Source organism: Somniosus microcephalus, chromosome 4, assembly GCF_052327205.1.
Source record: "Somniosus microcephalus isolate GS21.2 chromosome 4, FLI_Smic_1.0, whole genome shotgun sequence".
NCBI lineage: Eukaryota > Metazoa > Chordata > Chondrichthyes > Squaliformes > Somniosidae > Somniosus > Somniosus microcephalus.
The window spans coordinates 250463177-250607355 of record NC_140990.1 but is presented as its reverse complement, the minus strand read 5'-3'; the positions used below and the strand labels follow the sequence as shown (position 1 = coordinate 250607355).

The 144179-nt window shown below is 45.6% G+C and overlaps 1 protein-coding gene across 3 annotated transcripts; it reads left to right on the top strand.

Moving 5' to 3' along the window:
- The first annotated feature begins 42800 nt into the window (after positions 1-42800).
- Positions 42801-142987, top strand: LOC147120367 (integrin alpha-6-like). Of its 3 annotated transcripts, XM_085986195.1 has the most exons (26): positions 42801-43071; positions 95025-95152; positions 100205-100284; positions 101803-102058; positions 103652-103774; positions 105883-106093; positions 110348-110541; positions 115167-115255; positions 117558-117685; positions 119514-119609; positions 121464-121525; positions 121611-121777; positions 124211-124351; positions 126021-126139; positions 126491-126680; positions 127235-127315; positions 127496-127575; positions 128151-128225; positions 128358-128460; positions 128675-128848; positions 129891-130001; positions 131249-131365; positions 131475-131573; positions 135561-135686; positions 137135-137272; positions 139013-139135. In XM_085986195.1, the coding sequence occupies exons 1-25, from the start codon at positions 42896-42898 to the stop codon at positions 137243-137245; spliced, it is 3237 nt and encodes a 1078-aa protein (XP_085842321.1). In that variant the 5' UTR covers positions 42801-42895; the 3' UTR covers positions 137246-137272; positions 139013-139135. The 3 variants fall into 3 exon arrangements, with proteins under 3 accessions (XP_085842321.1, XP_085842320.1, XP_085842322.1); XM_085986194.1 differs by lacking the exon at positions 137135-137272 and having other exon boundaries at positions 139013-142987; XM_085986196.1 differs by lacking the exons at positions 135561-135686; positions 137135-137272 and having other exon boundaries at positions 139013-142987.
- Positions 142988-144179: the final 1192 nt, after the last annotated feature.

Below are 144179 nucleotides of genomic sequence, written 5' to 3'. Positions count from 1 at the left end.
CCTGGCTTTGTTTAGGGACATTAAGGACAATTGTACACCCCCATCACTAACCACACTGAGTTCAACCATCCAAGCAGAATCCGAAGGTCACATCTGAACACTTCCTGATCTGTATGGCAGAGTACCACATCATGCAGTACAGTTACTCACTGAGTGTTCATATTAATTTTAGAGTTTTACATTTATTCTAAGTTTTATATTTCACTAAGCAATGTAGTAGTGAGCAAGATTACACTTTAAGTGAGTACATTTTCACAGGGGTTTTCCAGCAGACGAGCCGCAGAAACACCGGAAATAAGGTGTAAATATCATTTACGAGAAAGGAGCGGTGCCTTCTGGCTGCAGCAGGTGCTGGAAGTGGCTGGGGAAGAGAGTGTGAGCAAGAAGATGATGTACTGATGGCACAACAGGGCAGAGAGCGGGCTCCAAAATTCTTTGAGGCAGCACTGCAGGCCTTGGTGCAGGAGGTGGACAGGAGGAGAGAGGTCCTGCATCCACAGGAGGCCCGGCAGGCAAACTCTGAGAAGACAATGGGAGCAGATAGCCAACGAAGTCAATGCCAGGAATCAAGCTCCGAGGACCTGGATGCAGTGCCACAAGAAGTTTAATGACCTCACACAAGTGGTCAAGGTCAGTGAATTCATCCTCAAATACCATATCATTACAACTGAACCACTAGGCTCAGACGCTGCTCAATTCACCAAACCCCCTTCACTCACCTACCAACAATCTCTAACAATCACGACTCATACCTCACATTCATAGCTTCACCTCACCCTCACACACTTAGCACTGCTGCACGCCTCACACCCACATCACACAGCTTGCACACAATGCCAGCTATTCAACCATGACAGGCACATCATGATGGCGAGGTTGTGGAGCATGCAGCAGACGACCACTAATCTTGAGACGCGCTCTGGCAAGTACTGCAGGGCTCCTCCAGAACGGTCCAGGCAGCAGAAACATTGTTTAAGCACACCAATGTTCTGCTCTATCGGATTCCGTGTGGTACCATGGCTTTCTTTATATGCATGCAACCCACATATGCTTGGGTTGCGCACCGGAGTTATGAGCCAGGTGGTCAGCGGATAGCCCTTGTCACCCAGTAGCCACACTCTGGTTTGTTTCTGTGGCTGAAATGCGGATGGTACAGTGGACTACCACAGAATGAAGGTATCATGACTGTTGCCCGGATACCAAACATTGAGGGAGTAGAATCCCTTCCGGTTCACATGCAGCGCCCACAAATCGACCTGTGTGCAGCCAATGGCACCCTGCACCATGGGGAAGCCTGCTATCCTGGCAAAGCCGTGTGCTCGTTCCACCTGCTTCTCTCTGGCAAGAGAGAATTAAATGTATTCACCTCTCTTTGCATACAGAGCCTCAGTGACCTCCCTTATGCAACATTACATGGAAAACTGGGAGATGTTGGAAATATCGCCTACTCCAGCCTAGAAGGAGCCCGACACATAAAGCTTCATGGCCATGCTCACCTTCACAGCTATGGGCAATGTCGTCCTCGCCCTGCTCTGAGGCTGCAGGTCTGCCTGCAACAGGTGGCAGATTTCAGTGAGCACCTCCTTAGTGAAGTGGAGACGTCGCATACACTGTTCCTCGCTGAGGTTGAGGTAGGAGAATTGCTCGATGAAGACCCTGAGTGGATACGGCCTCCTGCTGATAGCCCTTCTCCTCCTCCTCTACAAAGGGATATAGAGAGGTTAAGTGAGTGGGCAAAGATCTGGCAAATGGAGTATAATGTGGGAAAATGTGAAGTTGTCCATTTTGGCAGAAAGAATTTTTAAAAAGCATATTATCTAAATGGTGAGAGATTGCAGAGCTCTGAGATGCAGAGGGATCTGGGTGTCCTAGTGCATGAATCGCAAAAGGTTACTATGCAGGTACAGCAAGTAATTAGGAAAGCTAATAGAATGTTATTGTTTATTGCGAGGGGAATTGAATACAAAAGTAGTGAGGTTACGCTTCAGTTATACAGGGCATTGGTGAGACCACATCTGGAGTACTGTGTACAGTATTGGTCTCCTTATTTATGGAAGGATGTAAATGCGTTGGAAGCAGTTCAGAGAAGGTTTACTAGGCTAATACCTGGAATGGGCGGGTTGTCTTATGAGGAAAGGTTGGACAGGCTAGGCTTGTATCCGCTGGAGTTTAGAAGAGTAAGAGGTGACTTGATTGAAACACATAAGATCCTGAGGGGTCTGGACAGGGTGGATGTGGAGAGCATGTTTCCTCTTGTGGGAGAATCTAGAACCAGGGGTCACTGTTTAAAAATAAGGGGTCGCCCATTTAAGACAGAGATGAGGGGAAATTTTTTCTCACAGAGGGTCGTGAGTCTTTGGAACTCTCTTCCCCAGAGGGCGGTGGAAGCAGAGTCTTTGAATATTTTTAAGGCAGAGGTAGATAGATTCTTGGCAAGCAAAGGGGTAGGCGGGAATGTGGAGTAATCGGATCAGCCATGATCTTATTGAATGGCGGAGCAGGCTTGAGGGGCCGAGTGGCCTACTCCTGCTCCTAATTCGTATGTTTGTATGTCCTCCTCCCTCTTCAAACAGCTTGACTTCCTCTGTGTCGTCTCTGCTCATTCTCCCTGTCATGCTGCAGGCCAGGGGGGATATAAATTACTGCACACATGTCTGGGAGAAACTGGCTGAGCAGAAGCCTTGAAGTAATCTGCCACACCACTCCCTGGACACTTCAGCAACTCCAAGTAAGATAACAAACCACCAAACACTTCTACAAACTCACCAAGAGCCAGTAGAAATCAATCAGCAACTAACCTGAAAACAGTTGATGATCCCTTTAAATAGCACTGGTGGGGGGTCCTTCCTACTGCTGAATGCATGTTCAACTGTGCGTGTTTAAGAGAGGGCATTAGCTGGAGTGTTGAGGTTGAAAATGGCAGGGCTGGTGTCAAATCAGCGTTACACGCTGAGTGACATCACGATCTGCCTAATCTGCCTACTTCAGGCACATGCTCCCAGCGCCCGCGCCAACAACCTCCCCAAAATGGCATCCGCCACAGGTTGCACTGGAAGTGTGCGCACGGCGCAGACACCACTTTGGACTCAAAATGGTACCCATAGCTCTGAAAAGCTGGCGCACTATGGAGCCGAAATTAGCGACCCTAGCATTGACTCACAATTCTTAAAGGAAAGGCATAGGATATTGGGTTACCATATTCATCCGTCACAAGTTCCTCTTCCATCTTGATTTTGAACAATAAATTGTCAAGGGCAGTTAGAAACTTAATACAATAATAGAGTACTGAGAGAATGAAGCTGGTAAAGCTAGAGTAACTATAATTTTTGTTAATATCCATTCCGTTCAGTCCCTTCGCTCAAGCCATTAGATTCTCAATGGATTTCGTGAACATGTCTACTCAGTTATGACAGCATAATAAAGGTGAACCGCTTCAACTATACTAAATAAAAACGGTACAATCAATAAGAGTAAAATAAATCTATATTCAACTTTGTGATCCATAAACTGATTTTTAAAAATGTTTTAATATAAAATGTGCAAATTAATGTACACAATAAACAGGCATTTTCCCCCTTGAATATGTCAAATACTGTAATCCCAGGTTTTATTTTCACAGTTTGGCCGTAATTTTCATTACCTGGGCGGGTTGGGTGCGGGCGGTCGGCGTGGCGGCTCGGAACCCCGATCTTCTTTTCATCCCGCTCCTCAGAGCAACTTTCCGTTATTGGTGCCTATTAAGGCAGGCCTGCATGTTTCCCGGCCCTATTGAATGGTGCGGGTCTGATGATGTCATCGATGACTCATGTACAGTGGGTATATTTAAAGCAGCCTTGGCCACATTGCATTTGAAGTTTCATCTCGGAGTGTGTAGGCAGTACATATCACTAAACCTGCGACCTCTTCCATCTAGAAGGACAAGGGCAGCAGGCGCATGGGAACACCACCACCTCCAAGTCACACACCATCCTGACTTAGAAGTATATCGCCAATCCTTCAATGTTGCTGGGTCAAAATCCTGGAACTCCCTACCTATAAGCACTGTGGGAGTACCTTCACCCCACGGACTGCAGCGGTTCAAGAAGGCGGCTCACCACCACCTTCTCAAGGGCAATTAGGAATGGGCAATAAATGCTGGCCTTGTCAGCAGCACCCACATCCCATAAAAAATGAATAAAACAATAAATATATCACCATCTGGTTATTGCTGAGCCTTTCACAGATGGCTTCACAGAGACAGAGGGCTGCACCCAGGTTCTCCCATGATTCCCTACATATTCTTGTGGAGGAAGTCAGAGCACGCAGGGAGGTCCTCTTCTCTGCTGATGGGCAGAAGAGACTTCCCCAGGAAACTAAAAGAGCCTGGCTGCAAATTGCAGAGGAGGTCAACAGCAGGGATGTGGTGAGGAAGACCTGGGTGCAGTGCCGGTAGCACTTTATTGATCTCATGAGATCAGGAAAGGTGAGTGCAAAGCCACACTCACCTTCATCCTGCTGTGCCTTTCATCACATCCCCCACATTCTGCCGTCCCAAGCCTGCTCCTGCACATCATTACTCACAGCATTACTTGCAAGCCCACCCATCCCTCTCTCTGTATGTACATACTCACATCCCCATCTGACTAACCACCCCTCACACTCACCCTAATCCTAATGCAATCATACTAATAACACACAAGGAGGCCACTTTGCATAGGCACTTTGGCATTGGCACCACACTCCCTCATAGTCACTCTCTAAAGATGTAACCCACATGTTCTTTGCACTCATGCCATCACTCTCACTCAAACATCTTTTCTTTCTCTCCTTGCAGGGAGAGGGAGAGAACTAGAGGTGGCCCACCATCCTTCGCCACATTGACAGCAGCAGAGGAGGTCATCCTGGAGGTGTCAGGAGTTGCGGAACGGCTGGTGGTGGGAAATGGAGAGAGGGGGACCTCTCAGCAACATGGTGACAGAATTACATCTAATACAGCCACATGGCATACAGCAGTCACTCATACGGGGACTGATGTCAGCAGCCAGTGAATGTTCATCATGTGCATAATGGTATCTGTACCCATTCTTGATATGATATTTCTAAATCATCTCCTTACTCTCCCACAGCTCCAACAAGAGTACTCCCCTCTGTCCAGGAGAAAGATGAAGATGATTCCTCAGAGGAGCCTCCAACCTCCGACGGTGTACCGTCACCAGACCTAAGTGCACCCAGCACCAGCACAGATACGCACGCCTCAGTGGGTCCTACCCGAGATAGAGTAGTGTTGTCACCTGGTGTTTCACAAATCACAAGTGAGCAAGAGGAGATGGTGGAAACAGGGACAGCAGTGGAGACTCCTCGCTGGAGGGGTCGGGGGCTGTAGATCATCGGAGGGGTCAGGGGCTGCAGATTGTCCGGGGCTGCAGACTGTCGGAGGGGTCAGAGGCTGCAGATTGTCGGGGGCTGCAGATTGTCAGGGGCTGCAGACTGTCGGAGGGGTCGGGGGCTGCAGACTGTCGGAGGGGTCCAGGCTACAGATTGTCGGAGTGGTCGGGGGCTGCAGATTGTCGGAGGGTGCAGACTTTCGGAGTGGTCGGGACTGTAGATTGTTGGGGGCTGCAGACTGTTGGAGGGGTTGGGGGCTGCAGACTGTCAGGGGCTGCAGACTGTCGGAGTGGTCGGGGACTGCAGATTGTCGGAGGGTGCAGACTGTCGGAGGGGTTGGGGCTACAGATTGTTGGAATGGTCGGGGGCTACAGATTGTCGGAGGGGTCGGGGCTGCAGACTGTCGGAGGGTGCAGTCTGTCGGAGGGGTCGGGGGCTGCAGTTTGTTGGAGTGGTCGGGGGCTGCAGATTGTCGGAGTGGTCGGCGGCTGCAGATTGTCGGAGGGTCGGGGGCTGCAGATTGTCGGAGGGTCGGGGGCTGCAGACTGTCGGAGGGGTCGGGGCTACAGATCGTCGGAGGGGTCGGGGGCTGCAGATTGTCGGAGTCTGTAGATCGTCGGAGGATAACATGTAGAATAACATGTTGTTAGCAGTGTTGTTATCAAGCATTACAGATGGAAGGGTTCTGCTAATATGGTAAACTACGACACCGAAATTCAAACAATTTTGCAATTTAGTCTGAACCCGAAGATGTTACAACCTTGAAATACTCATATTTATACTATTCTAAAATTAAGAATTGAATTCCTGTTTTTAGAAAATCTCGAATTAAATTAAGCTGTGTTATTTTACCATATGTGTCTTATTGTAATGAAGTCCATTTATTTCACTGAATCTTACATGGCAATTATATACAATCCAGTTGAATCTATATATTGTAGGAACGGAGGTTCCTAACTAAATAATTCAGCTCAACTCGATGGATTAAAAGACTGGAATTTAATAACAACGAAGTTTGCTGGATGTTACAAGGAGGAAATCAAAACACGTTCGTTCAAGATGCCAGGTAGTCGAAGACTGCTGGAAAGTTCTCTAAGCTGACGTCATGACGTCCCCACGTTCTTCGCACCACTGGCGGTCACGTGATCGGCATCATGACGTCACCACGCAGGATAAAGGCAAACACACACTGTAAAGGTAACAATCAGTTTAAAGGTGCAGTCCCCGGCTGCACTATAATACAATTAAGGGGATTATACTAAAGTACACTGAGTCTCTTGTGGCTCCTCCACAGGCGCCCCCCCAGAATCCCCGTTAATGGCCAGTGTCAAACGAACAGGGGGCTTGATGGTTCTCTCCGAGCGTCGATGACCCTCAGGCGGCAGAAGTGGAACGTCGGGAGAAAGCATGGAGCCTGGCTGTGGTTGTTGCGGCGTGTCAGGTGCGGCGAACGCAGTGTCTGACTGCGAAAACGACGGTGAGGTATCTGTAGGCGGTTCAACAGCTGGCTGTTGTAATGATGAATCGGCGTGCAACGGCGGTCGGCCTCGGCGAGGTGGCTGGGCAGGCACTATTGTTTCAGTGCGATCGAGGTGAGCGGCCTTCAGACGGTCGATGGAGACGGTGTCCGGTCTGCCGCCTACGTCGACGGTGAAATATTTCTCACCGGCAGATATGACACGAAATGGGCCGGCGTATGGTGGTTTAAGTGGGTCTCTGTGCGCGTCGTGCCTGATGAAGACATAATCGGCAGACATGAGGTCCGCAGGAACATGAGGCCTCTGTAAGCCATGATGCGAGGTTGGAATGGACAGGAAGTTCTTGGCCGCCTCGCGATGCTGGATAAGCTGCTGAGTTGCAGACCAAGGTTCTGTATGCGGAGCCAGGAAGTCACCAGGGACCCTCAAGGTTTGCCCGTAAACTAACTCAGCTGATGAAGACTGAAGGTCTTCCTTGGGAGCCGTCCTTAGCCCTAGCATCACCCAAGGCAATCTGTCTACCCAGTTGGATCTGCGCAGGCTGGCACGAAGGGATGCCTTAAGCGACCGATGGAACCTTTCGCACAGGCCATTCGCCTGCGGATGGTAGGCGGTGGTACGGTGTAGCTTGGTACCTAAGCCGTGTGCAACGGCGTTCCATAATTCGGAAGTGAATTGTGGACCTCGGTCCGATGATATGTCGGATGGGACGCCAAAGCGAGCCACCCACGACGACAGGAATGCCCTGGCAATATCAGCTGTAGTGGTAGCGACCAACGGAATCGCCTCTGGCCACCTGGTGGTGCGGTCCACTATTGTGAGGAGATGCGTGAAACCCCGTGAACCGGGGAGATGACCCACTAGATCCACGTGCACGTGGTCAAACCGTCGCTCTGGCACTGGAAACCAGGAGGTAGTGTTGGAGGAGCCGCAGCCTTTGCACTTGTCCAACAGGTTCGAGGCTCTTACTCCCTGTGAGGATGGGAACAGGGACTGTGGGGAGGATGAGCAACCTGACCACAGCACCGTGGAGCAGGGGGCCATTCAAGTGGGGGGAGTTAAAAGAAATCTTGTAGTGGTAGGGGATAGTATTGTTAGGGGGATAGATAGAGTTCTTTGCAGCCGAGAGCGAGAGTCCCGAAGGCTGTGTTGCCTGCCCGGTGCCAGGGTTAAGGACATCTCCTCTGGACTGGAGAGAAACTTGGAGTGGGAGGGGGAGGATCCAGTTGTCGTGGTCCATGTTGGTACCAACGACATAGATAGGACAAGGAAGGAGGTTCTGCTGAGGGAGTTTGAGCAGCTAGGGGCCAAATTAAAAAGCAGAACCACAAGTGTAATAATCTCTGGATTATTACCTGAGCCACGAGTGAATTTGGCTAGGACAAATAAAATTAGAGAGTTAAATGCGTGGCTCAAAGACTGGTGTGGGAGAAATGGGTTTTGCTTCCTGGGACACTGGCACCAGTACTGGGGCAGGAGGGAGCTGTTCCGTTGGGACGGGCTTCACTTGGCCAGTGCTGGGACTAGAGTCCTGGCGGATCATATAACTAGGGCTGTAGAGAGGGCTTTAAACTAACTAGTGGGGGGGAGGTTCCTAGAGAGCAAATAATAAAAATGACAACAGAGAAGGTCATAGACTTAGGTAGCAGTGGGGAAATTAAAAACCAGAGCGTGTCAGGAAGGGGCAGAAGGTATGGAGTAAAAGGTAAAGTAATAAAAAGGGCAAAAGCAGGAACTAAGTGTCACAAAACATATTTGAAAGTTCTCTATCTGAATGCACGTAGCATTCGTAACAAAATAGACGAGTTAATGGCACAAATAACTACATGTGGGTATGATCTTGTGGCCATTACAGAAACATGGCTGCAGGGTGACAATGCCTGGGAATTAAACATACCAGGTTATTTAACGATCAGGAAGGACAGGCAGGAAGGAAGGGGAGGTGGGGTGGCTATGTTAATAAAGGAAGGAATCACTGTAATACAGAGAAATGATATTGGGTCAAAAGATCAGGATAATGAAACAGTTTGGGTGGAGGTAAGGAATAATAAGGGGAAAAAAACACCAGTGGGCGTAGTCTATAGGCCTCCGAACAGTGGCAACTCTGTTGGACGGAGTATCAATCAGGAAATAGTTGAGGCTTGTAATAAGGGAACATCTATAATTATGGGGGATTTTAACTATCATATTAATTGGACAAATCAAATTGGGCAGGGCTGCCTTGAGGATGAGTTCATTGAGTGTATTAGGGATGGGTTTCTTGAGCAGTATGTAACTGAACCGACCAGGGGGCAAGCAACCTTAGATCTGGTCCTGTGTAACGAGACAGGATTAATTAAAAATGTCCTAGTAAAGGATCCCCTTGGAATGAGTGACCATAACATGCTTGAATTCCATATTCAATTAGAGGGTGAGAAGGTTGGATCTCAAACAAGCGTGCTAAGCTTGAGTAAAGGAGACTATGAAGGTATGAGAGCGGAATTGAGTAGAGTGGATTGGGAAAATAGATTAAAGGGTAAGACGATACATGATCAGTGGTGTACATTTAAGGAGTTATTTTACAACTTCCAAAAAATATATATTCTACTGAGAAGAAAAGGGTGTAAAAGAAAAGACAGCCTTCCGTGGCTAAGTAAAGAAATTAAGGATAGTATTCGACTAAAAACAAGGGCATATAAGGTAGCCAAATCTAGTGGGAGGATAGAGGATTGGGAAAACTTTAAAAGACAGCAAAAAATAACAAAAAGATTGATTAAGAAAGGGAAGATAGATTATAAAAGTAAATTAGCAAAAAATATAAAAACAGATAGTAAGAGTTTTTATAGTTATATAAAAAGAAAAAGGGTGGCTAAAGTGAATGTTGGTCCCTTAGAGGATGAGACCGGGAAATTAATGGTGGGAAATATGGAGATGGCAAAAACACTGAATGAATATTTTACATCAGTCTTTACAGTAGAAGACACTAAGAATATCCCAACACTGGACAAACAGGGGGCTAAAGGGGGGGAGGAGCTAAACACGATCAAAATCACTAAGGAAGTGGTACTCGGTAAAATAATGGGACTCAAGGTGGATAAATCACCTGGACCTGATGGCTTACATCCTAGGGTCTTGAGGGAAGTGACGGTAGGGATTGTGGATGCATTGGTAATAATTTTCCAAAACTCCCTGGACTCGGCAAAGGTCCCGGCAGACTGGAAAACTGCTAATGTAACACCCTTATTTAAAAAGGGCAGTAGACAGAAGGCTGGAAACTATAGACCGGTTAGCCTAACATCTGTGGTAGGTAAAATTTTGGAGTCCATTATTAAGGAGACAGTAACAGGACATTTGGATAATCATAATTTAATAGGACAAAGTCAGCATGGTTTTATGAAGGGGAAGTCATGTTTGACAAATTTGCTGGAGTTCTTTGAGGAAGTAACGTATAGGGTGGATAAAGGGCAACCAGTGGACGTAGTGTATTTAGACTTCCAAAAGGCATTTGACAAGGTGCCACACAAAAGATTATTGCTTAAGATAAAAAATCACGGGATTGGCGGTAATATTCTGGCATGAATAGAGGATTGGCTATCTAACAGAAGGCAGAGAGTTGGGATAAATGGTTCATTCTCAGACTGGCAATCAGTAACTAGTGGTGTTCCGCAGGGGTCAGTGCTGGGTCCCCAACTCTTTACAATCTATATTAACGACTTGGAGGAGGGGACCGAGTGTAACATATCAAAGTTTGCAGATGATACTAAGATGGGAGGGAAAGTAGTGAGCGAGGAGGACATAAAAAACCTGCAAGGGGACATCGACAGGCTAAGTAAGTGGGCAGAGATTTGGCAGATGGAATACAATACTGGAAAGTGTGAGGTTATGCACTTTGGCAGGAAAAATCGTAGAACAAGTTATTATCTTAATGGCAAGAAACTGGAAAGTGCTGAAGTACAAAGGGATCTGGGGGTCCTGGTGCACGAAACTCAAAAGGTTAGTATGCAGGTGCAGCAAGTGATTAAGAAGGCCAATGGAATGTTGGCTTTCATTGCTAGGGGGATAGAATATAAAAATAGGGAGGTATTGCTTCAGTTGTACAAGGTATTGGTGAGACCGCACCTGGAATACTGCGTACAGTTTTGGTGTCCATACTTAAGAAAGGGCATACTTGCTCTCGAGTCAGTACAAAGAAGGTTCACTCGGTTAATCCCGGGGATGAGGGGATGGACATATGAGGAGAGGTTGAGTAGATTGGGACTCTACTCATTGGAGTTCAGAAGAATGAGAGGCGATCTTATTGAAACATATAAGATTGTGAAGGGGTTGGATCGGGTGGATGCGGGGAAGATGTTCCCGATGATGGGTGAAACTAGAACTAGGGGGCATAGTCTTAGAATAAGGGGCTGCTCTTTCAAAACTGAGATGAGGAGGAACTACTTCACTCAGAGGGTGGTAGGTCCATGGAATATGCTGCCCCAAAAAGCTGTAGAAGCTACATCATTACATAAATTTAAAACAGAAATAGACAGTTTCCTAGAAGTAAAGGGAATTAAGGGTTACGGGGAGCGGGCAGGAATTTGGACATGAGTCTAGTTTCGGATCGGTCATGGCCCTGTGGGTAGCGGAGCGGGTCCAGGGGCCGTGTAGCCTGATCCTGCTCCTATTTCGTGTGTCTAATTCTGTTAGATTCAGGAGATGGTTCTGTGATAGTGGATTGGCGGTTAGGATCAGATCAGCCATGATCTTATTGAATGGCGGAGCAGGCTCGAGGGGCCGATTGGCCTACTCCTGCTCCTATTTCTTATGTTCTTATGTTCTTAACTCAGCCAAAGGGGCTTTAACATGCCGGTTGACTTTTGCTTTTTGACAATCAATACAATTGTTTGTCCAATCTCGGACATCTAAGTGCATGCCCTTTCACACGAACATGCGGGACATGGGACGTTGTGAAGCTCGCATCCCTGGGTGTGACAACCCGTGTATCGCCCAAAAGACTTTCTTGCGCCACTCGACCGGCACTATGGGACGAGGCACTCCCATGGACGTGTCGCACAAAAGGGTGGTTCCTGCTGAGTGGAACTGAACATCAGCGACTTGCCAACTGGAAGGCGTGGTCCGGTATGCTTGAACTTCGGGGTCAGCCAACTGCTCTTCTGCTAAGCCAGCAAAATCGACGCCCAGGTTAACTGCCAGGACAGGAGCATGGGAGAGGCAATCAGCCACGAGATTGTCCTTGCCCGAGACGTGTCGTAGATCGGTGGTGAATTCCGAAATGAAGGTGAGGTGGCGCTGTTTCCGCGCTGACCAAGGTTCAGACATTTTGGCCATGGCAAACGTGAGTGGTTTGTGGTCCACAAACGCAGTGAACGGGCGTCCTTCTAGCAGAAAGCGAAAATGTCGAATAGCCAAAAACAGGGCGAGCAACTCCCTATCGAACGTGCTGTACTTGCGTTCGTTCTTGTGTAGTTGGCGGCTGAAAAAGGCCAGCGGCTGCCAAGTCCCGTCTACCCACTGCTCCTGCACCGCTCCAATGGCGTAGTCCGAAGCATCCGTCGTGAGAGCAATGGTTGCACCTGGAATAGGGTGTGCCAGCATGGTTGCATCTGCCAGTGCCGTTTTGGTATCTAGGAAGGCCTGGTCCATCTGGGGAGTCCAGTTGATGAGGTCTTTGCCAGATTTCCCTTTCAGTGCTTCATACAGCGGTTGCATCAACTGCGCTGCCCTGGGGACAAAACGATGGTAAAAATTAACCATCCCCAGGAATTCCTGCAAGGACTTAACAGCGAGGGGATGTGGAAAAGCTGTAACAGCCTCGACCTTGGTGGCTAGTGGAACGGCGCCGTCCGATGTTATCCTGTGCCCCAGGAAATCGATGCTGGTGAGACCAAATTGGCATTTGGCCAGGTTGACAATGAGGCCATGCTGGCTTAACCGAGTGAAGAGCTGGCGTAGATGTAGATGTAACAAGTGTTCCTTGGGGTTCTTGCTAGCGACGAGTATATCGTCCAGATATACGAAAAGGAAAGGCAAATCCCGTAAAACAGAGTCCATGAGCCGCTGGAAAGCCTGCGCTGCATTTTTTAACCCGAAAGGCATTCTGAGAAATTCGAAAAGGCCAAAAGGTGTGATGACCGCAGTCTTGGGAACATCTTGGGGGTGCACCGGAACCTGGTGATACCCGCGGACGAGATCCACCTTTGAAAATGTGCTGAGAAATCCTGGATATGAGGTATGGGATACCTGTCAGGAGTCGTGGCATCGTTTAGTCGTCTGTAGTCACCGCAAGGCCGCCACCCTCCACCTGGTTTGGGGACGATATGCAGTGGAGAGGACCAAGGACTGTCGGAGCGTCGGACGATCCCGAGGCGCTCCATTGTTTGGAACTCGGCTTTAGCCGCCGCGAGTTTGCTGGGTTCTAACCTGCGCGCCCGGGCATAAACCGGTGATCCATTCGTGGTGATATGGTGTGCCACACCATGTTTCATGACTGCTGCCGAGAAGGTAGGCCGGGTGAGCTCTGGAAACTCACTGAGTAGGTGTGTAAACCCGTCTTGAACTGGTACCGCACAGGCGACCAACCAGGACACGGCAGTGCTGCGGTGGCAGGGCACCGCGTGGTAAGTGGACGCGTGAATAAGGCGGCAGTTTTTGACATCGACTAGAAAACCATTTGCACAAAAGTCGTCGGCTCCTAGTATGGCCTGTGACACTGTGGCAGTGATAAATTGCCAGTGGAACTGCTGACCGCTGAGAGTAACGGTAACCGTCCGTTTCCCAAAAGTGCGAATCGCCGCGCCATTGGCTGCCTCAAGTGCAGGGCCGCAGCCGCTGGATTGTAGATCCAGCCTGGAAGCTGGCAAAATGCTGCACTGGGACCCAGTGTCACAGAGGAATCGCCCCCCCGTTGTGGAATCCGTAACATAAAGTAATTTCCCCATTGAACCGACCGCCATGGTAAATTGAACACGCTTTTCAGGGCTTGTCGTCCTTTTCGAAGGGCGATGGCTTGCTGAAGGATATTTTTTCGGGGAGAAACTGCAGGGAGGCTTGCAGCATCGAGCTTTGGCGCCAAAACGGGCGTGGTACGTGCACCAGCCTGCTGGAGGAGGGCTGGGCTTCGCACGCGCAGGAGAAGGGCGCCTCGTGGCTGCACAGCACTGCTGTGAGACTGCAAAAATTTTGTCGGCCTCTGCCGCAAGCTTAACACAGTCGGTGATCTCAGAGCTGGCCAAGGCTGTCTGCACTGCGTCAGGTAGCTGGCAGAGGAAAAGTTCTCGGAATAAAAAACATTGGTCTTCCGAACTGAGTAGGGTGAGCATTTGGCTCATTAATTCCGAAGGCTTTGAGTCCCCGATGCCTGGCATGGCAATGAGCCTGCGTGCGTGCTCTGATTTGTTAAGGCCAAATATTTGCAGTAAACGAGCTTTGAGAGCCTCATACTTGCCCTCGTCTGGTGGACTGCTCAGTAGGCTGACGACCCTTGAGGCCGTGGCGCTGTCGAGAGCGGAGACCACGTAAAAATAACGGGTCGAATCCGCTACGATCTCCCGCAGGTGAAACTGTGCTTCCGTTTGTAGGAACCAAGCTTCTGGTTGCTGCTCCCAGAACTGAGGCAATTTGAGGGCGACGGCATTTGTGCTCATGTTGAATTCTCTTCGAAGTTTGTTCGACGAGATCGGGGTCACCAATGTAGGAACGGAGGTTCCTAACTAAATAATTCAGCTCAACTCGATGGATTAAAAGACTGGAATTTAATAACAACGAAGTTTGCTGGATGTTACAAGGAGGAAATCAAAACACGTTCGTTCAAGATGCCAGGTAGTCGAAGACTGCTGGAAAGTTCTCTAAGCTGACGTCATGACGTCCCCACGTTCTTCGCGCCACTGGCGGTCACGTGATCGGCATCATGACGTCACCACGCAGGATAAAGGCAAACACACACTGTAAAGGTAACAATCAGTTTAAAGGTGCAGTCCCCGGCTGCACTATAATACAATTAAGGGGATTATACTAAAGTATACTGAGTCTCTTGTGGCTCCTCCACAATATATATTGCATATAATACGGAGTGGAGGATACATTTTGAGCCCCTACTCTACTCAGTTCTTGACTTTCACTGCACTATATGGGAAAGACTGGATTGAGGCTGGGTATTCTCCTGTAGTGGAAGGAAAAATCAGCTGTAGTATTTCTGCCTAATGGCCTAGACTTTCCAGCCACTTTGATTCTGGCACATCATCGGTGAGGCGGGACTTCCACTTACCACAAAGATGCAGCCGTGACTACAGTTGAACTTGCGGCCTCAGCGTCATTTACATACAGTAGGCCAGCTTCCCAGCCTCCACTGGGGGTGAAGTTTTGCTGTGGAAGGACTTGGAAGCAGGCAACACTGTATTTAAAAAATATATATTCCTCCTCTTTGGCCTGTGCCAATCTACACTCAGTGAACACTTGCACAGGCCTTTTCACCCAGAGCAATGTTGGGGCCCCTGTACACTGACCTTTGAATGCTGGATGCTTGTGCCTAACAGATGCCCCTTGCATCCACTGTTCAATTGACACAAATGCCAGGAAATATGCTTGCCTAATATAGGCAGATGCACTGGCTGCCTTCTGTGCAACTCGCCCCAGGCACTAGGAAAGAGGGGGTGGGTGGGTTGGGGGGTGGGTGTGGTGGCAGCACATTTCTGCCCCACCCTGTCAGAAAATCTAGGTCAATCTGTCTAATAGTAAGAAGCTAAATGATTCATTAGAGCAGGCTGCCCAACCCCTTCCCCAATCTGGCAATCCTGGAACGGGAGAAAATGGGGGAAAGAAGTATGTGCCTTTCACTGGAGGCTAACATAGCTTAAATCATTTAGTAACTTACTTATTTATTTAAGTAATTCTGTTGCTTAGCTGTAACAGCTAAGTAAAGTAGATTTTTAAGGGGTGTTGAATGGGATGGGGTCAAGTGAAGAAGTAATGTTTGCATATTCTGGCGGTGTTTCACTATGCTCTTCCTATATACCATTAATTTCCTGATTTGTTGTAATTTTGTTGTGTTTTACTCTTTTACGTAGCCTCTTTAGTAAAGTGTAAATAGGACATCTTTAAAATTAATCTGTTTGAAACCTGATGGAATTTCAACTGGATCAATTACAATTTATCACTTTCAGTACAAATAGAGTCATGTAACCAAGTGTGACGAATCCAAATGTGTATTTTGCTAGTGTGCAAAAGTGAACAGCTACATAACCTTGCAGTGGACATTTCGGGCAGGACTTTCATTGGGCCGTGGAGGCAGGATTGGAGGCGTGTGGGGGGTTAAAATCCCGAAATCGGGGGGCACAAACCCATCCCGCCCCCAACCTGCCTCCATGCCAGTTTCAAAGGAGGCGGGTACCCGACCCGCACTGGGACCCGCCTCCCCAAGGCAGGAAGGGGATTAGTGCCAATTAACTGCCTGATAACAGGTGGTTAACAGGCAGTTTTTAGCCTAATCCTTATTTTCATTCTTGAAGTGTAGGATTCCCGACGGCTCCAAACCACACCAAGTTAGCGAGGCGGGCCGTCGGGCTGAAGGGCTTGGAGGGGTCGAGATGTCCGGTGTTCAGGTGAGTGATGGGTGCATGAGTGCAGAGGTAAGTGTGTTTGGTGTGTGTAAAGTGTTTAAAGAAGTTTTACTTACCTTTACAGCCTTCCTTCCTTCAGGTCTCGGGAGTCCCTCATCTCATCAGCACAGAAAGCAGAATGGCCGCGATCTGTCAAAAATTGCAGCATTCAGCTTTCTGTTCCGGAGAGATCTCTAAATCATCCTGAGAGGAAGGAATTAACTTAGAATACAGATTGTCAGTGTTTGACAGCTTCAAACAGCTGTCAAACGCTGATATTTCATCTGTCAAAAGGTCTTGACAGATGAAATGTCAACCTGTGGTATCACCTGTTGCCGGGTGGCCCTTAATGGGCCTGCTGAACCCGCTGGGCAGGCTCAACAAGGTCAATCAAGTCAAAATCGCGTGGGTTGGCTACAACTCGATGGAGGCGGGACTACAACCCCGAAAGTTGTAGTCCCGCCTCCTACCCGCCTCCTCAATGAAAATCCAGCCCTTCATCTCTCAAAGTACTTGCTGTAAGATGCACTGTTCTAACAGTATTTATACTTTGTTTTCTTTTCTGATCATCAATTTTTGTCCTTCTCTTCTGAAAGTATGGACTCCTTGCTGGGGCACAGTTCCATGGTCACCAGTCATTCTCTGCTCCCTCACTTAAGTGGCTATCTGTGAGCTTCAAAATGATTCGCAGGAAGGTGGGAGATAACAGAGCAGTCCAATGCACGCACATGCCACACATGTGTCCAGCTGGGGTTGTGGATAGCAATCAGGAGCAGATTCCCGAACCAACTTCCCCATTCCTAACATAGGAGGTGGGATGCTAATTGTAGCACCAGTACCAACACCCAGCTGAGATTAGTTAACTCAGTACCAAGTAGGGATTGAGCCTAGGACCTTCTTGATTGGTGTAGTTCAGCTATGCATTGGATAAACTCATTAAACCATCAGCAGTGGGTGGCAACTGAACCGTAAACATGTTTGTCACAATTATGTCAAGCATAAATGATAATGGGCTAAAAATTACAGTTCGCTGGAAACCTGCCGGTAACAGTGCTGGCCAAGGCTAATGGTTGCCTGCCGAGAGAGCGCAGGCAGCACCAGTATTTTTCAACTCTTTCCAGCAATAAGCTCAGCAGGAGGCCGAAGGTCGCATCTGTCTCCCGCTCGCAGTGAAGGAGAACAGGGAAGAAAGGAACAAACCTGTAGGCCATGTACAGAACAGTTGCCGTACCTGCTACAAAAATATTACCTGCCAGCTGACCTTCGTTGACTTTTTAATAGTTCATGAAATGAATGCATCTGCATTCTCTGTAACACTAATCTTTCCCCAATGGTTACTCTTGAAAGTGTTTAAATGTGTGGTAATTGTGCCAGCTTTTAGTAGGTCTTGCATACGCGACACAAAATCATTATTTGATAAATAATTGGTTATAGAATGTTGAATAAATTAATTATAATTCCTTAAAATCTTAAACGGTTGAGTCCAGATTTGTATGGGGGCGGTGTTCTGGTGAAGCTATCATAAAGATAAAAGAGATCTTATCAGAGATGATCTTCAAACATTGCTCTTTAGGAATTTGTTTATTTTATTTGCTGTGAATCTGCCAAGGAATTTTAAGTTTTGTGCAGGTGTTCAGTTCTGAACTAAAAGCTTGTTCCACAAGATTTTGCCCATTGATTTACTGATCCACAAACACTGTAGGCCTCCCGGAAACCCGCCAGAAAATGCAACCCCCCCCCCCACACCCAGCCCCACTGATGGGCAAAAAATGAAAGTAAAAAAGAAGAAACTTGGCAAAGGAGGCATTTGAAATTCCGACATCCATCTGAGGTGTTTTCCACTTGTCAGCCTCCAGCCTTGTATACAATCTGCCAAGTCCTGCCAGACTCCTCATGGCCATTAACGCTGCTGCAGCACTTTTACCAGCTACACACACGGGCTGCTTTAGAGGGGGTGGCAATAGGTGCGGCGATATCCAAAATGGATGAGCGGGCGTCAACTTGGCGTTGCACGTCGATTGACGTCACGTTCCGACTCATTACAATACTTTCAGCAAGCGCAGGCAATGGCAGTGCTGCCAACCTGTCAAAAATGGCGGCCGCCGCTGACCCACTGGCAGCAAGCGAAAGTACAGCGGCCGCCATTTTCTTCCCCGAATCAGGCGATAACGGCCGGCGCTAAACCCCCGAATTTTTAGCCCTATGTGTTTTGACACAATTTATTCATTTTGTCACGTTTATCCAAGCAAATCAAAAGTGTATCATTGAACATTGTTTCATAAAGACCTATCAATTTTAGCAAAGAAAAAAATGATTTTCAGAGAAATATATCCTAACTGTAATGTTTCACTGAGACAGCTAAACAAAACTGACCTTAAGCAGAAAGCTTATCATGAAATATCTGAAATAACTTGCATTTATATAGCACCTTTAACATAGGAAAAAATCCCAAGATGCTTCACAGAAGGCAGAGTTCTTGGAGGCTTGCAGAGCTGGAGAAGGTAACAGAGAAAGGATGAGATGGACTTTATGGAGGATGTGAGGCTGGCCAGGAGAGCATTGGAATAGTTTAGTCTGGAGGTAACAAAGGCATGGATGAAGGTTTCACCAGTAGATGGGCTGAGGCAGGGGCAGAGGCAGGTGATAAGAACATAAGAACATAAGAAATAGGAGCAGGACTAGGCCAATCGGCCCCTCGAGCCTGCTCCGCCATTCAATAAGATCATGGCTGATCTGATCCTAACCGCCAATCTACTATCACAGAACCATCTCCTGAATCTAACAAAATTAGACACACGAAATAGGAGCAGGATCAGGCTACACGGCCCCTGGGCCCGCTCCGCTACCCACAGGGCCATGACCGATCCAAACCTAGACTCATGTCCAAATTCCTGCCCGCTCCCCGTAACCCTTAATTTCCTTTACTTCTAGGAAACTGTCTATTTCTGTTTTAAATTTATGTAATGATGTAGCTTCTACAGCTTTTTGGGGCAGCATATTCCATGGACCTACCACCCTCTGAGTGAAGTAGTTCCTCCTCATCTCAGTTTTGAAAGAGCAGCCCCTTATTCTAAGACTATGCCCCCTAGTTCTAGTTTCACCCATCATCAGGATGTCATAGAGCTGGAAGTAGATATTCTTTGTGGTGGAGAGGATATGGGGTTGGAAGCTCAGCTCAGGGTCAAATAGAACACGAAGGTTGTGAACAGTCTGGTTCAACCTGAGACAGGGAGGGTAATGGAATTGGTGACGAGTGAATGGAAATTCTGGCAGGGGACAAAGATGATATTTAACTGGTGGAAATTGCAATTCATCCAGGACTGGATGTTGAACAAGCAATCTGAAAACACAGAGGCAGTGAAGGGGTCGAAAGAGGTGGTATATTGTTTGTGCCCCTTTAAAGAGGGGATACTTTTGTTAGACTAATTTGATTTTGATTGATGACACCTGGGGCAACCCAATGTCATCCTGACTGGCCAATAAGAGGAGTTGAAAGAGGTGGTGGAGAGGCAGAGCTGGGTGTCGTCAGCATATATATGAATCCTGATGCCATGGGCTGGATTTTGCCATTGGGGCGGACTGGGAGGGCGTGTCAGGTGGTTTTCGTGTCAGGAACCCGACTCTGATGTGAAGTGGGAAAAAGGTACGATTTTCCCCTAATTGGGCACTTGATTTCCAGCGTGTGGAAACCTCTGGCCCAATTAGTATTTCCATCCTGAAAGTCGCCTCCGATGATGTCGTCAGTGCTGCTGGATTTAAGGCCTGCAAGCAGCCTTGCTTCTTTTGGAGACTGGAAACACTTTGGAAATTGTATGAAGGACTTCATTTACTGACCATGTCCACCAGCAAGCAAAAGTGTGCACCTCGCTTTGATGAGCCCTCCCTCCAAGCTCTGGTGCAGGGAGCAAGATCTAATAAGGAGGTGCTCTTCCCTTCCTCAGGAAGAAAAAAGCCACCCCAGCAGACTAAAGCTGTGTGGCTGCAAGTGGCCGAGGACGTCAACTCCATATCAATGAGCCACAGAACCTGGCTGCAATGCAGGAAGAGGTTTCATGACCTTCTCCGCACAGGAAAAGTGAGTATGACTTTCCCATCACCCTCAATCTGATCCTCATCGCCTCTCCTCACCAGCACTCTGCTTTGCCAACCTCTTCCTCCACGTCCCACTTGACACTTACATCCCTGCACCCTTACCCATTCCCTCTCTCTCTATGGTCACATTCACTTAACTATTCCACCATGCAGCCCTCACACTCTCTATCACTGTGATGCAATGACAACTTACAACACACAGAGAGGGCCCTTTGTCTCCTTCTAAGCATCTATGCTATGGAATCTCTACACTTAGTCCTTCATTCTCACTCAAACTCCACTTGTGTCCCTCATTGCAGGAAAAGAGAGCCCACAATAAGAGGGAAAGAGCGAGGGCAGGAGGAGGGCCACCCTCAGTAGCCCAGCTCACCACCTCGGAGGAGGCGGCCCTGGAAATTGCTGGGATCGAGGAGGATTCCCAAGTGGGGGACGGACAGGCAGGCGCATCACAGCAAGCTGGTGACAGAATAGTTTGGCATCTCTCTCATTGACATTGCATGAGTCACTGATAATGAATCTGATGCTCCAACAGATTGACTTATGATCATCTGCACTATTCAATGTGCATGTAACCTTGATCTCTAACTCTTTCCTTTACTCCCCCACAGGACCATCGGCAGCCCCCGTCCCCACTGTCCAGGAGGAAGAGCCTGAGCTTCCAGACTCCTCAGAGGAAGCTGCAACCTCTGAGGGTGCTGCGTCAGCAGAATTAAGCGCACACATCACCAGCGCAGACACTCACACCTCAGTGGGACCTTCGGGACATAGAGTAGAGTTGTCACCTGGTGTATCACAGCTCACAAGTGAGCATCAGCAGATGGTGGAGACAGAGGCAGCAGTGGAGAGTCCTTGTCAGAGGGCACAGGATGCTCCCAGCTCGGCTCCACTGCATGTCGACCCTGTGCCTCCAGGTCCATCCAGAAGGAGAACGGTGCTGGAACTCCAGGAGCAGGTGCAGGAGTCTCTGGCAGGTTTTGTCTCCAGGGTCGCTGCGAGTGTGGAGCGAATGGAGGAGTCCATCGCTAACATGAGCAGAGCCTTTGTGGAGGCGTTAGCGCATGAATACATCACCACGGAAATGATGGCAACCTCCGTGGAAAGGATGGCTACCTCCATGGTAAGGCTGGTTACCGTAGAGGAGAGGATGGCTACAGTAGAGGAGAGGATGGCTATGTCCATGGAGGAGCTTAGATGCCAGGGTATTGAAAACATGGTAATTGTTCAGAATAGACTGACATCTCTTGAGGAGCGATGGTCAGCTATTGAGCAAACAAACCAGACCTTCATGCAAGTGCTCTGGAATAGGACTTCCAGTGCAGAAACGGGTCCTCATGGCCCCCCCCTCCCCCCCGATGTGCAGCAAGGTGTTGTCCAGCCACTTGCTAGCTCTGAAGTGGGGCTGACCCATGAGAGGGATGTTGGTGGCATACAACAAGGAAGTGGGGGCTTCTCTCCAAGCGCTCACACGACCATGCCACTGCAGAGACCTCGGTCAGAGCCCCACCAAAGTCCCCACCCAACTGAGATCAGCGTCTTAACCCCTGCACAGCCACAGGAGCAGCAGACTGTTGCCGAGCCCTCACAGGCTCACAACCCCAGAGGACGCCCGCCAAAGGTGTCGAGACAGGAGCAGCAAGAAAGTGAGCAAGGGGCCTCCACATCTGCTGAAGCCACAGGGAAAGCACCACGTAGGAGCACGCGTAAGAGGAAGAGAATGCACAAGTAGTCACAAGGGTATGAAAGGATTCGCAAATTTCATGTCTCCCCCAAAGATTTACTTTTGGCTTATTGGAGAAACCCTGGCTGGACTGAGTTTAAAATCCAGGGCTCAACAAGATGGCTGCAGTCAACCTCATGGCCAAGGCCTGTAAGTTTCAGTTTGGGCTGACAAAGAAGGAACTTTCCAGAAATTAGAAGGCAGACAAACCTTCTGCATTTATGCATAAGAAGCAAACCAGTGGCATTCGGGCCTCTGATTAAAACCCATCAAGGCCATTTGCACAGTCAATCAATATGTAATAGCTGCGTTCAGACCTTTGTTAGAGGACATCAGCACTGTTTGCAAATGATCAACGGGGCATTCAAGCTGGAATGGCCCCATCACGAAACTAGTGGGACAAAGGGAAACACTTGAGATGTTCAAAAACCGATTAACCGGCCATCCAGGTCGATGGGCCCAGATCGGTTTCCTTTGTATAAGCTTCAACACGTCCAGGTCAGACAAAGGAACAAGCTGATCTGGCGGGAGATAAGGACTCCCAGGAGGGGTATAACTAGTCCCTCGGGAAGCCATCTCTCTCTCTCTCTTGCCTCGACTCCGGTGCCCTGCCTCACCATCAAGAGGATCATCGATGAAGAGCCCACCCAGGGAAGCAGGATACCCGCAGTTACATTTAAATCACTGGGGTATCTCTGCTCTGGGCGGTGAAAACCCTAAAGACATCGGCAGGCAATGGGGCACGGAGCAGGCATTCCAACATCCTAGACCGGTGAGCATCAATTTTCTGGCCCATCACAAGACAACTTAGATAGGTGTAAAGGGTGGGAGTTAAGGGGATTGCTAAAATTGTCATTTTAGTCATTTTCCCTCGATGTGTCCGTTTCTCCTCCCCCGCTAAGTGTAATTGTGTTGCATCCATAGTGATTTTCTCTGTATAAGTTTTCTTTGCACCGAACCACTGGTCTCGTTTGTCTATATCGCTACTCGTAAATAAGTCCGGTGCTCAGAACTAAAAGGGGGAACCGATTCAAACCGCATGGGGCTGGGGCAGCTCAGGCACACGACTGACTGACCAGACAAAACCCCAAACCAAAACCCCCTACAGAAATGGCGAGCCAGGTAGGAGCATTGGCGACGGTATGCAATATGACAGACAGTGATGCGGAGGGAGAAACCGCAATGGAAAAGAGGTTGTCCACTTATGTGTGTAGAAAGGTTAATATCGCCAAGAAATGGGTGGGCGCTATGTTAAAGGCCGAGCGCCCCATAGATGCCGCTGCCCAGTGGACGGCGAGTAAACAGCATAAGAGAGCAATTGAAAAGGCAGTCTGGTTAATGTGTTATAAGAAACAGGTCCTAGTGCTGGACAGGGTTGTAGCAGCACAGGCTGCCAAGCTCAAGAAATTGGCCCTAGAAATGCAGGATAAGGTTTTAGCGGAAGAGAAGGTGCTAGTGGCGCTTCAGGCGTTAAGCCAAGAAAGAGAGCAGACGGCCAAGGAACACCAGGCAAAGGTAGAGTGCCTGGAGGCCCAAGCCCTCGGAGTGCAACGGGAACACCAGGCAAAGGTAGAGCGCCTGGAGGCCCGTGCCTTCGAGGTGCTACGGGAACATCAGGCAAGGGTAGAGCGCTTGGAATACCAGACCACTGAAAGTAAAGCCAGCGCTAGGCACAAGATGGAGCACTTAGAATACCAGGTCAGAGAGGCGAGGGGCAGCGAGATAAAGCTGCAGGACACGATTTGTGACCTCACCCAAAAATTAAAAGAGCAGGAGGAGAAACTAAGGGAGGTGAAGGCAGCATACAAGCTAGCCTGCGACCGGGGGTTCGAGGAGGCAGATCACGGGCCCTGTAGGGAGGAGATAGAAAGCTTGGGCATGGCCTTATCGAGGGCAAAGGGCATGATATGCCTTATCAGCCCAAAGGCAGGCCAGTTGGACTTTACCGGCAACCCAAACAGAACCGTCCCACAGGCAGCACCCAGAACAAAGTTGGCTAGGGAATCAGAGGTCCCACGGCCACCACCCATAGCTCCGAGTTTTCAGGAGTGCTGGCAGCAAGGGGAGGTGGAGGGTGAGGTGGGAGGGGAAGCACACCCTAGATAGGCCGGGACCAGGACCGGTGTACCCACTCCGACAACGGAGGTACGGCCCGCCCGTTGATGACGAGGACCCAGGGGCCATCCCAAATCAGTTTGTGGTGCCACATGGCACCCAACAGCTCAGGGCCATGGTTAGTCACATTCCCAAGCTCACCGAAAAGGGAGACCCCTCTCTGCACTTCAGGGAGATAGAACAGGCAGCGTGCGTTAATGACTGCGATGACGCAGAGCAAGCTAAGATGCTGCTGTTTTCTCTGGGGAGTGATCTCCTCCAGACCCTATCTGATGAATGTAAAAAGGGTCAGAAAGATTATGAGGATTTGAGGAATGAGATATTGGAGGCCATTGGACTCAATGACGGTAGTCCGTTCGCCCGGGTGGAAAAAACGGTACAGCTTCCAGGGAAGTCCCCGCAGGCGTTCGCAGACAGGCTGTGGCCAGTCTACCGGAGCACGTGCCCGGGAATGCCAGCGCGGACATTACTGAACCAAGTCCAATTGACCCACTGGCTCCGTTGTCTAATGACAAACTGCCTGCCCCAAATCCGAGCCCAGGCTGCGGCCTGGTTTGACCCTAGTAGCCCCCAGACCACCGAGGAAACGGTGATCCGCCAGTTCACGATAGCATTTAAAAATATGAGGGGTATCGAGACGCCCCAACCCAAGGGAAAAGTCCATGAGGTTAACCCTGGGGACCAGAGTAAGGAAGAGTGGCACCAGGAGGGGAACCATCCCTCCCAGACTAAGTTAAACTGTTACGGGTGCGGGAAGGACGGCCACTGGCGCAAGGGTTGTAAGAATCCCGGGAAGGAGAATAAGGGAAAGAATTCATCAGCCCCAGCCCAGAAGGCAGAGACGGAAATTGCTCCCGCTGCGATCGAGTCATTTTTAGAGACCATGCGATCTCTTATGACCAGCCAGGAGAGAATAGCAGCCATCACCGGTGTGGTGGTTCCCTCGGCCCCCTTTGACGCCCCACAATGACTGGAGCCCGCACAGCCTGTCCACCTGTGTGATCTCCGGTATGACGGGTGGAAGAGACCGCTCGTGCAGATGGAGGTGGAGAAGGTTAAAGGGATTTATCTGCTGGATACGGGAGCATCGTGCACCGTGATCCACGCATCTAACCCCACCACCTCACCTCTGTCTAGCGGGGTTCCATACGTCCTATCGGGATTCACAGGCAAGGAACAGGCAGGAGCGTTCTCCAAGCCGCTTTCAATCCGGCTCGGCACGCTCCAGACCAAATGGATGTGCGTCCTGGCGAAGTGGGAGGTGGAGGGAGGAAAGGGGATCCTAGGGGCCGAGTTCATCGTGAGCCACGGGATCCTCGTGGATCTCCGCAATCACTGCCTTTGGGGAGCCAACACGGGTAAAGAGGGAGGTGTAGTAGTCATCCCGAGTAAGGAAGGGAAGGGGACCCTGTGTACTGTGAAGCTGAAAGAAGGTTACAACCTCGGGCTCATGGTCGACAGTGTCCCGAGGGAATTTCAGGCATTCGTGCAGGCGAACCTAGCTGCGTTTGCCACGCACCAACATGACTGTGGGAGGGTCACCGGGTTTGAGGTCAGAGTAGACGGGGACCCCATGGCCCGGCCCCAGAAGCAATATAATTTCCCCAGAGAAGTAGGGCCCGACATGGAGGCAGCCATGTCCTCTTTAGTACAGCAGGGAGTGTTGAGGCCCATAGCCACCCATGTTAACTCTCCGCTTTGGCCGGTTAGAGAACCGGACAATTCATGGAGAGCCACGGTGGACTATCGGGTGCTCAACAGCAATATCCCCGCGTGCGCCCCCACAGTGGCAGCAGTGGCTGACCTCATCGGGAATATTCCAGCATCCGCGACCACGTTCATGGTGCTGGATATTTCAAATGGGTTTTGGTCCATCCCTTTGAGGAGGGAGGACCAGTATAAGTTTGCTTTTACTTTTAAGGGGCAACAGTATACTTGGAACTGCTTGCCATAAGGCTTCCATAACAGCCCCAGCATCTTCCACCAGTGTATGGCAGATAGCTTAAAGGATTTTAGTCAGCCCACCCAGTTGCTGCAGTATGTGGATTGTAATGTATGTACCTTTAAGAGCCCCTGTGTACTATAATACCGGTAGTGACCACTCGGGTATATAAGCCTGTATAGCGTCTTGTATCTTTTAGTTCACCTCCAGACTTTGTTCAGTAAACACCTGTTAAACCAACTCCTGCATTCCGTGTCTCCATTAACACACGGATACAACAGTGGCGACGAATTGGAAATGGACTTACCTGCAATTCGGCAGCACCTCAAGGAGATCGATTCCTCAGACGAAGGTCGAAGAAAAAAAAAAAAAAACTGTTGTTTCACCAGCTAGCCGGGCTGGTGGCAGGTACTGCAGTAATCCTTCCTGGGCGGTGGGCTGGGGCTCGATCGGGTGGCTCTGCAGCGGGACCGAGCAGCGAGTCGGAAGGCGGAGGCAAACAGAGACGGAGGGTGGAGCACTCGGGAGACGGCCGGCGCTGCAAAGCAGGTCGGCATTCGGACCAAGCAGAGGGAGGGAAAAGTCCCAGAGAGTCCGGCGGGAACGAGTCTCCAACTATTAAAAATATCTGTGTAAATAAAAACCGCGGAGAATAGCGTTGTCAGCATCGGCAGCGGCGGGAAAGCGCGGGAGTCGCCATTTTTTCTCGGCAGGGAAGAAAGGAAAGCGCGGGAGGCGCCATTTTTGATTTTCAGGATGCCTAAGACTGGCAATATTACTGCTTTCGATAGCGATATAGAGGATTGGACCACATATGTGGAAAGAGTGGAGGTATATTGCACAGCGAATTAAGTAGAGGATGATAAAAAGGCATTGGTACTTCTAAATCTGATGGGCACAAGGACATACGGGCTGTTACAAAACTTAATCACTCCAGCCAAACCGATGGACAAGAATTTTAAGGAGATTGTTGATACCCTACAGGAGCACGTAAACCCAACACCGCTGCTGATAGCGGAACGATTCAAATTCTTCAGGAGGAATCAGCACAAGAATGAAAGTAACGCTGATTACCTCACCGAATTAAGAAAGCTGTCAAAGCACTGCCAATTCGGGGCAGGACTGGCAGATTCTCTACGAGACAAATTCGTCTGCGGTCTCCTAAGTGAAGGAACACAGAAAAGGCTACTTTCTGAGAAAGATTTGACACTGGACAAGGCTTTCAGTGTGGCTGTATCATACGAAGCAGCAGCAAGAGGAGCTGCAGAGATACAGCAAAAGCCACAGGACTTCGGCACCCATGAAATGACACGGGGTTTCGAGAGATGTTATCGCTGCGGCAGATCCACCCATGACCAGAGGGACTGCTGGTTCAAGGACAAAGCATGCAGGCAATGCGGAAAGATGGGACACATTGCACGTGTATGCCGATCTGGAAACAAAAAATCCACTGACAGGAAAAAAAATCAATAAGGAAAAGTACAGAAAGGTACAAATGATGACGGACAGTAGCTCCGAAGACCAGAAGAGCGATAGCGACTCCGGAAACAAGAGACTAAGCTGTCTCAAATTACATAATGTAATTGCCAAAGAAGATTACCAGACCATTTGGGTTACCCTCACGATAGCGGGGTCCCCAATTAAAATGGAGCTAGATACAGGATCAGCTCTGACCGTCATAAGTCGATGGGATTACGAGCGGCTATTTCCGCATATACCTTTGAAAGACACATCCATTATCTTGAAGACATATACGGGGCAGAAAGTATACCCCAGAGGGAAAATAAAGGTGCCTGTTGTATACAACGGCAAGGAAATACAGAAGTTGTATTTATACGTTCTGCAAGATGGTGGTCCACCATTGTTGGGACGTGAATGGATCAGGAAGATACATTTAGACTGACACTCCATTCAGGCACTGACGGTGACCAGTAAGAAAAAAAATGATGATGACGTCATACCTGAACGATTAAAAGACATCTTGGCTAACGCCAAAGAAGTGTTTCAACAGGAACTAGGAACCTTGAAAGGCGTCACCGCCTCAATAAAAGTGGAAGATGCGGCAATTCCCAAGTTTTTTAAGGCAAGGCCGGTGCCATACGCAATTCGTCCAGCAGTCGAGGCAGAGCTGGAGAATTTGGAAAAAGCAGGTGTGTTATCCAAGGTAGATTGGAGCGAGTGGGCAACACCCATCGTCCCGGTCATGAAGAAAACGTTGAATAATGATAAATCTGAAGAACAGCGAAAAATTCGCATCTGTGGGGACTTCAAGGTGACTGTAAACCCGGTCCTTCACACGATACAGTATCCTCTTCCAAGGACAGAAGATATTTTCGCCTCACTATCCGGAGGGAAACGTTTCACCAAAATTGACTTGGCACAGGCATATCTACAGATGGAGGTTGAGGAGGCCTCTAAAAAGTATCTCACGATAAACACACACAAAGGCCTGTACCAGTACAATCGACTGGTTTTCGGAGTAGCATCAGCTCCAGCTATCTGGCAAAGAGCTATGGAGCAAGTCCTGCAAGGGATTCCGGGGACTCAATGCTACCTAGACGACATCCTTGTAACAGGAGAAAACGACAACGAGCACCTTGCCAATTTGGAGCAGGTGCTCACTAGGCTGAGAGAACGGGGCCTACGAGCAAATCGCCCCAAGTGCAAATTTTTCTAGAAACAAATATCATATTGTGGCCATATAATTAACGAAGAAGGGTTGCATAAGTCGCCTGAAAAAATTGAAGCGGTCATAAAAGCCCCAGCACCTGAAAATGTCTCACAATTAAGGTCGTTCCTGGGATTGATAAATTACTATCATAAATTTTTACCGAACTTGTCAACTGTTCTGCACCCTCTTAACGCACTGCTACAAACGGGAGTAATTTGGAAATGGAGCGAAGACTGTAAACGTGCCTTCCATAAATGCAAAGGCTTGATCACGTCCAAGGAAGTGTTGGCTCATTACAACCCATCGCTGCCAATCAGACTGGCGTGCGATGCATCCCCTTACGGCGTAGGAGCGGTATTATCGCATAGATTCCCTGATGGCTCGGAGCGGCCGATAGCTTTTGCGTCACGCTCATTGAACTCAGCTGAGCGTAACTATGCCCAGATCGACAGGGAAGCACTCAGCCTGGTGTGGGGAGTGAAGAAATTCAACCATTACCTACACGGATAAAAAATTTACCTTGTTGACTGACCATCAACCCCTCATCTCCATATTCAACCCTAAAAAGGGCGTTCCCATTATGACAGCGCAAAGGCTACAGAGGTGGTTCCTTTTCCTAGGGGCACACCAATATGACATAGAATACAAAGGATCAAAACAGCATGGGAATGCTGACGGTTTATCGCGCCTACCATTGCCAACGGTAGAAGAGGCACCTATAGTGGACCCAGTGGAGATGTTCCACTCAACCATAGTGGAATGTCTACCAGTAACAAATTCTACCATTGAAAAGGAAACGAGAAATGACCCGACTCTCTCACGAGTCTACGATTTAACGGTGAAGGGATGGCCAGCACATGGCAAACCACTGTTGCCAGCATTCTCGCAAAGAAGAGAACAGCTGTCAGTGTGCCGAGGAACCTTGATGTGTGGATCCAGAGTGGTGATTCCACCCAAACTCCAGGATAAAGTGCTAAAGGAGCTTCACGAGGGGCATCTGGGTGGAGTGAAAATGAAGAACCTAGCCAGAGCATTTGTGTGGTGGCCAGGTATCGATGGAGACATCGAAGAAATGACCAAGAGCTGTCTAGGATGCCAGAAGGTCCAAAACGCCCCACCACAAGCCCCTCTACATCCATGGGAGTGGCCCTCATCTCCATGGCAAAGGGTACATATCGACTTTGCTGGTCCATTTATGGACTCAATGTTCTTAATCGCGGTTGATGCACACTCCAAGTGGCCGGAGGTAATAAAGATGTCCTCCACCACCACGGAAAAAACCATCACAGTATTAAGGACCATATTTGCCAGGAATGGGCTGCCTGAACAGATCTGTTCTGATAATGGACCGCAATTTGTGTCCGAAGAATTCAGGAAGTTCTTAAAAAACAATGGGGTTAAGCACTACACGTCCGCCCCATACCATCCCACCACCAATGGATTAGCTGAAAGGTTTGTCCAGACCTTCAAGAAGGCCATAAGGGCCATGGGTAATGAAGACATAAATCTACAACATAAGGTAGATAACTTCTTGTTTGCGTACAGGAATGCAACACATGTGGTTACAAACCAAACTCCTGCCATGATGTTTTTCAATAGAAGACTAAGATGCCGGCTGGATTTGATCAAGCCAAACATCAGAAGGGACGTAGAGAACCGGCAATTTCAAGGCATGAATGAAAGGCCAACTAGAACCTTCCAGATAGGTCAACAAGTTTTGGCCCGGGACTACCGTACCGAGAAATGGCAGCCTGGAACTATTTGCACACGACTAGGACTGCTGATGTATACCGTGGACATTGGTGAAAGCATAATAAGGCGCCATGCTGACCAGATCATAGAGTCATCCGAAAAGGGACAACCTACACCACAACTCTTTACGCCTAATGATGAAGCAGAGATACCCATAGTATCTACCTCCGATCCGGTGATACTGGAACCAGATGAACCCGACACTGGCATTCAAGCTGAATCGACCTTGCCAAAAGAACCTACTACACCACCGAAAACTACTACACCACCGAGGCATTATCCGGACCGAGTCAGGAAGCCTCCAGAGAGACTGACTTATAATTGATTAACTGCAGCAAATGTGTAGATTATTGTTCTTGTAAACATGTTAATTAATGATTACTTAAAATGTTATGTACTAATTATCTAAAAGGGGAGGAATTGTAGTGTATGTACCTTTAAGAGCCCCTGTGTACTGTAATACCGGTAGTGACCACTCGGGTATATAAGCCTGTATAGCGTCTTGTATCTTTTAGTTCACCTCCAGACTTTGTTCAGTAAACACCTGTTAAACCAACTCCTGCATTCCGTGTCTCCATTAACACACGGATACAACATGGATGACCTGCTCTTGTTTACCGACTCAGTCGGGGAGCATGGCCTGCTACTCGCTGAACTGCTGGAGCTGCTACAGAGTAAAGGGTTCAAGGTCAATCCGAAAAAAGGCGCAGATCGGCCAGCGGGAAGTTAAATTCCTGGGCCTACCCGTCCGCGCAGGGGAGAGAGCCATAGACAAGGCTAGGAGGGAAGCGATCCAAGAGTTGCCGGTCCCCAACACAGTGAAGAGGTGTGAGGTCGTTCCTAGGGTTAACGGGGTACTGCAGGGACTTCATTGAAGACTATGCAGCCACAGCAGCCCCTTTGCTCCGACTCCTACACAAAGGAGTGGAGTGGTCTTGGATGAGGGTTGCCAGGCAGCATTTGTCAAGCTCAAGGGAGACTTGCAGACCGCACCAGCCCTAAGAGCCATAGATGGGGGGAAAGAGTTCTTCTTGGAGGTGGCGGCCAGCGGGGATAGTTTCAGTGCTGTGCTGCTCCAGGAGCGGCACGGCAGGCTAAGACCCGTGGTCTACTCCTCCAGAGTACTCACGAATGTGGAGAAGAGCTACTCAATTTGCGAATGGCACCTTTTGGCCACGTATTGGGCTGTGACAAGATCCTTGATCTTCACAGGCACCTCTCCCATCACCCTCCTCACACACCACACACCCACCCAGATGCTTCTGGATGGGAGGATTAAAGATGGGACAGTCAGCAGTGCACGCATTGTGCGCTGGACCCTCCTCCTCTCGCAGATGGATCTGAAGGTGAGGGGCCTTTGCAAGCCAAAGCTCGCGGCCAATATGGTATATCCTGGAACAGCCCATCGGTGTTCCATAGAAGGGGTATGGGAGGTGAACGTAGGTTTACGGGCCGGGATACATCCCTCAGGCCGCGAAATCTATGTAGACGGTTCCAGCATGGTATCTGCTGGTGAACGACTCACGGGTTGTGGAGTTTATGACCCAACGGCAAACATTGCCTTGGCAATCAAGCTCCCCAGCACCATGAGCGCCCAACAGGCTGAACTGTCTGTGGTGGTGTACGTGGTTACCCACCCCGAAATCTTCCCCACCCCATACACGATTTGCTCGGACAGCATGTTCACTTGCAACTCGTGTACGGAATACCTGGCCATCTGGTCCCGTCGCGGGTATACCTCCGCCGACGGGAGGCCCTTAACAGTAAAGCCCCTGCTGGAAAAAATCCTGGCAGCTGTGGGGGAGGAAGGCGAGGTCTTCATCCACAAAGTGAAGGCCCATTCCTCCACAGAACCCCGCAGCCAGGGTAACCAGCAAGCCAACATGCTGGCCAAGGAGGGTGCACACGCAGGCACTTTCTGGGACCCGTATGAGTCCGGTCCCGTGGCGGCAGTTAGAGGCAGGGATGGGACCCAAGGGAGCTTAGGAGTAGTGTTAGCCCCGAACCTTAAAACAGTCCAAGCCCAGGACCCTGTCCTGAAAGTCGTCATTAGCACAGTAATGGAGGGCAGGAAGGTAGAAGGCCCTTACGGCGCAGCGGCCCTCTCCATAAGGGAAGGCATGCTGTTCAAAGGGGAACAGTGGGTAGTACCCCAGCAACACCGGAGGGAGTTCCTTCAACTGGCCCATGAGGGTCCGGGAGCGGGACACCCCGGGCCTGAGACCACCTGGCAACGGGTGGAACAGGCAGGATGGTGGCCAGGACTCCGGGAAGACGTCCGCGAGTTCTGTGCTAGCTGTCTTGTGTGCGCTTCAAATAACCCCAACCCCCACAGAAGGAAGGTGCCCATGGGACACGTTAGGAGGGTAGAGGGACCATGGCAGTCGATCCAGATCGACTACATCGGGCCCCTGCCCACTGCCCAGGGAGGCTACAAATACTGCCTCGTCCTGGTAGACGTGTTTTCCAAGTGGGTGGAAGCCTTCCCCTGCAAAACGGCCACAGCATTAGGGACTGCAAGGATCTTGGTGCGAGAGGTGTTCTCGCGGTGGGGACTACCCCAGTTTGTGGAGTCCGACCAGGGAAGCCACTTCACCGGCCAAGTCACGCAGAACACCCTTATGCTGCTCGGCATCAAGGGGAAGTGGCACGTAGCTCACAATCTACAGTCCTCAGGGATTGTGGAGCGCATGAACCACACCGTTAAAGAAAAGTTGAGGAAGGAGACAGTGAGCTCGCCCCAAAAATGGGAAGAGGTCCTGCCACTAGTCCTCATGGGGATCCGGGCCAGCCAGTCCAAGGGTACAGGGTATTCCCTGCATGAACTCATGACCGGTAGGGTTATGAGGACCCCCACCCATGTCCTAGCCCCAGTTCTTACTGAAGGGCAGCTCTGGGAGATAAATTGGGATAAATTTGCCCGAACACTCCTCGAGCGCCTCAAACAGATTTATGAACAGGCAGCAAGTAGCATGGGGAAGCAGCATCGGAATAACCGGTTGCTGCTTGAGCCTAGCAAGAGCCAACAGTGGGAGATAGGGGACCAAGTGATGGTTAGGAACTATGCCCGAGTGGGGAGTTTAGAGCCACTGTACATGGGACCCTATAACATAGTCAATAAAGCCAGCCCCATGGTTTACGCAGTAAAAATGCCCCGGTGTACAAAATGGTTCCACGTGAATCAATGTAAGTTGTTTAAGCCGGAGGCAGGGAAGCAGCCAGTTGGGACAAGGTCTGAGGTTAGAAATCCTCAGCCCGCAGCGGGTACAAGCTCACAGGCTGCACAGGCAGGCGCTGTGGCTTGTGTTAGGGGAGGAGCCATTCCGTCCACTGTCCAGACCACTCCCCCTCTCCTATGGGATTCCGAGGAGGAGGAGCCCGAATCAGATGGCCCCACCCCCGAAGCGGATTTTGAACCTGGAGGGTAAGACCCTCAGCCACCGGCAGCTGGTGGCGAGGGATTGCCCGTCCCCAGTTCAGATTTGGGAGGGGAGGGACCCGAGAGAGAAGGCCCCCAGCCAGTGAGGACAGTGAACCGAGCCAAGGGTCCGCTCGCCAGGGTAGCCCCACCAGTAGCACTCCCTAGGAGGTCTCCTCAGCCACCCCAGCCCAGAAAAGTATGGTCACCGGCTCTTCAGTTAAAAAGGGCGGCCTCCCGTGTCAGGGAGAAGCCGAAAGACAGAGGTCCCCAGCCAGCAGCCATAAGCTGCGAGGGACCAGAAGTGGAGATCAGTGCAGCCACGCCGCAGGGAGCAGCCTGCAACAGCCCAAACAGGGATTAGGCTGGCCGCCCGGAGACGGGCAGCGGATGTATATAGTTTAGGTAGTATAACTTTAAGTAATGTGTAGAAGGTTAAGTTAGGGTGTTTTAATAATTCTATGTAAGGAACCAGTAGTCTATAAGTTTTAAGTATGGAACCGTTCCAGAGTGTGTACATTTGAGTCGAGGTCGCAAGACCCGACCATGCTTCACCCAAGCCAGCGAATCTCTAGGGAACCTGGTTGTGTGCTTCTATATCTGTTACAGGAAAATTTACAGAATGAAGGGGGGTGTAATCCTACTCGCCCTGGTAGGACTGAGCTTCAGAAGGAGAGGTGACGTGGAGGATTCCCACCTCTATGGGTGCTCCGGAGACACAGCACCGATAGCGATCGGTGGGAGCGGCGAACGGGATGCAGAGGAGAATTTTACCAATTATGGGAATAGTAGTCAGAATGCCGGTTATGGGTAGGACAGCCCGACCCGCCCCGGTATACAGGGTGGAGAACATTGGAGTCATTCAAGGGGGTGCACACATTCGTTTTGCAGCGGTCCCGCTCTATGTCATAAAATGGGAGCATGCTATGACTGGTACCGACCTCTCGGGGTGCCGTAGCCGGGGAGCACACATCATCCTGTGTCCCCAGCACTTGAATGCCTATTCGAAACCACAATGCGGGTTCAGAGCTGCTGACGCGAAACCTATAAATTGTACCATGGAAGCCATGGCACAAGGCCATGTTCCCCCCACAGGTAGCATATATAGGAGGTGGGACATATTGCGTCACCACAGGAGCATCTCACTACCAGCACGGACAGCACAGCTGGTGCGTGGTGAGTGACAGCAGCTTCTGCTTCAAACCCGAGGCAGAAGTTCAAGTGGCACAAACACGAATTGTCCCCATTCCTGAACCATCCACTGTTCACCTCACTGTGGAGGAGAATTTTACCCACCTCCAGAAATATGTCGCCCACTTCGGTTACCTGATTCCCCCTCTCCCAGAGCACCTTACCAAATTATTAAAAGGCGTTCTAGTATCACAAAAACACTTCTACACTTTGGAACAGAAGACTGTACAGATAGGGGCCGACATTTTAGATATTACAACCCCGCCCTGGTGGGACGTTTTTGAGAGTATAGAGGTCCCCTCCTGGATTCGAATGGCATCCCACATCTTAGTAGTCTGTCAGCTAGGGATCGTCCTCTACCTGGTTTGTGTCCAGTGTAGGAGAAAGGGTCCCGGGGTAGAATTTAAAGTAAAAGGGTTGTGGAAGGACCAATATGCCCGGGTGGAAGAAGAAACACCCGTGTGAGTTTTGTGTCATATCACTGCCGAGTGATGGCAGGTCCGTTTGCTATTTTTAATAAAGCTCATTCCTTCCGTTTGTTATTTTTAATAAATATGTTTTTTTGGCCTGATGTTTATTTTTATTAAAGGTTGTGTGTTGTAATGAAGTTTTATGATGTCCCAAGTAGTGCAGGGGTGTTGGACCCCCTCCGTGCTTGGACTATTGTAACAGATAGTAATTGTTTCTATCGATAGATGCCTGTCGTGCACTGCGGTTTTCTCTAAGTAAGGGGAATGTATGTGTCGAGGGATCGTGGATAGATAAATATAGGGGAAGGTTGTTTGTGGGGGGTCAGAAATTTGCTCACCTTGATTGGACACTTCAAGCAAGTTTCAGTATCCTAGCGGGGACTGAAAGGATTCGCAAATTTTATGTCTCCCCCGAAGATTTACTTTTGGCTTATTGGAGAAACCCTGGCTGGACTGAGTTTAAAATCCAGGGCTCCAGGTCGATGGGCCCAGATCGGTTTCCTTTGTATAAGCTTCAACACGTCCAGGTCAGACAAAGGAACAAGCTGATCTGGCGGGAGATAAGGACTCCCAGGAGGGGTATAACTAGTCCCTCGGGAAGCCATCTCTCTCTCTCTCTCGCCTCTACTCCTGTGCCCTGCCTCACCATCAAGAGGATCATTGATGAAGAGCCTGTCCAGGGAAGCAGGATACCCGCAGTTACATTTAAATCACTGGGGTATCTCTGCTCTGGGCGGTGAAAACCCTAAAGACATCGGCGGGCAACGGGGCACGGAGCAGATGTTCCAACATCCTAGACTGGTGAGCATCAATTTTCTGGCCCATCACAAGACAACCTAGATAGGTGTAAAGGGTGGGAGTTAAGGGGATTGCTAAAATTGTCATTTTAGTCATTTTCCCTCAATGTGTCCGTTTCTCCTCCCCCGCTAAGTGTAATTGTGTTGCATCCATAGTGATTTTCTCTGTATAATAATTATTTCTCTATTTTAATAAACATTGGTTTTCTTTGCACCAAACCACTGGTCTTGTTTGTCTATATCGCTACTCGTAAATAAGTCCGGTGCTCAGAACTAAAAGGGGGAAGCGATTCGAACCGCACGGGGCTGGGGCAGCTCAGGCACACAACTGACTGACCAGACAAAAACCCCAAACCAAAACCCCCTACAGGTAATCACTTGGGTGTAATGTGTTTATTTTTAAAAGGCCATCAGTTGCTTATTGTCATAAAAAATTCTGATGGCAAACTGTTGCAGTTGTGGCTGTGTCATTTCGCAAATGGGACTTCCACATTGAGGGTTTAGGGCAACTTGCAATTGTCAGTATGGTGGTCAGAGTGATAGGAATCTGCAGATTCTTGGCCATTGTCGATGATCTGATAAGAAGGTGCGAGGCCAAAGTGTTTGATTGTGCAGGCTAAGCAAATCTGGCCAAGATGAGTGCGTCCCTTGCATCCCATGCAGCAATGTGGTCGCGCGCTGATGCCTTCTGGCCTGTGCAGCTTCAGGTGGGTGAGCAGCAGCTTGGCGCTCCTGTTGTTGCTGCTGCTGTTGGTGGTGCTGTTCATGGTTCTGCTGCTGCCATGGCTGGTCTTCGTCCAAATCTGATGTCCAGGAGGAAAGGAAATAAATGGTTCCCATGCTTCTGGTATGTGCCTCAGTTGAGGAAGTGCTCAGTCAAGGTGGCTAGAGGGGTTCCCAGGAGGTCACACTGGAGATGGGTGTCAGTCTCCAAACTTCCACAACAATGGGTATGTCTGCTAAAAGTTCCCCCAGACCTGAGACAACAAAGTTCTGCCACCTGCAAATGATGATTGCTAAAAACTCCTTTTTAATGGTGGAGCTGCAGCTGTTAGTAAGCAGTCCACTTGTGAGGCCGCCAGGATTCACTGGCGTGTGCCAGAGGAAACGTGCAGCAGGTGGGAAAAGTGGGAAAATCAGAAAGGCCTCTCAAAATGGGATTATAGAGGCAATTAAGTGGTTGTTAAGGGCCTTAAGGGCCTATCGATGGGAACAGGGTCAGAAAACATGCATTTGGGAAAATTGTTCGGAGGCGGGATTGGGTCCACCCGCCATTTTTTGCGATGTTACCACCTCTCCCACCTCCTCGGGCCTGGCAAAATCGAGCCCCATGTCTTTGGATGATGTCGCCAAGCATCAGAACTATTAGGCAAAGCATAGCTATCTAATTGTCATTTCAATTAGAATTCAGTTTTTTTGAGAAGGCAGCCCACAAAACCCTCTGCTCTCATAATTATGAACATGAGTGTTATAAATGACATCAAGTAATTATTTTCAGTTACAAAATAAATAGGGAATTCAGACTATCATCCATATTTTGAAAAACATTTTTCAAAAACTGCTGTGGCATGATGTCATCCAAATAATGGATAGCTGTATACCAGTTACATTGAGAAAATTGATTATATTATGCTATTGTGGTAGTGTATAACTATAAGTACACACATTAGGTACAATAGTTATACTTCTATTGCAATGCACATGCAACTACCAGTAAGCAACAGATAGGGAGTCAAACAATTAAATATCTGTTGTACTTATGGTTGTTTGATTATTCACATGATGTTTGATTGCTATTTAGGGCTTTTATGAAATATAGGGGAAGAAATTGGGCTGTGTAGCGCCAGCTTTTAGGCACTACGTGTCCTCCTAACACTCAAAAATGGGATCCAAGATATACGCGCACACTTCCGATGGGAAGTGTGCAGGACGCCATCTTGGTAAAGGAGTTTGCACGCGCCCACCTAACAACTGCCGGCAATATGCAGGGCAGGCAGATTATGATGTCAATCATTGTGTCATGCTGATTTGATGCCAGCGACGCTATTTTTGAACTCCACGCCCCAGTCCTCTCTTAACCTCGCACAGCTGAACATGTGTTAAATGAAATCAAGGATCGCCCCCCACCCCCCATTTAAAGGGATCATGAACTACTTACAGATTGGTTGCTGTATTATTTCTTCTGGCTGCTGGTGCAATTGTATGCATTTTTAAAGCTTTCCTATACTTGGTCTAGCTGGTGCTGAAGTATTTTTTTATTGATTTAAAAGCTTGTGCTGAAACGAGTTGCTTCCAGACATGGATGGCTGGGTAGGGCTTCCTCTGGGAATTGAGCATGACTGGGAGAATGAAGAGAGGCCATGCAGAGCAGGTCAAGCTGCTAGAAGAGGGAGGAGGAGGAGAAGCGGGGGGGAGGGCTCTCAGCAGGATGCCATATCCACTGAGAGTCTTTAGGGAGCAATTCCCTTACCTCAACTTCAGCAAGGACCAATGCTTGAGATGTCTTCATTTCACAAAAGTGATTGTGACTGAAATCTGCCAACTGCTGCAGCCACAACGGCAACCTCGAAGTAGGGCAAGGACGGCATTGCCTGTGGCTGTCAAGGTGACCGTGGATCTTAACTTTCATGTGTCTGGCTCCTTCCAGGCTGCTGCTGGAGATATAAGCAACATCTCGCAGTTTGCAGTACACTGCCGCGTAAGGCTCTCTATATACAGAGAGACAGCTTCATCACATTCCCTCTTCCCAGAGACAAGCAGGAGGAGCGAGCACGAGGGTTTGCACGGAGTGCAGGCTTCCCCATGGTGCAGGGTGCTACTGACTGCATGCACATTGCCTTGTGTGCGCCTGATGTGAACTCGGCTATTTTCATGAATCGAAAGGGATTCCACACCCTCAATGTGCAGCTGGTGCGCGATCACAGGCAACTCATCATGCAGCTGAACGCCCGTTATCCTGGCAGTAGTTACAATTCCTTCATTCTGCGGCTGTCCTCTGTGCCAGCTATATTTGACCCACCACAGAAAGTCAAAGGCTGGCTACTGGACAACCAGGGTTATCTGCTCATGACATGGCTCGTGACTCCAGTCTGGAACCCACACACACGTGTACAGCACGCCTACAATGAGAGGCATGCTGATACAAGGAACATTATAGAGCACACCATCGGCATCCTTATGCCACGCTTCCACTGCAGGGGTGGGAGCAGGAATGCTGTCATCCTGAGAGAGGACAGCATGTTGTGCTCCATGAAGCCACTGCCATTCAGATTAATCAACTGCTGTAATGTCCTGGCAGCCCCTTTGAACAATGATAACCAGAGTCATGATGGCAGCAGTTTGAGCTTCCACTGCAGCACTGACCTTTGATGGAAGCTGTTTGTGCTACAATGGAAGCTGTGACATGGGCCATCAGATATTGCATCATAATGGTTTTCGCAGGAGAGCCAATGGAGGTGACCACCCATTCCATGTTGGAAAGGATGGGGTCCAAGTCTATGCAAAGCCCTGTGCCAAGTTGGTGCTGGACTCCTCCATGCTCCTTGACATAGAGTGCGGGCTTTCTGGCAGGCTTTCTAGTGCACCAAGCATTTGGTTGTGTACACCCATCAGCCTTCTTTCTGTAGCCTGGCCCATTGAAATCCTCATCAGACTCTTCTGCACCAGAACTAGTGTGCGACCTCGCCCTCCAGCAAGCTGGCACCTGCGCTATCCTTTCCCCCCATCCTGGCTCCTGCGCACCTGTGCCTGGTATCTCACCATGTGTAGATCCCTCCTCTATCTTAACCTCTAAAATACATGCAGTGTCAGTCTCTGAGAGAGTGTAAGATCGAGTGACAGTGTTTCTTCATCTTAACTGTCTTCTTCCTCTTCCTCCACTGACTGGGAAGGTTCCAGTTCTTAGGTATCTGAAATGAAAAATGGACAACGGTTGGGTTGTGGTAAGGGGAGAGGAGGAAATAAGTGCATGCTTACACTATCTGCAGCTTGTGAGTCAGAAGAGATTTTGGGATGCGGGAGAAGTGGAATGAGAGAAGGAAGATTAGGTATGCAGATACCCTCATCATTGATCCCTCCAGCCCCACCAGTGGCCACAGCCTCAGTGATGCCCCTTCCCATGATGGCCAGCACTATCTCCTCCATGGGGGTTAAAACATGCAGGTGCGCATGTCCTCCTCCAGAACCTTTTAGCTGCTTGCTGTATGTGCCACCTTATCCTGCAAGAAAGAGGGAAGTGTGTCAGTGATCAGTCATTTAAAAGAGCAGGCAATTCACTGCTTGCAATGCAATAAATGGGCCCGGGTTAATCGCGTACCACATTACCCTAGCTGGGGGGTCTAGAACGAGGGGTCACAGTCTCAGGATACGGGGTAGGACATTTAGGACTGAGATGAAGAGAAATGTCTTCACTCAGAGGGTGGTGAACCTGTGGAATTCTCTACCACAGAAGGCTGTGGAGGCCAAGTCACTGAATATATTTAAGAAGGAGATAGATAGATTTCTAGACACAAAAGGCATCAAGGGGTATGGGGAGAGAGCGGGAATATGGTATTGAGATAGAGGATCAGCAATGATCATATTGAATGGCGCAGCCAGCTCGAAGGGCCGAATGGCCTACTCCTGCTCCTATTTTTCTATTTTTCTTGCCATGGAGGGAGTGCAGTGAAGATTCACCAGACTGATACCTGGGATGGCAGGAATGACGTGTGAGGAGAGATTGCGTCGATTAGGCTTATATTCGCTAGAGTTTAGAAGAATGAGAGGGGATCTCATTGAAACTTATAAAATTCTAACAGGACTAGACAGACTAGATGCATGAAGGATGTTCCCGATAGCGGGGGGAGTCCAGAACCAAGGGTCACAGTCTAAGGATAAGGGTAAGCCATTTAGGACTGAGATGAGGAGGAATTTCTTCACCCAGAGAGTGGTGAACCTGGGTTAGCCAATTTCTCTCCCATATTATTTAAATGTTTTAACTCATCAACATTACAAATACATTATTTGGAATTTAGTATCTCTTTTGCAATTATGGATGAATATTACACATTTATATTACTGAATTCAAAATTAATATAGAGTAGTTCTAAATATAGCTTTTCTCATATATTGAATAATTAAAAATGTGGTATTAATATTAGCTAATGTATGTAATGGTTTTTAATTAATACTTGTTCATTTTCTGAGTTTAAGCCTTCTAGATTAGGAACCTTGTCCAGTGATTGGTGAGATTAGCATCACTAGGCCAAGGATGTCTAACACACAGCTCACAGGCCAGATCCAGCTTGTGAGCTCCCATTATTTGGCCACTGGAGTTCGAGGCCCCGGCTTTCTATTTGCTTGCATGTACATATAACTTTCTACTAAAGTTGGCTTCAGCTGTTTTATTCCTCTCCCTCCCCTTCCATACTCTCCCCTCCCTCTTCCCTCGCTTCTCTTAATATATTTTAAATATAAATATTAAATATAAATATTTATAATATATCAAAAAGTGAGTGGTCTCAGAATCTAAACTGGAAAAATATGCCATTGAACATCATATGACAGCCCAAACTGTACCTAGGGAAAATTCTAAAACTAAGCAAAGTGTCGGGACAGAATGTTTTTATTTGGAAAATAAAGCAGCTCGACCCATTATGGGTGACTGCAGATGGATGAAAATTTGCCCATCCTCTCCCCCTCTCCCACATTAGTTCCATTATCCCCCCCCCCCACCCCCCCTATTATTGTTTGACCTGAAAAAATCAAATTGGTCTTGATTACCTGTGTGCACGAGTGATATATATTTACCAGTACTCTATTCACATGTAACAATTAGAGAGGCTGACTGCAGAATTTTATAAATTACCATTAGAGGTCAACAATAATCCAATAATATTCACAGGATATATTAACAATTAGTTGCCTCTATAAAATTGCAAAGTAAAAATATTTAATGCCTCCATGGGCATGTTCTCCATGATTAGGGCTGTTGCTTCGTGTTGAAATACTTGTAGTGCTTTGAGAGGCTCTTGTTTTGTTGGAGTGGTACAAGTTTGAGCGGCGTCTGGCAGTAGATGGAAGAGACTGGGGTTGGACTGGACTTGGGTGCGGCAGAGAGGAAGCTGACGCTCTGGGCTGGGTTCAGGTTACTTGCGGCGGGTTCCACCTTACTGAAGTTGGTGAGGCATTGATAGTGGCAGAGAGGGGCGGGGCGGGGCAAGGCGTCACCGTCACTTTATAATCTCATCTCCAACACAAGGCGGCTACTCAGAATAAGAGTCAGAGAGGAGACATTACATTAGCAGCACTTTCAGAGAGATCAGGAGGCATTTCCGATATGGCGGCCGCGGAGCAGTGGCTTCTTATCTACCTGTCTTTGTTTTCCCTCAAGAAATGGACTTTAGCTTTTAACTTGGATACCGAAAATTTCATTAAGAAAACCGGGGACGCGTCCAGCTTGTTTGGGTTTTCTCTTGCTATGCATAGGCAGCTAACACCATCGGATGAAATAGTGTAAGTATCTGTATATTTGATTTGTTTTAAATGAAGAAGACAGTACTTTCAAACTCTAGAGGAATGCAAGAGCAAGTCTCCTGTATGCTGTGCTGTGAGCCGGGACAGCCCCGCACACTTCAGCTGAAGTGATTCCATTCGAGCAGGTTTATCGGACTTTAAGCTTGTGCGAAATGTTAACCAACTAACTGCAGCAAGAAGTTTCCGTCTGCAGCTGCCGTACCTGCTTGGAGTGAACTTCACTACCAGGCGGCTGTCGGTTGGTGTAGAAAGGTCACGTCCGGCTCTCGGTGTCCCTCCCGACCGCGCAACACTTCACACCGAAACACTCATTTGGGGATTAAGTCCATGGAGACGCTGCCCGTTAGCGCCATGCGCTCGGCTGCCAACATAGCGCTTTATTGTTCGGTTATTCCCATTGATCTTTGCCAGGCGCTTTTTCGGCTTTTAGCATTGACTGCAAAGCGTTTTAATATTTAAAATCTTATTACAAATAGGAATACCCCAAGGGATTGTTTTGATTGAAAAGTGCACCAGTGTGTGTCGCCTCCTTTGAGGAGAGCAGCGATTGTTTCAGGGTGAAGCGATCATTGGTATTCAGGGCAGCGCTGATTGTTGCCGGCCGACACACCGCTGAGTCCTGCGGGGGCCGGAGCAGAGAATCTGCAGAAGTTGCATTGTCGGCCGAGTTGACCCCGATTGTCTCCAGTGAAAGGGTCAGAGATTTACCCGAGAAGCCTTATTACCATTCAACTGCTGTCCTTTCACCCAAGAAGCAGGTTGTTCTCCGAGCAAATGTAATAGCCTTAAAAGTTTCCATAAGTAGGTCTCTTGTTGTAACATCTTTAGTTATTTGCACGTCTCGCCTAATTCGCGGTGAGAGCAACTTTCTTCACCGTGCATCACTACAATATACAAACTTTGTTGTGAATGTGTTGAGTGGGGGTGGGGTGGGGTGGGTGCCATTGGCTGGAGCGCCGCGGGCCCGCCCTCCTCAGACGCCGGGTGGCGGGGTCTGGTTGCTATGGTGCCTTATTCTGCTGACGGACCAGACTGGACCCTGACGTAAGTCCACAGTAATCCTGCAGCCCCATTCACTCGGTGCAGAGGGTACACGTGGGGGCGGCGACGCCAGCGGAATTCTTTTAAAAATTAAAAGCTGTTGAATGCCTTTTTTCTTTCTTCTGGAATTAATGACCCTCTGACAAATCCCGTCTTTGAAACGTCCCATTTCTGAGAATGCTATTAGCAAGTATTATTCATTTCACACCAAGTAGTTTATTATCCGTAAACCTGATGTATTCTGTATTCAATTAAGCACATGCAATAAAAGTTTTTTTTTACAGATTTGAAAATTGTTTTATGTTTATCATATTAGAATATATTTTAGATGTGGAGCGCTACACAGTTAGGTCTGTCATCATGTTTGTGATATGATTGGGGTTGATTCAATATCACAAAGGCAACAAGTTGTATTTACATAGCACCTTTTAATGTGAGAAAATATCAAGGTGATTTAAAGGTAGAAATAGACGGCAAGCAATAGTCGAAGAATTAGAGGAGGTGACCGCAGGAATGGTCAAAAATGGAGATCTTAGAGGTGGCTTTTGAAAGTGGGGAGGGAGGTAGCAAGGGGGAGGTGCTTTAGGGAGAGCATTCCAGAGTGATCAAGACACCCGAAGGCTCTGCAAACTAAGGTAGATTGGAGGGAAGGGGGAATACAATGCAGACCTGAGTCTGAAGGGTGTGTGCTTGCATATAAGGTTGGAGGAGGTTCCGGAAGTGAGGAGTGCTGAAGTTCTGGAAGGACTTAAATGAGGATGAAGATTTTGAATTCAGTGTGTTAAGAGAACTGGAGCCCAATGGAAGATAAGGACAGTTGTGATGGGAGGGGTGACTTCATGTGGGATAGAATGAAGGTGGCAGTTTCTGACTAGTCAAAGTTTATATTGGATGGAATTTAGGAGGCCATAAGGAGAGCACCGGGGAGGGTTGCAGTGGCAGTGGAGGTAAAGTACAGATGGGCAATGTTTCAATGGTGGGCATAGCCAGCTTCATTGACGGCTACGACACTGAGGTTTCACACCCTTAGGTTCAGTTGGCGTAAGCAAAGAAAAACAAAGTTGCATTTATGTAGTGCTTTCATGACCTCGGGACATCCTGAGCAGTTGGGGAGGAGGATAGAATCAGGGACTACAGTACAAAATTTTGGGTATTCTGACTTATTAGCTGCACTCTTGTCTGTCATTCATGACTTGATGTCAGTCAGGCGGCACATTGGTGGCAGTGAGGCAGGGTATATATATATATAAGTTGACCCTATGCCTACAGATGATGTTGCTGAGGAGCAGCTGTACACAAGTAAAGGAGGGGCTGAGACTGGGAATTTGGGGCACTCCCAAGGCAACCATGTGAGGGTGCGATTGGAAGTGATTGCAGAAGATCTCTTGACTATTGAGGATAGTTAGGAGTGGAACCAAATTATGGTGTTGCCATGGAGATGGACTACAGAGGCAAGATGATTGAAGAAACATAGAAGATAGGAGCAGGAGTAGGCCATTCGGCCCCTCAAGCCTGCTCCGCCATTCAATGCGATCATGGCTGATCATGCAAATTCAGTACCCTGTCCCTGCTTTCTCCCCATATCCCTTGATCCCTTTAGCCTTAAGAAATATATCTAACTCCTTCTTGAATATATTTAATGAATTGGCCTCTACTGCCTTCTGTGGTAGAGAATTCCACAGGTTCACCACTCTCTGGGTGAAGAAATTTCTCCTCATCTCTGTCCTAAATGGCTTACCCCTTATCCTTAGACTGTGACCCCTGGTTCTGGACTCCCTGACCATCGGGAACATCCTTCTTGCATCTAGTCTGTCCAGTCCTGTCAGAATTTTATAAGTTTCAATGAGATCCCCTCTCATTCTTCTAAACTCCAGCGAGTATGAGCCCATTCGACCCAATCTCTCCTCATACGTCATTCCTGCCATCCCAGGTATCAGCCTGGTGAATCTTCACTGAACTCCCTCCATGGCAAGAACATCCTTCCTCAGATAAGGTGACCAAAACTGCACACAATACTCAAGATGTGGTCTCACCAAGGCCCTGTACAACTGCAGCAAGACATCCTTGTTCCTGTACTCAAACCCTCTCGCTAATCTGCTGGAATTTTTTGAGGAAGTAACTGGTAAAATAGATGGGGGAGAGCCAGTGGATGTGGTGTACCTTGACTTCCAGAAAGCCTTCGATAAGGTTCCACACAAAAGATTATCATGCAAAATTAAGGCTCATGGGATTGGGGGCAAAGTATTAACGTGGATAGAGAACTGGCTGGCGGATAGAAAACAGAGAGTTGGAATAAACGGCTCGTTTTCGGAGTGGCAGGCAGTGACCAGCGGGGTGCCGCAAGGATCTGTCCTGGGACCCCAGCTGTTCACAATATATATAAATGATCTGGATCAGGGAATTGGATGCAATATTTCCAAATTCGCTGACGACACTAAACTAGGAGGAGGGGTGGGCTCTGATGAGGATGTCAGGAGGCTACAGTGCGATTTGGACAGGTTGGGGGAATGGGCGGATACGTGGCAGATGCACTATAATGTGGATAAATGCGAGGTTATCCACTTTGGGGGTAAAAACAGGAGGGTAGATTATTATCTAAATGGCAATAGATTGGGAGATGGGGAAGTGCAGAGGGACCTGGGTGTTCTTGTGCACCAGTCACTGAAGGAGAGCATGCAGGTGCAACAGGCGATTAAGAAGGCAAATGGTATGTTGGCCTTCATATCAAGGGGGTTCGAGTATAGGAATAGGGATACCTTACTACAGCTGTACAAGGTGCTGGTGAGACCGCATCTGGAGTATTGTGTACAGTTTTGGTCGCCCCATCTGCGGAAGGATGTTCTTGCCATGGAAAGAGTGCAGCGGCGATTCACCAGGCTGATACCTGGAATGGCGGGAATGACCTACGAGGAGAGATTGAATAGTTTGGGCTTGTACTCACTGGAGTTTAGAAGATTGAGAGGGGATCTCATCGAAACATATAAAATTATGGCAGGCCTGGACAGGCTGAATTCAGAGAGAATGTTTCCAATGGCAGGGGAGCACAGAACCAGGGGCCACAGTCTAAAAATAGCGGGCAAATCATTTAAAACAGAGATGAGGAAGAATTTCTTCACTCAAAGAGTGGTGAGCCTGTGGAATTCCCTGCCACAGAGGGCTGTGAAGGCTAATTCAATAAATATTTTCAAGAGAGAATTGGATATATTTCTGAAGGCTAAGGGGATTAAGGGTTACGGTGAAAAGGCGGGGACGGGGTACTGAACTGGTAAGATCAGCTATGATCTCAGACGAAGATCAGCCATGATCTCATTGAATGGCGGAGCAGGCTCGAAGGGCCGAATGGCCTACTCCTGTTCCTATCTCTATGTTTCTATGCTACGAAGGCCAACATACCATTTGCCTTCTTAACCGCCTGCTGCATCTGCATGCTTACCTTCAGCGACTGGTGCACAAGGACACCCATGTCTCGTTGCACTTCCCCTTCTCCCAATCTATTGCCATTCAGATAATAATCTGCCTTCCTGTTTTTGACACCAAAGTGGATAACCTCACATTTATCCACATTATATTGCATCTGCCATGCTTCTGCCGAATCACCCATCCTGTCCAAATCATCCTGGAGTTTCTCGGCATCCTCCTCACAGCACACACGCCCACCCAGCTTTGTGTCATCTGCAAACTTGGAGATATTACATCTAGTTTCCTCGTCTAGATCATTAATATATATTGTGAATAGCTGGGGTCCAAGGACCGATCCCTGCGGTACCCCACTAGTCACTGCCTGCCACTCGGAAAAAGACCCGTTTATTCCAACTCTTTGCTTTCTGTCTGCCAACCAGTTCTCTATCCAAGTCAATACCTTGCCCCCAATCCCATGTGCCTTAACTTTACACGATAATCTCTTATGCGGGACCTTATCGAAAGCCTTTTGAAAGTCCAAATACACCACATCCACTGGTTCTCCCTTATCTATTTTATCAGTTACATCCTCAAAAAATTCCAGTAGATTAGTGTAGCACGATTTACCTTTTGTAAATCCATGTTGGAGGATGGAGCAGTTAACTGCTGAATACCACAGAGATGTTGAGGAAGACAGAGAGAGTGCATTGTGGTTGTATCAAAATGGATGTCTTTGCTGACTTTGACTAGGCTGGTCTTGGTGCTGCGGGCAGAACAGAAACCAGAATGAAGGCATTTGAGCAGGAAGTGACAGGAAAGATAGGCACAGAGCTGGGTGGCAACATGCTTGAGGACAGATGGGAGGAGAGGGAAGTTAGCAACAGGGTGGTAATTGGAGAAGTTTGAGGAGTTGGGTGATGGCAGTTTTGAAGGGTGGAGGAACAGCCAGAGGAAATGGAGCTGTTAATGATGTGAGAAAGCATTAGGCCCAGGAGAGGTAGTTATTTGGCAAGTAGTTGGGTCAAGAGGGTGGGTCTCGTGGAGCTGAGCTTAATGACAGATAAGTTACTGAGTGATTTGAGGTTGGAAGTGGGGTATGGAAAGGGTGGGGGGAAGGTCAGTGCTGGGAAGGTAGGAGGTTGAAATGGCTGAGGGAACACACTTGATCTTTGGAATGAAAAGTTCTAGGAACTCCTTGCACATTTTGCAGCTGAGTGTTTTCTTTACATGGTTGCTCTTGGGAAACAAAACCCTGCTGTAGACCTTAAACCTATTGTAGTAATGGTGTTACTTTGTAAGGGAGAAATTTGAAACCAAGGGGTACATTTTTATCTTTAGTGCCCCTGAGTGTACCATTTGCATATTGAATTATCATTGGCCCGCAGGCATCTGTAAGGAATACCTATTATATTCACATGTGATCACATGCTGAGTTGTCATTGGCCTGCAGGCATCTGTAAAGACTACTATTGTTTTGAAGACCCAGGCTAGGGGTCCTAATGCCAGGCTTTTCCCCACTGTGCTGTATGAGTAAGATCACAGACCTAATGCTTAATAAAAGAGTTTAAACTGTAATACTCCATTGTCCTGCAATTTATTATTTTTGTACAAAGTGTGCAAAACAAGACATGGTGTCAGAACAGGGATTTGAAATGGACATCGTTGGAGCTCCCTTCCGTCGAATGAATTGGGAATCTTTAAACTTACCTAGAGAATGGCGCAAGTTCAAGCAACACGTGGAGTTGATGTTCTCGGGTCCACTGAAAAGCAAAGGGGAGGAAGAAAGATGCAGCTATCTACTCCTGTGGATCGGAGAAAAAGGGAGAGACATTTTTAACACATGGTCTCTCACCGCGGATGAAGCAAAGGTACTGAAAAGTTATTTTGACCGTTTTGAATCATATGTGATGCCCAAGACAAATACGATATTCGCTAGGTACAAGTTTCAGGAGAAAGTATAAGGAGCTAGTGAGTCGTTTGAACAGTTCATGACAGAGTTAAAACTGCTGGTAAAAGACTGTGAATATACAGATAAAGATGAGATGGTCAGAGACCGCATCGTGTTTGGAATACATTCAGCTAAAGTGAGAGAGAAACTTTTGAATGTTGGGTCCGGGCTAACGCTGGACAAAGCTATGGACATAGCTAGATCGCATGAGATAGCCCAAGCACAGTTGAAAACCATAACCGGCGCCACGAGCAGCTCGCGTGAACAGACAGTGCACGCAGTTAATAGACACACGCCAAAGAACACAGCCCAGAGAGCGTGTTTCAGAACAGAAAGAACAGAGAGAGTTCTAAAAATGAGCGACACAGACATAAAACGCTTCAAAAACTGTGGATATTGTGGAAACAAGGTGCATGGGGAAAAGGAGCATTGCCCTGCCAAAGGAAGGCAATGTGCTAAATGTGGTAAACGGAACCACTTTGCTAAAGTTTGCAGGACTGCTTTTGGAAAGCAGTACACACAGTGAGTGACAGCCAAATGCCAGATAGAGAGCCAAATGCAGAGGAACTGTTTATTGATTCTGTGTCACAGAAAAAACAGATTTCAGAGACTGAGCAAACCTTTGCAGATATTGAGATAGGAAAACAGGGCACAGAGCTTAGGTTTAAACTAGACACTGGAGCTCAGGTTAATGTAATTCCTCTGAGTGAGTATCACAGCTTGAAGGATGAGTGTGAGCTACAGCCCACCTCATGCAGACTGACCAGCTATGGGGGTGAGCAGCTCATTTTAAAAGGCACATGCGTGATGAGATGCAAGTACAAAGAAAGCGACATGATGTTGGACTTTTACATTGTTGACACTCGAGCACCTCCAGTGCTAGGTCTAAAGGCATGTTTAGACATGGACCTCGTCAAGCTAGTGCTATCATTGACAGCACCAGTTGAGAAGCAGACAGTCATGGAGGAGTTTGCTGACGTTTTCAAAGGAATCGGACTATTCCCAGGTGAATGCACTATTCACCTTGACCCAGCAGCAACCCCTGTGGTTTGCCCACCGAGAAGGATACCCCTTGCTCTACGTAGTCGCCTGAAGGAGGAGCTGCTGAGCATGGAGAATACAGAAATCATCGTCCAGGAAACAGAACCGACAGAGTGGGGCAACGCGTTAGTAGTGGTTGAGAAACCACGTACAGACAAGCTCAGAGTCTGTCTCGACCCCAGAGATTTGAACAAGGCTATCAAACGCCCTCACTACCCTCTACCAATGCTAGATAACATCACACCCAAGCTAGTGGGAGCACGTTACTTCAGTGTAATGGACGCACGATCAGGATACTGGACTATCAAGCTCACGGAAGAGTCATCTAAGCTAACAACATTCAACACACCATTTGGACGCTACCGATTTCTGCGTTTACCATTTGGTCTTATCTCAGCTCAGGATGAATTCCAGCGGAAGATCAACGAAACCTATGAAGGCCTCGACGGAGTAGTCGTAATTGTAATCGTAGACGACATCCTCATCTATGGCAGGATTAGAGAGGAACATGACAGGAACCTCCGTGCGATGCTACAAAGATCACGGGAGAAAGGTATCCGGCTCAACCCCGAGAAAAGCATAATCGGATCCACCGAGATCAGTTATTTCGGGCATCACCTCTCAACTGATGGCATTAAGCCGGATCCAGAGAAAATCTCCGCCATCAAGAAGATGGAGCCGCCGAAGAACCGCGCAGAGCTGGAGACAGTACTAGGCATGGTTAACTACTTAGCCAAGTTTGCCCCGAGCCTCTCCGAAATCAACGCACCCATGTGTCAGTTGCTCAATCCAATGAGTTCCTGTGGGACAAACAACATGACACAGCATTTCAGAAAATGAAAGACCTAATCACCAGAGAACCAGGACCAGTTCTTGCCTACTTCGACCCCAACAAAGAGCTCAGACTACAAGTGGACGCGTCAAAGTACTGACTAGGCGCAGTATTACTGCAAGAAGGAAAGCCCATCGGCTACGCTTCCAGATCTCTCACAGACTGTGAAATCAACTATGCTCAAATCGAGAAAGAGCTATATGCAATTCTGTTTGGATGTAAGCGTTTCCACCAGTACGTCTATGGCCGACAAGTTATTGTGGAATCCGACCACAAGCCCCTCGAGTCAATCATGAGGAAACCACTAGCCGCAGCCCCACCAAGGCTACAGAAAATGATCCTTCAGCTACAGAAGTACGACTTCACAATCATTCACCGTCCAGGCAAAGACATTCCTGTCGCAGACACGCTCTCCAGAAAGTCTCTTAGCTACCAGGACAGCAGCCTCAGTGAAGGCATGGATGTGCAGGTGCACATGGTGTACAACAGCTTACCTGTGAGTGACTCAAAACTGAAGGAGATCCGAGCAGGAACAGAGAAAGATGCACAACTCACACTGCTGAGCAAAGTCATACATGAAGGATGGCCTGAGGAAAGGAGGAAATGCCCTCAGAGCATATCTGAATTCTGGAACCACAGAGACAAACTGTCACAAATCAACAGAATCATCTTCAAAGGGGAGAAAATCATCATTCCTACCAGTCTCAGAGAAGAGATGTTGACAAAAATTCATGCTGGACATATGGGCATGGAAAAATGCAAACAAAGAGCACGTGACATTATGTTTTGGCCCGGAATGTGCAAACACATTGAGGACATTGTCGGAAAATGTTCCATTTGTCTAGAACGCCGCCCATCAAATGTCAAAGAGCCCATGATACCTCACCATATCCCAGACAGGCCCTGGCAGGTCATGGCAACGGATCTGTTCACATGGAACAACGAGGACTACATAGTGACTGTTGATTACTACAACAGATTTTTTGAACTGGACAAGCTTCACAGCACCACATCTGCAGCTGTGATCCACAAGCTAAAGGCAGCCTTTGCCAGGCATGGCATGGTAAAGACTTTAGTCTCAGACAATGGCCCCCAATACAAATCAAAAGAGTTCGAGTCGTTTGCCAAGGCATGGGATTTCACACATGTCACATCAAGCCCACATTACCCTCAAAGTAATGGCCTTGTGGAAAAAACTGTCCAGATTGCAAAAACACTCATGGACAAAGCCAAAGCGGACAAAAGAGACCCCTACATCAGTCTCCTTGAGTACTGCAACACTCCGGTTGACAACTTCAAGTCACCAGCACAGCTGTTGATGAGCCGCAGACTTCGCTCAATCCTTCCAAGCACCAACCAGCAGCTGCAGCCAGAGGTCGTCAGCTGCAAGCAAGTGCATGCAAAACGTGTACAGAGACAGCAACACCAAAAGTGATACTATGACAGGTCTGCTACTACTGCCGCCGCTGCACAATGGAGAATCCGTCAGAATCCATGAGCATGACTACTGGAAGCCAGCAGTCGTCATCCAGCCAGCTGACACTGAGCGAACGTATCACGTCCGCACCCCAGAAGGACAGGTGCACCGCCGCAATCGCAGGCACCTCCTGAACACCAAGGAACAACACCATTATTCCGACGAGAGGATCAGTTCAACAGAGTGTGATGAACAGAGCAATACACAAAGCACATCATACTTACCTGAACCTGAATTGTTGACCGATTCAGAAGCATGCTCAGTTTCATACCACACAAGGTCGGGATGAGAGGTCAAACCTAGAGTTATCCTTGACTTGTGAACTGTCAAAGGGTGTAGGCGGATCGCTGCCCTAAAAAAAACTGTACATCGTTATTGAAATGTTGAGATGTTTTCAGTGCTAGTTAAATGCTGAGTTTACTTATATGTTTATGTTACCGAGAACATTAGGTAGAAGAAAGGTTTAAAAGTAATGCATAACATTTTTCTTTTAAAAGAACGGGGATGTAACATTTGCATATTGAATTATCATTGGCCTGCAGGCATCTGTAAGGAATACCTATTATATTCACATGTGATCACATGCTGAGTTGTCATTGGCCTGCAGGCATCTGTAAGGACTACTATTGTTTTGAAGACCCAGGCTAGGGGTCCTAATGCCAGGCTGTAACCCCATGGTGCTGTATGAGTAAGATCACAGACCTAATGCTTAATAAAAGAGTTAAACTGTAATACTCCGTTGTCCTGCAATTTATTATTTTTGTACAAAGTGTGCAAAACAAGACACTGAGCATGCCCGATTTTAATCGCTTCACCATTGGCGGCCTGCCTTCAGCTGCCTAGGCCCCAAGCTCTGGATTTCCCTCCCTAAACCTTTAAGTCGTGCCTTAAAACCTATCTCTTTGACCAAGATCTGCACTAATACCTCCTTATGTGACTCGGTGTCAAATTTAGTTTGATAACGTTCCTGTGAAGCGCCTTGGGACGTTTTACTACGTTAAAGGCGCTAAACAAATACAAATTGTTGTTGATGAGCGTGTGAAGCTCTGCACCAGAAGTAACCCCAGGCAGTAGTGCCGGTCTCTTCATTTCAGCAACTATTGTAATTCGTGAGTAGCAGAAAGAGTGGTTGACCTAAGTGCCATTAGGTTTCTTCTCAGTAGCTGCTTTTATGTTGATTTAATTCAGTTGGCTTCCGGTTCACGGGTCTTGCACAGCTTCAGTAGCATTTATCTACCCAGTTTGTTCAGACCTGCAGCTGGGGAGACACGTCTCTTACTGTCTCATCTTGACCGCTGTCGATCTTTGGGACTCCACTAAAAACAATCACCCCAGGTCAACCTCGCTCGCTCACATTGAAGTCTAGATCATTATGCCGGACAGCGGCTTAATTACGTCAGTCTCTTTCCGCATCGCATTCCATTCCATTCCATCCCATCCCCCTTTGATGCTCACATGGTGTAGCCGATCTCTGATGCTCGGACCTTAATCTCGACATTTATACAAGGGCGCATTGGTCAAAAGGTGCAGCCAGTTGTGCATCTGCATAAATGCAGTGTTGAAGTTTGCAGCTGGTCTTCAAGGTAAAGCCAACTGTGATGAAGTAGATATCCCACTAAAGATCACTATTACACCAACAGCAAATGGACCCTGTAAAACTAGATTTTATTGTTTGCGAGGATGCAAATAGATTAGTTAAATTACTGATGCTTACAATTTGCATCGTGTTCCGTCTGTATGTCACTATCTTTCAGAGTATCACTGTTGTGATATCATGTGCCGTTGTCCATTGAAAAAAGGCCTCTTCACTTGTGTAGTTAATACAGTCCGAGTTTACAACCCTCAATTATTATGGCAGTTAGGAAATATTTACACTTTGCGTTGCATGTTTTAAAGGGATGCATTAGAAGTTTAGAGGGTTGCCTTGATTATCCAATAAGTTGCTGATTAACTATAATTGATCAAAGAAGCTGAAACATATTGAACTAGCAGAACTGCAAGACAAAATCAGTTTTGATCAGTGCTGTGCCTTATGGCTAGTCAGTAGCACATATTCAAGTTCAGTTTTGTTATTTTTAAATGTCAATTTCAGAACAAAACCTGGAGATCTCCAATGACACTGTTTTGTTTGGAGATGATTGTTTTTCAGAATTAAATATTTTTCTGATTTTTTTAAAATTCACCTTTCTGGGCCTCTTCTGGCCCCAGCTCCTTGCCGCTAGGTTGGGCTGGCGGGGAAGTCACGGCGTTAAAATTTCAGTCGGGTTCCAATGACTTATTCAGAGCCTGATCTGTGTTTTTAAAGAAGGACCCGCTGCCTCTTGTGTGTGCACCTCTCGCCTGCTCACGAGCAGGTTAAAATTGCGACCTGCAGGAAGTCAATGGGGGGTCAGTTGCTGAGGCCATGTTACTGTCCGCCCGCCTAGTTTCCATCAAGCGGGCAGGGTTAAAATCAGTCTTTTAGTCTCACTTGGGGAACTACAAGTGGCCTCCACTTTAAGGAGGAGATAAATCAACTAGAATTCCAACTTATGACTGGCTGAAAAGTGAGCATTTTTGGATCTCGGATGAGAACGGAATGGGTTCAGCTGTGCAGATCCCCGCTGGGTCAGTTAGCCAGTTGACACTCACTATATGGCCATTTGGGTGAGATACTAGAAGGGGGCTGGCTAGTACATGGAACTGCACTCAGCAAGATTTGGTGCCTTTGGGAGATGAATGGAGGAGTGAAAACCCCTGTAATTTCACATCCAGCATCTAGAGTTGAGCCTAGTCTTAGGCTGATGGACTGAAATTCTCTCCTAATGAAATGAGTTACGCATTCTCAATACCTGTACACCTGCAGTGAGCAGCCCTTAATTCAATTGTAATTTAACAGTTTCAGTAAAGGAAATTATGAAAATGTCTGAAGTGGGCAACAAAAATACCACTGGTGCAGTTGCGGTACTACTTTGTGGTTGTAGTTTTGGTTGCATTGTTTTTGCTGTGTAAAGGGAACTTTAGGCCGTGGTTTTGCTGGCACTCAGGGTGGGTTCAGAGGCGGGTCTGCTGTCAAAATCAAAATGATTGACAGCGGGTTGGGAGCCCGCAACGAACCCGCCTCCATGGAAGTTTCCAAAGTGTCGGGTCTGCGATTGCAGAACAGACCCAACACCAAGCGATGGGGGAGGAATTTAAGATAGTTAAATGCTTGTTAACTACTATTTTGCAAGCCTATTTCTACTTTACCACATTTTTAATGAGGTTCACGTCGTTCAGAGATCACGTCAGGTAAGTAGGTTGGGAGTTCAATTGAGCTGAATAGTTCCCAGCTGCAAATGTAGTATAAAAGCTAACATTTCACATCTGTTCACTTTCCAATGTCAGAAGTTGCTGCTTTCAGGATTTGGAAGACACATCTGATCTTTATTGAGGCTGTAAGTATGTGGTGTAAACTCTATATCCACTGTCACGTCCTTGGAATAACCTCCCTCCCCATTGACAGATTGCTTCTAACATCTCATCCTCACCTGCCATATATAACAGCAGAATGGGAATGATTTATACTGTCTCACCCTGGTCCCCAGCCACAGCAGCAGCAGAACCAGGCACACCAGCAGCACCAACAACAAGAGCGCCAACCTTATCCTCAACCACCCACTGCTGCACAGGGCAGAAGGCATCAGTGCAGGGCTGCACCATGTCGCAGGAGATACCCCCAACACAGTGTTTACAGGCAGAGAATGAGCTTCCTCAACATGACTGAGCAGCAGTGCCAAAGGAGGCTGAGACTATTGTGACAGGTAGTCACAGACATTTGCACAATGCTCGAAGACCTGCAGCCCAGAGGAGTGGATGGACACCCCTTACCAGTGGCTGTCAAAGTCACCACTGCCCTCTACTTCTTTGCATCAGGCTACTTCCAAGGGTTCTGCAGCAGACATTAGCGGCATCTCCCAGTCGGCCGCCCACAGATGCATCACGCAGGTTACTGATGCCGTCTTTGACAGGTCCGCCAATTACATCCACTTTTCCACCGATGAAGCTAGTGTTACTGAGCGGGTGCTCGGCCTTGTCAATCTGGCTGGCTTCCCACGGGTGCAGGGCATCATCAACTGCACACACGTGGCCATCAGGGTACCCCATCAGAACCCAGTAGTATTTGTGAACCGCAAGGGCTTCCACTCCCTTAAAGTGTATCTGGTGTGCACCCATAGGAAGAGCATCATGCATTTGTGCGCCAAGTTCCCTGGCAGCTACCATGACTCTTGCATCTTGCGCCAGTCCACTGTCCCTTGGCTCTTCGCGCTGCCAAACGAACATTCCGGCTGGCTCCTTGGAGACAAGGGCTATCTCCTGAAGACGTGGCTAATGACACCTTTGAGGAGGCTATCAAACGGGTCTGAGGAGCATTATAATCAAAGCCACATTTCCACCAGAAGTCTCAGAGCAAACTATAGGGTTGCTCAAAATGCTCTTCAGATGCTTGGACAGATCTGGTGGAGCCCTTCAGTATGCACCAGCCAGGGTCTCGAGAATCATTGTTGTCTGCTGTGTCCTGCACAACATAGCACTGCAGCGAGGATTAGTGCTGCATGAGGCACAAGGCGCAGAGCGCACAGCCTCTTCAGAAGAGGAGGAGGATGAGCAGAATGAGGTTCAGCATGAGGAACAGCATGAGGAACACCTGGAGGAGGCGGCTGACCCAATGCAACCAGAATGCGAGCATATTGCTGCCTGTGATGCCAGGGATGGCCTAATCAATGCCAGATTCACCTAACTTTATGCAGCACAGACATGTGGCTGCCACATGCATATGAAGGTTGGCATCACCCCACTTCAACACTTCAACATTGTAGAGCATCTCTACAATGTACTGTGCATTCCTTGCACTGTCACCACCACTTCTGGACATAAAACCTTCACTCTTCCACTTCCAATTGTGAGCATATATATGGCAACGAATGCAAACATTCAGAAAAAAATAATTTATTACAACAAAGTAAAAGAACAAACTTAACATTACTTTATAGCAAATCACCCAAGTGACTACCCTTGTGACGATTTATGTGGGATCTTTCTTTTACGCCTGCTTCTAAATGGTGCTACTCCTGTGGCTTCAGCAGATGTAGAGGCAGCTTTCTCACTTCCCTGCTTAGATGCTTTTGGCGGTCGTCCTCTGGGTTTTGGAGCCTTTGAGGGCCCCACCAAAGTCTGCTCCTCCTGCGGCTGTGCAGGGGCAGACTTGGCCATCACTGTCCGGGGAGGCATCTGGGGCTCTGACCGAGGGGTTGGCAAAGGGGTGGAAGTTTGATCACTTGGAGAGGAGCCGCCACTTCCACGTCCCCTCCCACCATCATCCCTCTCATGGGCCACACCCGCACTTCTCCGCTAGCAAGTAGACGGAGAGCACCTTACTGCACATCAGTGGGGCCATGAGGACCCATGTCTGTACTGACATTCATCATAACAAGGACATCCATGAACCTCTGGTTTCTCTCCTCAATAGATGCCCATCTATCCTCCATAGATGACCATCTATTTAGAATAGTGTTACCATGTTCTCCTGAGTCTGGCGATTTATGTCCTCCATGGAGGTGGCCATCCTTTCCATGGCAGAACCTACAGTTGCCAGTGCGTGCGCCATGATGTTGCTCATATTTGAAATGGACTCCTCCATTCTATGCAGACTCGCGGTCACAGTGGTTGTAAACCCTGTCAGAGCCTCCTGAACTTGTTGTTGAAGCTCCAGGATCGCCCTCTTCCTGGATCTCCCCCGAGGCTCAGCGTCTGCATGCAGCCTCAGCAGAGCTAGGAGACTCCTCCGGCCTCCGACGAAGAGTCTCCACTGCTGTCCCTGTCTCCACCATCTGATCTTGCTCACTTGTGACTTCTGATACTCCAGGTGACAACACTACTCTATCTCACATAGGACCCACTGAGGTGTGCATCTCTGCGCTGGTGCTGGGTGCGCTCATTTCTGCTGACACTGCTCCCTCAGAGGCTGGAGGATCCTCTGAGGAGTCTTCCGGTTCTTCCTCCTGGACAGTGGGGGGTTGCTCTTGATAGCCTTGTGGGAAAGTAACAACATGAGTTAGACATGTGATATGTCGATTGTAGACATATCCCATTATGCACATGATGAGCATTCAATTTCTCCTAACATCAGACCCCATTTGAATGCCAACTAAGATGTATGGAAAATAATTCTGTCACCAGGTTGTTCTAATGAGCCCCTCTCTCCATCCCCCACTTCAGGCTGGCCAACGACTCCTGTTATGTCCAGAGCTGCCTCGTCCGCGTTGGTGAGCACAGCCAATGATGGTGGTCCTCCTCCTGTTCTCTCCCTCTCCCTTTTATTGTGGGCTCTCTTTTCCTGCAATAAAGGAAACGAGAGAAATTTGAGTGAGAGTGATGGAATGAGTGTAAAGAATGGATGGGATAGATGTTTAGAGGGAGACTGTGATGGCGTGGGGTGCCAATACCAAGTTGCCTCCTTTTGAGTTGTTAGTTGTTGTCATTGCCTAATGATGAGGGTGAGTGTGAGGGGTGCATAGTAAGATGGGGATGTGATTCTGTATATAGGGAGAGATGGATGGGTGATGGTGCAAGGGATGTTGGGGTGAGTAAGGATGTGCAGGAGTAGGGTTGGCAATGCAGAGTGATGGGGATGTAATGACAGGCACAGCAGAATGAAGGTAAGTGTGCTTTTATACTCACTTTTCCTGAACGCAGAAGATCATTAAACCTCTTCCTACATTGCACCCAGGTGCGAACAAACACACACCTTGCAGTGACCTCCTCAGCTATTTGCAGCCAGGCTGCCTTTGTCTGGTGAGGAGGTCTCCTCCTTCCATCCCCAGGGAATAGGACCTCCCTGCGTCCTCTGACTCCCTCCACAAGAACATGGAGGGAGTCATCATTGAAATGTGGTGCAGTCCTTTGTCTATCTGCAGTCATTGTTGCCTGAACCAGCACTCGGGAGCATTAAATCGGAATTGAGAGCAAATGGCGACATGGCCCCTTTAAATATACCGGCAACAAATGCGTCATCAGGTGACGTCACCAGACCCGCACCTTGTAATTGGGCTGGGTAACACGCAGGGTGGGCTTAACAAGCCCAATTCACGTAAAATCCTTTTCGCAGAGCGGCTGCAGCTGGGAGCGGGACCGGGACCCGCCAACAAACCTCTCCCGTCGCGATCCCGCCTCCGATGGCGAAATCGCAGCCTTAGTCTTTTAATTCATTCTGTAACTGACCTAGGAGCAAGTGATGCTAAGACTGAATGCAAAAAATGGAAAATGTTCCATTCTCAACACTGACATCTGTTACATAAGATGAAAATTTCACCCCAAGCAATAAAAATGCACTATGTTCTTCTCACTTAAGTTGAATTTAGAATTTTATATGATGAATATAGTGGTATTTCATTTTGTTTCTGTCTATTTTTAAATAATTGTTCAATTAGGCTACATAACCTGGGGTGAGGCAGGAGTTGTTAGTTGAGACATGGGCAAAAGAACATTTTTGTTTCTTTACACCAGAAATAGGTGTTTTTGGGTAAAGTGTTTAATTGTGGCAGCTGTAAAATTTAATGAATATTAAACTAAATACCGATATTTGAGCTAGTTCCACCGAATGACTACCGAGTAATCTCCTGGATATGAAAGCAGAATATTCTATAGACTGGGCTGAAAAGTAAGTATTATAAAAGCTGAATTCTCTCCTTGATATGGAACATATGTTTCAGTTAAGGTGGTCATACTGTACTTGCTTTATCAAAAGTAATGAATAGGTCAGTTTTACAGAGTGTTTGCATGTAGCCCATCTCTGATATTAATTTCTAATGCATGTGCTTGGAAAGTAGCCATGCAAGTTTCTCAACCTTCAGTGAGTTTGGATTCTGTAATCACACCAGTATAATAAAACCCTCCCCTCCCCCCTCATACCCCGCCCACATTCTGTAATCACACCAGTATAATAAAACCCTCCCCTCCCCCTCATACCCCACCCACATTCTGTAATCACACCAGTATAATAAAACCCTCCCCTCCCCCCTCATACCCCACCCACATTCTGTAATCACACCAGTATAATAAAACCCTCCCCTCCCCCCTCATACCCCACCCACATTCTGTAATCACACCAGTATAATAAAACCCTCCCCTCCCCCCTCATACCCCACCCACATTCTTTAGATTCAAAACAAATCTTTTGCTGGAAGATTTGGGTCTCATGATTGCCTAATTTTAAGTTACGATGTGCAGTATTCTTGTTTAGATAAAGTTATGATGGTAACTGTTGCCTGGTCTCTTTATATCTATGTCTGTAGCCCTGTAGTTCCCTACTAACAGCCTCTTAATTTTTTTTAATGATTGTTTTCTCCTTCTCAGCTCTCAAAGGGTTAACTAGGGCAAAGAGGCTAGTTGGCTAAGCAATTAGCTTTCATAACTGGCCAGCTGTAAAATTGCTGGTTACAAAACCCCAATTGTGCATGCTGAATGAATTGTTATTGTTGTAAGCACAGTGCTGACATTACACTTCTGAAATATAATCTGATGCATTCCTATAGAATTTTTTTTACGGGGTATGTGTAATACTAATGGGTAGTGGTTAACTGTTTAATTCACACATCTGTCTAGGTTTGAACAAACTGTGCCCAGGATAGTTGTAGGTGGATACCATTTTCTGTTTGTATTGCTTTATGTTTAAATTTTCAGTGAAAAGATAGGTTTTTAGGTTAAATGTAAAAGTTGACAAAAGCATAATTCATTGATAACTTCACAGCAACCTTTTCCCATGCCAGTCTTTATGGAAGCCCCTTGTCAGCAGCAGCACTATAAAGTAAGTGAGGAGCACCGTACCTGACAGATTTGGCTCATTCCACCTGTATACAGCAGTGAACTGGTGCAGGTATGACAGCTAGAAACAGTTACAAATCCAAATGTTAAAAACAGTATTGTTATTTAGTTGCTATGGAATCGGCTCTGCAATATAGATGGGATGGTTTATACAGCATGTACGACAGCCACCTGTATTACAAAACTGTTTTCTAAAGCTGTTCCGCAATATAAGCGCACCATTTGTGATGAGGGATTAAGATGCTTATTGTGAGTGTGTTTATATTTAAAAAAGCACAAGAGTGATTTATAGGCCTCAAGTGTAGCCTTTATTTCTTTAGGTAAATAATGTACATTTCATTAATCAAACATTGGAACAGGAGTTGGTGATTGCAACACTTTACATTAATGCACTTTGGAAAGTTGGTATATGTTGTCAAGAAAAGTGCAGTTCATTAGGTATGCTCTCTCTGTTGAGCTAAGAAGACACATCAAGAGCAAAGTATTAGATGAATAACAGTACAGATTGTACAACAATTATTCCTTGTTCAAATGATCTAGAAAAATATATTTTCCAGGTACATGCATTAATGATGCCTTTGGGTTAGAGTGCATCTATGGGTAAATTCAAAGTTCTCCTGCTATTGGACTTTTGTTGTTCCAAAGACTGTGGGTCTTGCGAACTGCTGCTGGGTGTCCATTTAAAAGTAAAAGCAAGCAATGGGAATCAACAGCCTGGAGCTTCCAACGGGTCTTCCTTGGGAGCAGCAGCACCAGGTAAATTAACCAGGAAAGCAGCGCAGAGATCATGGGATTCTGTTTGAACCCTACTCCCCCAGTATCCTTAGCAAATATTAAGGAGTTTGAGTCTGCCTCAGACAAGATGGGGTGTAGTTATTAAATAAACAGCAAGTTACAGCCTTTGTTGGAAAAAAGTACAAGAACCTAGTAGGCAAACTGTAAATGGAGCAGAGCCAGCTGCTGGCTGTACTTAGTTTCTACCTGCTTATTTTGGCAGGGAAAGACAAACAACTGTTGCTTAGCAAACATTTGGATTAAATAAGGCAGCTACTTCATGTCTTTAGCAGTAAGTTGTATTCATGTTTTGCTTTTTGTGAGTGAAGATACAAGTCTTATTCTTAATAATAAGTTACTATAAACTGGGGAAAAAACTGTTGGGTGCTTTCCGTTCTGTCCTCAATGACAGCACTACTGTGGAAATATGCAAATTACATTTCCCCAGTGGTTGGACTCTGTTAGCTTGCCTGGTGTCACCCCTCAATTTACACACAATCCGATCAGATTGCACTTTATTCTCATCTGTACTATAAATCTAATGGAGATAAGTCCATAAAGGGCCATAAAAGATTTGTTTTTTTTCTGAAAATTAGGTTTTTATTGTAAAGCGTAGATCTTGCAAGTGACTTCTGCTTGACATGTTACAGTACAGAGCACGGACCTTGCTACCAGTTTATGTAACGGGCAGGGCATTGACTCCGTTGTGTTCCCAAAAGGTGGAACAAAATAAGAGTCTAGAAATTCCTGTGGAACCACTTTGAATGGGGAGGAATTTCCACCTGTCCCATGGCTGCACCTGTGACCTCAGCGCATATTTGTCGGTCAGGGACGTTTACAAATTTTGGGGGGGGGGGGGGGGGGGGAGACCTGCACCATTCACCATTCACAGTGCCGGTGAGGCACCCATCTCGGATGGGGGCGGGGTGGAGACCGTAATATTTTTTTAAAGTTCAAAAGGAGCACATTTCTCATAAGTGTAGTTTTCATAAAACCTGCCTTATAAAAATTGTAATCCCCCAGAGGCCACACAGGCTTCCCTTATACCTATTGTAGCTAGGGTGCAAATAATGGGATAAATACCATATATAATTCCCTCAATTGTAAGTTGTCCTAATACATTCTCCCATATGTGGGTGTATTAGGCACCTACCTCGCTTCTAGTGTCATTTATGGTAGGAGTGAAAGGACAGGGACTGGCTCCGGCCCGTACCCACCCTCTCGGGTTAAGGCGTTTTTATGCTGCTACACCCCAAAAATGTCAGGGCTGTGATGTTTCTGACATCGGGAGGGTAACTTCTGCCAGTCTTTGCTTCCGGGAGCATGGATCAGTAGGATACGAAACCGGTGCATTCACCGGAAAATTAAGACCATCAGGAATGAGGTGTGGACTGCCCGGTGTTCCGATCCACGCTTTCGTCAGGTGTGAAGTGTAGATCTTGCAAGTGGTTCTGCTTGAAAAGTCACAGTGCAGAGCACTGACCTTGCTATCAGCGCCTGTAGTCTGTGCCAGGAGCCGAGCCTCACCAAACTGATCCTTGTAAAACTTCAGTGCAGTCACCGTGTTCTGTAGCATTTGTGAAAGCTTTCTGATTGCGCTACAAGAGTCCTTTAAAAGAAAGTTTCAATTTAAAAGTGCATTGAGGTAGACCAAAATAATGTTGGACTTCAGAACTTTCCTGTCGAGAAATAACTTTCTTGATGCGGCAGTGTGCTTTCCGGCGTAATTTCCTGCTGCAAAAGCTGCATGCCTATTATCTAGCTTGACAGAACATCAATGATCTGAACCGGGTGGTTGTGAGTGTTTACAGCTGCATATTCTTTCTGCTTCCGCCCGCTGCCCTGGCAAAATACTGGTAGGGAACATAAGTGCTCGCACATACTGTAGGCGACTGGATTCAGTTTGGCAGTCCTTCCTACTAGATACGTGATTTCCTACTCTTTATAAAAATCGTCTGCTTTGTCATTTGCCCACTTTCCTCTCCATTAGAGTTCCTGTGCATGCAGATGGTGAATTCCACCTGGTTAGGGGGAATTTTTTGAGAAGATTAAAGTACATCACCCAAAGGAAGCATAAGCTCTGGAAGAGCAATGATTTTTTTTCTCCTTTCTGTGAGCCTAGATAGTGAGTGTTGAAAGGCTATTCACTCAGGTTGGGGGAGGGGAGGGTAACTGCACCTGGACTTGATCCTGTTCTTACCTAAAATCCACACACGTGCACTGTTCAGGGACATTAGACATTCCTGCCCATATGGCTCAGTACTGCACTACAAAGTGCTCATACTCACTGAACCACCAGTGATGGAATTCCTGATTGTTTGAGGCAGAAATTTACTCTTTTGTGTGTGATGCTTGTTTACCATTCTGACCTGTATATATGTCTTCTGACGAACATATTGCTGTACTAACATTTCTTGTTTGAAGTTAGTGAAAGCTGGGATTTGTACTTGGTTCCTTTTGAATAGACAACTGACAAGCCTGCTAAATTATAATTTTTGACATGGCCTCTGTAAAGTATCCCAGCAACTAAGAAGTACGTTGGTGCAAATTACCTGCACGTCCTGCTTTAAAAGTAATTTGGGTGACGAGGTTTATTGAGTGTTTTATTGACTGTTGTTATGTTTATTATTTCACTGAATGCTGAAATTATTCAACACGATTGAGTTCCTATTAAGAGCATTTTAGAATTCTACTTGTGCTTGTAATTGCAATATATATATAGACCTCTTCAGCAGCTACAAAATGACAGTGTCACCCTGTCCAACTTTGAGGTGAACTAGCGCAAGGCTAAACTATAAACCAGTCACGTGGGAAATGTAGCACCCTTGAATTGTGGTCATCTTATCTCTTTAAAAATGTACCTGCTGCTTTTCTCTTATGCAGAGTCCTGCATAAGACATGAATCTTCAATAATATTTCAGTTCTCTTAGATTAATAATTGCATGGTCTGTGTTTTTTGTTATGAAAATGTCTAAGGTTATTATTTTCTTCCTGAAAATAAAGAAAAATGAACAAGAGGTCATTTATCAGGTTTATATCATTTTTTTCCTCAAACTGGCAGCTGCTCTCTACTTTAACTTTTTACACCAACAGCTGTAAGGAAACTGCAAGCATCTGGAAGTGTTCACAGTGAACTGTCACTTGGATCCTCTAATGGAATACAGACCACATCATTTTACCTTGAACATCGCTCCCTGATACAAAACCACAGGACAGACTGTCATTGCTGAACTGTGAATAAATGAGGTTTTGGTGGTCTGAAGAAGCAGATGTTGTTGTTTCAATTTAATTTGTACTATTTAAGCTGTATCTAAGGTCTAGGGTAGGGGAGGTATTTTGGAGGTTGAATGTGAACTGTTAAGATGACAAACTGGGTATAAATAGATACCAATAGCACCTTCTGGTTCGCATTAGTTACTTTGCTAGTGTAGAGGAACTAATAGCTATGAATTTTTTTTAATGAATTGTAAGCTGATATATTAGTGTGAAAAGGTAATAGAAGGAACATTCTCCCATCAGCTTGCAATATATTGCACATACACTTCAACCATCTGATTGGTTGTGCATTAGTTTACACCTAATCAGTTGAATGTTCTGAGATTTACAATCTCAATCTTGAGGATCCGGTCTTTCACAAGATGAAAGAATCACAGTAAAAATTTTAATTCAAAATAATGTCACTTAATACGAGTCCCTAATGCTGCATTAATACCACAGCCAGCAGTCTGCGGTTGGTACACACATGTGCAGATTTCCAGTTAAAATAGAACTGTTTAGATAGTATGGATGGCATTGTTCACGCTGTCTAAACATTCAAATCAACTGTAGGGAGGTTTAAAAAGTGTGGCAAGATATCCAAGGCATCCCTGAGCATTTTTTAAACTTGGTTTCTCACGACATTAGAGTTACACTCTGGTATCAACCCTGCATTCTGGGAGACTGCCTTGCACATGGGATCCCAGTCTGCTTCTCTCTGGAGTCAGGTCAGGCCCTGACTGTGGATTTATATTGCAACTTTAATGTTGTTGGTAAGTGGAAAGCATTTTGCAGTGATGGTAAAGTTGTAGTGTAAAATTGTGCTTCTCCATTTTGTTTTCCAAAAGGAGATATTAATGTCTTCAAAAGCCCTAATCTTGGAGCTGATGATTCATGCTGAGGCACAATTCTGTGGGTATCAGCAGACTTCCAGAACCTCATTCAAGTAACTGTCCTTTATATGTGCATTCCATGAGTGTTTTCGGATTATTTATCCAATGAGGCCATCACAACCACACCGATCTTGTCCTCACCTGACATAAACAGAAAGGATATTGATAAGATGGGAGAATGGGATAAAAGTGTCAGATGCAATTCAATGTCAATAAGCCTGAGTTGATGCATTTTGGTAAAAACAACCGCAGTAATTATACTCTGAATGGAAGTAGGCGATGTTGAGCAGGGAGAATTGGGGGTGCAGGTTCACAGGACAATAAAGGCAACACCTCGGGTTGATAAGGCTGTAATAAAAATACTAATGGAATTCTAGGTTTTATCTCGAGGTGTAGAATTTAAAAGCCAAGAGGCAATGATGAGCCTATATAAAACCTTAAGACCATGGCTAGAGTACTGTGTGCAGTATTGGGATCCATACTATAGGCAGGACATTCAACCTTTAGAGAGGGCACTACGCAGTTTCACTTGGATGCTGTCTGGAAATTCAAATACGAAGAAAGACTGGAAAATTAAGGCTTTTTTTCATTAGAACAATGCAGAATATGGGTTATTAAAATAGAAGGCCTAGAAATTCGGTTGGTTGCGCCAGCGATTAGCGCCTAAAGAGCCCGAGAATTGGGGCGTTACCCAATGTTCGGGCGGGCGCAATGAAGATAGCGCCACCTCCCATATTGAGTATCCTTTTAGCGCCTGTGCTAACTCTTTGCGCGCGCCCGCGTGCGCAGGCAGATCATGACGTCATTTCAGTGTGCAACGCCTTTTTGGCGCCCCGGACCGGATATTCAGTGGCGCCCGCAACCGTTCCGCCTGGCGCTATTAGTGGCAGTTGGATGGAACGTTCCCAGGCCCTTCTCGGAGTTGGGGGGCGCTATTTAAAGGGGACAGCTCTAGTATAAAAGCTGCAGCCACTTGGCCTGTTCATTCTGATCGTTGCTGGAGAGAGTTGCTGACCTTCTGTTGCACAGTAATTTTCTGATTTAGCCTTCGGAGACTTGGGACCTGCAGCCCTGTCTGGAGCAGTTGGAGTGCTAGACTTAACTGTGTCTTGCCTGTCTGGCATAGCAATGGGAGCTGCTTTGGAGGGGAACGTCCTCATGGCCGGACATTTGGCAGGGGCACAGAGATGGCGGGAGAGAGGGCCGGGATCGGCCAGAAGGAGGAGGGGCAATGGAGGTCGCCCAATCCGACGATACGCTGAGAGGGTTTTCAGGCAGCAGGTGTCATACGTTACCATGTCGGAGGAGCAGTGTCTGCGAAGGCTCAGATTCGGTAAGGAGGTTGTGACTGAGCTGTGCCACCTGCTTGCTGAAGATCTGCAACCGCGTCTACGGTGCAGGACCTCTCTGTCGGTGGCCGTCAAAGTGACTGTTGCCCTCAACTTTTACGCCAGCGGATCCTTTCAGTCAGCCACTGGGGACATTGCGAATATATCACAATTTGCAGTGCATTGTTGCATCCGGCAAGTGACAGCTGCCCTCTATAGAAGGAGGCGTGAATTCATCACCTTCCCTGTGACCCTGGAGAAGCAGGGGGAGCGCGCGCAGGGCTTCGCTGCTATTGCGGACTTCCCCATGGTGCAGGGGGCCATTGATTGCACACACGTGGCTTTGCGGGCGCCATTACAGAATCCTGAAGAGTTCCGCAACAGCAAGGGGTTCCACTCCCTCAACGTCCAGCTGGTGTGTGACCACCGGCAGATGATCATGGCAGTCAACGCACAATTCCCTGGGAGCAGCCACGATGCATTCATCCTGCGGCAGACCTCAGTTTCTGACCTTGTTGAGGGCCCGGCTCACCCACGAGGCTGGCTTCTTGGCGACAAGGGCTATCCTCTCTGCCCATGGCTCATGACCCCACTCCGTTTGCCCGCCACCCCGGCAGAAGAGCTTTACAACAGCAGCCATCAGGCGACCAGGAACATTGTGGAGCACACTATTGGTGAGCTCAAACAGCGTTTCCGCTGTCTAGACCATTCAGGGGGAGCCCTGCAGTACTCGCCGGAGCAAGTGGGTCGCATCGTCGTCGTCTGCTGTATGCTCCACAACTTGGCCATTCGACGAACCCAGCCAATGCCAGCCGACCCTCAAGGTCCAGCAGAGCAGGCGGACGAGGAGGAGGAGGAGGAAGAGCAGGCGGACGAGGAGGAGGAGCATGTGGACGAGGAGGAGGAAGATGGGAGGGCTCCTGAAACTGGAAGGGCCATCCGTCAGAGGCTCATAAGGACTCGGTTCTAGGCCCCTCTGACAGAATGATGGGTGTCATTCGTACCGCGCACTTCGGCTTGCACAAAGCCTATGAAGGCCACCATGATTGTAAATAGTTCGGAGTACCATTGTAAATAAAAAAAATTCTTTATTGTCAAAAAAGTGCTTTCTTCCAGCATTACAACGTCATGTCAACAGAAACCATAACTAACAAATAACTCTCTGGCAAAGCCGCGAAACTAAACAAGCCATCACAATCAATCACAACAGGTGAGGGCGTCCTTGAATTTGGAGAAAGATACGTCTCAGCACCTCCCTCTACTGCTGGCCCCTTGATGGAGACCGACTTCTCTTTCGCGGTCGGCCCCTTCTCTCCCTGCAGCTCCTACGTAATTGAACCCCAGTGGCAGCGTCAAGGCTGGGGGACGCCTGCTGAGTGTCTGGAAGTGCAGAAGCACCTGAGGGACGGCCTGGACGACCTCTGGGCTTGGAGGGCGCGGAAGCTGGCTGCTTCAACTGGGCATGGCTGGAAGCAGTGTGCACTGCAGGTGGTGGCAGCTGCACTGCAGACGTTCCAGCGGTGGCATGAGCAATGCTCACCTGCCGAGAGAGGACACCTGCACCATGGTCGGACGACACACTGGCTCTCTGAGGGGACCGGTTCGGATCATCCACCACAATCGACTGCTCCACTGATTCATGGCCTCCTGTGGTACTGGAAGGGCCCGGGGTGATCCTGGCTGATGCAGATAGGGTGGCAGCAGTGAGAGTTTGTGTTGCCTCAATTTGGGTGTGGACGAGGCCAGCAAGTGACTGCGTGGCAGCAGTGAGGACCTGTGTGGCAGGTGCCAGTGCTTCGGAGAAGCCCTGGACAGTTCTTTCCATTGCTTCGGACAAGGCCGGAGCAGTCCGTTCCACTGCCTCGGACAAGCCTTTCCAGGTATTACATAGAAACATAGAAGATAGGAGCAGGAGTAGGCCATTCGGCCCTTCGAGCCTGCTCCGCCATTCAGTGAGATCATGGCTGATCATCCAAACCCTAACACCCGGTCCCTACACCGACAGCCATCCCACCCAAGTCCCATCCCAGTAACCCCGTAACCCCACGTATTCAATCCCCCCTAACACTAAGGGCAAATTTTTATCATGGCCAATCAACCTAACCCGCACATCTTTGGACTGTGGGAGGAAACCGGAGCACCCGGAGGAAACCCACGCAAACACGGGGAGAATGTCTGTGTGGAGTTTGCACAGTCACCCGAGGCCGGATTTGAACCCGGGTCCCTGGCGCTGTGAGGCAACAGTGCTAACCACTATGCCACCGTGCTGCCCCGAAGCTCTGAACAGTCCTTTCCATAGTGGCCTCGAAGCCCTGAACAGTCCTCTCCATTGCTGCCCCGAAGCCCTGGACAGTCCTCTCCATTGCTGCCCCAAAGTCCAGCACACTCTTTGTCAGTGTGTCGATCGACTGAGGCATCCTCCCCACTGCAGCCATAAGCTCAGTGTGCCTGAGCCAGGCCTGGGTGCTCATTTCGGCAAGACTACGCACCTCCTCTGCACTCTGTGCAGCAGTCATCGTGCCTTGCCTTGCCCTCCAGGGAGCCGGTCCCCGAACTTGCCTATCCCCTCGTTTTGCTGCAGGCCGCTTGTTCCGGCAACTGGCTCCTCATCAGAGCCCCCCCACCCTCCCCTCCAGGGAACTACTATCCCCAGTCTGCAGATGTGTAGGCTCCCTTGAGGCTGGAACGGATGGTCCGGCTTCCTCCTGATCCTCGCCTCCGGAGGCACTGGCACTGGCAGCTTCAAGGCCCGGCTCCCGAGCTGGTGATGCAGCATCTGAAAGCAGAGAGGTGGAAGAGTGGCTTTAGCAAAAGGACAGCTTGGCAGCAAGGGATTCCAGATTGCGGCAAGGCTATGACATGGGTCCACAGTGAGAAAGCATGCTGGCGGGGGGAACAAGTGGAAGGAGACAGTTGTAAAAGGTGAGAACCTTACCATCGCTGTCAACAATGGGGTCGGCAGCTGCAGTGGTAACAGGACCACTCAGACGTCCTCCAAGAATCTGGTGCACTCTCTCCTTGAGATCCATGAGAGTGACCACTTGTGGAGGTCCTCCACCGGTTCGAAGCTGGTCTTTGCGAATCTTCGCCAGCTTGGACTGCAGGGGAAAGGAGGGGAAGTTATGTTACATGATGCCCTGACTGATCATCTCATGCCCCCCATGGTGCAAGAGCCCTTACATGATGCCCTGAGTGAGCATCTCATGCCCCCCATGGTGCAAGAGCCCTTACATGATGCCCTGAGTGAGCATCTCATGCCCCCCATGGTGCAAGAGCCCTTACATGATGCCCTGAGTCAAATGTGGATGTGTGTGCCCAGAAAGGGCCATCGGTGCTTGCTGGCAGATGGGCAATGGGGCACAGCCTACCCTGTAGCCATAAAGACAGGTGCAAATGAAGAGATGCAGAAGTTTGCAGAAACAACACTCACCCTGACGACCCGAGTGAGGTCGTTGAATTTCTTTCTGCATTGGACAGGGCTCCTGGTCACCATGTTGCTGGAGTTGACCCTCTGGCATACATCCCTCCAAGCTCGTCGGTAGTCCTTATGATTCGGCCTCCTGCCATTGTCTGGGTACAGAACATCTCGACGGCACTCCACTGCGGCCACCAATTGCTCCAGAGCCTCATTGGTGAAGTGCTCTGCTCTCTGTCTCACCTTCTCCATTTGGTCCAAGTTTTTAGCGCCAGAGAAGGGCCTGCACCGATTCTGAGGCCTACAAGGCGCGGAGTGTGGAAGCTGAGGCTGACTGACCCATCCCTTTAAGAGCCGGCCAGCGCCTGGAAGTCTCGTGGTTATCGGTAATTGAGAGCACCTGCGCTGCACCCATCCGCTCCGATATTGGGTTGCGCCGGAAGTTTAGCGCCTTAGGAGTCCCGTGCAACGCCTGAATTCGTGCCTCAATCACCTTTGGGGGCGATGCAACCCAATATCGTGCCAGGCGGCGATAAGTTGCGTCTGGCTATAAACTTCACGCAGCGCCAGTTCTAACGCCTCAAGCGGGGCTATACCCAATTTCTAGGCCGAAGTGTTTAAAATTATGAAAGGATAGGACTGAGCAAATCTTAGCAGACTGTTTCCACTAATTGAGGACTCCAGAATGAGGGGCTATAGATGCAAGATTAAATGTAAGAGATTTAGAATAGAGGGCAGGAGGAACCTCTTCAGAGAGTTGGGGCTGCAGACCTTCACTTCTCGGGTTAGTGATTGAGGAAGAAACTATGTCAGCATTCAAGGTTAGATTGGATAAATGGATGAAGGAAAAGGGGTTGACGAGCTATAGTAACGGCAGATAAATATGATTTAGGACTATTTGTTTGCGTGGAGACTGGAGAGTAAACATCAAATCGACTGGTTGGACCGAATGGCCCATCTGCATGTTGTATAACTTCTATGTATTAAATGTATGCTTCCAACAGGGATTGCTGGCTACTGATCAGGAGTGGGGATTGTAGGCAAATGAGCTAACCAGCAATCAAACCTAGGATATTTCTGGTTGCTTCAAACATTTTAAAAATACTGGTCGCTTCAAAAGTTTCTAAAATGCTGTTAATTCTGCACTAATGCTTGCCAATGATTTTCAGTCTGCTGCTAAATGCACTGCTACAAGGTGTTGATATTATCTATTGCAGCATTAGTAAGCTGAGGGTGCTGCAGGAACTCAAAGCGGTTACAGATAAGTGCAGTAACTGGAAGGCAGACATCTAATACAAGCATGTCTTTCATAAGAAAACCACATTGCTGACTAGAAACAGTCAGACCATTGCAGTAGTGAGAGTTTTAAAATGGCACTCTGAATGAGGAGGAAAGCTGTAGACTACTTGCAATCATTAAATAAAATGTCCTAATAAACCACAATTGAGCTAATCCTTATTATCGGATTAAGAATAAGATGGGTGATTTTGAAGTTAAATGATGCTTGTTTTTAATAATGGGGCGCTTGTTTTATATTGTCCTAGGGAATGGTACTACAGCCTGAATTCTTGCATGTAAACGTTAATGATGCCCTTCATTGACCTGCAAAATTCCACAGACATTATTGAAAAGCACCACTAGTGGCCTTGTGATGGACATGGAGGTCTGAATTAAGAACATAAGAAATAGGAGTAGGAGTCAGCCATTCGGCCCTTTGAGCCTGCTCCGCCATTCAATGAGATCATGGCTGATCTTCTGCCTCAATTCCATTCACCGGCCTTATTGTCATATCCCTTGATGCCCTTACTAGTCAGAAATCTATCGACTTCTGTTTTGACTATACCCAATGACTGAGCCTCCACAGCCCTCTGGGGTAGAGAATTCCAAAGATTCACCACCCTCTGTGTGAAGAAATTTCTTCTCATCTCAGTCCTGAATGGCCTATCCTTTATCCTGAGGCTGTGGCCCTGGTTCTAGACTCCCCAGCCAAGGGAAACATTCTCCCAGCATCCACCCTATCAAGCCCTGTAATAATTTTGTATGCTTCAATGATATCCCCTCTCATTCTTCTGAATTCAAGAGAATACAGGCCTAGTTTACTCAATCTCTTCTCGTACGACTGTCCTGCCATCCCAGGAATCAATCTCATGAACCTTCGTTGCACTCCCTCTATGGCAAGTATATCCTTCCTTAGGTAAGGAGACCAAAATTGTACACAGTACTCCAGGTGTGGTCTCACCAAGGCCCTATATAATTGGTGTAAGACTTCTTTACTCCTGTACTCAAATTCTCTTGTAATGAAGGCCAGCATACCATTTGCCTTCCTAATGGCTTGTTGCAGCTGCACATTCACTTTCAGTGACTCCTGTACAAGGACACCCAGGTCCCTTTGAGCATCTGCATTCCCCAATCTTTCACCATTTAGGAAATATTCTGCCTTTCTGTTTTTTCTACCAAAGTGGATAACTTCACATTTATCCACATTATATTCCATCTGCCATGTTCTCGCCCACTCACTGAGCCTGTTGAGATCCCCTTGAAGCCTGTTCACCTCCTCTTCACAACTGATACTGCCACCTAGCTTTGTATCATCAGCAAATTTGGAAATGTTACATTTAGTCCCCTCATCCAAATCATTGATATAGATTGTGAATAGCTGGGGCCCAAGCACTGATCCTTGCGGTACCCCACTAGTCACAGCCTGCCATCGTGAAAAAGACCCATTTATCCCTACTCTTTGTTTTCTGTCTGTTAACCAATTCTCAATCCATGTTAGTATATTACCCCCAATTCCATGTGCCCTAATTTTGTTCACCAACCTCTTGTGTGGGACCTTTTCGAAGGCCTTCTGAAAAATCCAAATACACCACATCTACCAGTTCCCCTTTGTCTACTCCACTAGTTACATCCTCAAAGAACTCCAATAAGTTTGTCAAACAGTACTTCCCTTTCATAAATCCATGTTGACTCTGCCCAATCTTACTATTAGTTTCTAAGTGCCCAGTTATTGCATCCTTTATAATAGATTCCAGCATTTTCCCAACTACTGATGTGAGGCTAACAGGTCTGTAGTTCCCCGTTTTCTCTCTCCCTCCTTTCTTAAATAGCAGGGTTATCCTCCAATCTGCAGGAACCGTTCCAGAATCTATAGAATTCTGGAAGATGACAACCAATGCGTCCACTATCCCAATGGCCACCTCTTTCAAAACCCTAGGATGTAGGTCATCCGGTCCTTGAGATTTATCGACTTTTAGTCCCATTAATTTTGCTAGTACTGTTTTTTTACTAATAATAATTTCTTTAAGTTCCTCATTCTCGCCACACCCTTGGTTTTCTCGTATTTCTGGGAGGGTTTTTGTGTCTTCCTCCGTGAAGACAGAAACAAAGTATTTATTCAATTTCTCTGCCATTTCTTTATTCCCCATTATAAATTCCCCCATCTCTGACTGTAAAGGGCCTACATTTACCTTTGCCAATCTTTTCCTTTTCACATACCTATAGAAGCTTTTACAATCCGTTTTTATATTTTTTGCTAGTTTGTGCTCATATTCCATTTTCCCTTTCTTTATCAATTTCTTGGTTCCCCTTTGCTGATTTCTAAAAAGATCCCAATCCTCAGGCTGACCGCTTTTTCTGGCAACTTTATAAGCTTCCTCCTTTGACTTAATACTAGCTTTAATTTATTTTGTTAGCCATGGTTGGATCACTTTTCCTTTTGGGTTTTTATGCCCTAGAGGAATATATGTTTGTTGCAAATTATGCATGATTTCCTTGAATGTTAGCCATTGTATGTCCACCTTCATACCTTTTAGTGTAGTCTCCCAATCTACCATGGCCAACTTGTCCCTCATACCCTTGTAGTTTCCTCTGTTTAGATTGAAGACCTTAGTTTCAGATTGGACTACATCACTCTCAAACTTAATGTAAAATTCAATCATATTATGGTCACTTGTCCCTAAAGGCCCCTTTACCACAAGATTATTGATTAGCCCTTTCTCATTACACAGTACCAGATCCAGAATAGCCTGTTCCCTGGTTGGTTCCTCCACATAATGATCCAGGAAACCATCTTGCATGCATTCCAAGAATTCGTCCTCCACACCATTAGTGGTAATTTGATTTGCCCAGTCAATATGTAGATTAAAGTCCCCCATGATTACTGTATTGCCCTTGTTACATGCACTTCTAATCTCTTGATTGATACTGTGTCCTACATTACCACTACTGTTTGGTGGCCTATACACAACTCCCACCAATGTTTTCCACCCTTTGCTGTTTCTTAGCTCCACCCAAACTGATTCCAGTTCTACATCACGATCTGCCAAGCCAAGATCTTTTATCTCTGCCGTACCGATCTCATCCCTTATTAACAGCGCTACGCCACCTCCTTTTCCTTTTTGTCTGTCCTTCCTAAATGTTGAGTACCCTGGAACATTCAGTTCCCAGCTTTGGTTACCCTGCAACCATGTCTCTGTAATGGCAATTACATCATACCCATTTACTCCTATTAGTGCCATTCATTCATCCACCTTGTTGCAAATGCTATGTGCATTTAGATAAAGTGCCTTCAACTTTGCCTGTTTAATATTTTTCTGCACTTTGACCCTCTTTACTGTTGACCTTTGTTTCTGCTCTCTACTAGTTTTGCTGACTACTTTTCTAACTTGCATTTCCAGCTTTGTTTCTTTTTGTTCTGGGCCCACATTTAGGTTCCCAGCCCCCTGAGAAACTAGTTTAAATCCTTCCCAACAGCTCTAGGAAACCCCCCTGCGAGGATATTGGTCCCGGTTCTGCCGAGGTGTAACCCGTCCAGCTTGTACAGGTCCCACCTTCCCCAGAATCGGTCCCAATGTCTCAGGAACTTAAATCCCTCCCTGCTGCACCATCTCTCCAGCCACGCATTCATCTGGTCTATTCTCCTATTTCTGCTCTCGTTAGCACGTGGCACTGGGAGTAATCCTGAGATTACTACCTTTGAGGTCCTGCTTTTTAATTTATTTCCTAGCTCCCTATATTCTGCTTGCAGGACCTCGTCCCTCTTTCTACCTATGTCATTGGTAGGGATACATGCATTTTATTATTTGTCAGGTGGAGGTTGGCATAGTGATCCGTAAATCTGCATTTAAAAAAAATGAAAGTTGTTTTCGCTTTTAAGAGGCACTGCAGTGCCTCTGGCAGTGAAAGTAACAACAGCCCTCAAGTTTTTGGCCTCGGGAAATATCAGTACTATTAGTCAGTCTGCAGTCCATGCCTGGATCAAGGTGACTGATGCCCTGTTTGCTAAAGCCAGTCAATTCATACTTTCCTGTGGACTTTGTATGTATTGTAGGTTTCCCCAAAGTACAGGGTATCAGCGACTGCACCAATATAGCTATCAGAGCTCCTGCCAATGAGTCTGCAGCCTTCTTGAATCATAAAGGTTTTAATGCCTTAATGCTCAGCCGTTGTTGTATGATGTCCCTCTCCCGAACATCTGTCTGAGGCTGACCCACACTGTCCACAACCTTGGTGTCATATTTGACCCAGAAATTAGCTTACGACCATTAGCATAACAAAGGCTGCCTACTTCCAAAATAACAACAGAAAATGCTGGAAATACTCAGCAGGCCAGGCAGCATCCGTGGAGAGAGAAACAGAGTTAACGTTTCAGGTCTGGGACCCATCATCAGAACTGTAAAAAGTTGGAGATGTAACAGATATTAAGCAGGTGCAGAGACGGGGGGGGGGGGGAAAGAAATTGAAAGAATACCCTGTACTTTTGTAAGAGGCAGGAAAGATAAAATGTTGCAAATGGGAGTGGCAAAAATCATACTGCATGAAAAATGGGGGCAGGGATAATTATCTGAAATTGTTGAACTCAATGTTGAGTCCGGCAGGCTGTAAAGTGCCCAATCGAAAGATGAGGTGCTGTTCCTCGAGCTTACGTTGAGCTTCATTGGAACAATGTAATAGGCCGAGGACAGAGAGATCAGAGTGGGAGTGAAGCGGTGAATTAAAGTGACAGGCGACCAGAAGCTCAGGGTCACCCTTACGGACTGAACAGAGGTGTTCCGCAAAGCGGTCGCCCAATCTGCGTTTGGTCTCCCCAATGTAGAGGAGACCGCATTGTGAGCAGCGAATACAGTATATTAAATTGCAAGAAGTACAAGTAAATCGCTGTTTCACCTGGAAGGGGTGTTTGGGGCCCTGGACAGTGGGAAGGGAGGAGGTAAAAGGGCATGTGTTGCATCTCCTGCGCTTGCACGGGAAGGTGCCAGGTGAAGGAGAAGGGCTGTTGGGGGTGAGTGGACCAGGGTGTCGCGGAGGGAGTGGTCCCTTCGGAATGCTGAAAGGGGAGGTGAGGGGAAGATGTGTTTGGTGGTGGGATCACGTTGGAGGTGGCGGAAATAGCCGAGGATGATCCGTTGAATGTGAAGGCTGGTGGGGTGAAAGGTGAGGACAAGGGGAACCCTATCGTGGTTCTGGGAGGGAGGGGAAGGGGTGAGAGCAGAAGTGCCTTCTTGCACCTCCGTAACATCGCCCATCTCCGCCCTTGCCTCAGCTCATCCGCTGCTGAAACTCTCATCCATGCCTTTGTTAACTCTAGACTTGAATATTCCAACGCACTCCTGGCTGGCCTCCCACATTCCACCCTACGTAAACTTGCAGTCATCAAAAACTCGGCTGCCCCTGTCCTAACCCGCACCAAGTCTCATTCGCCCATCACCCCTGTGCTTGCTGACCTACATTGGCTCCTGGTTAAGCAGCGCCTCAGTTTCAAAATTCTCATCCTTGTTTTCAAATCCCTCCCTGGCCTCGCCCCTTCCTATCTCTGTAATCTCCTTCAGCCCCACAACCCCCCCGAGATATCTGTGCTCCTCTAATTCTGCCCTCTTGAGCATCCCTGATTATAATCGCTCAATCTTTGGTGGTCGTGCCTTCTGTTGCCTAGGCCCTAAGTTCTGGAATTCCCTCCCTAAACCTCTCCGCCTCGCTACCTCTCTTTCCTCTTTTAAGACGCTCCTTAAAACCTACCTCTTTGACCAAGCTTTTGGTCACCTGCCCTAATGTATCCTTATGTGGATCGGTGTCAAATTTGTTGTCTTAAAATACTCCTGTGAAGCGCCTTGGGACGTTTTACTACGTTAAAGGTGCTATATAAATACAAGTTGTTGTTGTTGTTATAACCACCAGGATCAGATCATGTAGTTCTGTGCTACTTTCTTGGCAGCTGTCATAATGACTGCATGAGCCAGTCCTCCAGACACTTTCTCCATCTCCCACTTCCCTTTGACTCAGCACTGCAAGTCAGTGGCTGGCTGTTTATCGCCAAGCACTATCCCCTTCCCACCTGGCTCATGACACCTCTACCAAACTCTCACATGTTGGCTGAAATGCAATAGACATAAACACAGCTGTAGGTCCACAAGAGCTTTTTTTTATTTATTCGTTCTTGGGATGTGGGCGTCGCTGGCAAGGCCAGCATTTATTGCCCATCCTTAGTTGCCCTTGAGAAGGTGGCGGTGAGCCGCCTTCTTGAACCGATGCAGTCCGTGTGGTGAAGGTACTCCCACAGTGCTGTTAGGGAGTTTCAGGATTTTGACCCAGTGATGATGAAGGAACGGTGATATACTTCCAAGTCAGGATGGTGTGTGACTTGGAGGGGAACTTGGAGGTGGTGGTGTTCCCATGCGCCTGCTGCCCTTGTCCTTCTAGGTGGTAGAGGTCACGGGTTTGGGAGGTGCTGCCGAAGAAGCCTTGGCAAGTTGCTGCAGTGCATCTTGTAGGTGGTACACACTGCAGCCACGGTACACCGGTCTATTTTGCTGTCTATGCCCAGTTGCAAAATCTATCCAAGTCCTTCCCTAAGGCCCAGAAATTCGGGTCGGAGGCGTCCCGCAGGTGCAAGCCTCCGACCTGCACTTACCTAGCGCGCCAGCCGTTGTGCTGTGGGCCCGCGTGGGATTCCAATCCTGGGCCTGCTCCAACTGCCGGCGCGCAGTGCTTGCATATCCCAGGGGCGCAGTTAGTTCGAAGCGTCCCCTGGGATCACGTGGGCCATGGAGAGCCAATGGTAGCAGGGAATCTCTATTCATTAATTTGACAGGAAGACCTGTCAAATCTATGAATACAATTCAGCCCCAAAACATAACTAAAACTTCAAATACATTTTTTTTAAATCACATTTTTAAAATAACTATAAATTACATACAATAACTATTTTAAACAATAATTTAAATTTTTGAAAAAATTATTTAAAGTTTCTAACGGGGCTAAAAATAAACTTACCTTTCTTTAAAGTATTTAAAAATAATAAACCTGTGGAAAAAATGTTTTAATTTTACTTAATTCACCACTTCTTCTTCTTCTTAGGCAGTCCCTCGGAATCAAGGATGATTTGCTTCCACATTAAAAATGAGTTCTCAGGTGACTGATGAGTCCAATGTGGGACCTACAGTCTCTGTCACAGGTGGGGCAGACGGTGGTTGAAGGGGCGGGTGGGTGGGGTGCTTGGGTTGACGTGCGCTCCTTGCACTGCCTGCGCTTGGCTTCCGCTTGCTCCCGGCGAAGAGACTCGAGGTGTTCGGCGCCTTCCCAGATGCTTCTCCTCCACTTTGTGCGGTCTTGGGCCAGGGATTCCCAGGTGTTGGTGGGGATGTTACACTTTTTCAAGGAGGCTTTGAGGGTGTCCTTGAAGCGTTTCCTCTGCCCACCTGGGGCTCTCTTGCCGCGTTGGAGCTCCGAGTACAGCGCTTGTTTTGGGAGTCTCCTATCGGGCCTTGTTAAAAGCAGGCCTTGCAACTGCTTTTTAGAAGCGTAGCTCCTGGAGACTTACCCTCCCGGAGAAACCTGCAAAAAACCGAAAGTTCCAGGCGTACGCGCTGCCTCTCCGGCGCACACGTTCATAGAAACATAGAAGATAGGAGCAGGAGTAGGCCATTCGGCCCCTCGAACCTGCTCCGCCATTCAATGAGATCATGGCTGATCATCCAAACTCAGTACCCAGTTCTGGCCTTCTCTGCATATCCCTTGATCCCTTTAGCCTTAAGACCTATCCTTTAAGGGAACGGAAGTTCCGGTTTCCCGCGCATGCATCATTTGTCTCTACTAGTCCTCCCTATTTTACTGTTGTCAACAAATTTCGTGTGCTTACATTTGGTTTCATTTTAATGTCAGTTAGGAACAGTGGTCCCAGGAGGACACACTCAACTCTTCTGTTAGCACTCCCGCTTCTGAGTGAGAAGGTTGTGGGTTCAAATCTCACTCCAGAGTCTTGAGCACAAAAACTTATGGTGGCACTTCAGTGCAGTGCTGAGGGAGTAATGCATTCCAGAGGTGCTCTTTTTCAGATGAGATGTTGAACCAAAACCCTGTCTGCTTGCTCAGTTGGACATAAACGATCCCATGGCAGTATTCAAAGAAGATTAAGGAAATTCTCTTGGTGTCCTGGCAAATATTTATCCCTCAATCAATACTCTTGAAATAGATTAACTGGTCATTTGTCTCATTGCTGTTTGTGAGACCTTGCTGTGGTTCATTGGCTGCCATGTGTTCTCTACGTTACAACAGTGACTAAACTTCTAAAAGTACATAATTGGCTGTGAAGCACTTTGGGATGTCCTGAGAATATGAAAGATGCTATCTAAATGCAAGGTCTTTTTTCTTTTCTCTTCTTGCTCAAGACATTGCTCTTGTGCTATTTTCTGTTTGGGGTGTAGGTGCTTTTTGTTTGCATTTGGGATGATAATGGAAGGGAGGGGTTAACAGCTATTACTAGTTGATGGGTAGTGTTCTATGCTTTTTTAGAAGAACTGTTACACCCTTGATTTTCCATGACATTGATTCTGTTTGAAATGCCCTCAGAAGGGCGTTTAGGTGAGAGTCTGCGTCTGTCCATGGCTATAATTATCTCAAAGTGATTTTGTTTTTTTCCAAAGCTTTTGGATCCAATGCAATATCATTATCTACTGCCACTTGCCCAAAACTGCAGTGGCAAATGTATAGACCAGATGATCATGGATTGTTAACTGTTCATGTGGTTGAGCGCTGGTGGAGTTTATTGGGACAAAAATGGCAGTTTTGTTTCAGATTGTTTGTTCATTTTGTCGGATCTCTTTTGTGCAATTAGAATTTAATGGATTACTGGATTGACTAGGATACCAACTGTCCCTCTGAAGGGTCAAAAGTCATGAAATTTTTATTGTTAGAAGTTGGTTGCCTTTATTTTGCCAACTTATTTGTGACTTAGCTCCAGCAGTGTACATCAAGGTAGTTTTTCACTTCTCTCCCTTTTTTATTTTGTAGAGATTGTTCTATTTTCTATTATTTAGAAAAGCCACTGTGGTCCTTTTGTGCCATCTGCAGCATCATGTGGAGGTATCCAGGTTGCTTACCTGATCTGCTGAAAAGAGACATGTGGATGTTGTGTAAAGACAGGATTGGTTTTGGCTGAGATGTGCGCTCGCCCCCCTGCCCCCCCCGCCCCCCCACTCCACCCCACACCTCCAGCCATGTTCCAGTCACCTGCCAACAGTCACTGTCCAGATTTACAATTGGAAAATGGCTTACAGTGAGATACCAGAGATCCCCCCACTATCCAAACACCAGCAGCAGTCAACTGGGCTGTAAGAACCTATTCTTTCAACATTGGGGAAGGAAGACTGTCAAAATCAAGAATGGGACTTTGTACTAAATTTCCATGCATGAAATTCACCCTTCCACAGTCGCTTTAAAGCTATATCATATGCGTGCAGTCGCATTTGATCCTCATTTTCAACTATGGAGAAACTTGGGTCGGGTTGTCGATTCTAAAGATTGCACTTTTAGTGGCAAGGTGCAGGTTATGTTTCAGTAGTATTTCTAATGGAAGCATTTCTGCAATAAATAAGGTATAAATTAAATTTGTTATTTCTGAGTACTTGGTCACTTTAAATTTGAAACCCAGGATAACTAATTCCAAAATGAAGCTCAGATTCCAGTTCAATCGTTTTTTTAAATGTTTGTGAAGAGCCAACTGTCAAATAGCCAAGATTCCTTTGCTGAAGCAGAAGGAGGATGAGTAAAGAACATTAGTAAATTTTTGCACCTGTTAAAATCAGTTTTAAAACCTTGTGCTTCCAAAGACAATAAAGGGACTGAATCGAAGTTGAGGTAACTGGACTATGAATTACAAATGCTGCCTTCATAAAGTGGCTTTGTGTGCATTTTATGGCTATATAATTGGATATAACTTTTTTTTCTACACAAAAGTAAATGTATTGAAGTGGAGAAATGGTAATGCAGGTAATTCTTATAATGGTAAAGTGTTTCTGAGAACCCTGTGTCACGTTTGATAGCAGGTGATATATGCTGTGATGTGGTATATGATCATATATGCTGCTATAAATTTAGAAACTTGAAGTTCTAAATAGAGACAAAAGATGCATTTCATCAGGTGAGGTCTCTGCTATAGTATGACCGTACTCCAATGGCAAACATGGCAGCCTTGCCTACTCCAGGAAATTAGCTTGTCTGGAACTGCCCATCGTAGTGAATACAGTACAATTAAAATAGTGTAATGCTGCTTGAGGCTGGAATTCAAACATACAAACTACCAGACCAACTCAGTAGTGGTAGATCTACCTGGTAATTTCTGTTGTTATTTCGGATTTCCAACATCCGCAGTATTTTGCTATCGTATCCTATTAGACTAATTTATTCCTCCTCTTTCCCCTTGCCTCTCTTGGCCATGCACCATCTGAGGCTTAGAATTGAGTATTAACCTGTTCACAGTAACTGTTACCCTGAAATTCCACACAGTGAGTTGCACTGCAATTGTATCAATGAGACATGGGTTGCTCCTGCTGATGGTCAGAGTACAACCGTAGAAAACCACTTCTGGCTGAAGATTGGAGCAGCAGGTAAGTGTCAAAGTGGTTGGCTCACTCAGTTCACATCAGGTAGCTTGACTGGATGTCTCGTGATTATTTTTGTGCCTCTTTCCAAGAATGTCTACCACAGGAGCAGCAGGCAGAGACAGCCAAAGGAAGGACAAGGGCAGGGTACAAAGGCATAAAAGAAGAGCCCACAGCTTACAATGAGTCGCACCTGAAAACCCTTGTTGATGGAATAGAGCAGAGGAGAGAGAGACTGCTGGGAGAAAGCCTCAAAAAATGTCTCTTGTGGCGGCACTGGCATTCTGGTTAAGGGGGCACAAACTTGGGATCTTACAGTATGGGTACCCATCTCCCCAAAGCATGCTTAAGCTGTCTCATGTCACTTGGCACACACTCCTCAGTTGCCAGATTTCACCTAATTCATTTAATCTTGCTGTAGAAGAAATTGCCACACAATGCCCGCAAGAAGCTGGCTTGCAGAGGGGGCACATGACTTTAAAGACACCATCCTCTCTGAGGAGCAGGCCATGAAGCTGGTGCATTACTTGTTCTTGCTTTGGGAGATCGTAAGGTTGGGGGCTTAGTGCCAGTGCTGTGTTCGTGACTGGACACCAACACAATCACGACATCACCTGTGAAGCACCACACAACAACAACAACTTGTACTTATATAGCACCTTTAACGTAGTAAAACGTCCCAAGGCACTTCACAGGAGTATTAAAAGACAAAAAATTTGACACCGAGCCACATAATGAGGAATTAGGGCAAGTGACCAAAAGCTTGATCAAAGAGGTAGGTTTTAAGGAGTGTCTTAAAGGAGGAAAGAGAGGTAGAGAGGCGGAGATGTTTAGGCAGGGAATTCCAGAGCTTAGGGCCGAGGTAACCACAAGCTTCCATGCCCTTCTCTGTCTCTTTAATTCTAAGGGAGTAATGCTCACCCATTCTTGGCTTGTAGCCCCCTTTCCACCACAGCAACAGGGAACAGAGGATGAGGAAGAATAGGAAATATGATGATGAACAGGAGAGATGGAACTCCTTCATTGTGAATTATGAGGACGATGGTGAGGATGATGATGAAGAGGGAGAAGTAGACAGGGTCAAGCCCAAGAAAGAGGTTTTGCAATGACCTCCTACCTCATGTTCCTCTGCCACAGCCCCTTCAAACTCACCCTGTGTCACTGTTTTTTCCCTACCACGCACCAGCTCAGACACTTTTACACTGAGGGCAGTTAAATTGTGTTGGTGAAGATGTAGCAGCAGGTGAGTCACAGAGTGCAAGAGAGCCATAGAAGTGGGTGAGACCAAGGAGGTGGTTGCTAATGGCTTCAGAGTTATGAGATACAGATGTCATGGGTACTCATCTGAAAAGAAGGATGCTCAAGGACCATTACACGTGTACATACAGACTCTTTAGATCAGTCTCTAAGAATGTGCAGCAACTGACAAGTGTTACTTTGGAGTCTACAGCTCTCATTCTGGTGGCAGTTGGGGACAAAATGGACAGTACCCTGCGTGCAGGTTGCCTTCTCTCTAGAGTATTTAGGATCTGATAACTGCCACTAGACCAGCGAGTCTGCTGACCAGGAGGCCCAGCAGAATAGTGGCAGCTGGAGATCACCAGCCTGAGTCTGTTGTCATCCGACCTCCTTGCCACCTCCCCCTTCCTGCAAGAGCACCATGCCAGTAGAACATATGAGGTGGCATAGTGGTTAGCACTGTTGCCTCACAGCGCCAGGGACCCGGGTTCAAATCCGGCCTCGGGTGACTGTCTGTGTGGAGTTTGCACATTCTCCCCGTGTCTGCGTGGGTTTTCTCCGGGTGCTCCGGTTTCCTCCCACAGTCCAAAAATGTGCGGGTTTGGTTGATTGGCCATGATAAAAATTGGCCCTTAGTGTTAGGGGGGATTAAATACATGGGGTTATGGGGTTACGGGGATAGGGCTTGGGTGGGATGGCTGTCAGTGTCGGGACCGGGTGCTAGGGTTTGGATGATCAGCCATGATCTCGTTGAATGGCGGAGCAGGCTCGAAGGGCCAAATGGCCTACTCCATCTTCTATGTTTCTATGTTTCTATGACACCAAGCTGCCCAGGAACAAGCTCCAGATATGCAGCCAGCAATGGCTTCTTCAAAGGAGCAAACTATCACCTTTTTGTATGGTGAAGTTGTGCTAGGCACAGCAGGCTATAACAATGCAGGACACGGGAACTGGAGCATACTAGAGAGCTTCTCCTGACCTGTCTAGGCAATGAAAATGCTTCTTTAGGACCTCGATGGTCAAATAGGAGCAGGAGTAGGCCTTAAGGCCCCTCGAGCCCGCTCCACCATTCAATAAGATCATGGCCAATCTTCTACCTCAAATCCACTTTCCCACCCTATCCCCATATTCCTTGATTCCCTTCTCAGTGGCCATTCTGGAACAGGCCTGTGCCTCATTGTAGCACTCGTCTGATGCTGTTCAGGCAATATAGTGAGGTCATCATCCATGGGCGCATGCGGTAGGCCTTGTAAGCCATCCATTGACTTGATCTTCCTTGAATTGGTTATGGAGGGCTGAATTTCAAAGGATGAATGAATTGTGGTGACTTCCAGCATATCTTACATTAACATGTAGGATGCTTTGCATGTTGTCGCACACAATCTGTACATTCAGGGAGGGGAAGCCCTTCCTGTTGAGGTAGTTGAGGGCGTTTTCTGTAGGAGCTTGAAAAGCAATGTGGGTGACATCTATTGCACCGTGGACCTCGAAAACCTCGTAAAACTGGATGGCCCTACTTTGCTGCTGCCTTGCTCTGATGCTAAAGTTGATGAATTGCCTAGCTCTCATAATGGTTACGTGCCTGTACTGCACCCTGACTGATATTACCGAGATCCCCCATGGTTGCCTGAAATGACCCTGTGGCATAAAAATTCATTGCAGTTGTTGCCTTCACAGCCACAGACAGTGCAGGCAGATAAGTTTCACTGTGGGCAGATAAGTATCGCTGCAGGTCTCCATGAGAAGTGGCAGAGCTCCCATATTCCCTCCTTAGTGAAGCACTCTCTTCTAATACGCATCTGCTCACTTAGGTCATCGTAGATTATGTGTTGTCTGCATATTCTTGACGGGATGTGGGGTAAATATCTGGGCACGTCCTCCTTCAATCCTGCTTCACTCTCATGTCTGTCCTTCCTCCTCCTTCATGAATTGAGAGTATGCCCATAGGGAATACCATACTTGCTCCTAAGAAGCCGTCTTTGGGATTGACAACAATGGTCAAAATCTCCTGTTGGTCTCTCACTGCCAGAAACAAGTCTAAGGCTCTGTAAGCAGAAAGAATGTTTTAAAAATTACTCCAAAAAGTTGTTGCTACTCAAAACTCTTTGAGCTCAGAAACTTTTCACTTGCAGTTGTCTCAGCTGATCCTGGCAGCAGATGTATCTTTTATTTCTCATTTCTAACTTCGTGTATTAAGAGTGTAAAGCAAGGAAATGCAGAGCTGGGCACTGACCCTCCAGCATATCATATATTATTTTATTATATCCAGTGCTGGGTACTTGACGGGTGGATTATGTGAAGGGCCCAATTGCGTTTTGAAAATCTTGTAGGTGGGTGAGAGTAGTTGAATCTGAGTGGGAAGCCAGAACAAATGGCTTCTGCCCCAGTTTGGTGTCTTGATTTTACACGGAATAAATGCTGAAAAGCATGTGGAATTTCAGAGCCTGTATTAGTATTTACTTGTTTTAAACTTCGGGTATCATTTGTACTTGCACTTAGTTGTTCTATTCTAAATATAGATATTTTCTAGTCTTGAACTAGATTAAAAGAAAATGTGAATGCCCTAGAAATGTATGGTACATCTATGACTAATTTTCTTTTTTGTTGTTGTACATGTACTTCTTTTTATTCTAAAACTGATTCATGACTATCATAAAACCACACTGGGAGGGAAGTAGAAATGCATTGAAAAGAGAAGTTCGAGTTGGAGTCAGGGAGCTTTTATTTGTCTTGCCATTGTTGTGCAGTTCTGCTAACCCTCATGTTTTAGCTGCTGAAAGGTTCTTTGTACTTTTCCTTTTCAGAAGTTTTCAAGCTTCTCATCCATCTTTTGTCCTTTGTTCAAGTTCATGACTGATGGTTTCAGAAGCGTCATACACAGGCATCTAATAATGGCCTGTGGCTACTGCTGTTTGACACCATGCTTAATTTCATGAAATGAAAGCAAGTAATTGTTCTTTAGAAGAAAAAGGGGGAGGGAAGGCATTCTTACAAAATGTTGATATCTTTGCTGATGCTGGCATTTAAGGAATTTGGCCCAGTATCTGTCCACGCACAAGTGATCCAGTCAGAATCTCATTTATTTTTTCTTTGCATCTTGCACTACTCACAACTTCTGTTCAATTTCACTTTGAATGAAACACTAGCATCTGGAAATTGTCAATTATTAAGCTCTATACAATTGCATCACAAGATGAATCTGTACATTATGTCCTTGTGTTGGCACATCTGTAAGGAAATATTTTAATATGTAGCAGCATTACAGTACAGTTGAAGTTGCCAGATTTAAATATCTATAATGTATTAAAAGTGGCAGGTGGGCCACCATGTTCCATTTTAAAAGAGACCCATCTACCTTCAATATCTGTGAAGCTTGCAGTTGGCACTGTGATAGGGCTGTGCAATATTAAACAATCACATAACGTTAAATCAAAAAAATAGTTGCTGCAGCTGTATTCTTATCCTCACCACTGGGTTGCTGTATTAGTAAGTCCTTGGACAGGTTTTTAAAAATTATTTTTGTGAATAAGAAAAAGGATTTTTTCTCTAAAGCACAGCTTTGTGCTTCTCTGATTTGTGCATATGATCATTCAACTTTTCTTTATAGCGTCATGAACTTTTCCCCCTTGTGGTCCAAGTAGGCCTAGCAGCATTATCTAAAGAACCTTCATTGCTTCTGTCCTCTCCTTCCATCTCTCTTTTTCCTGTATTGCCCTCTTGTCCACCATTAACCCCATTTGACCTGTATACTGCACTTGGTCTTGACTCTCTGGGGTAATTTTGACTTTGGGCGATACCTCTTGATTTTTGCTTTAATTTCCATTGACTTCAATCAGGAGTGATGTATAACGGTAGCTGATCCAATATTGGCCATTTTACACGATCGCCCAAAGTGAAAATTACCTCCTAGTGTGCCAAACCAGCGGAGCTTAACTACAGTATTTAAAAGATTAGATATCCTTAGGAGTTGTGATTATTTAAATGTGTATCTTTTTTTCCTTTTCTCCCTCTCCCTCATACCCACACTTCCAAATAATGTAAAATAAACTAAAGTGAGATTTTAATGAATTGCAACCAATTCAGAAACTAGTACAATTAAACTGTGTGCACTGTTTTTACGTATCAAAATATTGGGATAATGCAACGCTGTGTGTAGAACATCCCATTCTTAAATTTGTTTAGCAAACCAAGAAAAATTTTACACAAAGTTTGAAATTTTAAAATGTTGGTAGTTGGCGACCAATCTCACTTTAAAGTTAGGAGAAACCAGGGCCGGAATTTTCCTTACTAGGGTGGGTCCGGTGCAGGCAGTGTCCATGTCGGGTCGCGACCCCGTTGCTGGCTCCATCCCGCTGTAGAAAATGAACTTGCCTTAATGGGGCCTATTAAGCCCGCCTAGCGCGTTACCCGGCCCAATTAGATGGAGTGGATCTGGTGATGTTATTCATGATGCGTTTTAAGCCAGGATCCTTAAAGGGACCATGGCCACATTAAATTTTAAGTTTAATCTAACATAGTGGTTGTTGAATCTTTTACTGTACAATAATATAATAAAAGTTGTATATGAGTGACAAAGAAATATTTAAATAATATTATCATTAAGTAATATGTCGCCTTCTACAAATGCGATCAAGAACATAATTTAAAAAGTACATTAATTAGGAAGTTATTGGTGCTTTAGTCAAATCTATAGACTTTTGTATCAGTAATTGGTACAAATAAAAGATGTGTGTTTTTATAGGTAATACATAAAATTAAGCAGATTTTAAATGTAATTGTGAAGTGGTGGAATTACAATCTTATGCAAGTTCAGCGGAAGAGCTGTGGAATCCCTGACAAACAGTGTAAGTGGTGCTTACAGTGCATTTCTGGGATTTCTGCAGCTCTTCCATTGAAGTTAACAATGGGCAAGTGAGAGAACCTCTGCAGAAATTCACCCTAAAGTCTCAGACTGAAAAATTACATTAGTCGTATTCAGGGACTGAAAGCAAATTGAACCAGTGGAATGAGTGATGAGAATGAAATTGTTATGGTTGATGACTTGATTTAATGTGTAACTGGACAATCACAGTGAGAAAAACCTGACCAGAAACAACACAAAAATTGTATATGTCATTTTTTATAGTGCAGATCATTCACTGCAATTACTGTGAGGTTGGAAGGAAACAGCCAAGAATGGCCAGTGAAAAATGTATTTCCCTCACCATCCAGGTTAGCACTTACAACTCTTCAGGAATTTCCGAATTAACATTTACCAGTAGCTTTTCAAGTAGAACAGAATCTCCATCAGTCTGTTAGCTGACGTAATCAACATATTTTTTATTTTGCTTTGTTTTCCATGCTGTAATCAGCAAGTAATCAGCTGGAGCAATGGCCACAGCATGCACGCATCAGGTTGACAGACAGGTTCCTGAGCTGCGTGAATCCCGTGGCCATGCAGGGAAATTTAAAAAGTAGGGGGGAAAAGACTCCTAAGTGCCTATAAAGCACCTCATAATGATTTCAATTGGGTCCCCCGCCGCTGCCGGTCGGGTCAGCTCCTCGGTGACAGACATGCCTGTGGGAAAGGAGCATGGGAGCGGGATGACATTTTTTGATGAAGTAACAGGGAGGATTGATAAAGGGAATGCATTGGATGTTGTCTACATGGATTTTTGGAAGGTGTTTGACAAAGTACCACATAGAAGGCTGGTTAACAAAATTGAGGCTCATGGAATAGGTGGGTCAGTGGCAGCTTGGATAAGGAATTGGCTTAAGGACAGAAAACAGTGAGTTGAGGTAAATGGCCGTTTTTCAGACTGAAGGATGGTAGACAGTGGTGTTCCCCAAGGGTCAGTGCTGGGGCCACTGCTTTTTTTATATATATAAATGACCTGGATATTGGAATACAAAGTAGAATTTCTAAATTTGCCAATGACACCAAACTTGGGGATGTGGCAAACAGTGATGATGATACCAATCGACTACAACAGGACATAGAAAGGCTAGCAGAATGGGCAGGCAAGTGGCAGATGGAATTTAATACAGAGAAGTGTGAGGTGATGCATTTTGGCAGAATGAACAGGGAGAGGCAATATACACTTAATGGCACAGTTTTAAAGAGTGTGCAGGGACAGAGGGATCTGGGAGTTAATGTGCATAGGTCCCTGAAGGTGGCGGGACATATTGAGAGAGTGGTTAGAAAAGCATATGGGATCTTGGGCTTCATAAATAGAGGTATTGAGTACAAAAGTAGAGAAGTTATGCTGAATCTTTATAAAGCGCTGGTTAGGCCACAACTGGAGTATTGCGTCCAGTTCTGGTCACCACACTTTAGGAAGGATCTGAAGGCCCTAGAGAGGGTGCAGAGGAGATTTGCCAGAATGGTTCTGGGGTTGGGGGATCTTAGCTACAAGAACAGGTTGGAGAAGTTGGATTTGTTTTCATTAGAACAAAGGAGGTTGAGGGGTGATTTGATAGAGGTGTACAAGATTATGACGGGTTTTAGGCTAGATGGGGAAAGGCTGTTCCCACTAGTTGATGGTACAAGACTAGGGGACACAGATTTAAGGTTTTGGGCAAGACATACAGGGAGGATGTGAGTAAAAACTTTTTTACGCAGCGAGTGGTGAGGACCTGGAACTCGCTGCTGACAGAAGTGGTGGAAGTGGACACACTTAGGCCTAGAAATTCACTATGGCCCCGCCAGCTGGCTAGCGCCCAAAAGTTAGCGCTGGGCGGGAAGCCTATAGCGATCGTCAGATATTCATTGTTAGCGCCCCAATTCGGAACCGGGCGCTATACCAGGGTGTGCCCGCCTCCGCTTGGGGCGCTGACACTGAATATCAGCGCTCTTGGCGCCGCTGCGCCAGCCGCTGCGGAGCGGCAGGCTGCGGTACTGCAGGCCTCCTCCTTCTCTTAAGGGGGAGCTGCCTGCAACGGGGAGATCGCCGTTGGATAGTGCCGGCAAATGAGCCTGGCACCACGGAGAAGTGCCGGGCTCGCGGAAAGCAGCCGGCAATGCCGTGGGGGGGGGGGGGGGGTGGTGGAGGAGGCCGGGGAAGGAGGTGCGGGCAGGCGGCCGCCGAAAAAGCAGCCGGCCGCACCTTCCGCTTTAAAGCGCCCCACTAAGGCAGCAGGACGGCCCCATTTTCTGGTCGCTGTTTGCGGCCGCTTCGGAGGAGGCGGCCGCAACTAAATATGGGGATCGGGCCGGTTTCGGGGCGGAACCGGGGCACTGCGCACACCGATGACGTCATCGGTGCCGGCGCAGCGCTAACGGCTACCGCCGCCAATACCGCTGCGCTGAATATCTGCGCAAACTCATTTCTGGCGCAAAATCACTCTTTAGGCGTTAACTGGGCGCAAAGCTGGCAGCGCCTTAATGAATTTCTAGGCCTTAATGTTTTCAAGGGGAGACTGGATAGGCACTTGAGGGAAATAAACTTGCAGGGCTATGGGGATTGAGCGGGGGAATGGGACTGACTGGATTGCTCTACAGAGAGCCGGCACGGACTCGATGGGCCAAATGGCCGCCTTCTGTGCCATTATGACTCTATGACAGCGGGTTCACGACCTTTCCCACCTGACCCACTGTCGATCGCGCCCGCTACCACCACGGAAAATTCAGCCTAAAATTGTTGGGGGTTTGCTCAATACATCTGGTCCTCCTGAGTGAACATGAACTGGACAACTCTGAAGACATTTTATGCACCTGTTGAAGTTTCTGACTGGTTGCTTTAAGGTATTCGTTGAAAAAGGAAGAACGTCTGTTAAACAGTTGGTATTTATTTTTTAAGGAATCATTGTTTTTCAGTCATTTTTGGAGTTCGGGATTACTTTGGGAAATGCGGGCTGGGATTTCCCTCCTTCCGCTGATTGTTTTCCAGCAGAAGTCGGATGAAAATGGATCAGGGACGTGCTGCACAGCATTTATGGGCTGGCAGATTATAAACATGCAAATGTGGGGAAAATATCACCCAATATGTTTCCTGTCATTTTGCCACAATAACACTGAATGCAGCGTGCTGGGGCCAGTAGAGGGGATTTAAAGTTTTTTTAAATGCAGGGAGCCTGTGCACAGGCTGTGGCACCAAATTCAAAATGTTCAAAAAATTCTAATATTATCGAGTTTTAGCAGCAGCTGTGGTGGGATTCTGAGGGTTGGTGGATTTGTTCCTCAGGCAGATCCTCGGCAGAGGCCTTGGGCCACCAAAATCAGGCAAATGACTCCCCCGTGGCCGGAAAATCGGTCGGGGGAACATCTCTGGGAGGGGAGCTCTGTTGCGCCGAAGCTGCGCCCCTCTTCCGCTAAGACAGGAAATCAAGGCTATGGTATTTGAACAGATCCCTTTAGAAACTTAAGCAAACTGGTTAAAATTAATATTGCCCAAGACAGGAAAGCTTTGTTTCTATTTTTAAATTTGTTTTATTTCTTCTCAATAATAGTTTCACTTTGAAGTGTATATATTTTTAATTAATATAATAGGCTGTATTTTGCGACCCCTATGGGTGCGTCCGAGGTGCGCACGCGCTCGTTGGGGCCGCGCAAGTGCCAGGTTTAGGCGTGCGAAATGCATGCGCTGAAACCCGGCACTTGCAATCTGTCAAGAATCTTCTTGATAGATCCTTCGCATTCATGGCCCAGAAATTCGGGTCTCCACGGGTGAGTACGCATGGGGTACTCACCCGTAGGCCTGATGGAAGTGCCGGTTTCCTGCATGCACTGCACATGCGCGGGAAACCGGCACTTCCGTTCCTCTGAACGAAGAGGTTCAGAGGTCCAATGCGTGCGCGGGGGAGGCTGTGCGTGCGCATGGAACTTCCTTTTTTTTTACAGGTTTTTCCATGAAGGTAAGCCTGCAGAATTTAGAAATTTAAAAAGCAGGCGTAAGGCCTGCTTTTTACAAGGTAAGTGGTGAATTAATTAAAATTAAAACATTTTTTCCACAGGTTTATTATTTTTAAATACTTTAAAGCAAGGTAAGTTGATTTTTAGCCCCGTTAGAAAATAAAATTATTTTTTTCAAAAATTTAAATTATTGTTTAAAATAGTTATTTCGTGTAATTTATAGTTTATTTTTAAAATGTGATGTTTTTAAAAAATTTATTTGAAGATTTAGTGCTATTTTGGGGCCGTAGTATTTATAAGTCTTGACAGCACTTCGAACTAACTGCGCCCCTGGGATACGCAAGCACTGCGCGCCGGCAGCTGGGCCAGGCCCCTGATAGGAATTCCACGGGGCCCTACAGCTCAACGGCCGGCGCACAAGGTAAGTGCAGATCGGGGGTTTGCACCCCCGGGAAGCCCCCAACCCGAATTTCTGGGCCCATGGGAAAAGGGCCTCTGCGGGTGGAGAGTTGCGCTATTTGCCCAACTTCCGCCCGCTGAAAGGCCGTGGAATTCTTAAGTCTGGTAAAAGCAGGCATAAGGCCTGCTTTTACCAGCATAAGAGTTTTAAAAAATAGAAAAATAAAATGTTATCAATCACTTATACATTAAAAACCCTGTCCAATAAGGTAAGTTTATTTTTAGCCCCATTAAAACATTTTTAAATTTTTTTTTTAAATATTTAATTAAATGCCATTTTAATTAATTTTATATATGTAATTTAAAAAATTTCATGTGCTCGTGTATTTTTTAAGTCATCTCCATTCATACTTTTGACAGTTCCGTACATACAGAACTGTCAAAAGTATGAATGGGGATTCCCTTCTTTCATTGGTTGGGCTGGTCCACATGATCCCGGGGCGCTTGCGAACCACATGCGCCCCTGGGACACGTAGGCCTCTACGCATTTCAACCAGGAGAGACCCATGATCGCAAGCCTCCGTATCCTCTGGACCACCAGGTAAATGCGTAGAAAATTTGATCGGAGGCATCTGCCCGCGGGAAGCCTCAGATCGCAAATTCAGGCCCAATGCCTTAAAGGTTACAATAATTAACAAAAATGTACTGTATAGGACTCCAGCTACCTGATCTTCACACTGTAACTTGGTAACACTGTTGCGACCTTGTCTCCCATTGAATGCGCTCTGAGGCTCTGTGAAACTGAAATGTTGGAACAGATTAAAACGATCTTTACTTCGCATGCAATTCCTGGCCTGGATGCTGATACTAATTTATTCAATCCTCTCAAACATATCAATTTTTACAGGAAATGCAGGTTAAAGTTTAAGCAAGTGTGTTCTGCAAACATAACGTCCAGTGAATGATCATGAATCGTTACACTTCTGCAAACAATTTGATTTGTGTTAAGGCATGTTCAGAAACCAGCTTGCAGTTATACTTGGGGCCAGCACAAGAGAAGACTTCTAGCAGTATGTGCTAAGCTGACTTGTTTTGAAGTGAAGTTTGGCAGTGGCCTAGCCTATTTTTATGCTTTCAGGACAGCTTCTGCATAGACATCTGTGGGAATCAATCCCAAAGACTAGAAGATTCCAGGCTTAGACCTCTCAAAGTGGTGGCACAAAACTCTTTTTCTTTTAGTCTCAGTAAAGTTCTCCACTTTGGCCTGTCCTACATGTACTAATTTATTTGGGCTATGGTGTTGTATTCTCTCACTTCTAACCTTTTTAAAAATAATCTTCTAAACAGACTATTGGTCGGTGCTCCGAAAGCAAAGGCATTTCCAGAACAAAAAGCTACTGTAACAGGAGGATTGTACAAATGCCCCATTACACCCCAAGAAAATGACTGTGAGCGTGCCATTTTTGACAACGATGGTGAGTGTTCATTATTAAACCGAGTTTACTGTCAAGCCAATGATACGGACAACCCCATTGAAAATGTTTAACCAGAAAATGCTGCGGGCTTGTAGGCAATTTTTTAACCACCAGGAGGGTTGAAAAGAATTTCATAATTTTCCGTGTATTGCACAGTATGTAAATTAACATTAAAAACTCCTACCCTTTCTTTACAAACCAAACTTGGGAAAGTTAAACAGCAATCCACAGACCACCCCCTACCCCATGTTTCAGTGATGGACAAAATCATAGTTGCCAACAGCTCAAGTTTTGCACATGCAATCAGCTTTTTCAGTGGCCGTTTACATGACTTATAGGACCCTTAAAATACTCCTGAATCTTTGGAGCTTTAAATTGCTCCATTGATTTGAGATTGTTAGTTAAGTTTATTGGCTATGCTGTAATTCCAAATAAAGTCTTCGGGGGGAAAATTCAGTTGGTAGCGCCTTAAGAGGGCGCTAAGTGGGGCGCAAAGCAACTAGCGCCTGGGCGCGGCGATATCTGCGCCTCTCGTGAAATTGACTGGACATTTTGCGGCGGCGCTAAACAATACCGCCACGATCTGCTGCGCCGGCAGATCGTGACGTCAGTCGAGTGCGCAATGCCCCGTTAGCGCCCCGGACTGGAAATTGAATGGCGCCCCCTGCCTTACCGCCTGCCGCTAGCAACGACCGGTTGAGGGGAGCGTTCTGCTGTCAGAAAGGGACTAGGGGAGCGCTATTTAAAGGCGACCACTTCCTGCCTTTATTTGTCGGTGACATTTTTGCACCACACATTCTGAGAGAGAGAGAGAGAGAGACTTCCGGAGAGATTCAACACTCTGAGCAGCACTTTGCAGGTTGGTTTTGATTTGCCCTTCCTTGTATCGATTTAGAAGAGACAGTGGGGTCTGCACTCTGAGCTCTTCCCCTGGTTCTCTCCATTGTTCTTTCCAGCAGATTTGATGTACAGGTCTCTCCAGGCCGAGATTCAAGGCTACAATGAGCAGGATGTGGATGCAGAGCAAGATCGACCCTCCCCTTTAAGATAAAAACAGAAAATGCAGGAGAAACTCAGCAGGTCAAGCAGCATCTGTGAAGAGAGAAACAGATTTAACGTTTCAGGTTGATGACCATTCGTCAGAACTCCCCTTTAAGAACTGGATGGTGCCAGTGTGCCTGTGTTACATTGCTGACTGAAATCACATGAGCTTCGCCAGCGCTGTGAGGTAGCGCCTCGCTCCTCGGCATTAGCGCCTTAAGAGAGGTGTGTAGCGCCTGATTTAGCGCTCCAATCACCTCCAGGGGCGATAAAAGCCAAGTTTGCTGTCAGAGGCGATAATTAGCACCAGGCGCTAAACTTTGCGCACCGCCAATAATAGCGCCCCAAACGGGGCGATACTGAATTTCTCCCCCTTAATCTTTTAAAACTATGCTTTAATGAAGTGGAACTTAGATCTGATTTTTTGGTAGGAAAGCAATGGAAAATTTTGAGGGTTTTCTTCAATTCGGGAGGAATTGAGTTTTTACTGATTTAACACCCCAATAAAACCTAGGAACTTAGTAGTGAAAATCATTAAAAACTGACTTTGAAGTTCCATGCTTTTCTTTTCAATGTATCTATGTGGTTTGAAACACTTCACTGCAACTTACTGTTATATTTTGTGCCTTTTCTGCCTCTCTTCTCTGAAGCTTCAAACTGTCTCAGCTCACTGTACTGCGCTTATTAAATGAGGCTGAAAACAGTTGCTGGCATTTCCTACATTTGAATAACTGTCCACTACAATCAAAAGTAAACGGTGGTCACATACGTAACTGAGCAAATCACACAGTATAGATGGGAGATTTTCCTGGGTCGTACTCAGACTAAACGCAACAAATATCAGAAAATTGGGTGGGTCAGAGCACACACCTGTAAAGGGATCTGCCCGATTTCCCTTCCATTTAAATAAATGGAGGAAAATCAGGCAGGTTCCTTAACAGGCTTGAGCTCTAACCCATCCATTTTCCCGATACCCACTGTGCCCAGGCAATCCAATGTGTCTGGGCGCAGACCCAAGAAAATCTCCTAGTATGTCTTTTGTTCCAATGTGGCTTGGCTCCTCCTTCTAGCCTTTGTTAGAAAGCCGGCTTTGGACCGTGTCCACAACTTTTGTATCTCGCTAAATTGGAATGTGGATTTTAACTGCAGCTAATTTTAAAACTATATCTTGTTAAAGCAACATCTAGAAACTAAAACAAGGCAAAAATACTTCATTTTTGTCACATGACTCCTTCCCTTTTGAATTCTATACTGAATACCGTTGATGTGATGATTATGTGTCTCAAATCTGCATTTATCCTTGATCCGAGGTGATGCATTAGTATTTTGGTTTTGGGAATGAGATGACATTGGAGCATTTTGTATTCTTACAAGGCACTGCTCTAAAACAGTAGATGAACATTTTTGCCACAAGTTGACCGTCTCTTAGTGTGAGTACAGTGTTCAGAAAGTACAATAAAGGCAGTCTTTTAAATACGATTGTAGTTTCTGTAGCAACCAGATGACGCTGAAACATTCTATTTCTTTAGAATAAGCACCTATCGTGGCAGTAGCCTGCAACTAAGGTAAATAGTTGGGTGTTTCTTTCGAAGGTCATGCAGAAAGCACACTACAAATGAGCTGGTAAACAGAGTGAAAACAGTGCTTTGAAAATGGTAATTTGGATGGGTGGGAATGTAGGAAAAGAGGAGGGAGTACAAATTAGTTTATCTGACATAAGAAGATAAAGAATATAAACTTAATTACCATTTCTCGTAAAAATGGCAGCTCAGGATGGGGCAGCGATGTGTGGTTCCTGCAGGATGTGGGAGTTTGGAGAAACAGATGTTAACTTGGACAACACATCTGGGGAAAATATCTCCAACTTGGATTACTTGAGCTCAAGATGTCAGAACTTGAGGCAGAGTTGTAGACAATCCAACATAATGGGAAGGGAGAATCATTTCTGGAGAAAGGGGGCTACCAGTGGAAGAGGAAGGAGTGGTGACTATCCACAGATCAGGGAAAGTTAAGAGAGATAGAACCACCCAGAGCATATTATCCTCTAACAAGTTTGAAGCACTGGGGAGGGTGAGGACTCTGGGAAGGGCCATCAAATTGATTGCAATGGCACCAAAAAAACATGAGCTGAGTTGTGTGGGATGGAGGCGGGGGTTGGGGGGGGGGGGGGCGGTGGTGGTGGTGAATTAGCAACTCTGTTAGGAATGCAGTAGTCATTGACCTGAAATGTTAACTCACTCTCTCTCCACAGATGCTGCCTGACCTGCTGAATATTTCCAGCATTTTCTGATTTTATTTCAGATTTTCAGATTTCCAGCATCCGCAGTATCTTGCTTTTGCTATAGAAACTATCCTGCCGTATACACGGAGCAGTTTCTCCAGCAGCAGGGTTGGGAGCCAGCATAAGAGAACCACTTCAGGAAGTTGTTCTCCCATATAAATGGGCCATTAGTTTTCCAAAAGGATGGTGCATTCAGAAAATTAGCATGTGAATGCAGGATCCTTTCTGAATGCCTAACGCAGCATTGGAAGTATTTTTATTCACAGTGCTCTGGTGGTAGCTATTGTGTTCCACAAAAGTCAATGGCCCAGAAAATCTGTGATACCTCAGTGTTGTGCCTTAGGTGGGAGTCTGCTGCAGGGGTTAGGAAATAGGCCTGATACACTGGGTCCCAGCCTTTTGTTGAACTTTCCGGGATGGCCTTTTGGGGTGGAGTATCCACCTACCCCAAACATGGCCATCAACATAGGCGGGATCTCTCTAACTTGGGAAGTTCCTGAATCCTGGGCCTTCAGTGTGACCTGACATAGTATTGGCTGAAATAACAACAGAAAACGCTGGAAAAACTCAGCAGGCCAGGCAGCATCCGTGGAGATAGAAACAGAGTTAACGTTTCAGGTCGAAGTCCTTTTGTCAGAACTGGAAAAATGCAGGAAATGGAAAACCAGTTTAGGGGCTGGGAAAAGGAGGAGGGGATGAAAGAACAAAAGGGAAGGTCAGTGATAGGATAGAAAGCAGGAGAGATTAAGAGACATTAAGAGATATTCAAGGCAAGAGGAGGTGGTAATGGGACAGGTTAAGGAATAAAGGATGGCTCTAGATGAAGTGTGAATTGCGCTCCCATTCCCACTCAGACCTCACCGTCCTCGGCCTCTTGCATTGTTCCACGGAAGCTCAGCGTAAGCTTGAGTAACAGCACCTCATCTTTCGATTAGGCACTCTACAGCCCTCTGGACTCAACATAGAGTTCAACAATTTCAGATCATAACCTCGGCCCCTATCACATATATTTTCTTTTTTTTATCCACACTTTTTGTTTTGCCTTTTTTTCTTCCCTCCCACATGGCAGCTGCCCTTCATTCTGCCAGCGCCATTCACACCTCATCCAGAGCCATCCTTTGTTCCTTAACCTGTCCCATTACCACCTCCTCTTGCCTTGAATATCTCTTAATGTCTCTTAATCTCTCCTGCTTTCTATCCTATCACCGACCTTCACTTTTGTTCTTTCATCCCCTCCCCCTTTTCCCAGCCCCTAAACTTGCTTTCCATTGCCTGCTTTTTTCCAGTTCTGACGAAAGGTCTTCGACCTGAAATGTTAACTCTGTTTCTCTCTCCATGGATGCTGCCTGGCCTGCTGAGTTTTTCCAGCGTTTTCTGTTGTTATTTCGGATTTCCAGCATCCGCAGTATTTTGGTATTGTACCTTTTCTTACTATTGTACTGTGTAAATTGTCCTTCCCATTGTATCAAAAACATATGCATTAAATGAAGATCAGCCAACCATTGTTTTGAGTGTTAATGTGATTTGTGAAGGGATTTAGTAATTTAAAGTTAGAATCATTAGGAGCCCAGTGGGGAGTGGCACTCACAGGGTCTGCGCTTCCTGCAGTTGCCACTGGGAGAGCTGGATTGTGGAATCAGATTGGGCTGCTTCATGTCACATTAAAAACAACTAATGGAAAATATTTGATGTATTTGTCTCTGAACATTTTATTTTCACCCTTTTTATAGTTGACCTGGCACAGGAAAGTAAAGAAAATCAATGGATGGGTGTATCTGTGGAAAGTCAGGGACCAGGAGGAAAAGTCATGGTAAGTTTTGAACTCTTTTCTATATGGTACCCTCTTTTTAAATATATACATATATAATATATGTGGGTCCGTATTTTCCGATCACAGGCCTCCTGCGGGCGGAGGCCTGCGATCTGGAAAAATCTACGCCCTTACCTGAGGGCTCCGCTCCTGGGCCTCACCAAACTCCAAGTGCGCAGGGCCCACATATCCCAGGGACGTATGTAGTTCGCAGTATCCCTGGGATCACGTGGGCCATGGGGAACCAATCACAGAAGGGAATCTCCCTTCATACACTTGACAGGAAGACCTGTCAAATATGTGACTGGAGATCACCCCAATAACATAGTAAAACTTTAAATACTATTTTTTAAATCACATTTAAAAAATTACTTGAAATTACAATAAATTAAGTATTTTAAACAAAAATTAAATTTTTTGAAAACAATAATTAAAGTTTTTTACAGGGCTAAAAATAAACTTACCTTTTTTAAAGTATTTTTAAATGATAAATAAGTGAAATTTAAAAAAAAAAACTTTTTTGAACTCTTAAACTGGTAAAAGCAGGCCTTACACCTACTTTTACCAGGCGTAAGAATTGTAAGGGTTTTCTGCGGGCGGAGGGTCTCCAAAAAGTGAAACTATCTGCCCACAGAGGCCCTTCTCCAGGGTAGCTGGAGGATCTGTCAAGACCATTCTTGACAGATCGGAAATGCTGGTTTTCAGTGCATGCACTGTGTATGCCTGAAACCGGCATTTCCAATGTCCCTACGGGTGTGTACACAGCTCGTACCCACCCATAGGGATCGGAATATCTGGGCCGTGATTTTTACTGACTATCTTTTAAGACTGCTGCCAGTGGTTGATTCATAGAAGCTTCACACCTTGTGATACTAGTGGATGGGTGGGCCTTGTAATGGCTTCCTCTTCCTACCCCCCCCCCCCAAATATCTGGCCCCCACTTGCATTCCTTTATAGGTTTTGTTATTGTTACTAATATTTTAAATTAATTATTAATAAATTATTCCTCTTAATTTTATGTTAAATTAGTATGATCATATTGAAAACATGACTGAAAGTGTTAATCAATATTTACTGATTCCTTCTGTTGGATTAGAAAGCAGGAAGGCTCCAAGTTCATCCGCTAATTTGTGCTGACTTAGCTGTTAGCATGCTATAGATTAACTTAAGTACCCCTTGGGTGAGCTGTAGGATAAATTAAATCAGGGTTCCACTGCTGATATTATCCAGCGACCCCTACTGGAAAAGTACACGTGTGAATGTCCGGTGAGGATGGGATTAAGCTCTGCACTGATGCCTTCTATAAAAAAAAAATTTCTATGACGTGCCTGTGAAGGATTTCAGTTCCGATGTTGCCATGTAACTACATTAGAGCATGGAAAAATAATCTTAAAATAGCTTAACATAGTAGAACAGGATGCTATTTAATAGTGGGCTAAATAGATAAGCCAATGGAAAATTGCTATGATTATTGGCTAACCCTTGGCATTAAAAGCCTAAAGTATTTTGTAATTTCAGGTTTGTGCACATCGATATGAACAAAGGCGATATGTGGATACACCAGAGGAATCTCGCGACGTGACTGGACAGTGCTATATTTTGAGCCAGGACCTAGTTTTCCGGGACTATGAAACCGATAACAATGTGAAACTTTGTTCTGGGCGACCTCAGGGTCATGAAAAATTTGGTATCTGTCAGCAAGGAGTAGCTAGCGCTTTTACCAAGGGCGATAATTATTCTGTGTATGGGGCTCCAGGTGCCTACAACTGGAAAGGTAACTTGTAATTTAAAAAAAAATTACTGTAATAATATTGCAAGTTTTCTTGTGGTATATAATGATATCCATAAAATAAGCACAACCAACCCAGCAGAATAATGATTCACCTCATTTTAAAATGATGATGTACGTAAGGAATTAGCAGTTAGCAGCTGTAGACGGTATTGCAAGAGTCATCTAAAGATTGCATGGGGCACTTGCCTCCACTGAGTGTGTTCAACTTGCCTTGCTGGTAAGGTCTAAGCTTTTCACATCCAAAAGTGAACTTAAAGGAAATTCTGGGCTCGGAGTACAGAACAAACCCCTCATCTCTGACGGATAATAATGCTTCTACATAATAATAATACCAGAATCCTAGTCAGATCTTTCATGTGTCAGGCAGTTCGATGAAACCACCTGAGAGTTTAAGAGACCCTCATTTACAGGTACAGGAAACTTTGTGCTATCCGGCACCGACGGGACCGAGCTGTTGCCGTCCCATCAAAACTGCCGGACAAACCAGCGCTAATGTTGAAACATACGGAGATTTTGAGCTCTGTATCTGGCAACAAACCCTGTTGCTTAGCAACAGCTTCTAAACAGTCGGCCGTACCTTGCAAGCGTCTCTGTAGCTTAGCAACAGCTTCAGCGAGACCTTGCAGAGCCTGACTGGTGAAAAAAAAGCAACGAAAAGAAAAAAAACCTTACGAAACGGCTCCTGATTTTTGCCGGTGGCTCGAGCATTCTGGACAGTTAACCTCCGGATAAACCAAAGTTTCCTGTAGTTTGTCCGACTGCATAGCTTCCATTAAATGTGGGGTTGGGAGGAGCACTTCTGTTCCTCCGGACTCCACATTCAGGTAAGTAAATGTGAAAAACTTACCTTGTAGGTCACAAAGTCTGGTTTTACTGAGTGCAGCTGATGCTGGCCCAGGCAAACCAATCCTGAAGTGGAGGCCTCAAATGGGCATTAGGTGCGTTGCATATGCAAATGAGGGACCTAACACCTGCTTCAGGCATGGGCCTTGGAAGCCTCATTTTTTCCTTTCCCAATATGGCGGGAGACGCACTTCCGGCCAGAAATGTACGCATGCGTCCTGCCCACCAGTTTGGAGGCTTAACAGGCCTGTTCGCGTCTGATAAATTTATAGGCCATATCTCAGACTGCCGTACGTTTTGGTAAGAGTTGTTGAGTACTAATATGCAGGCGTAAAACTCCAAAGCGCATTGTCACAGCAGATGAAAAATATAGACCCTGTCCATTTATCTAGCATCTAGAAATAAAAATTCCAATGACATTGTAGTTACAATCATGAAAAAGTTGGATGCAGTGAAATTACATTGTAAAATTCTCATATTGGTGACAAATACAACTGTGTTTTTTCATCTTGGAATTTGCAAAGCTATCTGAGGTACACAAATCATTCACAGATATTTCAAAAATCATTTAATCATGTGAGCAATATAAATTTTAAGTGTAGATAGAACAAGAACTCCCATTCTATCTCAATTCATGCTATACGTACCCTGGCACAAGCCCACCATGAGGGAACCTGCTCCCAGTCCCTGCCAGAGCTGCTCATGCTGACACTTAACTGTTTGTTCCCTCAGGAATTGTACACGTAGAGTCCAGAAATATTGACGAGATTAACCTTGATGATGGACCCTATGAAGTTGGTGATGAAAATATCAGGAATGAAAAAATGGTACCTGTTCCCGCTAACAGCTATTTAGGTAGGCATAATGACTTTTAAAAGGGAAGAGGATAAATATTTGAAAAATAAAAATTTTAAAGGGTATGGAGAAAGGGCAGGGAAATTGGACTAATTGATAGTTCATTCAGAGATCCAGCACAGTGGCACTGGGCTGAATAGCCTCCTTCTGTGCTATATGATTTTATGTACCTGCGATTCAAATTACAAGTGCTTTTTTAGTCTACCATTGGTCTTCCCCTTGGTGACCATGTAAGACGTGTTTCTCATGCTTTACTTACTTTCTAACCTAATGTTAAGTCTATGTGCTCCCTGAGTGGGAGGAGCAAATGTGCTGGCAGGCTGCAGTTATTAAGTGTGGGCCTGAGGTGCTGGAGATGAGCATATATGTCTGGATGTGCATGTATCGCTGGGTAAAGGATCATGAGATGGTACAGATACAGCTAGAGCCATGTTTGGCAAGTAGTGGCTGTTACGGACTGCCCTCTGTCTGGCATTTTCTCAATACTTTGAAGGGGAGGACTGGGTTGGGTAGATGTATGGTCACTCTAGAAAAAAAGTTGCCTCTTCTCCCCCCATGCCTCCAGCGGCTAGGCATTTCTTCCTGATGACCAATGATACTTATGAGAGCAGAGAGCAACGTGGAGGTTGGGAACTTCCCCACAAGAAGAAAAATTAAAATGAAAGGACCAATAATTCCATGAAATTGTAATTTTAATCGAGTTCTGTCACTTGTAAGGAACTACTTCCTTCCTTCAATCAGTTTTATCAGAGCCTACCTTGGGTGAGGCTCTTTTTAGTATCATTTTGAAAACATAAGGGAAGAAAAATCTGCTTGAAAGTTGGCTATCAGAAGTGAAAGACTGGTGGCTTTCATGTTTTTTTGTGACTGTGAGGTCCTTCATTTTGATTAAACCATGCTGCATTATAAATACAGAAGGATTAACCTATGGGATTTGGTTAATGTGAGCAACTTGACACAAACAGAGCATTTAAATAAAATAACTGTGAACAGGGCTTTAGTCTTGTGTACCTGGGCTCTGAAATTCCTGGGGGCCTGCTCAAATGCAGTGATATGGAACCCTGTTTACCATAGCCTGAAGATGAAGACCCCATCCCAAATCCTGGGGGTGGCGTCATTTGTATAACCGGGGCAGGTACTTCACCAGTGCCCATCCCGATATGCATACCAGAAGACCGAAAGGCTCACTGCTGTTCTGCCTGAGGTGCCTCCATGCGTGCCTGGGCCAAATAAAAATAAACTGGGCCAGAAAAAGGCTTTGTTCCCAGTGGAGCCTTTGTCCTTGCAGTCTAAGATAATTAATCCCCTCTGGATTTGATTGCCTTACTCAAGCAAAGAGTTAGGGCCTTTCTAAGGGCCTCAGTGGGACTTATGCCAGCTCTCCGCTGGCATGAATTCCACTGTGGCTTACCAAATATGTAATGAGCAGACTTTTCCCAGGGAAAGTTGGAATCTGCCCCAGTCATGGCCCTTGACATCGGGGGCAGATAGCAAATGCACCTTGGAGACCCCCCCACCACAAACTGGAATTGAAAGGAGCACTGAAATGGGACACAACCAGGTTCTGATTCAGATTCCTGCCCCCGAGGGTGAAATCTTGTTTCCCATCCTCTGGCCTCAGGAAATTTGGAAACCTTGTGTTTAATTGCTGTGCTTTTGACTATAGTTGTAAAACTTATGTCAAACATTTTTTTTGTGGCTAATTGACTTCCCTACTCTTTGAAAGCATGATTCCTTGCTGTGATGCAGTTCAACGGATGCAGGTCACCTCCAGTCTGTGCCTAATTGGCCATTATTCACGTGATAGTGTTGGCAGGACTTTTGACCGCAGCAAATTGTAGCCAAGCCCAATCCTGACCTCACCTGATGCCCACCCATGCAGTCCAGCAGGAGTCCTGGCGGTTTATCCCCCCTAAATCCAGGAACTCTTGATGTCTGCTCAACTCACAGCAGGAATCAAACACTAAGCCCGGAAACTCCTTTGTATTGATTAAATAGTCAGAGATATAATGCAGATCTTTCCTCTCTATAATGCCTTTGTTTATCAGTTTGCCCATGGATGTTTTGTTGATTAGGGTATGCAGTCTGATCTTATTGTTCTGTGCTAGGCTTCTCTCTGGACTCGGGCAAGGGTATCACAACTCAGAACTCATTGACCTTTGTATCGGGTGCACCAAGAGCCAACCATGCTGGAGCTGTTGTTTTTTTAAAGATGGAGGAATTTACGAGAAACCTAAAGACTGAATATGTCCTGAATGGAGAAGGACTGGCATCGTCCTTTGGATATGACATTGCTGTGGTGGATCTTAACCAAGATAGGTGAGGCATGTACTAGTTTGGGAAGCAAAGAGTACGAGCAGTACTTTCTCATTCTGCGGTCTGAATACTTCCAATCTTTTAAAGGTTACTTCTGCACTTGATTGAATTTCCCAGCTTGTTAACGTCCTTGCCCCCCCACTTCCCCCACAGCAATCCTTGCCCTTTCAGCCTTAATATTAGTTTTCTGATAGATCAAATGTGATTTTATACTCTTACATTAACAGACAATCTGGGCTGGATTTCCTTCCAGGGAAGTTTTGCCAGCAGAGGTGGGTTGGTGTGGGACTTCTGCCTATGGCTCAATCATGCGATGAATCCAACCCATTTTCCTGGGTCCAGTCTAATTAAAGAGTAGGACAGACGTCTGGCAGTAAATGCTCTCAGCAAGGGTTGGGAGCAGGTGAGATTGAATGTACACTAAATGCTTTCGGTGCTCAGCAAAGTGGTTCCAAACCGGCCTGCCAGCAAGGATGAGCATTGCATTTCAGAAACAGCTAAATGGGGAATGGCTACTGAGCATGCCACACTCATAAAGACTTTGCTATAAAAATGATTGCTTTGGTGTGGGCACTATAGCTGTATTGGGAGAGTGAGGGACAGATGAATTTTGGTGGGGACAGAGGAACCTTTACACATGGGCCCAATGTGGGAGAGTGAGGGAGGGTTCCAAATCGAGCAGCAGAGTCGGGCCTTTCTGTCAACAAACATTGGAGTTTCATGAGACTTTAAGTTGGCTTCAAAATTCATGCTGCATTGAAGAAAGCAAGTGTGAGGAATAAAAAAAGTTGAAGAATAAAAGTGTGCAACTTGCAATTAGTTTATTGTAAAGAATCAATAAATACAATTCACACGCTTACCTTTAATCTTCAATTTGAGACACCATGCTAAACAGGGTTCAGCACTGCCACCTGGTGCCCTTAATATGGAATTGCATGTTGAACACATGCTGATTCTAAACGGAAAATACATTCCAGTGCTGGATTTGGAGCTAATGTTACCACGATGGGCCTTTTAACATTATAAATACTAATCTCAGCACCACCTAAAGACACATCCGGTGCTGTAGATAAATGTTGATACTTTAGAATGGATTTTGCCATAGACAGAAAGAAAGAACTAACATTTATATAGCACCGTTCAAACGTCAGTACATTCCAAACTGTTTTACAGCCAATGAAGTACTTTTTGATGTGTAGTCACTGTTGTAATGTAGGAAACAAGACAGGTTCAGACAGGTGTTTTTGATGCATTTTGAGATGGAATTTTGTGATCCAATCATCATTTGTAATATGATAGCAAAATACTGTGGATGTTGGAAATCCGAAATAACAACAGAAAAAGCTGGAAAAACTCAGCAGGTCAGGCAACATCCGTGGACAGAAATTTGAGTTGACGTTTCGGGTCGAACCCTTCTTCAAAACTGGAAAGAAAAGATAGATCGGAGGCAGGGCTGCGATCGGACAAAATAATAAAATAAACAAAAGAAGTAAAAAAAGAGACAATAAAAGGTGTTAGAAGCTAGACGAGATGGTAATAGGCTGAGATTAGGTGTAAAGTGTACTGGCAGGGCAAGGGGTAGCTGCCAGGTGTGAGAGCGAAACAAAAGGAAAGGGGGGGGGGGAAAGGAGTGGAAAAATTACAAGAAAAAATGAAATAGGGGTCGAGGTTATGATCAGAAATTGTTGAACTCGATATTGAGTCCGGAAGACCGCAGAGTGCCTAATCGGAAGATGAGGTGCTGTTCCTCGAGTTTACGTTGAGCTTCCGTGGAACAATACAAGAGGCCAAGGACGGTGAGGTCCGAGTGGGAATGGAGCGGTGAATTAAAATGACAGGCGACCGGAAGCTCGGGGTCACCCTTACGGACTGAACGGAGGTGTTCCGCAAAGCGGTCACCCAATCTGCGTTTGGTCTCCCCAATGTAGAGGAGACCACATCGTGAGCAGCGAATACAGTATACTAGATTGCGAGAAGTACAAGTAAATCGCTGTTTCACCTGGAAGGGGTGTTTGGGGCCCTGGACAGTGGGAAGGGGGGAGGTATAGGGGCAGGTGTTACATCTCCTCTGCTTGCACGGGAAGGTGCCAGGCGAAGGGGAAGGGCTGTTTGGGGTGATAGAGGAGTGGACTAGGGTGTCTTGGAGAGAGCGGTCCCTGCGGAATGCTGAAAGGGGAGGGGAGGGGAAGATACGTTTGGTGGTGGGATCACTTTGGAGGTGGCGGAAATGCCGGAGGATGATCCGTTGAATGTGGAGGCTGGTGGGGTGAAATGTGAGGACAAGGGGAACCCTATCGTGGTTCCGGGAGGGAGGGGCAGGGGTGAGGGCAGAAGTGCGGGAGATAGAACTGACACGGTCGAAGGCAGTGTCAATCACGGTAGAGGGGAATCCTCGGTTGCGGAAAAAGGAAGACATGTCGGAAGCACTGGTGTGGAAGGTGGCATCGTCGGAGCAGATACGGCGGAGACGGAGAAACTGGGAGAATGGAATAGAGTCCTTACAGGAAGCGGGATGGGAGGAAGTGTAGTCCAGGTAGCTGTGGGAGTCAGTGGGCTTGTAGTGAATATTGGTTGATAACCTATCCCCAGAGATGGAGACGGAGAAGTCGAGGAAGGGAAGGGAAGAGTCAGAGATGGACCATGTGAAGGTGAGGGAAGGGTGGAAATTGGAGGCAAAGTGAATGAAATTGTCAAGTTTGGGATGAGAGCAGGAAACGGCACCGATACAGTCATCAATGTATCGGAAAAATATTACTGGTTGATGTATTGAACATAGGTAGTCAAGTTAGAGGGTGGAGGATATTGGAACCAACGTAGTGGAGTGGGGGAAGGGGAGGACGCAAATAGGAGGGGATGATGAAGGAGAACGGGACGAGGAAGGAAAATAAAGTGGGGGAAAGGAGAGAAAGAAAGAAAGAAAGACTTGCATTTATATAGCGCCTTTCACCACCACCGGACGTCTCAAAGTGCTTTACAGTACTTTTTTGAAGTGGAGTCACTGTTGTAATTTGGGAAACGCGGCAGCCAATTTGCGCACAGCAAGCTCCCACAAACAGCAATGTGATAATGACCAGAAACTGTTTTTGTTATGTTGGTTGAGGGATAAATATTAGCCAGGACACTGGGGACAACTCCCCTACTCTTCTTCGAAATAGCACCATGGGATCTTTTACGTCCACCTGAGAGAGCAGACGGGGCCTCGGTTTAACGTCTCATCCAAAAGACAGCACCTCCGATAGTGCAGCACTCCCTCAGAGGACCGGGGAGTGGAAGGGAGTGCAGAGGAAGGGGAATTCAGCAGTTGTAGGGGGATTGAGGCATGCAACAGTCTGCCATCACAAATAAACAAGTGGTTAAACTAACAGATAGAATTAAGAAGTTGGTTCTTTTTTCTTTAGATCTGAGAAGGTTAAGGGGAGTCATGATTGAGGCCTTCAGATTATGAAGGGTTATGATAAAGTAAATAGATTGTTTCCACTAGTTGGCAAAATGATAATAAGAGGGGCACTAATTTAAGATGATCACAAAATTAAAGGGGAGGTTAGAAAACTTTTACACAGAAGGTGATTAGAATATAGAATTCTGTGCTGCAAACTGTTGAAGCAGAGTCCATGGGTTAAACTTTAGTCTTTACCGCTTGGGCAGTAATCTGGTCGAGTGGATCACCTGTCCGTTGTAGAATCTGCCAAACCACCACTAAGGTGGGGAGGATGAAAATTTAATGCCATAAATTCTTTTAAAAGGGAATCAGATAGTCGCTTGAAAAAGAGGAAAATGGGAAGACATGGGGAACAAGCTGGAAGCTGGAGATTGGCATTAGATTAGGCGACTCATAGGAAGAGAAACACCTAATGGGCCAAATGGGTTTCTATGCCGTAACAGAGTAGTATCTGTGTCACAGGTTGAGCCGTATCATTAATTGACTTAAAGATAACTCAGGAATGGAAATTTGAAATTGGGTATTTCTAATCTAGGTGTCAGCATAAATTCTGAATACAGTATATATCCCTCCATCTGCAGATGGAGGGATCATGCAGTTGCCTCCAATGTGTTTTATTTAAGGCACATTCCATGATAGCAACCAACTGTAACAATGGCAGAGGCTGGAATGTGTTAACAGGAGGTCTGTGTAGCTGAAAGAGTTAAATTCAGTGGTATAAATGTGTGCAGCATTATTGAGGTGGATGGTGTGCTAGAGAAATTGTCAAAAAATGTCTACATTTTGTTTCTGCATTTTAAATGAGAATCTTTTTCCAGATGGTTGGATCTTGTGGTTGGAGCCCCACAGTTTTTTGACAGAGAAGCAGAAATCGGTGGTGCTGCCTATGTTTACATTAATCAGGGAGGGAACTGGGATGAAGCGAAGCTCATTCGTTTAAATGGTACCAAGGACTCCATGTTTGGACTGGCTGTTGAGAATATAGGCGACATTAACCAGGATGGGTATCCAGGTAAGATTGTAGCTGTTGTACATGCTGAAGAAATAGTTCGTATTTAAGTAAGTTGGTTAGGATTTTTGTGCTTTCTGTGGATGTAAACAAATGCAGGTAGACTGAAAGCACATAAAAAACTTAGTTTTGTGTCCACAAATGTTACTTCCTATAACACTTTTTATGTCAACATTTCCAATAGAAATTTCCTATGTAAATATTTATAACTAGCTGGAGTGCCCGGCAGTGCCGAGGCTTTTTCGAGGGCATGTTGTTGTTGGAAGAGAGAGAGCAACGGGGGGGGGAAGAGAGAGAGCGACTGGGGGGGAAGAGAGAGAGCGACTGGGGGGGGACGAGAGAGAGCGACTGGGGGGGAAGAGAGAGAGCGACTGGGGGGGAAGAGAGAGAGCGACTGGGGGGGAAGAGCGAGAGCGACTGGGGGGAAGAGAGAGAGCGACTGGGGGGAAGAGAGAGAGCGACGGGGGGGAAGAGAGAGAGCGACGGGGGGGAAGAGAGAGAGCGACTGGGGGGGAAGAGAGAGAGCGACTGGGGGGGAAGAGAGAGAGCGACGGGGGGGAAGAGAGAGAGCGACTGGGGGGGAAGAGAGAGAGCGACTGGGGGGGAAGAGAGAGAGCGACTGGGGAGAAGAGAGAGTGGGGGGAAAGGGGGGAAGGGGGGGAGGAGAGGGGGGGTAGGGAGAAAGGGGGGAGAAAGGGGGGAGGGGGGAGAAAGGGGGGGAAGGGGAGGGGAGGGGGGGAAAGGGGAGAGGGGAGGGGAGGGAGGGGAGGGGGGTAAAGGGGAGGGGAGGGAGGGGAGGGGGGTAAAGGGGAGGGGAGGAGGGGGGAAAGGGGAGGGGAGGGGAGGGGAGGAGGGGGGAAAGGGGAGGGGAGGGGAGGGGGGAAGGGGAGGGGAGGGGGGAAGGGGAGGGGAGGAGGGGGGAATGGGGAGAGAGGGGAGGGGAGGGAGGGGAGGGGGGTAAAGGGGAGGGGAGGAGGGGGGGAAAGGGGAGGGGAGGGGGGGAGGGGAGGGGAGGGGGGAAGGGGAGGGGAGGGGGGGAGGGGAGGAAAGGGGGCGAGGGGAAGGAAGAGGGGAGGGGGGAGGAAGGGGAGGGGGAGGGGAGGGGGGAAGGGGAGGGAAGGGGAGGGGGGAAAGGTGAGGGGGGAGGGGAGGAAAGGGGGCGAGGGGAAGGAAGAGGGGAGGGGGAGGAAGGGGAGGGGAGGTGGAGGGGGGAGGAAGGGGAGGGGGAGAGGGGAGGGGGAGATGGGGAGGGGGAGGGGAGGAGAGGGGGGAGGGGAGGAGAGGGGGGAGGGGAGAGGAGGGGAGGGGTGGGGGAGGGGGGGGAGAAAGGGAGGGGGGAGCCAGCAGACCCTCTCCCCTCTGCCGGCGATGGCTCCGCTGAGCTCCGTGCCACCCCACGCACTGACATGCCGAGCGCAGCGCCCCGGTCAGCCCGAGCCCCGCCCTCCCGAGGCCGGGCCTGAGGCGGCTTGAGATGGCCGATTGCGGCTGGCTGGGCCCGGTTGCCTTGGTAACCCTCCTCCCCTCTCCACCTCCCGATCTCCGGGACCGGGCCTGGGCCTGAGCGGCTTGAGACGGCCGATTGCGGCTGGCGAGACCGGTTGCCGGGGTAACCCTCTCCGCTCCCCCTCCCCTCCCGAGCCCCGCCCCCCCCGAATGAAGCGCGAGGAGCTTGCAGTGAGCCCAGCCAGCCTTTACCAAGATGGCTGGCCGCTGGTTCGGAATCGGGCCCAGCGGGGGGGTGGGGGGTGAGGGGTGGGAGGAGCTTGCCGCAAAACAATTGCCTAGGGTCCAGCATGGCTGGCAACAGACGCCCAGGCTTCGAGGCCTACCTGCAAAAACGGAGAAAGGTAGGAAAATTAATGAGATTAGATAAAAGATTTAGAAAGTAATTAACTTTTTTTAAAAACAATATGTGTTTTAAAAGCAACTTTTTTTTTTAAAGACGCAGAAAGCGGGAAAAAGAAATGAAAAGTTTGGAATCAAGATGGCGGCGACTCACCTTGGTTCAGAACGATAAGGCCCGCCCACACACACACCGATTGGTCGATCGTCAGGTCACTGAAGCGTAGGATTGGTCAATCGTCCCGTCACTCGACTCTAGGAGGGCCCGCCCGCACGCGCCAGGAACCCGCCCCTGCCACGCAGCAATTGGTCGACCGTCGGGTCGCTCGACCGTACGATTGGTCGACCTTAATGTCACTCTATTGCTAATGAGCGGATAATGAGATGCTAATGAGCGGAATTTTGAACGTTTTTTGGATACCGCAGGCGCAATTTTTGTCTCGCCGAAACGTAAATACGCTTATGACCGTTCCAGAATCGTAAGCTTTCTTTTGATGTAACGCACGTGTAGGTACGCTCTATAGCTTTAGAGTGTATAGCCGGACAGACACACCGAAGGACAGACAGACAGACAGAGAGATGGACAGACAGACAGATGTATCCTTTTATATATATATAAGATGGGACACTGTATGTAAGCATTTCTGTAAACATCTTATAATGGGAAAACTGAATGGAAACACTTTGTCATCACAATGTGTTGATGAACCAATCAAATCACTCAAAATGCGTTTTTTGAGGAAAAAAGAATCTGCCATTTATTTCCTCAGTAACCAGAATTCGGATGTCCAAAATAAGATTTTAAATTAAATACAAATTCAAACAAATTACTTATTTCAAAATAATATGATCAATTGAATTTGTTTTTGTGCCTTTTAACACCTTCATTAAAGTGGTTAGCACTGTTGCCTCACAGCGCCAGGGACCCGGGTTCAAATCTGGCCTCGGGTGAATGTCTGTGTGGAGTTTGCACATTCTCCCCGTGTTTGCGTGGGTTTTCTCTGGGTGCCCCGGTTTCCTCCCACAGGGCTTGTGTGGGATGGCTGTTGGTGTAGGGACCGGGTGCTAGGGTTTGGATGATCAGCCATGATCTCGTTGAATGGCGGAGCAGGCTCGAAGGGCCGAATGGCCTACTCCTGCTCCTATCTTCTATGTTTCTATGTTTACTTGAAGGCCTCAGCCTCTCCTAAAAGCCTGGGCTTTGACTTGATAGTTTTGCCCAGAAAGCAGATCCTGCAGTATGCACAATTTCTCGGGTTACCTATCCTAGCATTCTATGCTAAATGCTATCCTAGCATTTAAGCTAAATGATAAAATATTTCTCTTTCATTCTCCAATAAAATTCAGTTGTTTTTTCAGAATTGTTTGAAGAAAAGCTAGAGGACAAATTTCAAAAAGCATTATTCAGTTGAACATTACACAGAGTATTTTTTAAATAGAGAGAAGGTTGCTTGTGTTGGTGGGAGACACAGAGAAAAAAATGACACTTTACTCATTACACATTTGTAGCTTTAAGTTATGTTCAAATTCTGAATACTCTATTCTAAATTCTTTATAAACTTCAGAAAGTATATTAGGTTGAGAGAGACAGATACGTAGATTTTGGTCTTCATTGCCTGGGCGGTAATTTGGCCAAGTGGATCACACACCCTTTAGAGAACCTGCCTGATTTTTCATTCCATTAATTTCAATGGAATGATAATCAGGTGGCTTCTGTAAAGGGCATACAATCCATACCGTCAGGTTACTGCCCATTTGATGAAGATCAAAATCTATCCTAGCACTGGGGGATAGTGCTACCAAAACATGGGATTGCCCCAAATGCAGCTAAACCTCACAACGTTACCCAGTACTGCTAAATAGTAGGAGGCCTAAAATTCATGGGGCTAACTTCCTGCCATAACTGCTCAATAGGAACTTCTGTTGCTGACCCACCAGACTATGCAGGGTCAGGGGAGGTTCTCCAAGTCAGATAGTCCCAGCTGGCACCCAGGAGTTCATCTAGGAAGTCTGCCAGAAAAAAGGGAATGGACATTTGGCTCTGGCAAGCAGCCTACAGGGCCTGCCAGCACACTCGGCCTGCAAGGAACCAAGGAGAACTGCAGTTGATCTGCTTTATAAAGGGACCAAAAAAATCTAAATATCAGTCAATATCTTCAAAGGCCCAGACTAGATCCCATGCCTGGGCCCCCAGGCTTTGCTTCTTCTCACCTGACGTATGGCCTGATGGTGGATTTCTCAGCTGGGACCAAGGCCCAGCCTGGCAGTTCCCTTCCTGTTACAGATAAGCTTGTTTGGGGTGGACAGAGGTTCTATCCCAAATGAGACCCCTGGAAACTGACAGCAGAACCTTGGACTGAGTGTTTTTGGTCCCGGCCTATTTCTTTTGGACCTTCTGCTGCACTCTCTCCCGACTTAATGGCAGGAGTGCACCAGATGGCGCATGAAAATTTGGGGCCCCAGATATCTTAACTCCATCATGATGTGTATTATTAACTTTAATTTTATCCCTCATCAGTTTTAAATAGGTATGGTAAAGACTATTTACAGTTTTCATAAAATAATGGACAGTTGCAGATTTCAAAGCACCAGTAAAAATAGAACTTGACTTATTCAGTCACTGTAAATCGATGCTATTCACTACATAGCATAAGCACCTTCATCCTTGTAGAACAATATATCCTTTAATTCACCGTGAACTATGCCATGACAGATCTGCTAGTAGTTATGATAAATCTGTGTTTGTAAAGTAGTTGTTAATGGTTCTGTGTATCCACCTTCAGATATTGCTATTGGAGCACCTTATGATGTAAATGGCAAAGTTTTCATATACCATGGGTCTGGTTCTGGAATAAATACAAAACCTGCTCAGGTAAGAACTATCGCCAAAGTTGCACGTTTGTAGAGATTTTGTAGTTTGTACATAAAGTATTGTTACCGATAGGAAAAACAGTTTGAAAACCAGTTTACTCAATTGTACAACAAAATTGTGACAAACATACACTTTTAGTCGGTTGAATTTTTAACTTGGGTGTTAAACCTTTCACATGCTATTCCTAGCAATACAAAATACAAGATCACACAAAGTATTTTTCAACAGTGAAGCCATCAGCTAAGACCAGGCAGTTTGGCCACAAGAACTCCATAACGTGCGAGTTTCTACAATCAACATGAGTAAAGTGTTAACCTTGAATTGACCAGAACATCGTAAGCATCTTTGCCATTGTCAAAGATTGTCTATCCCTTTGATTATGGACGAATAGCTGTTTAATGTAATTATGAGAGATGTAACTGTTGGTCACCCTTTGTTTGTTTCAGTACCACTACAGAGGTGGTCCCATGTCATCTTGATGCAGAACAAAGGCTCAGATACCAGCCTGGGATAGTGGATTTGTTTGACAGCTGTATTTGAGAGCTTTAAGAAGGGAGCAGGCTCATTTATTGACTTTAGCCCTTTTTAACAGACCGCTCGGTGGTCAGAGGTCTCCTGTTACAGAATTATATCAGGTGTCATGAGTCAATATACAGGGAATTTCAGTCTTGTAGTCAGCAGCCTAAGCACTGCCAGTGTTTTAAAGTTTCAGGCCAACCAGCAGAAATAGTTGCACTAGATTTCAAATGGTAGCCTGTTCTACATGGTTAAAAGTGAGTCTGCATTTTGAAGTCAGTGGGATCATTTTGACATTGTATGATAGTGTAAAACGGGTGATAGCTCATTGGCAGCCCAATTTACATCTCTCCTGATTTTTATTTCCATTGTCTTCACTATATAAGTTACCCCCAATATTTGGAGAGAACGTGAGTGGCGGCTTTATTATTTTATGCATCGAGTAATGTACGTTGCCTTTGTATTTTTTACTGATCATCTGTATTGTGCAAATAAGACCACTTTTTGGTTCAAAACCTGAGTCTCAGTCTGGAAAGAATATATATTGTCCACTTTTAAAGAGAAAGAATCATGTGGCTGCATGTGATACCTTCCAGTAAGCAGTGTGCAGATTAAGGATTCTGTTATGATCCCTGGGCCTCACGATTGTTTACCTAGATATTGGTCAGCAAAAGCTATGCTCCAGATCATAGGGGATTCAAGGTTTGCTTACTGGAGTGACTAGTGATGTTGAACTCGAGAAAAAAACTAGTATAATTGCCCAGAAATGTGACAAATAGATACCAGGTATTATAGCTGAATTATATTCTCATAATGTGACAGAGACTGTAGGTCCCACATTGGACTAATCAGTCACCTGCGAACTCATTTTTAATGTGGAAGCAAGTCATCCTCGGTTCCGAGGGACTGCCTAAGAAGAAGATTCTCATAACACAGATTGAAAAGTTTGTTTTTGTCAAAAGTCATAACTATATATCTCATACAATAGCAAAATACTGCAGATGCTGGAAATCTGAAATAACAACAGAAAATGCTGAAAACACTCAGCAGGCCAGGCAGCATCTGTAGAGAGAGAAACAGAGTTAATGTTTCAGGTCGATGACCCTTCATCAGAACTGGAACAAGTTGGAGATGTAACAGGTTTTAACTATACATCTCTTTAGTTTGCTGGTAATTTTGATTTTGAGCTCAAAAACTATTTGGAAATGGCAGATGAGGAACATTAGTTGCTTTGTTATTTTCTGGATTTATGTATAGTCTAGATGGCTTTTGCAGCAAAATAAATGGCAGAATGTTTGAATGAAGATCCTTTTTGCAGTGTAAGGTTTACATGCTGCATTTGCTAACACATTTGGATTGCGATGATACTGTCATATCCAAGTGCTGTTCAGCTTTAGATGTCCAGTGATGTAAAAAGACTACTGAGCACTTGGTTTGGGTATAAAACAAGGCTTTAATCAACTGTTTCACAACCATGAGATTCTAGTTACATCACTAGTTCCTGGTTACAAAAACGTCCTGGGAAAGCTGGGCCCATGCCCGAGTAGTTATACTCCTTGGACAGCGCCAACAGCTGGCCGCCCAGTGTTACTTCATGAGTCATTTCTTCATGAATGATAAGATTCATGACATCCAGCTCATGGCATTTTCTGAGACTTGCCAGCTATTGCTGTTCTAGATATATAGTTTATTCCATTAGTTGACAATCTAAAAGTAAAATGTAATCAATTCTGATCATTTTTATCTCTCCTTTCCTTCCTTCCGTTCCTTTCCTCCTTCCTTCCAGGTTCTCGATGGGAAAAATTTACCTGTCACTCACTTTGGCTACTCTCTTGCGGGCAATCTGGATCTAGATGAAAACCACTATCCTGACCTGGCTGTTGGATCACTTAGTGATGCAGTCTTTATGTACAGGTGAGATATTTTGCAGTAGCGTTGTTAAGAGTATAATATCTGGATCACACAACACTTGCAATTCTAAAAAATATTGGTTTTGAAAATCCTTGGGCTTCCGGCATACTGGGGCAGAAGTTGGGCACTAGATGGTCAACAGGGTGGAGATTCGGGCAAGACCCGGAAATGCTCCCACGCTCCAAACCCACCCTTTTTTTGATGGGAAAATTCCAGCCCAAATCTTTGCCCAGAAGATCCTCTGCTGGCAGTTCCAGATGGGCCTGGAGCATGTAGAACTTCTGTCCAGCCCAAATCAACTCATGACATCAAAAGCTTTCATTCTACACATGTTCAGTTGGTGTGCAATGCCAATTGCCCTATCCTGCACATGAATGCCAGATACCCAGAAAGCTGACATGATTCCTTAATTATACAACAATCCACCGTACCAGCCCTCATGACAGCCATACACCAGCATGGTTGATTGGTGATCAGTGGTATCCTATGCTGTCTTCTGCACTCCAGGAACACCTGTGCCCCTTTAAATAGCTGCAATGTTTTACATGCTGTACCTCTGACTTTCCCTCTCTCCCAGTGGCAATAAACATATTAGGAGCAGTATTACTGCACCAAACCTGCCCTGCATACATAATGAGGGCCCCAGTCAGAAATTGTACTGGGTTAGCAGCAGAATCACATGGGTGGGAGTTAGTCCTGCTCCACAACTAACATACCAATGGGAGGATAATTTAACCCTAGGGAACAACCTCATAGCTCTTGTCTGAAGGTGAATGTCTCTCTTGTGTCTCAGTATCCAGAATTAGACACAGTGCTCGATGTGCAGTCTGACCAGAGTATTATAAAGTTTGATCATAGTCTACAGTTTTGGCTATGTAGTTCAATATTCTATTGGCCTTGTTGATTGCTGCTCTGCATTAGTTGGACATCTTGAGCATTGGGACAACTAAGTTCTCTTTCAGTTCATCCTTAGCTAATTCAACAGCATTCATGGAGTACATATTTCACTTATTTGTCCTTCCTATGTGCAGTATTTCAAAATTTCATCTGCTATTGTTCTGCTCACTTACATATTTTATCCTGCTCATTCTGTAACTTCTGGGCTGCCTCTTCCACTTCCAATGTTCCTCCGAATTTGGTATCATCTGCAAATCTGACTACTTTGCATTGAGTTTCTGAACCCAGGTCATTTATGTAAATTAGAAACAGTAGTGGTTCTAACATTTCCCCTTGGGGCACCCTGCTCAGTACTTCCCCCTTACTCTGATATAACGTCTCTGACGAGTACTGCTTTTATTTTAATTAATGGCCTTTCGTGTGGAACTTTACCAAACACTTTTTGGAAATTGAGGTACATCGTAGGACTTGCCACAGTCCACTTGGAATGTTACTTGTTCAAAGCAGTCACGGATGCTGGTCTGACAGAATCTTCCCCTTTTGAATCCATGTTGACAGCTGGTTACTAGGTTATTATTGTACAGATAACCCTCAGGTTCATTCCTGATGATCAATTCATTATTTTACGCAGAAGTGAAGTGAGCGTAATGGATCTGTAGTTGTCTGAATCTATTTTGTCACACCTTTTCTGAATATTAGCACCATGTTAGCCTGTTTCCAATTTACTGGTATCCCCAGTGTCTGTTGGCTCAATCATGATGATCATTAGTGCCTCATAAATCTCCTCCCTAGTCTCTCTCAGCACACTGGGATAAATACCATCTATCCCTGATGATTTATTTTTGAGCTCTTTTAGCCTTTATAGGATTTCTATCATTTATATAAAAGTTGTTGATTTTACTTAGGCATTTAATTTACTCTTCTTCTTACTTAGGGCACGGCCTGTTATAGAAATCATAAAGAAAGTCACTACTTCACCCCCGAATATTGATATTAATGAAAAAAATTGCCCGAATCATCAAGGATTTTGGTAAGTAATTAAAAACAACAAAAAGCATCTACCTATCTACATTTATTTAAGATCTCCTGTTGTGTTGCTCACTGTTGTATAATCCACTGGTGTGGTTCCCTGTTGTATAATACACGAGCTGAGGAGCAGCAGCTAGTGACAGGTGCAGGTCGGGGGGTGGGAGAGGGAGGGTTCTGGCCAAAGCTGCAGACTGGCGGTTCACAGATAGCTTTCAGGCTGCAGGTGGTGTCTGGCAGATGCAGGACGTATGATATTTCTGTTTAATATCAAATACACCCCTGGATGCTTCTTTTCTTGCCTTTACCAATATGGCGGTCGGCTAATTTCCGACTTGGAATGTGCACACGCACGCCACCCACCATATTGGATGCTTTGATGCCCAGTTTACACCTGTAAAATGGATGTGGCATCAACCAATTTCTAGAGTGTTCCCAAAGTGATGGCTGAAGCTGCTTGATACCAGGCAAGTTATATACTTTGAAGTTTGAACTGAGACAAAGAAAGATCAAAACGCTGCTTCCACACCTGCCAATCACAAATAGGTTTTAAAGACATACACACTGCAAGACAAGATATCAACCATGTAAATCACAATCCTTCAGGTATAGCTAGACTGTGAGAGTCTTGCTTACAGGGCCCCTTGATAGCATATTTGCAAATGTCAGGACAGAAATGTATGGCCTGGTGACCAATATTTACTGTTTCTAACATTTGAGTGAACCTTGCGTTAAGGGATCTATTAGAGGTGATTCTGAAGTTACACAGGCACGTGAGACAGATAATATTTCATATACAGGCAGGTTGCTTCCCTATAATCAAATTAAAGTGACGACAAACTGGCCAACTAGCAAAACCTTCTAAGGAAATATTTAAAAATATATTTGAAAGAAGACGGATCTTCCATCCATCACAACATACTCAATCTCAAGTTTTTTTTAAATAGTTTTTTTCAACATATTTGATCTTTGGTAACTGAAGCGAGATTAGCCCATACCTTTTGCAATCCCCTTCCCTAAACTCAAGTACATGCATGAGTTTCCGTTGTAGGCTCTTCATGACTTGATTGTTGATTTCACCTGTCAAATCAAGGAAGACCCACAGCAGAAACTTACATGCTAACAAGTCTCACACACCCAGGCACTCGAAAGATTGTGAATACTAAATGAAAAAAAATAAAAGTCAGGCTGGAAACTGACAGACAGAGGGTAATAGTAGGGAGACTGGCTAGCAATAGTTGTAGAGTTGGGGATGGATTGAGCAGAGAGGCTGGATTGGGATCCAGTTTGGTAGGCCAGAGAGGCTGGAACAGACATAGAAGCTCAGCAAATCAAGACCTCGAGATGCAGCCATGCTTCAAAGTGAGATGCAAGCTGGGCAGAGCAGATTGGGGACTGAACAACTGGAAGAGAACAGTTCAACTTGGGGGAAACTGCTAAAAATAACTAAATTATTAAAAAAACTTTAAATGGCTGTTTTATATGCTCTTCTGAGGATCTGATTGTTCTCTGATGTGTGGTTAGCATGGAGTAATCTGGAAAGCTGGATGTTCAAGGCTAACTGCAGTATTACTATGTTACAGGCCACTCATACAAAGCTTTTATGGATAGATTCATATTTGACAAATGGGTAGAAATTGAATATCTGTTCTACCAATCTAAATAATAGTCTAAACGAGGCACTTCTTTCATCCCATCTATTCCCCATTTGCCAAATATGAAGTTAGATCCATACTGCGACTCCAGAATTTAGATTGTTTTCTAATCTGTTGTTTTTAACTCCCCGTTCCAGTAGTAATTTACTGATGCATTATTCTCAGGTTTCTTTGTTTCCAATACAATATGTTTTTCTTTGCAGTGTGACTGTCAGAGCATGCTTTCAGTACACAGCTCACCCCAGTGGTTTCAATCCCAGGATAAGTAAGTGAAAGAGAAATCTCCCACACCGTTTTTGTATTTTTATTTTTAGCTCTTGAGTTATTAATATGATTATTTCCCTATTTAGCTGTAGGCTACCTGCTTGAAGCTGACACTGAAAGAAAAAAGATGGGTCTGCAGTCAAGAGTGTCATTTATTAATCAAACCCGTGATCATGGTTACCAGCTCTCTGGCAATATTGTATTGGACATGCAAAACAAAGAGAAGTGTATCATCGAAATACTGCAGCTTCACGTGAGAACTTTTTAACATTAAACATTTAGTCAGTCTTTTTATATTAGTGACTGGGCTATACCCATATTAAAATAATCTTTACATACACCTTAAAGGTGTTAAACCATCCTAGAAATGAACTGCAGCACATTAAGTTTTTCAGCCAGTACATTTGTTAGATCTTCAGTTAATAAATGAAGGACTACAAATACTGGAGGCTGTGTGATGCACTGAACAAAAGCACTGCCTTTTCATTTCTGTGACCCGGCTTTCAGCTATAAAGGATCTATTTGAATTGAATTTCGGTAGCGTTAACTCAGTCTTGAATGCATCTGCGTTTATTGATCCAAACTACTCAAATGGGCAGTCTGACTTTGAGGATGGCTGGTATAGGAAATTGAGAAAACCCACACTGGTGCAATAATGGGTCCTCTTCTAAGGTTCAGCGATGGTGTTGGGAAAACAGAGAGAGCATTACTCCCTCTCTGGCCTATACTATACTTGATCTGTGTGTATTTGATGCTGGAGGGCCTTGATTTATCACGGCTCTGCTGGCAATGTGGATCCTCACTGGTGGTGGGCGTCGGTCATACAACTGGAATTTGTGACCTCGTCCACTTGATTCACAGTGAGCCTAATATTCACACACAGTTTTGAAAGACACAGAGGGTGTGCTACAGGGATGCAGGAGCCTCAATATGAAATTTTTAGGGAAATGAGATCCCAAACTTAATTTCCCATCTTTGAGCGAGACTCCATCGCTGCACGCAGCTCACCTTTATAAAACTGGCCCATAACCAGGAAACTGGCTTTGCAGTGCTTTTTAAAGAAAGTTTCTGTTTCTTAAAAATTTGTTCACGGGATGTGGGTGACATTTATTGCCCATCCCTAGTTGCCCCAAGGACGTGGTGTTGAGACTTAGCCTTGAACCGCTGCAGTCCTCGTGCTGCTGTCACAGTGATGTTGGGAAGAGGATTCCAGGATATTGACCCAGCGACGATGAACGGACAGTGATGCATTTCCAAGTCAGAATGTGCCTGACTTGGAGGTGATGTTCCCACAATATTCTGGCCTAGTCCTTCTCAGTGGTAGAGATCGTGTGGAGGGAAGTGCTGTCATAGTAACCTTGCTGAGTTGTTGCAGTACATACTGCATCTATAGTGATGGAGGGGATTGATACTGAGTCCAGTGGCATGGGGCTGTCTAAGCGACGTTCGCTGTCCTGGATGGTGTCGAGCTTCTGGTGTTGTTTTGGTTTCACCCATCCAGTGAGTGGTAAATATTCCATCACACACCAGCCTTAAGTGTTGTAAATGGTGGAGAGGCTTTGAGGGGTCAGGAGATGAGCTACCAGTCAGAGTACCCAGCCTCTGCCCTTTCTCTTCATAGCCACAGTATTGATATGGCTTGTCCATTTAAGCTTCTGGACAGTGATTCCCACCCCCCCCCCCCCTCCCCCCCTGTGGAGATGTTGATGGTGGGGGACTTAGTGATGATGGTACTTTTGTATGTTGTTAGAAGATGAGGTGTGAATGTTACCTGCCAAGCCCAAGCCTGAATATTGTACATGTCCGTCTTTCAGGTCCCTCCCAGAACTACTCCCTACCCTACAGACACTGTCCAGAAAAGGAGAAATAAAAGAACTATATTTATTTAGAGCTGTTAATGGTAGACATGTGCTCCAAGCCCTATGCTTCTGCTGGGTGACAACATAACATGTGTTTGTTCCAGTTCTTAACCTAAGAGTGTGTTGAAATACCCCCTGAGTGGGAGGAGCAACTATGGTGACAGGTTACTGTTCAGTTTGTGGCCTATTGGCATGCTTGTGACTTAGAATCTCTGAATCAGGAATGATGCAACAGTTGGAGCCATGTCTGACAACATAGTGGCTGCCAGTGCTTGCTCACTCTGGCAGTTGCTCAATCCTCTGAGGACCCTGGCTGGACCGTAGACACCTTGAGAGAATGCTGCCTTATTGGACCTATCAGTGCTGGGTACCCTAGCCAGATGACCTGCATTCAAACAATTCTTCCTCTCCTGCCACCTCTACTTACTTCTCCTCATTGAGCAACAGTCATTCATTTGATGCTCCTTTCTTACTTCTAGTATTTGTGCTGTTGGGGCATAAGTCTCTAGAGTCTACATTTTAGCCATTTGATGTTCCTTCACTTTATACATCCCTGTAGAGGAGTTTTGAATTGTCAGTCACATAGCGGCAGGTAATGGTCCTTGTACCAGTCTTCAAAATATAATATATAAACTGTCTGCAAGTTGATTGGCAGATTGTGGTGTATATCATAACCAGCTAACTGTTTCCACATGTACGACAGTTGTCAGTCAATCTGTGTACCTTATCAGCACCAGACTATGAAATTCATTCTGTTCTATATATTTCTAGAAAGGTGGCGATAAGGATCCAAATCCAAATTAATCCATTTTATTTTGTATTTTCAGGACAGTATCAAAGATAAGCTGCGCCCTATTGCCATATCGGTTGGAGTAAAGATCAAACAGTCTAGGCGCAAGAAAAGGCAGCATCCTAAGTTAATCGACTTGCTTCCTGTCCTCAGTGAGAGTGAGCCTCAGCGTACAGAGGTTAGGGTTCGCTTTGTTGTTTATGTTGTTTATAAAGCAGAAGGGTTTGTGGTTTCCTTCAATGTATTCGTTCTGCATTGTGAACTCGAACCACAATTCAATCTTATTTTTGCCTGTGTAACCAGCACTCTTAAAGAGTAGAAGAAGCAACCAAAGGGAATTGCCTTCTGTGTGAACCTTTACATAGGCCTAGAAATTCAGTTGTGTGCGCCAGCCACTAGCGCCTTAGGAGGAGGAGATGTGGGGTGCTAGGCAGCTAGCGGCCGGGCGCTGCGCGATCTGCGCCTCTCCCCAACTTCAGTAAAGGTTTAGCAGCGGCGCAAAGCCTTTGCGCGCGCTCAGCTGCGCGCGCAGATCCTGACGTTATTTCATCGTGCAACGCCCTTTGTGCGCCCCAAACCGGAAATTCAGTGGCGCCGGCCTATTGCGCGTCTGGTGCCCCTAGCGACTGGTGGAGGGGAACGGTTCCCAGTCGCTGCGGGGCGCGGGGGGGCGCTAATTAAAGGGCACTCCTCCTGCAGTAGAAATGGCAGCCATTTTGCATCACTCCTTCTTTGTGAGAGACGGATCTTTGCAGAGAGACAAAGGTAGAGAGCTTTCTGGTTTGGCTCAACACTCGCACAGGTACTTGTGGCTTCAGGCCACAGCTTTGCACTTGTCTTTAACTTCAGAGCCACAGCATTGACTGGAAACATATAATGGGGGCTGCAATGGGTGCAAACGTTGGCCTTCTCCATAGTCCTGGGCGTTGTCCAGATCAAGCAGCAGTGGTCAGGCCTTGCTTCAGGGCTGCAGTGTGCAGGGCATGGCAGGCAAACAAATCCACCCTCCCCCTTTAAGAGCTCACTGGCGCCAGAGTGTCTGCCGTCAATCAGCAACTCGCCGCACCTGCGCTGCGCCCGCCCTCGGGGGTTTCGCCCCGGGCCGCCGGCTTAGCGCCTAATGATAGTTGTGCATCGCCTGTTTTAGCGCAGCAGCAACCTCTTGGGGCGATGCCACTGAATATCGGCGAAGGTGGCGCGAAGTTGCGCCGGGCGCAAACTTTAGCGGTCGCCCGGCTGTAGCGCCCCAAATGTGGCTATACTGAATTTCTAGGCCATAGTCTTAACAAAAAATATATCTTACAGAGCATTAACGGTATATTCCTCAACTGAATTTTTTTCCTAATAGCATTTGTGTAGCAAATCAAATTTACATACAAAAATTAGGTAGGTATGATACTCCCCATAATTTGAACTGCAAATGCCAGTTACACAGGCAAAATACTTTGGTGTTCCTGTATGTTTATTTTGTCTTGGCTGCAAGAAATGTTCACATTTGAACCCCATTATAGTCAGCTTCCCAATCAACCATGGACAACACTGAGGTCTCTGGTTGCTCACCATGTAGCTTCATTAGGCTTGTTTCATACAAATGTTACTGGATTATACTGTCACAGATTGTCCTGGCCAATATCTATCCCTCAATTAACATCACAAAAGCAGATTATCTGGTCATTATCACATTGCTGTTTGTGGGAGCTTGCTGTGTGCAAACTGGCTGCCGCGTTTCCTACATTACAAAAGTGACTACACGTCAAAAGTACTTCATTGGCTGTAAAGCACTTGGGACGTCGTGAAAGGTGCTATATAAATGCAAGTCTTTTATTTTTATTAATATTTTGATACAGGTCCAATTTTTGAAGGAAGGTTGCGGGAATGACCACATTTGCCAGAGTAACCTTGAATTAAAATACCAATTTGGCTCCAGGGTTCAAAACCAGCAGGACAAGTTTGTTCCTTTACCTGTGTAAGTCTTTTTTATTTGACCTATTGTTGGTTTTTTATTCAACATTAAGCATGAAGTGGCACCGTAGACCTATTTGGTTAGATCTAGAATGATGTAGTTATAGAATAGGAACCCTTTCCCCTTCAGCACATGTGTGTGAACTCAGTAATAGTACAAATATGGTAGTCCAATTAAGTAAATTGAAGTTCATTTAAAAAAAATGTTTACAAGAAGTAATAAAAAGAAGTTACACCCAACATAGGCAACCCAGAAAAGCGTTCCCTTCGACATGCATAACTGAGAAGCTTTTGCTTTGTTCATTGATTCAAGTTATTAATTCAGTAAATTATTTGTGCTGTTCTGTTTCTTTAGGGAGAATAGATTTCCAGTATTTAAATTAAGTGACCAGAAGGACATAGTACTGGAAATAACTGTTACGAACAAGCCGTCAGACCAAAATAAGCCAGAAGAAAATGGGGATGATGCACATGAAGCTCACCTGATTGCAACATTTCCAGACACTTTAACCTACTCTGCGTATCGAGTCCTGACACTAAATCAGGTAAGTGCTTAATTTTTTTTCCCCGATCACTTTTTTTTCATCCTGTCCTAAAGGCGCTGACTCTTGCTGATGCACGGTTGCGTGGATACCAGCAGTCCCACATTATCTTGTTCAAGTTAGCACATGTGAGCTAGACAGCAAGTGTACATAGGTGATTCAACTTCGCATCGTAGGAGTCCAGTATTGTCCTTACCTAATAACCACATGGATGCAGTTCTGAGCAAGGGATGCTGGATAGCAATCAGAGTGGGAATCATGACTTATCCCCTCCTGCCCCTTCCCCCCCTCCAGCTGCCCCAAAAAGATCCCAGCGAATTGTAATGCTCCAAGTGAAAGCAGCTAGCTCATCACAGACATGGAATTAGACTTAGGACATTCTAGTCTATACCAATTAGTGCTACACAGAGCAGTACTTTTAACCAGTAACCCATTAAGGGAGCTGACTTGCTTAATTTTATTTGATGTCTGTTTTTGTTAGCCATTTCTTTTGATTGATTACTTACTGTCACATACACAGACATTTTACCTTGATGTATGTTCTCTTTTTAAATCAGGACAAAACTTTGTGTACAGCAAATCAGAATGGGTCGCAAGTAGACTGTGAACTGGGAAATCCCTTAAAGAGAGGATCAGAGGTAAGTTGGTCTCTACTTCAACTTTTTATTCTAATATGTATATTTCACTTGTTTATGCGTCTCAGTGTAAAATCTAACAATTAATATTTGCCTGTTTCCTGAATTGAGCAAATATAATTTGTACATGGCTCTGATTTGTGCTAAACATAAATCTAATACAATTACTCTTTTGGTTTCTAGGTTACTTTCCACTTGATTATGAGTACTGCTGGAATTACACTGGACACCAGAAACCTTAGTATCAATCTGCAGCTGGAAACGTAAGCCAACTTAGCATTTCTACTTTATTTATATAAATATAGATAAAAAATTGTATTTACTGAAGATGCAATAAGATCAGAACTTTGATTTCCTGAGATCTACCAAAACACCATTCCATATTCTGAGCATTTTAACTAGAAATAGAAAGCATTTTATCCACAAGATAACCTGTTAACAAATTAGTAAAATAAGCAGTATCACTGAAGTGGTAGCTGTTACTTCCAGTACATTTAGTTTAAAGGAGAACCAACATTAATTCCCTGTCTTGCTCATTACTCCATGCCCTTACCTGATGGCCACATATATGTACTTCCAGTAGTGATTACTGGATAGTGATCAGGAGTGGGAACTATGGCTGATCTCTTTTTTGTCCCTCAACAGCGGTTACAAAGATCAAATGCCATGGCCAGTTAGTTCTAGCTAACATCAATTAACTCAAAACTGAACTTGTGATCTTCCTGGTCTGTCTGGCTTAGCTACTTACTGCCTCGACCATCTGAGCTAATAGGGAGCCAACAATAATATTTTGATTAATCTGTTATTTTGTGATTGAGGCTTTAATTTCCATTTACAGGACCAGTAAACAGGTTAATCGGCCATCTATCGCTACTGCTCAAGTGGTGATTGAACTGCTTTTGTCTATAGTTGGGTAAGTAAGATTTCCTACTCGCTGTCTTTTTGATGTGGATATATTCTCAATATTGTATTTGTGTGTGGTGGGTAGAGGGAAAGAAATATTATAAAAATGAAAACATAAGTAATGGTCATTCTGTTTGAACAGTGCTGCAAAACCATCTCAGGTATATTTTGGTGGTTCAGAGGTAGGTGAGAGTGCTATGAAGACTGAAGAGGATGTGGGAAGTTTGATTGAGTATGAGTTCAGGGTAAGTGTGGCAACATCTTTCATTAAAAAAAATACAATTGAAGTTGGATTCCTATTAAGCAATTCCGAATAATGTGTAAAGTGCTGTTATTTTAAAACACTGTCTAGATTAATATAATTCTGTTCATAATGCAGAGATTGACTGCAATTAATTAAGTTAACAACAAGAGGGCATTATATTGATTTATACTTTGGAATGTTTTGTTTCCACACAGATGATTAATCTGGGCAGATCACTTAAAACTCTGGGCACTGCTTGGCTGCAAATCATGTGGCCAAAGGAAATAGCCAATGGAAAATGGCTGCTCTATTTGATGAAAATGGACTCAAAAGGCATCGATCATGTATCCTGTCAGCCTGATGGTGCAATTAACAGCCTAAAATTACAGGTAGTTATTAACTATTTACTAAAAGCTGAGATTGGTACTGGTAAATGGTTACTGGGTCTTGTGCTGTAATGAATGCATTGCTTTCTAGGTGAGTTGTGCTGTCGATGACATTAAGTTATGTGTTTGATATACAAACAGCCTAAAATGTGTACAGGAAACTTTGTGCTATCCGGCACCGACGGGACCGAGCTGTTGCCGTTCCCTCAAAACTGCCGGACACACCAGCGTTAATGTTGAAGCATACGGAGCTTTTCATCTCCGTATCTGACAACAAACACTGTTGCTTAGCAACAGCTTCCAAACAGTCGGCCCGTACCTTGGAAGCGTCTCTGTAGCTTAGCAACAGCTTCAGAGAGACTTTCCAGAGCCTGACTGTTGGAAAAAAAAGCCACGAGAAGAAAAAAAACCTACGAGAAGAAAAAAACCTGACAAAACGGCTCCTGATTTTTGCCGGTGGCTCGAGCTTGCCTCCGGATAACCTGATTGTGATAGAGTATACTTTTTACAGCAGCCAGCATTTAACTCTTCCTTGTTTAAAATTATTTAAAGTAAATAAATATTGTGCTACTTTATTTTGTCCTTTTTTTAAAACTACATCTTAATAGAACAGGGGGGGGGAAATGAGTGTTTTGACATATTGGCTGTGAAATGTGTGTATTTAGTTCCCTTCACCCAACACAAACCATTTATTTGCACATCTTTGAGGCCAGCAGCCTTCCAGTGCCTCTCAAGTAGCCGTTCTTTCTGAGGCCCATACATGCATGTTGATCACCTGATCGTGATCAGGGTCTGGAACCCAGAAAGTTTTTTTTTCCCCCATTCTCTAGCCGGGGAGTAAGTGAAGTCAGTTGTTGCACCCCAACTGCTGCACTGGCTGAGATCAGTTAACTCGGCACATATTGAGAATCAAAGCCTCTATCTTCTTGGTCTATTTAATTCATAGATATAAGTTTCTATTGACATTCTTTTCCCTATTTACAGACATAATCTGTGGAGCATTTTGTGACCTTTGTATAATCTACATGTAGTTATTTTATTTCAGGGAGTTTCTAGTCAAACAAGAAAAAGAAGGGAGCTTGAGGGCAATGAACCCAACGAGAATCCAGGAGTGATTTCCTCTTTCTTCTCCGATAAAAGAAAATATACAACTCTGGTAAGTGCAGTTGTTGTTTCAAGACCTGAACTTTTTTTTTTTAATTCATTGATGGGATGTGGGCGTCGCTGGCTGGCTAGGCCTGCATTTAGTGCCCATCCCTAATTGCCCTTGAGAAGATGGTGGTGAGCCGCCTTCTTGAACCGCTGCAGTCCATATGGTGTAGGTACACCCACAATGCTGTTAGGAAGGGAGTTCCAGGATTTTGGCCCAGCGACAGTGAAGGAACGGCGATACAGGTCCAAGTCAGGATGGTGTGTGGCTTGGAGGGGAACTTGTAGGTGGTGATGTTCCCATGCGTCTGCTGCCCTCGTCCTTCTAAGTGGTAGAGGTCGCGGGTTTGGAAGGTGCTGTTGAAGGAGCTTTGGCAAGTTGCTGCAGTGCATCTTGTAGATGGTACACACTGCAGCCACAGTGCGCCGGTGGTGGAGGGAGTGAATGTTGAAGGTGGTGGATGGAGTGCCAATCAAGCGGGCTGCTTTATCCTGAATGGTGTCGAGCTTCTTGAGTGTTGTTGGAGCTGCACTCATCCAGGCAAGTGGAGAGTATTCCATCACACTCCTGACTTGTGCCTTGTAGATGGTGGAAAGGCTTTGGGGAGTCAGGAGGTGAGACACTCGCCGCAGAATTCCCAGCCTCTGGCCTGCTCTTGTAGCCACAGTATTTATATGGCTGGTCCAGTTCAGTTTCTGATCAATGGTAACCCCCCAGGATGTTGATAGTAGGGGATTCAGTGATGGTAATGCCATTGAATGTCAAGGGGAGATGGTTAGAGTCTCGCTTGTTGGAGATGGTCATTGCCTGGCACTTGTGTGGTGCGAATGTTACTTGCCACTTGTCAGCCCAAGTCTGAATGTTGTCCAGGTCTTGCTGCATATGGACACGGACTGTGTCAGTATCTGACGAGTCTCGAATGGTGCTGAACAGTGTGCAATCATCAGTGAACATCCCCACTTCTGACCTTATGATGGAGGGAAGGTCATTGATGAAACAGCTGAAGATGGTTGGGCCTAGGACACTGCCCTGAGGAACTCCTGCAGTGATGTCCTGTAATTGAGATGAATGACCTCCAACAACCACAGCCAACTTCCTTTGTGCTAGGTATGATTCCAACCAATGGAGAGTTTTCCCTTTGATTCCCATTGACTTCAGTTTTGCTAGGGCTCCTTGATGCCACACTCGATCAAATGCTGCCTTGACTAACTCCTTTTGTTTCAAAACTGACCATTTACTTTTGCATTCTGCAGGAGTGTGGCCAGCACAAAAATACTAGATGTGTTAGTATAAAGTGTCCCCTTCAAGGGCTTGATAGCAATGCATTCCTGGTTTTGCGTTCACGGCTATGGAACACCACTTTCCTAGAGGTAAATATGACTCTCTGAATTATGTGCGCTAATCTTTTGTAAATGTGAGCTTTTAAAATTGATTTTTAATGTAATCTTGTTTTTAAATGTATCTTGTATTGTCTTACAGGAATTTTCCAAACTGAACTACCTTGATATCATTGTTAAAGCCATGATAACTGTTGAATCCGAGGCCAAAAACATAGTGATTAAAAATGCTGAAACTGAGGTAATTTACTCATTGTAGTGATTAAGAAAAAATGAAGTATGTAATTCAGATATAGAGAAAAGCTGTTAATGGAAAACTTTTGAAAAGAATATTTTCTCCTATTAATTTAATTGCAATGTTGTATGAAAAAGTAAAATTAACATTAACATGTAATTACTGAGTAATATCTACTTGTATTAAAGAGTAACTGAGCTGTATGATGTTATGCATACCAGAACACTGAAGAAGGTTGGCGAGTAGATAACAGACGTATTAATCATAATTTTGCAAAAATCTTCATGTTGTGGGTAAACTTCTAAGCGTGCATGATACAGGCCGAAAGTAGTAGACACTTGGAGTAATGGGCTAACCAAGGACAGTCAGCATGGATTTGTAAAGGGCAGGATGTGCATGACTAATTGAATATTTTTGAGGCAAGCAGAGGAGTGTATAGGTGAAGAGAATGAGGTGGATGTTTTTTGTGTGTGTGTGTATGCATGTATATATAAAGTGCTATATAAAAGACGTGTTACATAATTAAGGCAAATGGTATTGAGGGAATGTAACCATATGGATAGAGAGGTGGCTAGAATACGGAGAGCAAAGTATAGGTGCAAAGAGTCAGCTGCCTGGGCTCTAAGTTCTGGAATTCCCTCCCCAAACCTCTCTGCTTCTCTAACGCTCTCTCTCCTTTTAAGATGCTCGTTAAAACCTACCTCTTTGGCCAAGCTTGTGGTCACCTGTCCTAATATCTCTCTGTGTGGTTTTGTGTCAAATTTTGTTTGGTAACGCTTCTACGAAGCACATTGGAATGTGTTACTGTGTTAAATGCGCTATATAAAGGCAAGTTGTTGTTGTTGTAGTTGTTCTTGGAATTGACAGTATGTAGATAGGGCCATGTTCTATGTATGTGTTATGATCTCTTGTTTTCTATTTATATACATAATTTGGAAAAAGACACAAGAGGAATGATATTAAAATTTGCTGGTCCCAAATTAGAGGGCATGGCCAACTGTAAGGAAGAATGACAGGAGGACATAAGACAGGATAGCAGAGTGGGCAGCTAGGTGGCAGATGCAGTTCAATGCATGCAAAAGTGAAGTGGTACTTTTTAAGAAAGGAAGTATGCTCTAAACAGTAAGATTCTTAAAAGTGGAGGATCAGAGATCTGGGGGTTCAAATGCATAGGGCTGGATTTTGTCAATGGGGACGTGATGGAGGCGGGACTCCCACTTTTTGGGTTGTCATTCCGCCTCCATCGATTTATGGCCAACCCACGCGATTTTCCCTTGATTGACCTTGTTGAGCCCGCCCAGCGGGCTCAGCCGGCCAATTAAGGGACACCCGGTTACAGGTGACGTCAGGGATTGACATTTCATCTGTCAAGAGCTTTTGATAGATGAAATATCAGCGTTTGACAGCTCTGTGAAGCTGTCAAACACTGATAATCTGACTTCTAATTTGAGTCCTTCTCCACAGACTCAGTTAGAAATCTCTCCAGAACAGAAAGCAGAATGCTGCAACTTTTGACAGCTCGTGGTCATTCTGCTTTCTGTGCCGGTGAGATGGGGGACTCCCAAGACCTGAAAGAAGGAAGCCTGCATTAGTAAGTAAAGGTAAGTAAAACTTATTTAAACACTTTACACACACCAAACACATTTACCTCTGCACTCATGCACCCATCACTCACCTGAACACCGGACATCTCAACCACTCCAAGCCCTTCAGCCCGACGGTCTGCCTCGCTAACTTGGCGTGGTTTGGAGCCGTCGGGAAGCCCACACTTCAGGACTAAAAATAGGGATTAGGCCAAAAACTGCCTGTTAACTACCTGTTAACAGGCAGTTAATTGGCACTAATCCCCTTCCTGCCTCGGGGAGGCGGCTCCCAGCACAGGTCAGGTACCCCCCTGTTGGGAAACGGGCATAGAGGCGGGTTGGGGGCGGGAAGGGTTCGTGCCCCCCGATTCTGCAATTTTCCCCCACTCCCGCCTCCAAACCCGCCTCCACGGGGCTTGGAAATTCGAGCCCATAGAGTTTTAAAGATTGGGAGAGCAGGTAGAAAGAACCATAAAAAGGCAAATGGGATTCTGCACTTTATACATACGCATATTGAATGTAAAAGCAAGGAGGTGGTGTTGAATTTTATACGGTATTGGCTAGACAACAGTGGGAGTATAGTGTGCAGTTCCACACTCTCCATTATTGGAGTGACATTAAAGCCATGGAAAGGACACAAAGAAGATGCACCAGAAAAATGGCAGTTATCAAGGAAAGCTCACAATATTGGGGCTTTTTTCCCCACAGGAAAGGAGAAGGTTCAAGGATGATCAAATTGCAGTTTTCAAGATTATGAAAGATTTTTAGAACGTAAATAGTGAAAGATTATTACCAGTAGCTGGTAAATTGATAACGAGGGGATATGGACTAGAAGAATGAAAGGGAAAGTTAGAATAGTAACTGATTTAAAAGCAACTTCAAGGACAGGGACGGCTCCTGCTATAGCTTTGAAGGTCACTGTGGCATTAAACTACTAAACAACAAGATCCTTCCAGATCATTGCAGGGTCATCTGTCAGATAAGCTAGTCTACTGATCATTCCTGTATAAAACAAGTAACTGATGTCATGCTTGCCAGCGGAAAACCCCTTTATCACTTTCCCAATGGAATAGAAAAAGAGAGAGAATATTCTGACATAGAGGCCCTGAATTTCCACAGAGTTCTTTCAATCACCTTCTGTAATTTTGGCAAACGGTCAACAGTACCATGAAGAAATGGCATAGGCAGCCATTTTTAGCTGTTTCTCTGGTTCTGCTGATCTCCTGCTGGAGAACCCCTGTGGAAATTCCAGGTGGAAATTTTTCATCACAAAAATTGAGACAGAAGCTATTGGGAAAATTTTCCACATACACATTGTCAGCAGGGGGAGCACATGCAGCCAACACATTGAAAAATCATGGGCAGCATGCCTGCAGTTTTCCAATAAGCGCTGCCAACATGTATTTGTAATATTAACCTGTATAACCTCACTTAAAGGGAATTATGTAAATAATTGGGAACAAAGTAATCTGTGGAAAAGGCCGGGAAATTAGATTTTTGTAGATAGCTCTGGTTGAACAGCTAGCATCGGAACAGGTTTATGTGTTGATTGGCCTCTTCCTATGCTGCAATTTCTATGTAACATTGCAGATTTAAATCCCAGCATATTTGACGTGATCCTAGCACTACAATTTTCTGTTTCCTTTTTAAGTTATCAATGGCTGTTAAATGATTATAAGATTGATATTAAACAGCAAAACTTGATAATGTTCTCAATTATTACGTTTAGCATTGAACTATTTTGAGGAATATATGAAATCTAAAATTAAAATTTCATTTTTAAGAATCTTTAGAACTTCAGAAAGTTGCGAACTGATGTTCTGTGATTTCTGTAAGTGTCCTTAAAAAGGGAGCCTCCCATATCCATAATATTTTTTATCTGGTTATAAAGAATTGCCAATAAATTTTAAATGGAGTTTAATGAATATTTTTTTAACTTACTGGAATAATTAAAAGCAAACTTGTGGCCGGTCTTTATAGTCAGTAGAGCATTGAAAATGAAGGCAAGAAGCTTACAAAAAGTAATTCCCTCTGAGGCCTTCAGCTAAAGGTTCATGACCCAAGATTTTGATAATTTTAAACATGAGTACTACTTACTCAAATGGACAGTGACAGCAAAAAGAGTGTCTTGTATAATTTGTATATATTTGTGATTTAAAGTTGTAATCTGAAACTGTGAAAGTGGTTCCTCCTGTGCAGTTACTGGCTTTGCTGGGAGATGGTTCTGGTAGACGTGTCTGATAGGGAATTGACTGGTTCTTTCATGTTTATTAATGACCTGTCTTCAACAGATCTAAATGCTATATTGTTGTCCCAATGTGTTTGATCTGTGCCATTACAAATGGCTAACCATGTCTAAAACAGGAGCATTTTTTTTACTGTTATATAACTTTGTTGAATGTTCCTTCAGGTGCGAGTCACAGTGTTCCCTGAAAGAACTGTGAGTCATTATTTTGGAGTTCCTTGGTGGATCATTTTTGTTGCTATCCTGGCTGGAATTTTGATGTTGGCACTTTTAGTATTTTTATTATGGAAGGTGAGTGGCACTGGGGATGATTTAAGTGGAGCTAAATTCAAAGAAATTAGAAAATCTCAACCTGTTCCTCCTCCAGCAAACCACATGTGGTGGTTGGGATGAGGTACAGCTTGAACTTATAAAGTATGAAAAGATTTCAGCGCATCAAACATCTGGTTAAGTAGATTGTATTTCTATATAAAAGTTACATGACAGGACGTAGGTTTTCCTCCTCCCCCACCCCCCAAATTTTCCTCCCTTTTCTCCCACCTCCTTGACGGTCCTGACTCTTATTGGGACCTGGTTCTGTAGGTGCAAGCAGCTTTCCGCCGTCTTTCACCCACGTGGTCCTTCTTTATGTGTGAACTCTGATGCTGAGTACTGGAATTACATTCATCCGATCCAAACTGAGCTTCATTCTGTTCTCACTCAAACTTCCATGAACGTGCACTTTCCCAAAGGGGTCACTAGATGGCAGTCGGGAGCATGAACCCGGGCTGGTTTTCTTCCTTCCTAGCCCAGGAGACCCAAGACCCAGTTACTGTGACTGAGAGAAGCCAACTTTGCACAGACTTAGAATTGAACCTGGGATCTTTGTGGTGTGTATAGCCCAGTTTGACATTTTAACTTCTCCCGTGTTTTTCCTCCCTCATAAGGTGCTGACTGTTCACTGGAGTACAGTTCTAAGAATGCTGGCAGTTTTTCAGTAGCTCACTTAAATGGCCATTCTTCATTTGTGAACCTAGACAGTGATTGGCAGAAGACTATTCAACTGTGGGGGAAATCACAGCTGAGCCCAATCCTGCCCTTGCCCTACGTCCACACATGCTCATTCCAGCAGAGGTCACTGGATTCCAATCCCGTAGGATCCTTGACTGATTTATTTTTTTCAGCCTCCCTAACTCAGACGCTTTGACATAAATTCCTCAGCTGAGTTCAGGTAATTCAGCACAGAGCTGGACCTTCCTGGTTATAATTCCTGAGTGATGCCTTTGTTCACTAGGATATGGGGAGGAGGGCAGGGAAGGTTTACTTTTTACATGCCTCATTGAGTTCTGTTGTGTACCTTTACATCATGGTGCTTGGTACTGAGAGATACTTGAAAATGTTATGGTAATTGATTGGACCTTGTTGAAGTGCAGAAAGATGTACCACTGTACACAAACCACTGCTTTTCAGGTCACACGTGTGGGAGTTTAAAGGATAGTCTGAATACTGTAAGTTTAATAAACTGTGTGATGACTCAGAATATAATGAACTTGTCATTATTTACCTGTCAGTGTAGACATTTCTCCTATTCTCAAGTTTTAAAAAAGTGTATTTTAAAAACATCTGTGGATTTTGTATTGAATCAACATATATTCTGTATAATTGCACACGTTACCGTTAATTGTGCAGCTTTTAACCATAGCGTGTACTGATAAGTGGCTTTAAAAAAAAACCTTATTACACAACTTGTTTCCTTGTAGTGTGGTTTCTTCAGGAAAAGCAGAAAAGATTCCCACTATGACGCCAGGTATCACAAGGCTGAGATCCATGTTCAGCCGTCTGACAAAGAAAGACTTACTACTGATGCATAATGTTGACTCACATCACTCATTGATTTGGTAAATAGTCCGTTGGTCTCCGATTTTTGGCTTGGAGAGGCATGGTGTGTGGAGCTTGGCATCATTTTAATCCTCCTTTTACTCAAAGGGAGACACAATCTCATAGATTGACACCATTAACACCTAACCAAATCCCCTTTTTGATCATTTAGTCGTTTTATTATCTTGGTTGGGGGGGGGGGAACAATACAAACACACCAATTGTTCTGATGTTAAAAGAAAATGAGAAAACAATTTTGAATAGATGAGTTAGCATCACTTACCCTATTCAAAGTTGTACAGTTATTCGGTTAGTTTAGGGTCTGATTTCAATGTGCAATTATTAACACTATGTGAATTTATAATGTCATTCTTCACTAAGACGAATAGGCAAAAATAAATAGCACCTCTATGTTATACACTAGATATTGTAACACAAAGCTGCCATTACATTAATTGGAACTTTCGGTTCTCTTACAACTTCACTGCAGCCTTTTAGTGGTCTTCTTTGCATGGAAACTTCTTGCGTGGGAAATGGCGCTTACTCTTTAGGCTGCTGGAAATGGGAACTTTCACTCTTCAGTTCTTTTGCAGGTTCCAGCTTTCAAAATTGATATCTGAGCTTCACTCTGCTGCTGTTTGAAAGGCTCTGTATAGAATTGATAGATTTGCTGCATGTCTACATTGTACTTTTTGTAGTGGCCGTTATTGAACCATCTTTTAGGCCTTGAATTATTGTTTGATATCTGTTCACTAAATGACATTACTGGTGAGATATTTATAGCCTGTATTTATTTTCTTTTGTGAGCCAAAATATAGTATTTAAAAAATGAAGCCAATTTTCTGGAGTCAATACTGCAGCAAAACCTTTCCAGTTTGGGAAAGAGTAACCCTGCAGGATGATCTGTTGCAAACATAGTATTTGATGGAGTTAGATTTATCTAACTAAGGAACAGTTAATCCCTTAAATTTCATGTAACTACACTGCTGCATAAAATCTAGTTTCGTATAAATTCGATGGTTGGTTTTTTTCACCTGTGAACGAGAAATTTCTGCTAAAAACAAATCTGTTAAGCAGTACCCGACCGATTAACAGACTGACCTGGGGCAGAATTTTCTACAGTGCTTTTAGAGGAGATTAACGGTGATCTTTTTGCCATATTAAAGTCTCTACATGAAAACTATCAAGTTTAGGTGTTTCTGGCCAATTTTCTTCTCTCTCTCCTGAGTCTTGCAGAGCTATGGGTTAATGGGCAGTGTTAGCCTTCCGCTAACTCATCCAAGTCAGCATTGATTGTTTGTTTATGAGCCACCACAATGTGTTGGCAGGCTATTTGACCAAGGAGGTCTTGTAGCTGAATCTGATGGTGTCTTCACCCAGTATCCACAGATGTGCAGAAGTCACTGATCAGTGAACAATAACCTGACTTTTTTAATTGCTTTATCCTGGGGGGGTGATATCCCTCTAATTGCCACCTTGACTGAGATCAGTAACTCAGCACAGACCAAGAATCAAACCTGAGATCTTCTGGCCTGTATGGTTAGCTTAAAAAATAAATTGCTGGTAATAATAACTTGAGCTATTCTATTCCATTATTCCTCAGCAGGATGGTAAGTGACTTTGACACAAGATGTTTCAGTTCTGTGTGGTATGCTTCTCAATTAGAATATGTCAATGGAGGATTGGCGTGTTTCCTGTCTGAGGGTACAGTATTATAAACAACTGATCCTTCTAATTCCCATTTTTCCCCCTGTTTACAGTGTGGATTTTTTAAACGTTCCCGTTATGATGACAGTGTTCCACGGTACCATGCAGTTCGAATCCGGAAAGAAGAGCGACAATCCTTTGAGGATGGAAAATTGAACAAGAAACAAGACAAGAAACAATGGATGACAACGTGGCAGGAAAATGAGAGTTACTCCTAAGATCCATTCTCTTTGTATTCTTGAAATTATTGAATTTAGGACTCCAAAGTAACCTATACTATGTTGATACTGCATTACTGTGCATTGATTTCTCTTCAACTGTCTGAGGATGGCTCTTGGTTACGTAAAGATTTTCTGTTTTGCACAGCACATATCTTAGTGTGCCTACCCTCCTTATCTTTAAGTACATTCAGAATGCCTTTTGGAGTGTAAGGTTTTTAGAGTGTTCATGCTTGACATGTTTTGGTGCATAAGATGTACCTTGCAAACCAACAGTATGGGATTGAATTTGTATCTGCTCCAGAATATAGATGGGAAAAAAACTTCTAATTACATTCAGTAACATTTTGGTCTTAGCCATTTTTAATCTGAAGTAATGTGCAATAGTCAACTGTGCAACTGACTATTGATTTTCAATTGATGAATGTGTTTCAGTATTGCCAGGACCCAGTTTGGGTATTCAGAAAAATAGTCAACATTTTGAACTGGGATTGAAAGAAAACCTGTACATTTTTGTAAATAGTTATATATTTTAGAACGTCCTGGTATTTATTTTGTCATAAATGGTGTCCTTTTAGTCATTAGTTTGGCCACAGATGGCTATGTTTCCCTTCAGGGAGAAAAAAATGTTCTGGATGTAAAAATGGACTACATTTTGCTCTGTTCAATATTTTTAGTGAAGAAGATGTAGACTTGACTAAGAAGGGTTTAATATCTGGAGTAAATGCTATCTGACTATTTTCCTATGATTAGTTTTACTCTGAGTTAGCTTTACCCGCCATATGCTACTGAAAAGGAAAGGAGAAAAAACACTTTTAATGAACTTGTTGAGCTTGTTAAAGTTGACCTGCAGCATTCTGTAGTTGCACATTCTGTAGTTGCACAATCAAATCAAAAAATGAGTCATTTGTTCCTTTCCAGACCTGAAGATAAGCATTCCTCTCTGTGTATTTATCTTCAATTTTATATGCAGAGGAACTTATTTACTCAGAGTTAGTAAGTTTAAGGAAAGGGACAATTTTGAAGCATCACCACAGCAGAGAAAGAAGTGAATAGTATAGAGGTGTTTCCTGCCTGAGAGCATGAATGTAGTGACTGCTGGTGTGTATATCACATTGGAGGAGGAAGAGGGGATGGCATGGGAGTGCAGAGGGCATAGGAAGTGCTTGGCTAGCAGCAGGTACTAACCCAGGTAGTGGGTCTACTGTAATAGTCAGCTATCTGGGTATGGTGGAGGAGCATTGAATGAGAAAACTCAGGCTCAGAGGGGCACGCCTCTGCCACAAAGAACTGTGAGGATTGTTAAATATCTGCCATGCTCTATTAGTAGCAGAGAAGACCACCACTGCCGCCCACTTTTATACCACAAGGACCTTCCAGGCACCCACTGAGGACAGTGTAGAAGTCAGCCACTGTGTTTAGACAACTGCTATTTTTTCTGCACAATTAAACAGTCACAGACTGCAAAACCAATTTAAAGTGAATTATTAGTTTTGAGGTTTTCGCTACTTGTGTAATCTGTTTTGCTGGTTTTGCCCCTAGTACCTTGAACTTCTCCACATTGTTTGTTTATTTGCACCACTGCAAAGTTCTCCCCTAGCTGATGACATAGCACAGGTGGGTGCCTGCATAGCCAACTGGTGATCTGCATGAAATACAGAAGGACTGTTGTCCATATCTATGACTAACCCTAATGGTTTTGCATCAGTACCAGGAGTCCCTTTTGCTGTGGGCTTATTTCTTTCATGCTAACTCGCAGCAGGTACTAGCCCAGGCAATGGGACTACTGCAACAGAATCATTTGTGCAGGACTACATGATGGCAGAGAGCTGCAAATGACACGAGTGCTCCATACGTGCCACTACTAGAAGGCATCTCACGATGGATATTGCTGTGTGTGAGCAGTGGGGATTTATGAGGTCTCAGGATTTCTCTCATGATTGCCTGTAACTCTTCTCCAAGAAATTGAAGCTAGCTATGATTGTATCTTGGACTTTGGATCCCAAAGCAGCAGTGAAAATGTTCATGAATGATCCTCCTTGAGCACTGCTCCACTGGAGCTAGGTATGGCCTGCATAACTGCTGTCACCAGTGCAGGTACCACTGGTGTGTCATGTGCCTAATGGCAAGCTGCAGTGCAAGTAACTATTCCAGTATCCTTATTAACATTTCTTCTCTGTGTCGGTAGTATTTTTTGAATACATCTTTAATAACTGCTGCATTCCTTCACGTGCATATGTGTTCTGTGCTCGTATTTTTCTGCAATATTCATGCCTTTTTTATACATTTGCAACAGGACGCTGTATTGGTTTTTTCCATGACATATAGCCTTGTCTGTTGCCTCATTTTGCATAGTAGGGATTGAAGGCTTCCCACCAGAAATCTGCATCAATTTCTGTATTGCAGTGGTTACCAGTGCATTCAGGGGCAGTTTATTAAAAAATAACTTTGTAAACGTTTTTAAAAATTAAAAATATTACACACTCCATAGCACTAAGTGAACTTTTCAACATTTGTAATAGTTGATTGGCTGATACCCTCCCTCTCCCCAATTAAATATGGATATTTTATTTTTCTCAAGCAAAGCAAAATATAGCCCCATATATGTTATTTATCTAGTATAAGAGTGATAAGACGGCACTGATTTGGTTCAGCACACGGACTTATTGACTGGGTAAAATTTTAAAAGTTAGTTATGGCTCTGATTTACGTTTAAAGAAACACTATGATTTTTAGATGCAGATGTTGACTACTGTAATGTTGGCAGAAGCTGTGCACATCTTATTTCATAAATCTGCTTTTACAATGCAAAATATGAGCTTATAAGAAAATCAAGCTTTTTCCAGTTTTATTTGTGAATTAATATTGTGTGTCACTCCACAATGCAAGTTAAAATTTTTGTTTGCCCCTGGTTTTTTCCTCTCTCTAAGGTGGCTGACTGTTGCTGAGGTGTGGTTCCATGATTGCTAGTCATCTTCCATGAAGTAAATTACCCAATTAGGCTTTCCTCATATGATCTAATATGACAGGCTATTAGATGGGAGGATGACACGTCACAGCTAAGCCTGATCTATTCTCACCTGATGTCCACACATATGCACTTTCCAGCATAGGTCACTGGACAGCAATTGAGTGGGAACCCTGGATGATTTTCCCTTTCCTTATCCTGGGAAGCTGAGGCCAATTACAAGTGCTCTTACCATCACCCAAACTGAGCCCAGACCGGGAATTGGACAGGGAGCTGTATGACAAACTGATTTAGAAATGTTTTAAAAAATAATTTTGATGAAGTTAAATTTTACAAAACAGCATTTTCCCTTTTTCTTAAAAAAAAACCCCTGTAATTTTTGAAAGACACTGGCACTGCTATTCTTCTGCAATAACTTATGAATATTTTGTTAATCATTTCTTTCCTTCCTCAAAAAGCTAATCTTTTCACAACTGTAAGTTCGATTTGTAGATAGCACAGTTTTTCTGCTGTCAGGGGTACGACTACTCTACAACCTCTAAATCGAACAGCACAAAATTTGCTCTGTACATTGTACTTTATTATTGCAGGGCAGTTTTGCTTGTTAGGCTTACCAATTTTTTTAATTAATATGGACTTGCTGCTTGCAGCACACTAATACAACATTGCCATTAAGAAATAATATTAGTAGATGCAGTGTTATGATAATCTTTCAGGTCATCAGTTTGATTTGTGGATTAACCCAAAGTTCAACTCACTCCGATGACTACTTCAACAGACTTCTAAAAAAGTTGGATTGGCCTGGTTTTTTTTTCAAATTGAAATAAAGTTTTGTAAATCCATGCGCTGCATTTTGTACATTTCTTAAGGACACATTGGATAAAAAATCTATTCAGCATGGAAAGGATAAAGCTTGCATTTATATAGTGCATTTCACCACCTCAGGATGTCCTAAAGCGCGTTACAGCCAATGACGTACTTTTGAAGTGTTGTCACTGTTCTAATGTAGGGAAATGCGGCAGCGAATTGCAGACATCAAGATCCCACAAACAGCAATGAGATACGTGACCACATAATAAGAAATAGGAGCAGGAATAGGCCACTTGGCCCCTCGAGCCAAGTGTGATGTTGGTTGAGAGATCATTGAGAGCGTAGATGGGGCCTTGTTTTAACGTCTCATCTGAAAGACGATACCTCCAACAATGCAACACTTCCTCAGTACTGTGGAAATGTTGGCCTGGATTACACGCTCCAGACTCTCGAGTGGGCCTATGAACCCGCAACCTTCTGACTCGGAGGTAAGATTGCTACCACTGAACAAAGGCTGATACTTTGGAAGTGGAAAATAGGATGAAAATTGTTCAACAGTCTGACCACAGACCTATCACAACATTGAATGCTCAGTACAATACCACAAACATGCCATATGGCAGACACAAAACATTGCAGTCCCTGGTCTCAAAGTGTGATTTATTTTCATTGCATTGCCATTAACATTATTCATATTTCTTATATGTTTACCTATCATTAGAAATGTTTTGGATTTAAAAAACGAATTAGTATGCAAAGCATGAATAAAGAGAAAATGCAATAGGAATGCTTCAATATCAGTAGTGGGTCTTGGTTGAAACTGACTTTCATTCTTGCAATTTGATTTCATCTGAACACATCTTTTGTTACAGGCCCACAACATCCCCAGATGAGTTTTTTTTTAGTTTAAAAACAGTTGGAGATACCACCTGTTTAGAGCAATCTCTTCATAATTTGAATTTCTGGAAATCTAGAAAGAATTCCAGATGAAATGTGAAATGATTTAAGTGCTTTCAGCTTAAGATCATCATGGATACAACACTGAAATGGTCAATGAACTGAGATCTAATTATTAGCTAAAAGTTAATGATGTGATAATTTCTTTAGAAATGACTCACTTTTGTTTTTGAAGCGATCCCCCAGATGCCGTGAGCTGGCACAACAAGCAGGCTTCAGGTGTTTGTGTGATTAGAACATGTTTTCAGCAGTTTCTCCATTCAGAGG

Excerpts from the sequence above, each read along its gene's own strand:
- LOC147120367 (XM_085986194.1), top strand. The coding sequence starts at position 42,896 with ATGGCGGCCGCGGAGCAGTGGCTTCTTATCTACCTGTCTTTGTTTTCC. Across the intron at positions 121,526-121,610 it reads TGGTTTCAATCCCAGGATAA|CTGTAGGCTACCTGCTTGAA; the intron begins GTAAGTGAAAGA and ends TTCCCTATTTAG. Across the intron at positions 126,140-126,490 it reads AAGTTTGTTCCTTTACCTGT|GGAGAATAGATTTCCAGTAT; the intron begins GTAAGTCTTTTT and ends CTGTTTCTTTAG.